Source organism: Cervus canadensis, chromosome 23, assembly GCF_019320065.1.
Source record: "Cervus canadensis isolate Bull #8, Minnesota chromosome 23, ASM1932006v1, whole genome shotgun sequence".
NCBI lineage: Eukaryota > Metazoa > Chordata > Mammalia > Artiodactyla > Cervidae > Cervus > Cervus canadensis.
In genome coordinates this window covers 5,599,461-5,706,103 of record NC_057408.1, presented here as the reverse complement: position 1 = coordinate 5,706,103, position 106,643 = coordinate 5,599,461, and the positions used below count along the sequence as shown (strand labels likewise).

General features: G+C 43.6%; 2 protein-coding genes and 2 long non-coding RNA genes across 5 annotated transcripts; 1 reads left to right on the top strand and 3 right to left on the bottom strand.

Moving 5' to 3' along the window:
• Positions 1 to 52,933: 52,933 nt before the first annotated feature.
• On the bottom strand, positions 52,934 to 68,080 carry SKA1 (spindle and kinetochore associated complex subunit 1). Its single transcript, XM_043444431.1, has 7 exons — positions 67,884 to 68,080; positions 66,492 to 66,587; positions 63,536 to 63,660; positions 61,897 to 61,994; positions 58,654 to 58,791; positions 54,110 to 54,279; positions 52,934 to 53,232 (listed from the first exon to the last, which is right to left on the bottom strand). Exons 2-7 carry the CDS (start codon positions 66,574 to 66,576, stop codon positions 53,084 to 53,086), a joined length of 765 nt encoding a protein of 254 aa, XP_043300366.1. The 5' UTR covers positions 66,577 to 66,587; positions 67,884 to 68,080; the 3' UTR covers positions 52,934 to 53,083.
• A 4,213-nt stretch (positions 68,081 to 72,293) lies between these two features.
• Positions 72,294 to 73,732, bottom strand: LOC122425705. The gene is made up of 3 exons (XR_006264973.1): positions 73,414 to 73,732; positions 73,063 to 73,184; positions 72,294 to 72,416 (listed from the first exon to the last, which is right to left on the bottom strand). It is a non-coding gene; the product is annotated as an uncharacterized LOC122425705 (long non-coding RNA).
• Positions 73,733 to 82,900: 9,168 nt separating this feature from the next.
• On the bottom strand, positions 82,901 to 90,166 carry LOC122425593. 2 transcript variants are annotated; one of them, XR_006264923.1, is made up of 3 exons: positions 90,059 to 90,166; positions 83,395 to 83,491; positions 82,901 to 83,232 (listed from the first exon to the last, which is right to left on the bottom strand). It is a non-coding gene; the product is annotated as an uncharacterized LOC122425593 (long non-coding RNA). The 2 variants fall into 2 exon arrangements; XR_006264922.1 differs by lacking the exon at positions 90,059 to 90,166 and adding an exon at positions 83,610 to 83,975.
• A 164-nt stretch (positions 90,167 to 90,330) lies between these two features.
• On the top strand, positions 90,331 to 95,933 carry CXXC1 (CXXC finger protein 1). The gene is made up of 15 exons (XM_043444308.1): positions 90,331 to 90,571; positions 91,394 to 91,512; positions 91,615 to 91,715; positions 91,977 to 92,212; positions 92,297 to 92,482; positions 92,862 to 92,888; positions 92,965 to 93,210; positions 93,616 to 93,723; positions 93,831 to 94,015; positions 94,289 to 94,496; positions 94,579 to 94,689; positions 94,818 to 94,867; positions 94,988 to 95,084; positions 95,252 to 95,404; positions 95,514 to 95,933. Exons 1-15 carry the CDS (start codon positions 90,569 to 90,571, stop codon positions 95,658 to 95,660), a joined length of 1,977 nt encoding a protein of 658 aa, XP_043300243.1. The 5' UTR covers positions 90,331 to 90,568; the 3' UTR covers positions 95,661 to 95,933.
• The last annotated feature ends 10,710 nt before the right edge of the window (positions 95,934 to 106,643 follow it).

Sequence of the window (106,643 nt, the reverse complement as noted above, 5' to 3'; positions counted from 1 at the left end):
TTTAGAATGATAGGTATCATGCATGAGATGTGTAAGCAAAAGCCTACAAGATTCCAGAAGACAGAAAAATTGACCCCAGTTAAGGTGGTCAAGAAAATTCCTAAGTTTAGATCTGGTAACTTGTTTCATTGCTTCCGTTACTCACCGTCTATGTCTTTTTGATGGCACTGCCATGCTGTGGTGTTGATGTTGCTTTATTTTATAAGTAATGCTTGCTCGTTATAAAAAGAATGCTTTCTGAACATATGGAGGGGTATAAAGTGGAAAGTAAAACTCTCCTTGCCTGTTTCCCCAAAGCCAAACCTCCAGAAATAACCAGTCATCCTCTATGCTTCCAGAAATGTTCTCTGCATATATAAGCATGTATGTCTTATGTCTCTCCATACGTATAAATAACTCTTGTTTCTCAGATGAGAGTGGGTATTAGTCAGGTGGTCTGTTCCTGGCTTTTTTTCTCTTCATCATGAATCTTTGGCCACTTCTAGGCTGCTTGGGATTTTCTCTGGAGGCTCAGATGGTAAAGAATCTGCCTGTAATGCAGGAGACTGCAATGCAGGGGACCCAGCTTCAACCCCTGGGCTGGGAAGATCCCCTGGAAAAAGGAATGGCAACCTGCGCCAGCATTCTTGCCTGGAGTATTCCATGGACAGAGGAGCCTGATGGGCTACAGTCCATGGGGTGGCAGAGGGTTGGACACAATTGAGAAACTAAAAACAAAAAAAAAGGCTGCTTACAATGGTCTGTTTGGGGATTTATCACGCACTGGACAACAAGCCTCAAGAGACAGGAGTTCTGTGTTTGCTCATCTTGGAAGTTCTGAAACCTAAAACATGCACTTAATGTAAGTGCTGCTGAATGAATACTTGAATGGGCCTTGAAGTTGACACAGGGCAGCTGGCAGAGGTGGAATTTTCTTAACAAACCGTTCTTTTAATGTTTTTAATTTTTATTCATATTGGAGTATAGTTGATGAACAATGTTGTGTTAGTTTCAGGCATGTAGCAAAGTGATTTAGATACACATACACATGAATCTATTTTTTTTCAAATTCTACTCCCACATAGGTTATTAAAGAATGTTGAGCAGACTTCCCCGTGCTACAAAACTGTGCTTCGTTGAAAGACAGCCTTGTGGTCACTAGACACACATCATTCTTATGTCCCTGAGTCCTCTCAGGACTTCTCAGCGAACCACAGCACTGGTGCTTCAGAATGGAGAGCTAAACTCATCAGCTGGAGTGCTCAGCACTGCCCAAGACCCAGAAGGAAAAAAATAAAATTAAAAAAGCCAGTCTCTTAAACGAAACTGAGTGCTGGCTCCCTGCATCCCCAGAGTCATCCCTTGGGGTCTCATTAAAATGCAGCTCCAAATGCAGGAAGGAGGGAGGCCCCTTCCAGGCCAGCCTGAGGAAAACAACCCAGATTTTTTTTTTACCATGAAAAGGTGCTAAAAAGAGATTCATGGCCAGTTTCAGAACTTTGAACTGTGGGCACTTCCAGTGAGAAAATTTGTGTCTGGAAATAAAACTGAGATGCAATAAAAGGGAAAAGAGAGCTACCTCTAGACCCTTTCCCAAAATCCTGTATCATTTTTAGTCTTTTTCCTACTCTCAATTTTCATTTATTGATTAAAACGCAGCTTTAACACCTGACAGGACACCAGTTTTGCTTCATGAAATTCAAGTGGGTTTGAAGAGAAATCCATTACTATCACGTGTGAGGGGTGTGTTTGTAATGACTTTGCTGGCTCTCTCCCCTTCTTTGCCCCGCCCCCCGGCTCCTCAGCACCCTCAACACCTTGACCCCCCAGCTCTGAGACCAGCCCTTCCCTGAATCAGGAAGGATAGAAGGCAGCTCTCCTCTAGCTGAACTTGAAGTCAACCCTGCCCTTGCATGTTTCCCAATATTTTGCCACCCTCTGAGAGGCAACTGGAGTTCGTTGCCTCTGCTTGCTTAGTGTTAATGGGGGAAATGTGCTTCACTGGAAACTGTGGATTTATCCAGACTGTAAAGGACACCCTTGGGGTACTCTGATGCTATGGAAGCAATTTTAGTTCTTGAAAAATTGTAGACATTACTCCAAAATAATTCTTGTCTGTAGACATGTAAATTGTGTCATTTCAGATAGAGGTTTCATTGACATTCAAGTGAACCCACCATTTTATTGCAAGCAGTAAGCAAGACAGCCCTTTGTCCAGGAGGAAGATATCCTTCAGGTAGTTTGCTATCAACGCAATCCTGAAAAATGACCTTGCAATTTTGCACATGCCCAGAAAGACCATGTAGGAGCACAAGAGACCCATGGGGAACTCTCTCTCCGCAATGACATCTGGTCGAGTGAAGAAAGCAAGACATAAAACTGAATGTAAGGTAAATTCCATTTAAAATTGTATATAGATGCCTGAAAGGGTATTTAGCAAGAAGTTAGTGCTTGTCATTGGATGGCATAAGGTCAGGTGGTATTTAAACTTCTTTCTTGTTACCTTTTTGTTTTGTATGAATTCATTTCAATGAAAATGTGTAATTTAAAAAAAAAAAACCATGATGTTATTCATTTTTGAAAACTAGATGGGATCAGAGCTCAGAGAGAATTGTAAGATTAAATCATACTTAGGAAGCTAGGATGATAAAATCCAGAAGCAAACCACGGAAAAGAGATTGAACATCATCAGGAATGGGGGAGTGGGAGGTAACCAGGAAGCTGGGAGATGACACATGTTTGCTGGTTTTTAATGCCAAAGACAACGGAACAGCCAGGGCCATGATCAAATTATTTTTGACATTTGGGAAGCCTGAATCTGTGGCAAAAATCCAGGAATAACCAGGTCCATGTGGACCACTGCTCTGACATCATCTTAGCAGATCCTGTCCCTTCAGAATGACAAGTCCAAATTAAGCAGAGACAGGAAAAATCAGGGTTCCCCCCCTTAAGTCAGTGTCTTTCTATATCTCTGGGCTAAGTGAAGTCACTTTTCAAATATAGCACCACCCTGTTACAATACCGCTGGTTAAGATATGCAGTGAGTTAAAACATGAGCCATGAAATATAATGGCAAAAGCATCATGATTCCAGACAAATGCAGGAGTTTCACTATAAAACTGATGCCCTTAAAATGATACCAGGTTAATTAGCAAACAGACATCTGAACTGTAATCATTTTGATTGCTAATGAGTAAATTTACTTGCTTTGAAAATGACAGATTGAGGCAAGGGCATACTCTTTTGGGGGGACCTGGATTTCAGAGGATTAAAGCTGTTATTAAACTGGTTGTTCCTATGCAACTGTTAATATGAAGTTTCCAGAAGGCTCATACCATCCCAGAAAAGTAGTTGCTAATAACTCCAAGCTAAGGCACAAATAGAACCATCCATGGGCCTTGGGGTGGTGGGGCAGGGGGAAGGGGTGCAGAGGGCTGGAGATGTTTCCTAACAACCAGATTTAGAAAAGAAGCAACTGGAGATGGGAGCTGTCAGGAGGGTTGTTTGTGGAAAGCTGGAAGGTGATCCAGCAGACCCGGAGCCAGGGGAAGGCAGCCAGAGATCAGGAAGAGAATCAGAAACGGGTACAGACTCCAGCAGCCCAGACACAGGTGCAGGTACAAAGCGTGGCTGGCCAACCAGCAGGGGCGCTCTCCAGTGGGCACTGTGCCAGCCCCAGGTCCTGGTCTGCTCAGGGGCCACACGCCTGGTGGTGCTGGTTCCAATGCAGCTGTACAGACAGAGGGACCAGGGACGTCCTGAAGCCCCTTTCAGCACTCACACCCGCCGGCTGGTCGTCAAGGCTCCCTCTGTGGGCGGGGCCCAGGGGCATCCCCGGGCCAGGGCTGAGCAGCAGGGCAGATCCCTGGCTGCTGCTGTTCCCTGAACCAGAACACGCATGACATACCCAGTTCCCTAGGGAAATAACCTGGCCCCTCACCACCGTTTCTGCTCTGCTGCTTTGTTAACGGAAGGTTAATAATTCCATTTCGTGGTTAACTGAAAAACGCACAATGTCAGGTTAAAAGTCAAAGAAGTCTTGAGTCGCTGTTCTCACCGTTTTAGGTTTAGGAACACAGAGCACCTTCCCCAGAGTAAATACTTGATATTTATTTTTGTGAAATGACCAGATGAAACATCCAGTGTGTGCTGGTAAGAATGACCCATTTCCCTGTAGTGTGGCCAGAAGGATTCTAAATCCTTGCATGACCCTTCTTCTGAAAGGAGGATAGTCTGCCCAGTCAATGGTCCTTGCCTAAAAGCTGAAACTTCTATTTCCAAAGAAAGGAAAAGGACACTTTTCAAAAGTTTTTACCGAGTTTTAGGTAATTCAAGGCATCCAACAGGGATGAATGGTTCTGGCTGGCAAGACACTGAAGTGACCCTCATTTTCTTAGACCACACTGAATCTCGGGCATTGTCTGTAAGCTGGAAAGAAAACACCAAAACTGCTCTGCATAGCAATAGAAAGGGCATGATAGGAAGAAAGGGCGGGATAGATTACGGCATACTCACAAAAAATGTTTGTCTTTCCTAAAGGGGCTTAATGCTACTACACAGTCTCTAATCATTTTTGTTTGCTCATTGGAAGAACACACAGTCCATGTACACATGCACATGTATACATGCATATACATGTGGATGTTTCTTATTGCATTGGAAATGTTTTCCAAGTGTTGCATTTTAATTAACTCTGACGACGAGGCTGTAGGAACCCTGAAGCAGAGTCAGAGTTAAATCTCAGCACTTCTACCCTCAGGTGGACAGAAAGAAATCACATGGCAAATTAAAGTTAATTCCCCAAAGACAAGCCTCGTTTTTGCCTGCTCTGCTCTGATGAAAGCAAGAGTGTCCTTGCCAGGGAACCTGGGCTGAGAAGTGAACCACAGCGACTTTTCCTGTAGAACGCTGATTCGCTGCAGCCCGGTGGATCCAGGAGGAAAGGAAAGGCTAACCCTCAACCCCACTCACAGTCACTCTATGCTGGACTTCTAGAAAAGGGCAACTCAGAGTGACTGATCTTTTTTTCTACTAAACCTTCTGATAAAGGGGGATGAAAAAGGCTTATTTTAATTAATCCATTTTCCTTTCTGTGTGCCCACCGTCTGGGATTGTCAGTATAGTAGGTACATTAGGAGAACAGCAGGAGGTGGCATTTCCCTGGGCAGTGAAAATTTACACTGGACAGGGATCAGGAGACCTGGCCCGGGATCCCAGCCTTGTTTACCAGCTACGTGACCTTGAGCAAGTCATGATGCACATCTGCGACTGGGTGACTCAAGCGGCCCAACGCGTCAACACACCATCCCTCAGGATCTCTGTGAAATTCTAGACCACAGGTTGGCAAAGCACAGCCCACAGACCAAACTCAGGCCACCATCTGCTGTTCAAATAAGTTTTGGTGGAACACAGCCAGGCCCATTAACTGCATATTATTTCACGTTGCAATGGCCAGAGTTGGGAGGTTGCTACAGAGATCACACAGTTCATGGTCTCTATTTAGTCATAAATATTTACTATTTGGCCTCTTATAGACAAAAGTTCACGCCCCCTGTTCTAGACTCAGAGTACATGCCCCTTGTTCTAGGCTCTTATCCTGACTCCTGTTAACCTTGGAATTCCAGTCCCCACATCCATTTCCGGATCAGAAAGCCTGGGATGGCCCAGAGAATAACTAAGCAGGTGCTTTTGAAACAGGTCATTGCCTGATCATCTCACTGTGGAGAGCTAAGAAGCTTCCTTCGACAGAAAGCCCACACTCCCTCAGCCCCACAGAGCAGAGCGTGGGCACCTGCCTGCAACGCTGAATGGCCCTCCTTACTCTTTTTATAAATTTAAAAATTTCTTACTGAAGTATGGTTGATTTACAATGTCATATTAATTTCTGCTATACAACAAAGTGATTCAGTTGTGTATATATATATATTCTCTTTTAATATTCTTTTCCATCTTGATTTATCACAGGATATTGACTAGAGTGCCCTGTGCTATACAGTAGCACCCTGTTGTTTATCCATTCAATATTTAATAGCTTACATCTGCTAACCCCAAACTGCCATTCGGTCCCTCTCCCAAAACCCTCCCCCTTGGCAACCACAAATCTCTTCTCTATGTCCATGAGTCTACTTCTGGTTCATAGAGAGGTTCATTTGTGATATATTTTAGATTCCATATATAAGTGATATCATATGGTATTTGTCTTTCTCTTTCTGACTTACTTCCCTAGTATGATAATCTCTAGCTATATCCATGGTGCTGCAAATGGTTTTATTTCATTTTTTATGGCTGAGTATTCCAAGTATATATGTACCATACCTTCTTTATCCACTCATCTATCAATGGATATTTAGGTTATTTCCATATCTTGGACATTGTAAATAGTGCTCCTGTGAATTATAGTTTTGTCTGGATACATGTCCAGGAGTAGGATTGCTGGATCATATGGCAGTTCTAATTTTAGTTTTCCGAGGATCCTCCATACCGTTTTCCATAGTGGCTATATCAACTTACATTCCCACCAACAGTATAGGAGGTTCCCTTCTCTTCCCACTCTCTCCAGCATTTACTGTTTGTAGACTTTTTGGTGATGGTCATTTTGACTGGTGTGAGGTGATATCTCACTGTATTAACAGTTTTGACTTGCATTTCTCCAATAATTAGTGATGTTGTGCACCTTTTCATAAGCCTATTGGCCATCTATCTGTCTTTGGAGAAGTGTCTATTTAGATTTTCTTCCCATTTTTTTGATAGGGATGTTTGGATTTTTGTTGTTGTTGAGTTGTATGAGTTACTTGCATATTCAGTAAATTAAGCCTCTGTGGGTCACATCATTTGTAAATATTTTCTCCCATTCCATAGATTGTCTTTTTGTTTTGTTTATGGTTTCCTTTGCTGTGCAAAAACTTGCAAGTTTGATTAGTTCCCATTTGTTTATTTTGCTTTTATTTCTATTGCCTTGGGAGACTGACCTCAGGAAACATTGCTAGGATCTCATTTATTCCTAATGCTCCTGCGGAGTTGGGGTGTAAGCAGCACAGGGTAGCCCCAGCCCATACCACAGTGGTCTTCTCTGCCTCCCTGCAACTGTCTCCTGTTTTATTTCTTTAAAATTGAAGAAATCAACCAAGGTGATAACGTGGCTGAAGGGCAGCAAGTGGACAAGGATCCCTCTTGTGTTTATGGAAATAAGACACTTTCTCCGTGGGACCTAAACAATGGGAAAAGCTTTCTTCACTAGTTCATGGTGTGAGTGAAAAAATGTTGCTGCCAAATCAGTAAACAAAGGATGCTGCAGCCATCAAGCCACTACAACCAGCCCTGAGGGAAGACAGGATGGAGAGAGGCAGGCTGCCAGCTGCCAAGCCCTCAGCCACTGCAGTCAATCCCACTCCCGACTGTGCGCCCTGAGGGGATTCGGGGTGGAGAAAAGCAGGACGCAGGCCGGGATAGCCAAGTGCCTATCACAGGCAAGATTTCAGCGAGCCCAGACTCTTGCATCTTCACAGATACAGTGTGTGTGTGTGCCAGTCGCTCAGTCGTATCCAATTCTTGGCGACTCCATTGGCTGTAGCCCAGCAGGCTCCCCCCTCATCTTCTCAGAGCAGTTTCTCAGAGCATCTGAAATGCTGCCTCCTGGGCCCCATTCCTCATTTTGCCCCCAGTAAAACTTTTTTTTTGGGGGGGGGGGTTTGTCATACATTGATATGAATCAGCCATAGAGTTACACGCATTCCCCATCCCGATCCCCCCTCCCACCTCCCTCTCCACCCTGCCCCCAGTAAAACTTAACTCACAACTCTCACGTTGTAATTTTCCCTCAACACAGGTCTCTTAGAGGTGTGAAAGCTGTGATCTAGAGTTTAGATTTAAATAAGAGAGTGACACAAAGAGCTTTGTTTTTCCAACAGATTGCCTTCCCAGAAGAGAAATGTAAAATCCAGGTTATTTGTTTATAAGGCAAAATTAGAATCTGGAAGCCCAAGTAGGGGCCAGTGTGGGCAAGGGAAAGCCATTGCCTCCATCAGGGCAGGCAACAGAGGTGGAGGAGAAGGAGGCTGATTTGGCAGATGCTTAAAAGTTACACCAGAAAGGACCCCCTCAATGTCTGGCAACAGGCCACGGAGATGACTGCAACAGGCTGGGGGTCGGGGGGTGGGAGGCAAAGCACACATGTCTTCTAACAAGCTTGCTCCAGGAGGTGGGTGTTACTTTCCTGGTTTTCTGTAGTTACCTCCTCTGAGGATCTCCTGTACTCTCCTCAAGTCTTTCTGTTATGATGTGATTTCTTTGGTGTTATGATTGCTACTCATTTCATGTGAAATATATGGGATTTCAGCTATGTTAAGACACGGTGAGTAGTTCAAAATGGAGTCACAGTGGTCAAGGTGCTCCTGCTGCCCCAGCCCCTCGTCCTCCTCCACTTTTCTAAGCCCACATGAACCAGTTGCTGTGAAGCCACTGAGAAACCTCACAGGGCATGCACCAGCCTCCTGCCCACCCCCAGAAATGGCTTCTCTGCTTGCTGCCTCCATAGGGATTTGGGGACCCTGTGGGTGTAGCTGAATTTAGTTCAGATAATGACAGGGAAGTGCATGAATGTTCCCAGTGACTGGTGTTCCTTTTGCTTGCCCACTCCTGCCTGCCTCCTGCAAACTCTGCCAGTACCAGGAGGCACCACCAAAGTCCCGGGGGCCCCGCCAGGCTGGCAGGGCACCACCTCCTCCTGCCTGCTCATTCCGCAGCATCTGGCTTTGCCTCCCCATCATCTGGCACTTGTGGGGCCAATGCCAGTGACTGGGTGATGAATCAGGAGTGAGGCCCTCTGTGCTGTTTCTGAAAGCATCTGCTCCCATGTGTTTTGAATTCCTCTGGTACTTGTCACCCTCTCTGCTCATTTAGCATTTAGCTTATGATGCCTGGAGTTTTAGGTTCATCTCATGGCCCCACATAATATCTCTCCAACTAGCTAGTAAGCTCCTGGAGAAGCAAGCTGGCTGCACCCAGTGCTCTGGGGAGAGTAGGAATTCTCAGTGTATTGACAGAAAAAAGGCTTGACTGGTCTCCAAAGAATTCCAAATTCCCAGAAGCACAAACAATCTCCATAATTCATGTCTTGGAACTGTGGCTCAGGAAGACTTGACCTTAAGACACCCAAGTTGAAGAGAAAAGCCAGGAGTAAGTGGACTCAAGGCCAGGTGAGGTCCCAGACATGCCAACAACCCACACTGGAGCATTCTGTTGAAGTGGAAGTCACCTTGGACCATACTGACATCCAAGGGGGGCAGGGCCCTCCATCAAGAATGACAAATGGCCTTCATCTTGATAGCCAATGCTAGTCTTTGAGTGGCTGCTTGGAATACTGTGTAGAAAAAGATCTTGAAGCTGCATCCATGACAGTGGGAAAGACTGCTGGGCTCACTGATCCTGCCGGCATGGGTCCAGGGGAGGGGAGAGAGTTGTATGTTAGCCACTCTTCTCTGGATGGTGCCGGGAGTTGGGTGAACGGCAGAATCACGGTTCCAGGAGATTTCTAGAATCATGTCTAGACATGAAGATGAAGAAGGATGTTTTGACCTTCATGCCTGAGTGAGTAGGTCTGGTCCAGGCAGCTGGTCAAACAGTGGACAGCTCAGGATAGCTCACCTTCAGACACCGGGAGCACAGGTCAGGAAACAGATACAGAGGTGGACACAATCAGGTCGACGAGGCTAAAAAAGAAACAGATGCACCCAGGAAGGTTTGGGCTTCCCAGGTTCACGGCACACACCACAGACGCTAAGCTCTTGGCAACTAGTCCCATTCCAGAGCCCACTCATTAGTAGAACTGCGTGTTTTAATGTTAGATTGGTGAAACAGTAATTGTGGTTTGGGACTGTGAATTTTAAATCACTATAACTAGGCTCAAACACATCTTTATTAATCAAAATAGGAACCACTACAATCAACATATTTTTGCCAACAGGAAATAAATTTGATTATTCCTGTAGCATAAAAATCTGTGCTCCAGGATTTGACAAACTCTTGGAAAGCATTTTCTGCCTTCTGCTGGTTGTGGAAGCATTTTCCCTGCAAAAAGTTGTTGAGATGCTTGAAGAAGTGGTAGTCAGTTGGCGAGAGGTCAGGTGAATATGGCAAATGAGGCAAACTTTTGCAGACCAATTCATTAAAGTTGTGAACCATTGGTTGTGTGAGGTGCGGTCGGCGTTGTCACAGCGAAGAACTGGGCCCTTTCTGTTGACCAAAGGTGGCTGCAGACACTGCAGTTTTTGGTGGATCTCATCAATTTGCTGAGCATACTTCTCTGATGTAATGGTTTTGCCAGGATTCAGAAAACTGTAGAGGATCAGACAGGCAGCAGACCACTAAACAGTGACCGTGATCTCTTCTTGGTGCAAGTTTGGCTTTGGGAAGTGCTTGGGAGCTTCTTTTTACTCCAACCACTGATTTGGTTGTTGCTGGTTGTTGTATAAAATCTACTTGTAGTCACACCATCACAATCCAATCAAGAAATGGTTCATTGTTGTTGCACAGGATAAGAGAAGACAATACTTCAAAAAAGGATTTTTTTTGATCTGCAGTCAGTTCATGAGGTCCACACTTAGAGGAGTTTTTCCACCTCTCCAATTTGCTTCAAATGCCAAAAGACTGCAGAATGGTGACGCCGAGTTCTTCGGCAGCTCAGCGTGTAGTTGTGAGGATCATCAGCTTTGATGATCCTTTCAGTTGGTCGTTGTCACTTTCCAATGGCTGGCCACTATTCTCCTCATCTTCAAGGCTCTCATTTCCTTTGTAAAACTTCTTGAACCACACTGCTCTGTATGTTCATTAGCAGTTCCTGGGCCAAAAGCATTGTTGATGTTGTCTCCGCTGCTTTATGACCCATTTTGAACTCAAATACGAAAACTGCTCGAATTCGACTTTTGTCTAACATCATTTCCCTAGTCTAAAATAAATAGAAAATCCACAGCAAGTAATAAACCATTAGCCAAAAAACATAAAGTGAGAAATGTGCATTAAAATGATGTATAACATGACCACATTTCTTTAAGAATGTAGCTGATATCAAACAGCAAAGTTCAGTGGGGCAAAACCACACCAACCTTTTGCACCAACCTAAATATAATGGCAACCAGTTCACTTGATCTTAACCAAAAGGCCAAGAAGCGATGGCAGCCAGTTTAGATGTGCACGTGAGACTGGGCCTCAGTGGGGAGCAGTGCTGCCAGGGGCAGGAATTAACAAGCACTGAGATCCTGTCTACATCTTTAACCTAGATAACATTCTGTCTACAGCACATATTATTCCTGGTACCCCCTTATTAAGACTCTTCAATGAATCTTCTCCATCTACAGAATAAAATCCATTAGACACCTTCAAACTCTCTGGCCTGATCAGAGTGTCCTTGTTCATCTGGGGGCCTCGGGCCATACTGGATAGTCTCGGCTAACAATGTGATTTATGGCTGGGGGTCCTTGAGTCACACAGTAGCAGCTTGAACTCTGGAGGCTCTGGAGATTAAAATCAGCCATGCAGGTGGTCAGTCAGGTCTATGTGACTAAGCCCCAGTAAAATCTTTGAACACCAAATCCCAAGTGATCCTCACTGGTGGGCGATATGCCACGCATACTGTCACAGACAGTTTCTGGGAGAAGCTGGTCCACTGAGGCGGCAGGAGGGAGTATCTGGAAGCCGAGCTTGGTGTCTCCTGTGTGCCTCTCCCCTTGGCTGATTTTAACCCACGTTTCTGCTGGGATAAATTTAATTGTTAGAGTAATGGCTTTGTTGAAATGGCTTTGCTGAGTTCTGCAAGTCCTTCTAGCAAATTACTGAAACTGAAGGTAGTCTTGGGGCTCCCCAAATCTGCAGCTGGTATCAGATGGTGGACCTGGGGACTCTTAAATATGCAGCTTTGTACTCTAATAAACACTGTGGCAAGGAGCATCCTTATTCATCTATGTTTGGACTATGTTTCTTTAGGATGAATTCCTAGAAATCAGTTGTCAAATCAATGCTTTTAAACATTTCCAATAATAGCAGATAACACTACATGCTGTTCCCATGTCCCAAAATTGTCTATCCACTTGACACTTCATCCACAGGTTGAGAAAGTCTGTTTTCTCATATTAGCAATCTTTTCCCTTCCCAATCTAATAGGCTAAAAAAAAGATAACCCACAAAACACCACCTATTGTTTTGTGTTTTTAAAATGATTAGTGAGGTTGAGTACCTTTTATAACATGTGTTGACCATTTATATTCCTTTGGTGAAGTGTTGATTCATGTCCTTTTCCTTTTTTTCTACTGCATTTTCATTTTTATCTTACTCATAAGTAAACTCTGTATTCCAGGGATCTTAACCTTTTGTCTTTGACCTAAAATGTTTAAAATCAGAAATCCTACTTCCATTTGGAGAACTGTACCTTTCAAATGGCAAAGGGATGTTTCTGTATGGGTGAAAAGTGACTAACACATTTCTCCAAAGATAAAACTGTACTTCTGTTAAGCCTCGAAACTCAAACCTATATTGCCTAATAGAGTTTAAATACACACCCAGGAAAGTCAATCCTCCTGCCCGAGTTTCCGGATAAGTAATTTTCATGCCAGATGGTAACTTAAAAACTGAATTACTACAGCAAAAATGAGATCAAATCGCAGAGCTCAATTTTAAGTTTTACTATGACTTCATTTAATTCATCACCCCAAACTCACAGTAAGTTGTCTTTTATAAAGAGGATGCTGTCTGAGCCATGTTTTCCAGTCAAAGAGTTAGATTTATGCTAGACCATCCCTGATGTTCCTGAAGCCAGTACCACTCTTAGACCTGGACAAGAGGGACCCCAGCCTTGGGCCTGTTCTTTCCAGGATCCACATCACACCTGCAATCAAAATTGTGTGCTCCAGTCACTCAGTTTATTTAAGAGATGTAGCTTTGGGTCTTCCCTGGTGATACAGTGGTTCAGAGTCCGCTTTGCAATGCCAGGGATGCAGGTTTAACCCCTGGTTGGGGAACTAAGATCCCACATGCCATGGAGCAACTAAGCCCACGTGCCACAACTAGAGCGTCCGCGCGATGTAACGAAAGATCCCGTGTGACGCGACAAGGATCATGAGTGCTGCAACTGAGACCCGATGCAGCCAAATACATAAATACATAAACATATTAAAAACTGGGGCCACTTATACTCCTGTCTGTAGGCTATTATTTAAGGGGCTCCCACAACCCCCTCTTCAGGGTCAACAATTCTCTAGGGTGTCTCACAGAACTCAGAGAAACACTTTGTTTATTATTATGTTTTGTTTTTTTTTTTTAAAGGATAAACTCAGGAATAGCTGGAAGATGCACAGGGCAAGGTGTTGCCAGCCGGGGAGTGGGCGGTGGTCTCAGGGCTTACATGCCATCTCCAATCACAAGACAAAAACATCATTCCAACATTTTGATTTGTCCACCAAGCTCATGGACTGTAGCCCGCCAGGCTCCTCTGTCCATGGAATTCTCCAGGCAAGAATACTGGAGTGTGTAGCCATTTCCTTCTCCAGGGGATCTTCCTGTATAAATATATATATACATATATATATGTATGTATATACATATATATAGGGCTTCCCAGATAGCATTAATGGTAAAGAACCTGCCTGCCAATGCAGGAGACATAAGCAACATGGGTTCGATCCCTGGGTTGGGAAGATCCTCTGGAGAAGGAAATGGCAACCCACTCCAGTATTCTTGCCTGGAAAATTCCATGGACAGAGGAACCTGGTGGGCTACAGTCCATGGGGTCGCAAGAGAGTCAAACATGACTGAAGCAACTTAGCACACATGCACTCAAGGCTGTGAATTTACCTCAGTGTGCAACTTTGCTTCTGCAAATTTGAAATTTGAAGAAGAATATTGGAATATTACTTAGCTATAAAAAGAATAAAATTCTGCTATTTGTAACATTGCAGAAGGACCTAGGAACTATTATGTTTAGCAAAATAAGTCAGAGAAAGACAAATTCTCTATGTTATAGCTTATATGCGGAATCTAAATAGTAAAACAAATGAATGTATGTAACAAAACAGACTCAGAGATATAGAGTAACAAACTAATGATTACCAGTGGGGAGAGAAATAGTGGAAGGGACATGATAGGGGTAGGGAATTAAGAGATATAAACTATTAACACTATGTATGAAATAGACAAGCAAGAAGGATATATTGTACAGCACAGGGAAATATCACCATTATTTTATAATAACTTTAAATGCAATATAATCTATAAAATATTGAATCACTATGTTGTACACTGGAAACTAACATTGTAATTCAACTATACTTAAATGATAAATAATAAATTGATAACATACTATATTTAACTATGTGTTAGCTGGATTTATAACTCTAAAATATTTAGACATTTAGTCTTGTGGGGTGTCATTTACAACTTAGGCAAGCCCACAAATGTCAGGAGCCAGCCTGCCTGAGGCTGGCCAGCAGCTGGCCAGATTCAGGGAAGATAGCTTGTGCCTGTAGGTCTTTCCCACTAATTTCCAAGGATGGGTCTTGACTCTCTAAATAAGAAGTATTTCTTATTTACTTGAGCAGTAGAAAGTAATAGCCAAGACAGTCCCAGAGTGAGACAGACTTCCATCTTAGCTTTGCCACTCACTGTGTATGACTTTAGGCAGATTATTTCACCTCTGAGTTTTAAGTTTCTCACCTGTAAAAGAGGGATAACATCCACCTTGCTGGGCTGTTAGAAGTACAAAGAAAGAAAGACTGTGAAATGCTTAACATAGTTCCTAGCACTTAGTAAACACTCAGTAAATAGCTTCAATGGTATTACAGATAATACTGCTCCTATACTCTCTGATACCGCTGCTACCCACACCACTCTGAGAGCTGGCATCATGGGCGTGTTAGCAAATGATCTCCACAGTTCCCCAAACTAAATACAAGCCTGGAAACCCCCTACTAAAGGAGGACCCCTGGAGCTGATCCCCTAATCTCAGAGCCTAGGGACTCTCTGCCTATGCATTTGGGGGTATGTTTAAATCCCAAATAACTGAAAATAGAAAAGAAGAGAATCCCAGGAAGATCTAGAGGCCTCTCCACAGGTTCCCAGGAAGCGAGACTCCAGCATAGCAGATGGAGACAGCAAGCTTCTGAGGACTGTAGACTCCTCAGCGTGTCTTGGGTCTGACCTCACTGAGTGTATCCCAGCTGTGCCCACTTGGCTGATCGGGAAGCCTTAAGGAGAAGGAAGATCTCTGAACTAAGATGTGGACTTGAATTTTCACACCCAGAGTCCATCTCATTCCCATAAACAGCTCTCACTACCTACCACTCTGGTCTCAAATTCAAGAATAGATTAAAAAGCACAGTGTTCTCACCATCTGCTATGGTCTGAACATTTGTCTCCTCCCTAAATTCTTATGTTGAAGTCTTAATACCCACAGGGATGGCAGTAGGTGCTTAGGTCCATGAGGCTGTAGAGCCCTCATGAATGAACTTCGTGCCTTTATAAGAGACTCACAGAGCTCCCTAGCCCCTTCCATCATGTAAGGGTATATAAGAAGTCTAAATAACCTAATTAAAAATGGACAGAGGATTTGAACAGAAATTTATCCAAAGATACACAAACTTCCAGTAAGCACCTGAAATGATGCTTGACATTATTAGCATCAGGGGAATGCAAATTAAAACCACGAGATACCACTTCAGACCTACTAGAGTGGCTATAATCAAAAAGTTAGATACACTGGACTTTGCTCAATGTTACGTGGCAGCCTGGATGGGAAGGGGTTTGGGGGAGAAGAGATACATGTAATATGTACAGCTGATTCCCTTTGTTGTTCACCTGAAACTATCACAACAGTGTTAATCTAATATACTCCAATACAAAATAAAAAGTTTTAAAAAGACAGATTATAAGTATTGGCAAGGATGTGAAGAAATTAGCACCCTCATAAACTGGGGGCGCCCTCACCCTGATCTCAGACTTCAAGCCTCCAGAACTATGAGAAATAAACTTCTGCTGTTTATAAGCCACCCAGTCTGTGGCATTTTGTTATAGGACCGCAACAGACTAAGACATCATCTCATGGGACGCAGAAATGGACACTACGTGAGGCTGCTGATGACGATAGAGCTTGACATTTGAAAAGCATCTGGTCCTACCTAATGGAAAAACTTTGAATAGTTATCATAAATGATGACAGAGCTTAATCTTGGGGATGCAAAAGAACCTGGAGCATTTTCTCCAAAGAAATCTCTTGACTGTTCTCTTTCTTTTACCCTTAATAACTGAGCTTTACTTGTGTTTTCTGTTCTGTAGGGCAAGAAAGAGTAGGCAACTAGTCCATTAGCATTCAATCTGTTTCAAGTGGTTCTCACTCCCATTATTCTGTGTGAATGAACTTCTCTTTCACTGATGTATAAACCCATGTGATTTCTTTCCAACTTAACTTCTGACATATTTAATGAAAAGGGAGAAATCTCCACTGCTGAAGCAATTGGCTTTTAAGGGAAGGATAACTCTGAGTCTTGTATAATTGATTAATGGGAAGGTGCAATTATTCCACATTTCATTCAGTTGCACAGTCTATTTGACACCAGCCAGTTCAGGCAGCTTGCAAGAGCAGAACCTGGCTTCCAAAGAACGTAAAGGTGGAACAGCGGTGGGACTGGAATGGACCTTGGCCTTAGGCTTGACCAGCTCTCTCTTTACAGGTAAATGCCTATCCAGAATGCTGCAGAGAAGATTCTGGGAGAAAAACGTGACATTACTTCCTGTAATGGAAGATCACCTCATTATATATAAATATTCAAAGCATAAAAAAGCTCAGGAAATGAGCATATCAGAAGCCCTCTGTATCCAAAAAATTTCTCCTTTTAAGACTGAGTAGAAAAAAACCAAGAGGAACCATCACCAATTTCTACAGTTTCTTTAGAGGTATAGTGGTGAGGGCAGTCCTGGATGGAGGCTGGCGGTGCCAAATTATATCATTTACTATGTAAGATGTGGGTAAATTACGTCATCTCCTTAGGCTTTAGTTTCTTATAAAGTAATGATTTTAAATGACATAATTTCTCAGGACTCCTACAGCCTTCAGAAGTTCTATGCAAAGTTATTTCTCCTGCAAATCCTCCCCAGTTTCTTCCAACCTTATGAGCCTTGTATATAATGATCATTAGAGAGAGTGCAGTGAGGCTTTTCCCATTTTAATTAAAATCTTAGCCTGCCTAAAAAGTATTTCTATCAAGCCAGGGACTCAGAAGCCTATGTGAATTAACATGGGTTGGCACTGCCAACATTCTTCATGAAGTAATATTTTTATTTTCCATCTTGGAGACTAATATTTTACAACTTCTTATTTCTGACTTGTTTTTATTATGCTTGACACACTTCTGGGTAGACATGATGTGTGATTTATTCTCTTTTCCAGATCATTTAAGTTAAAAACAATTGGGCCAAAGGGTAGTTCTTCAGCACTCTGTCAGATGCCACCAACCAAGCCACCATATGGTCTTTTGCCCTGAGTAGAGCCTTTCAGGCTGAGACAGTCTGTTTGGAATTAACTGGAAGATTCTGAATGTCATGTCTTAGTCTACTGACCCTTGTATTTTTCTGATTGCTCTGTTTTAATTAGAAACTATAATTTGTATTTCCAATCTACACCCCAGGAACCTTCCTCACTTGCAAGAGAATAAGCTTAACTCGGGAAGGTAATGGTGATATTGATGATGGTAACAGATGACATTTACTGAGGGCTGATCACACACCAGGCACTGTGCTAAGTATGACTGGGGTATAAGAAGAAATAGTTGTGATCTGTGTCCCCAGCTCCTGGCAAAGAGCTCCAACACAACCTGGATGATCTTAGACAAAAGATCTTCTATACCGGAGCCTCAGCCTTCTCGTTTGTAAAACGTGGCAATCAGTCTAAATTGAACACTACTGACTTTTACTTGGGACAGTTCTTCTTGGACAGAACTGCTCATTGTGGCGAGATGTTTAAGGTCCCTGAATTCCTGGGCTCCAACTGCAGTTACGAAGCACCTACCCTTAGTCATCATGAGACTCAAAACCACCTCCAAACACTTCCAGAGGCCCCATGGCAGGGTGGGTAGGGGAGAGTGGGGTAATAATACTCCAGTCAAGAGTCACTCAACTAAGTAATCTCCCAAACAGCCTTCCAGCCATATGATTCTAGAAATGTTTGGAGGTGGTTTCGGTTTTCATGATGACCAAGGGTAGGGGCTACTTCTCTGATTTATTTGAGGTGTGCTGTGTCAACAAGGGCTTGCAAGAGTGTTATCAATAAAGACCGACTTGGTTGTCACGTGTGCTGGAGTATCCTGTTGTTTTTTTTAAAATAATTTTATTATTTATTTATTTGGCTGTGCCGCGTCTTTGTCGCGGCACAGGCTTTTCACTAGTTGCAGTGGGTGGGGGCTACTCTAGCTATGTGCACAGGCTTCTCACTGCAGCGGTTTCTCGCGTTGCAGAGCGTGGGCTCTAGGCATGTCGGCCCCAGGAGTTGCAGCTCCTGGGATCCAGAGCACAGGCTCAATAGCTGTGGAACATGGGCTTAGCTGCTCCGTGACATGTGGGATCTTCTCATATAAGGGATCAAACTATTGTCTCCTGCATTGGCAGGCAGATTCTTTTCCACTGAGCCACTTAATGTTGGTGTTCTGTACCCATTCAAATGCCTATAGTTACATGGAATACTGAACTGAAGCCATTTAGGCCTTGGGAAAATGTTGCTCTTGACAGTCCAGCTCTTGATTCCAACCAGACAGCACATCCAGTCATCTGTTTCTTCACTTTCTCAGGATATTCCCAGGTGGACCCAGTGGTGAAGAATCTGTCTGCCAATGCAGGAGGCACAAGAGATATAGGTTTGATCTCTGGATCGGGAACATCCCCTATAGTAGGAAATGGTAACCCACTCCACTATTCTTGCCTGGAAAATTCCATGGACAGAGGAGGTTAGCAGGCCTCAGTTCATGGGGCCACAAAGAGTCGGACACAAATGAGCAGCTGAACACACACACACACCTTCTCTAGTAAGGATGCTGTTTCTAATCTATACCTCTTCTTAGTTATCAAGTGAAGCTCAGACACTAAGACTTTCCAGTTGATCACAACAAATTATTCCATATTAAGAAAAAAACACAAATGGCCCCCAATGTCTTTCCTGTGGCCAAGGAGGCCGGCATTTCTTGGATTCAAATCAGTTGCTAGAGTTTTGGGTTTGATGGCTAGCTGCCTCCTTGCAGGAGCTCTCGCTACACCAAAGCTGGCAGAATTTGTGAGCAAATGGCACCACTTTGCTGTTAATTGAAGTGAAGTGGCATACTGTGTTTAAGGGACCTGAATGCCTGCGTGTGTTTATGAAGCATGAATAAGTTATGACTTTCTGTCTAAGAATCTCCTTTGAAAGCGGCTGCTCTGTGCTCCCAGCCAGGCCCCGAGCTTTGTGGCAGTTCCTGGGCCGTGGCTTTGCTTGGTCAATACCTGTGATGTGCAGTTCATCGTTTCGTCTTTGGAAATCTTCTTCTTCTAATAAGGGCTTCAGAAAGTGTCCCATAAAATGAAATACTTGTCACATTCGCTTTGTGACTCTCCCTCCTGAACCACGAGCAGAGGACCCCATGGCTGAAATTAAAAAGCACTGATGGGGACCTCATCCAGCCTGCGGGGAACAGGAAAGCGCTCCACTGTGTCTCGGGCCCCCTCTGCTCAAGACGACAGCCCCATGAGGCTTCCCTCCAGCCATAACAGACAAGATGAGCCAACCCCAAGGGAGTGCCAGGAAGCCAGCCTGAGGCAGGAGCCAGGACCTCGAATGCTCCCTAGGCTGAGGAGGACCTGCCAGGCACAAATGCACTGTCTGAGCCCAGGCCAGAGCTGGCCTTCATCACAGCAGGTACAAAAGTGAGGCTCTTGACGGTATTATCGCTAAACTGACATATTAAATACTCAGCTCTGCAGAGAATCAGTCTTAAAATGTGTGTCCCCTGAGCATGTCCACTGTGCAGCATTTCATTTTTTGTTATCTTCAGCCGTGGCGACATCATTAAGCTCTGTTCTGTATCTCTTCAGAGTTTCCAGGCTCCTCTCTCTTTCCCCAACTCTGGCCAACACCCTGATCCAGACCCTCATTGAGGTCCCCTTCGATTACTGTAGTAAACCCTAGGATAGAAATCAGTTAAAGAGGGCTATAAACGTTCCTCTTCCTGTAGACCAAAAATCGTACAGGTTCCCCCAAAAAGACCATGTAATTCACTAATAATCATGGTAGAACACATCAAAAGCTCTGGTTATCTAGGATTACTTGAATGTTCTCTGTGGAAAAGACATGGGAGGGATTCCCACTGTCAGCCAGGGGGAAAATGCACAACCTAAAACTTGCGAATTAAGTTTTATTTGGTAGACTTGCTGAGGATTTAAGCCGAGGAGGCAACCTCTCAGAGGGATCACTCCAAAGAGGTAAGGGAACAGCCAGGACATATAGGAGTTTTTGCAAAATAAAAACAAAACAAGCAAACAAAAAAAAACCCAGGTAGTCAGAACACCAAAAGACTACTGTTAATTAAAGAAAAATCAGATATCTCAAGTTAATGAATTCAGCTCGTTTCTACGTATGGGAAGATGCAAGAGTCTGGGCTCGCTGAAATCATTCCTCTGATATGCACTTTAACTATCTGCAGCCTGTATCCCATTTCTCTCCATCTGGAGCCCCCTCAGGATGCCTAGTTGGGGGTGGACGCAGTGCTGGTAGCTTGATGGCTGCAAAATCCTTAGTTTACTAATATGGTGACATTTTTGGTCCATATATCCCTAATCCACTTCCCCACCCCCTCTTCTAAATCACACCCACAGTGCCCTGTGCAATAACCACTCCCAGCTAGAGAGTGATCTCCTGATCACTGCCTAGGGGGAAGAGGGAAGCAACTGATGGAAACAGAGGGAGAGTCAACAGTAACCTGCTGGCACCCTCAGGCAGGAATCACGTCCATTCAGCCTCCCAGGGCTGCCTTTTGCAAATACATCAGGGCACTTGGTCATAACCCTTTACTTGCAAACCTTTCTTACTCACTCTGTATTTAGAAATCAACTCACATTGTGCGTGCATGCTAAGTCGCTTCAGTTGTGTCTGACTCTTTGCAACCCTATGGACTGCAGCCCGTCAGGCTCCTCTGTCTCTGGGACTCTCCAGGCAAGAATACTGGAGTGGGTTGCCTTACCTTCCTCCAGGGGATCTTCCCAACACAGAGATTGAACCCCTGTCTCTTATACCTCCTGCAAAGAACACTGGGAGGCGAATTCTTTATCACTAACACCATCCAAGAAACCTTCAACTCACACTATGGTGACCCAAATCCTGCTATTGGAAGATGTAGATAAAACTTTCCAAAAATGCTACACATGATTTGGCTGTGTTGAAATTTCACATTTTGCCACAAACACTTAAATCAGATTCAGTCAATATTTCATATAATGACACTTGTAATTAAAATGTAGGATCTAATTCCAGAATTTTTCAGCCTTTTACTCTATTACAATGATGGGCAAAATACAACCCCATAGGTCCACCAACCTAAATAAAGTTTTATTGTCACACAGCCACATTCACTCATTTGCATGTTGTCTATAGCTATTTTTGCTACAATGGCAGGGTTGAGTAACTGAGAGAGACCATATGGCCCACAAAGCCTAAAATCTTTGCTATCTGGCCCTTGCCATCACCTGCCCTAGAACTACCAGGAGATGATTAATAAAAATCCCAATATTCTGGGAGGTGGGTCATAGAGGATCCTGCTGAGATTTATGGCGGAGAGTGTTTTGCCTATGTTCTCCTCTAGGAGTTTTACAGTTTCTGGTCTTACGTTTAGATCTTTAATCCATTTTGAGTTTATTTTTGTGTATGGTGTTAGAAAGTGTTCTAGTTTCATTCTTTTACAAGTGGTTGACCAGTTTTCCCAGCACCACTTGTTAAAGAGGTTGTCTTTTTTCCATTGTATATTCTTGCCTCCTTTGTCAAAGATAAGGTGTTCATAGTTCGTGGATTTATCTCTGGGCTTGCTATTCTGTTCCATTGATCTATATTTCTGTCTTTGTGCCAGTACCATACTGTCTTGATGACAGTGACATAAATCTCAGCAGGATCCTCTATGACCCACCTCCCAGAATATTGGAAATAAAAGCAAAAGTAAACAAATGGGACCTAATTAAACTTAAAAGCTTTTGCACAACAAAGGAAACTATAAGTAAGGTGAAAAGACAGCCCTCAGATTGGGAGACAATAATAGCAAACGAAGCAACTGACAAAGCATTAATCTCAAAAATATACAAGCAACTCCTGCAGCTCAATTCCAGAAAAATAGATGACCCAATCAAAAAATGGGCCAAAGAACTAAACAGACATTTCTCCAAAGAAGACATACAGATGGCTAACAAACACATGAAAAGATGCTCAACATCACTCATTATTAGAGAAATGCAAATCAAAACCACAATTAGGTACCATTACACGCCAGTCAGGATGGCTGCTATCCAAAAGTCTACAAGCAATAAATGCTGGAGAGGGTGTGGAGAAAAGGGAACCCTCTTACACTGTTGGTGGGAATGCAAACTAGTACAGCCGCTATGGAAAACAGTGTGGAGATTTCTTAAAAAACTGGAAATAGAACTGCCATATGACCCAGCAATCCCACTTCTGGGCATACACACTGAGGAAACCAGATCTGAAAGAGACACGTGCACCCCAATGTTCATCGCAGCACTATTTATAATAGCCAGGACATGGAAGCAACCTAGATGCCCATCAGCAGACGAATGGATAAAGAAGCTGTGGTACATATACACAATGGAATATTACTCAGCCTTTAAAAAGAATTCATTTGAACCAGTTCTAATGAGATGGATGAAACTGGAGCCTATTATACAGAGTAGAGTAAGCCAGAAAGATAAAGACCAATACAGTATACTAACTCATTATGGAATTTAGAAAGATGGTAATGATAACCCTATATGCAAAACAGAAAAAGAGACACAGATGTACAGAACAGACTTTTGGACTCTGTGGGAGAAGGTGAGGGTGGGATGTTCTGAGAGAATAGCATCGAAACAAGTATACTATCAAGGGTGAAACAGATCCCCAGCCCAGGTGGGATGCATGAGACAAGTGCTCGGGCCTGGTGCACTGGGAAGATCCAGAGGAATCGTGTGGAGAGGGAGGTGTGAGGGGGGATCAGGATGGGGAATACATGTAAATCCATGGCTGATTCATGTCAATGTATGACAAAAACCACTACAATATTGTAAAGTAATTATCCTCCAACTAATAAAAATAAATGAAAAAAAACAAAAAACAAAATCCCAATGTCCCTCCTATACGCAGGGCCACATTCCTAGAGCATGAGCTTTGCCTTCAGACCAACTTAAATCCTGGGCCTCTCATTTATTTGCTGTGGGATCTGGTATCAATGGACATCCTAGTCCTTCTGCACCCAGATTCTAGCCATAGTAACAAATATCCCAATTCCAATAGACTAAAAAGATGATAAAAGATGTCATCTCACATAACAGGAAATGGAAGGAAAACAGCCCCCGAGGCTGGTGGAATCAAAAGACTCAGCAATGTCTCCAAGGCCCCAGGTCCCTGGCAGCTTTCATTCTCTCTCTCTCAGTGATGTCTACACGCTCAGGCTGATAGCAGGTAAACTGCAGCAGTGCCAAGTAACACATCTAGACTCATCCAGAGGAAGACAGAAACTGTTTTTCCCCTTTGGTTCCCTCTTGGGGGCAAAGACGAAATTCCCAATGCCCAATAGCTTGTCTCCTCCCATCTCTCATTGGCAGGAATTAGGGCGCATGGCCATAGCTCTGGGTTGCTGAATTACAGCATTGGTTTAATTCACAGCCTCATTCATTCTTACGTAAAAATTTGGGCATGTAAAATGAAACGGATGTAACAGGAGAGTTTGAATGTCTTGGAAGGAGCCTTTCCTTTCCCTCCTGATGAGGTCATCCTTTTCTTGCCCGGAGACGCCTACAGATCATAGCTGAAGTGGTGTCAACTAAAAATACATTCACAACCTAAAAGTTGTATGTGCTTTTTGGCAGAAATATTTAAGATTTCAAGCCCAGGAGGCAGCATCTCAAGTAACCCTGAGAGAACCACTTCCAAGAGGCAAGGAGGGAGGTAGTATATATAAGAGTTTTGCAACAAAGGGCAGGTGGTCTGAATGTCAAAAGTCTTTGTTAATTAAGGAAAATCAGACATCTCAAGTTAAGGAATTTAGCACTTTTCTAAGTAGGAGAAAATGCAACAGTCAGGGTTCACTGAAATCATTCCTTTGATATGCAACTCAGATATGTGGGGCCAGTATCCTCTGTTTTCACACCCTGGGCTCACCATGAAGAATGATGGCAGTCTGCCGGGTGCCGAACGGCAGGTATTCTTTTCCTTCCGGAGTTCTTCAGGGCTCACCAGCTCACTGGTGGGCGGTGGCTGTAGTCTGGTGGCGGCTGCAATCCCTTATCACTGTGACATCCTTTGTTTACTAACATGGCAGGCAATATTCCATTTCTCAGTGGGTACCTTGCTAAGGGAACCCATTCTCCTTATGATTCAGTTCTGCCACCCCTACAGATTCCAGTTTCCAGTAACTGCATAGTCTGGAATGTAATTATGAAGACAAACCCAGGAGGAGATGCACACACCAAAAGATGGGGAAGATACTGCTGATTTTTATTTTCAAAAACATGGAGAATAGGGGGTCTAGGCCAAGGAGAGAGAAACATAATGCTACATCAGGCTGATTTTACTGGTATTTGTGTGTACCCCAAACTCTGAATTCAGTATGTCAGATTGGGCAGGTGGAAATGATTTTCCTTGTGTTTTCAATTAGGTGACTGATACCTGGGCTCAGGGGTGGCCTAATGCAAGATGCTGAGATGCCAGAAATTCGCTGGCATAACTGTAGGTTAGTGCTTCTCAAGCTTTAATGTGCACATAAATAGCATGGAGGTCTTGTTAAAATTCTAACTCAGTAAAGTCTGGGAGAGAGTCCAAGATTCTGGGTTTCTAACAGGCTTCAGGTGATGCCAATATTCCTGCTCCTCATACACTCTGAGCAGTCAGGATAGGAGGAAAGGATCCAATGTGTGCGGTATATGAATGTTGAGGGAGAATTACCCCAGGCATCCCATTCATCCATCTTCTATGTACCTCAATAGAACCCAGGATACACTTCCTTTACCAAGCTCGTGAGAATTACGTTGGTGAAAGTATTGTGATCATCCTCAAAAGTAATGGTAGGGCCCATTCTCTACAGGCCGAGGATACTGGTGAGAGATCCTGAAGTGGAAATAAGTCTCCTGATTTCAATGACAGTGTTGGGACTCCAAGATCATGGCATTCAATTCCATCACTTCATGGCAAATAGATGGGGAAACAATGGAAACAGTGACAGACTTTATTTTCTTGGACTCCAAAATCACTATGGACATGACTAAGTGACTGAACAATGACAACTGAAACAACTAAATTGTGAAGACTTTACTCTGAATCTTCTGTAATCAAAAGTGAAGTAAAGTGAGAGTCACTCAATCATGCCTGACTCTGCGATTCCATGGACTGTAGCTTGTCAGGCTCCTGTCCATGGGATTTCCCAGGCAAGAATATTGGAGTGGGTTGCCGTTCTTGCTGATCCAGGGATCGAACCCAGGTCTCCCACATTGCAGGCAGATTCTTAACCATCTGAGCCACCAAGGAACCTGTAGTCAAAACTAAATCGCTAAACTGAAAAAGACTTTTCAATTTTGTTCTACCTGCAGAAAGAATCAAGTCACTCTCAAAGTCCCAGCTTGTTATAGCAGTGATTGTTCTCGATTCCTCCACGTGACTTCCATGCCTGGAGAGCTCTCTAAGTTAAAAAGTGCCTTTTTTCCCTTAGGTTCATTCATACAGCGTAGGCTTGTGTGCAGACTTTCTGTCCCCCTCACTGATATATTTATTCAGTTTCACTCCTTGTTCTGAGCTTGAAGTACCAATTAGAAGCTGCTTTGGGGTAGCTGATATAAGCATATGTGACTGATTATATATAGTTACATGAGGATTTACAAGGGAGGGTGATCCATGTGAAACACATGAGCACACATAGGGTGAACTTGCATTTGGCTCGGTCCCATCCGCCCACACACAGCTTCACAGAGAGGTTGCCATGGCATTTCTTTGACAATGAGAAAGACTCCCAGTCTGAATGCTATTGTTCTTCTAGAGATTCTTCAGCACCTGCAAGGTCTGTTTAAATGTCAGACCCCAAACAAAGCCCTTAACCACTTCGTTATTCACTTTTGCCCAAACTGAACAAAAGGCACCAGCACACTAGGATGGGCTCATCAAAGGCTTTGGGGGAGATGCTTTCGGTCAGAAGGTTTTAATGACTGAGTTTTATTCATTCACTTACTCTTTTGTAAGAAGACTGAGGGCTGAAGAATTGATGCTTTTGAGCTGTGGTGTTGGAAAAGACTCTTGAGAGTCCCTTGCACTGCAAGGAAATCAAACCAGTCCATCCTAAAGGAAATCAGTCCTGAATATTCATTGGCAGGACTAACGCTGAAGCTGAAACTCCAATACTTCAGCCACCTGATGCGAAGAACTGAGTCATTTGAAAAGACCCTGATGCTGGTGTTAGGGGAAGCACACTGATTGAAACCACCCACCCTGGCCAGGCACCATAGTAACCATTTGCATGAGTTGTTTTATGACAGGAGATCCTGATAAGGAATACGGAACTAGTAAGCCACCACCAGCCTGAAGAGTTCGGGAAAGGTCGAGAGGAGACACTACCTGTCCGTCCACTTCCCAGAATCCCTCTCGCTAGCATCCATCTTGGCTGAGCGATGCGTGCGCCACCAGGAAAGACTCTGAATTAGAATGATTGGCCAAAGACTACCCGGAAACTAATCCCATCACCATAAAACCCAAGACTGCGAGCCACGTGGCAGAGCAGTTCTCCTGGGTTCCCTTACCTACTGCTCTCCACCCGGGTGCCCTTTCCCAATAAAATCTCTTGCTTTGTCAGCATGTGTCTCCTCGGACAATTCATTTCCGAGTGTTAGACAAGAGCCCAGTTTCGGGCCCTGGAAGGGGTCCCCCTTCCTGCAACACTGGGAAGGATTGAAGGCAGGAGGAGAAGGGGACGACAGAGGACGAGATGGTTGGATGGCATCACCGATTCAATGGACGTGAGTTTGAGCAAGCTTCAGGAGATGGTGAAGGACAGGGAAGCCTGGTGTGCTGCAGTCCACGGGGTCACAAGGAGTCAGACACGACCGAAAGGCTGAACAACAGCAACTCTTGTTAATTCAAGAAGGGCTTAAAGCTACTTTTTAAAAATTCACTAATTTCCAGTTCTCTATTCAGTTTTATCTTGGAGGCTAAGATTAGGCAGAAAGTGTGTTACTGAGGGAGGAAAGGAACAGGCCGAGCTGATTCCATCTTGAAAAAGAAGGAAACTCCATCTTGCACTTTCAGTGAGCTTTGGACTATGTGCCTGGTAGCCATGGGGATAACATACTTACAGCCAACTGGCCTCCTGGACTGATAAACACCAGATTCCATACCAAGATTTCCTGTTGCCAAAAAGAATGTAATAATTCCCTATGTAATCAATCAGCTTTGGGATCTTTATTGCACCCATTGGTGTAGGCTACAATGTATTAACCAGCTGACCCTTCTGATTATGAATCATGGCGGTAACCTGACTGTTATCTCCCTTTAACACTTTCCAGGCTAGGTTTGCTCAAAATTCTCCAAGCCAGACTTCAACAATATGTGAACCATGAACTTCCAACTGGTTTTAGAAAAGGCAGAGGAACCAGAGATCAAATTGCCAACATCCTCTGGATCATCGAAAAAGCAACAGAGTTCCAGAAAAATATCTATTTCTACTTTATTGACTATGCCAAAGCCTTTGACTGTGTGGATCACAATAAACTGTGGAAAAATCTGAAGAGATGGGAATACCAGATCACCTGGCCTGCCTCTTGAGAAATGTGTATGCAGGTCAGGAAGCAACAGTTAGAACTGGACATGGAACAACAGACTGGTTCCAAATAGGAAAAGGAGTACGTCAAGGCTGTATATTGTCACCCTGTTTATTTAACTTATATGCAGAGTACATCATGAGAAACACTGGGCTGGATGAAGCACAAGCTGGAATCAAGATTGCTGGGAGAAATATCAATAACCTCAGATAGGCAGATGACACAACCTTTATGGCAGAAAGTGAAGAAAAACTAAAGAGTCTCTCGGTGAAAGTGAAAGAGGAGAGTGAAAAAGTTGGCTTAAAGCTCAACATTCAGAAAACAAAGATCATGGCATCCAGTCCCTTCACTTCATGGAAAATAGATGGAGAAACAATGGAAACAGTGGCAGACTTTATTTTGGGGGGGTTCCAAAATCACTGCAGATGGTGACTGCAGCCATGAACTAAAAAGACGCTTACTCCTTGGAAGAAAAGTTATGACCAACCTAGACAGCATATTAAAAAGCAGAGACATTACTTTGCCAACAAAGGCTTGTCTAGCCTTTCCAGTAGTCATGTATGGATGTGAGAGTTGGACTATAAAGAAAGCTGAGCACCAAAGAATTGATGCTTTTGAACTGCGGTGCTGGAGAAGACTCTTGCGAGTCCCTTGGGCTGCAAGGAGATCCAACCAATCCATCCTAAAGGACATCAGTCCTGAATGTTCATTGGAAGGACTGATGTTGAAGCTGAAACTCCAATACTTTGGCCACCTGATGAGAAGAAGTGACTCATCTGAAAAGACCCTGATGCTGGGAAAGATTGAAGGCAGGAGGAGAAGGGGACTACAGAGGATGAGATGGTTGGATGGCATCACCAACTCAATGGACATGAGTTTGGGTAAACTCCAGGAGATGGTGATGGACAGGGAGGCCTGGCGTGCTGCAGTCCATGCGGTCGCAAAGAGTTGGACATGACGGAGGGACTGAATCGAACTGAAATGAACTGAGGTTAGGTTTAAGGAATTTGGGGATGTGGATTTGAGTAGTACACTTAAGGTATATAAGGTTTTCACAAAAGTCGGTTGGGGTCCTTGGCTAAGAGGAGACTCTGCCTTGGGCCCACCACTGTAATAAACTGCACTCCACTATCTGCATTGTCCTTCTGAGTGAGTTTGTTTCCCGGAATGTGTGGCTACAACAACACAACTGAACAACCGAACAACAACAACTCTTGTTAATTTAAGAAGGGCTTAAAGCTACTTTTTAAAAATTCACTAATTTCCAGTCTCTGTTCAGTTTCATCTTGGAGGCTAAGATCAGGCAGAAAGTCTGTTACCTTTGCATGAAGGCAGTTCAGGCCAAATTACATTTTGTGTAACTCACCCTAATTAGACCGCAAAAGTGCTAAGCAAGGAATCCAGCTGCTTTCTGTAGTGAATGCTCTGAAGTCCCATCTCCTTATCCTGCTGAAATTACAGCAATCACCCATTTTTCTGCCACAAAAACCAGACATGTAACCCTCCAGAAATGAATCTTCCCCCCAAGGTAGGAGGAAAACATAATAAAAGGAAGGCGTTTATGCAATAAAGAACGTTCTAGCTGCACTTGAGACAACACCCACCTAGATTAATCCTAAATCAGTTTCCTTATCCTGGAAAAACTGTGAGCAGCATCTGGACCTTGCCCCACTCCTGACAGGTCCATGGAGCTTCTGGCAACAGATTGAGGGCCTGCCCCATTGGTGGCCTCATAAAACCACCGGATATCAGCCTCTCTGAGATGCTGTCCTGAAGCTTTATGAGGTGTGAGGGTTTTTCTTTTTATATCCACTTCATCTGTGATAGATCTACTTGCCACTGTAGGCCAAACCAGGACCTTACTGAACTGAGACCTGAAAGCAGCAATTGAATCTGCCTTGGTTCCAGGAACATATCACATTTTTCTTTGGGAGGGATGGGAATGGGGAGGGTGGGAGAGGAGTTATTTTGATTAAAACAGGAGAGTAAACTGACTTTGTCAACTTGAGTTGAATCACCATTGCATTCACTGTCTAGCTGGGTCCTTCAAGCCAAATTTCTTTCTCATTTGCAAAATTAGAGTTGGATTAAGTATTCTCTAAATATCAGGAATCAGAATGGAATTCTGTTAAATCAAACCTGTGTCGACTTAAAAAAATAGTCACAACCTAGAAGCTGAGAGAGTTTTGTTTTTATTTGGTGGAAAATTTTAGGATGTCAAGCCCCAGAGATAGCATCTCAACTGACCCTGAGAGAACTTCAGGGAGGAGTCAGGTTATATAGAAGTTTGCAAGAAAGGGCAGGTGGTAGGAACATCAAAAGATTACTGTTAATTAAGGAAAACCAGATGTCTCAAGTTAAGGAATTTAGCACTCTTCTGTGTATGGGAAGATGCAAAAGTCTGGGTTCACTGAAATCATTCGTTTTATATGCATCTCAGCTACCTGGGGCCAGTATCCCGCATTTTCCAAACTTCCCTTCGGTCCCCATCCTCCTCTCCAACTCCTCAGTGCTCATCGTGGGGAGTGGCTGATGGCTGCTAGGTAGCAGGTACTGCTCTTCCTGGGAGCCCTCTGGGCTCAGAAATTCACATTTGGAGGGCGAGAATCACTGATGGCTGTGACATGCTTGTTTATTGATATGGCAGGAAATACTCCATTTCTCACCTAATAAACTTAACCTATCATAGTAAAACAGGTATTAATCAGACAGGACTTCAGAAGAAAACAGATGCCTGAATGTCCTTTGCCAACAAATCAACAAATATTAATCCTTAGGGATGAGCGGCTTTATGCTGGGCACTTTCCTCAGAAGTTTTGGTTCAGCTTGTCTTCTTGGTGACTGCAGGAAAATAACTAGGGACCCCAAATTTGCTCATGGTACTTATTACTGTTCAGTTACCGTAATAACTGGCCTCTCTAGGAAGTCAGCATGGAGCTGCTCTCAGCCCAATATGTATTATGGACAAGAGTCTCTGGGTTTAAGTATCTTTACACTGCTTCCTGTTTCTAGCTGGGCTCAAATGTGCAACAACCTAACTGCCTGAGGCTAACTGGCCTAAGGACATTTAGTGAAGATAATCTAAACATATTTACTAAGGGGTAAGGCCCATGCTCTCATCAGTCAGAATGCATACTGACCATCTTGATGGTCAGACCAGTGAAAACAGCTGAGCATCAGCCATGAGTTTTTGCTAACCTTGATATACTAATAGCACAATGTCACAGGACCTTTGCATGTGATATTCACCCTGCCTGAAATTATTTCTCTCCCTTCTTCACCAAACTTGCCTCTAAGTTACCCAGGTAAGCTAATTCCAGTCAACCTATGCATGAGGGTATCTCAGAAACACTACTCCTCCATGTAGACCCAACGGTCCTTGGTCTCACTACCTCAGCAGTAGCACTGATTAAACATCAGCAGTATGCAGCACATTGAAACATTTATACCTGTATTTCTCTATGTGGGGAGAGAATGACAGAAGTTCAGCAACAGTTCCCAAGGTAATTCCTTGATTCCTTGGTCTCTATCCACCCCATTGCCACTGCAATCCCCAAGAAAGTTATTACTTTGACTAGGCATGATCTAGCATGTCAATGAATTATATGCATAAAGCAAGGGATGCTATTGAATTCAGATATGCTTCACGTAATGACATTGGCCTGCTCTTGAAAGTGGTTTGTAAGACAAGTTTCTAACAGGAACCATTATTTCCCATTGGTTTTCATTAGAATTTCAAAGTTAATGTTGCCAGTGAGGAAACACTTGTCTTAAAGAACAATATAGAATACTATTCAGCAATTAAGAGGCTGCAGACTGTATGATTCTATTCATACGACATTATGGACAAGAGAAAACCACAGGGACAGAAAACAGATGAGTTGTGTCCTGGGGCTGAAATTGAGGGCAGGAGACTGACCGCAAAGGGGCAGGGGGAACTCTGGCGGGTGATACAAATGTTTTATATCTTGATTGTGGTGAAAGTTACATGACTGTATGTGTTTGTCAAAATTCAAAGAAGTACATATCTTAAAAGGGGAAATTTTTACCATATTTAATTTTTGCCTCAATAAACTTGACTTACAAAAAAAAAGTACATCTAATAGTGAAATAAAACTCCAAACTTAGCTTTCTGGACAGAATGATAGCTGGTTGGTATGAAACTTTCTTTTCTTTTATGGCACAAGTGTAGCTACGTTTAAGAAGCAAGACATTTTACGTGACACTCTTGTGGTCGTGTCTGGGAAGGGGTGGGGTCTGGGTTGGAGGGGCATGTCCCCGGGGCCAAGTCGAAGACCACATAGCTTTGTTGTCAGGCCACATGTGTGGGGCAGAGATGAGGCAACAAATTCTGCACTCAACAGTGGGAAGTGAAGTAGTGGGCCAGGCTGGACAGAAGGACAGAGAATCCGGATGCCAGCTGGACAGGGGCAGAACACACAGAACTGGTGGAATAAACTGAGGCTGACCTGTAACTGGCCCTAAAGGGGTGGAAAACGAGCAATCCTGTTGCTCAAAACAAATCCTGGGTCCCTTCTGTCTCTCCTCCCTTAGATTCACGCAAACGGACCCCAACAAGGGCAATATTCACTGCTGTATCTCTGCCACCTAAGAGAGTCTCTGGCTCATATTAGTGATTTAACGTCAATTTCTTCTCAATGGAATGAATCTTATATACCAGAGGCAGGCAGTAAGAACAGGAGTAAAAACCACAGACTTTCAAATAGCTGGGTTCAAATCTCAACCACGTGACCTTGGACAATTCATGTCACTCCTCTGCACCTGTTACTCTTCTCTGCCTGGGGACTAACCACACTGGGGCCATGTTGTAGACTCACGTGGGCAGCTGGATGCAAGCCTTAGCACCAGGCCCAGCCGGCAGTGAGCACCAGCAAACCAAAAGCCACAAGTTAGCGGTGACTGCAGCCCAAATCCAGTTCATGGAAACGTTACGGCCCACGCTGAGTTTTTTTTTTTTTTAGTTAACTGTCTGCACTGAAAAATTGAGAACTTTTACATAAATAGATGGATCTGGGGCTTTTCCTTAACAACACAGTCTGCCTTCCCCCAGGGCAACCAGAGGCTGGAACTCACTGGAAGCTCCCCGCTTTGGACAAGGGCTGTCCATTTCCTGTTGTCCCAGCCCACGGCCCTGTGCCATGGCCATCTGGCCGCTGTGGACCCGTGTCTGCACAGCGGCAGTGAATGGCAGCGGCATGATTCATGCTTTTACGAATGCACTTATTACACAGCTGCTCTTCCACTCGCTAGTCTAGTCCCTTTTGACACTTTCATGGCCACTGGAGGGCCATACAGATGCAATGTTTTCAAAAACAGCAAAGCTAATATGTAAAAAAAATTACACATGTAACGAGAGAAGCCTTTTAAAAATCAGGACAATGCTGACCGACGACACACTGCTTTTATTGTTAACGTCGTCCAATGTAAAGAGTAGGTGAAGACTTCCCTGGTGGCCCAGTGGTGAAGAATCCACCTTCCAACACAGAGGACTTGGGTTCAATCCCTGGCCCAGGAACTATGATCCCAAATGCCTCAGGGCAACTAAGCTCTCATGCCACAACAGAAGATCCTGCATGTTGCAACTAAGACCCGACACAGCCAAAAATAAATAAATGTTAAAAAAAAAAGAAGAAGAAATAATAGGTGAGACATCATCTGTCCTCAACAGAAACCAAAGACCTGACTGAGATTCATTCACTTAAGCAGCATACACGCAGGAAAAGCACAAAGAAACGGCTCCTCTTACCCTGTGCTTCCAACCTCCCAGAGCATGAACCCTGGCCTCACACAACACAGGGGATGGGCCAGCCAAGAGTTAGGAGCAGAACTGTGAGAATAAACCACCCAAGTTCACATCCCAGGTCCATGATATCTGACTTGTAACTTAGCCTTTCAGTGCAGTATTTTCCTCGAAATGAATCTCCACACACAGGACCAGCTTCATGGGTGTGTGACCAGCATAGTCTCATACATCCCTTCCCTCTCCTCTGGAAGGCCTCCTTCTTGGGATTTAATGCTCCCCTACCCATCCACCCCCACTGCCATCTTGGAATTCTTAATGATTTCTATCTTTAATTTTCTTGTGTTTCGTAAGTGAAGTCTGATGGGAGCACGTGCCAAGGACCTGGAGCCTCAGCCCACGTGGTCCTGCCTCCTACTGTCACCCAGGATGGATGCTCGGTCACCTGCTTCCTGGCCAGAGGCTCCCTGGGACAGAGGCAACAGTGAGGCAAGTGGGAAGGTGTCCTGTGGGGACACAAATCCCCGAGAACCAGCCCAGCCTTCAGGGGACCAGGAGGCAGCCTCCGTGCTGAACCTAAACACATAGAAGAGTGAGGAGGAGGGAAGGAGGGGGAAGAGAGAGAAAGGTCTGGAAAATTAGGCTAGAGGAGAAAACAGGGGCTGACCTGAAACTGACTTGCAATAAGCCAGCTATGACTGCCAGTCCTACCAACTCCAGAAAGAAAAACTGTGGAACCAGATGAAATTAGGAAAGGTTTAGCACTTCCTTCAAAATTAAGTATGCTTATATGGCTTCTTGGTGGATGCTTCTAGATGATCAAATATCTATGTTGCAAGAAATTTTCTTTGATCTAACTACTAATGATCTCAAGGTGGTATAAAACATCAGTTCTTGGGGGAAATAGAGATTTAAGAGAAATTCAAAATCAGATGGATATTAACAAGATAATAATATTTTAGCTTTTTTAAATTAACATTTTAAAGGATTTATAAATCCCTACAACTCAGCTGAGACCTCTCCAATGACTATAAACTCACATTATCATTGATAGCATTATAATAAGGAAAGCAATAATAAGTTTAAGTAGCTTAAAATGCTTTAAATAAATAACCTGAACTTAGGAGTTCAAGCCCCACTCCCCCTGAATTTACATTAAGTATTAGATTTCTACCAAATTCAGTAAGTTATAAAAGCAAGTTTTCTTTAATTACACCTTTATGTTTTTGATAGTAAACATTTTAAGAAAATATTATGATTTTAATTGTGTGCCTAAACCTATTATCCATGGCTTTTCATTCTTTTTTTTTTTTATGGCTTTTCATTCTATTTCTCAAAGTTCTGTAAAACTTGGTAAATAATATCATCAAACCATGCAAACATAAATTGAAAAACCTTATCTAGGTTTATGAAGAAGAAAATTATAAAAATTATAATGCTTCCTTTTACTCTTGCCGCTTTCACAATCAAGTTTTCTCAAACTATTAAAAAAAAAAACTCTTGTATCACTTATCCCATTGTATTTGAGCGAATCTCAAATTTAACTTAAGAAATGGAAGAATCACTTTATAGAAGTTTCAAAACTAGAAAGATTCAGCTACATAGCTTACAGACTTTTTTGAGAAACTACAATGCTACTCATAAAAATTTGGAAGCACCCCAAATGCCAAACCAAAAGGAACTAATTCTATAAATACATCATATGAAAGAGTATACAGTTACTTCACTGATGCTGTAGGATAGTATTTAATGACATTGGAAAATGTTTATGATCTATTCAATCAAAAGGACCAATAATACTGCACAAGACTTTTATACACCTAACATACACCTGGAAAAAAAATCTGGAAGAATGTATCCCCACTCTTAACAGTGGTTGTCTTTGGGGAGTGGGTGTATTTCTAATGACTTTTCTTATTTTATGAATTGCTTTGTTAAAGCACCACATTGGAACAATTAAACCATTTCTGAAGTGCATTCCTTAGCTATGGATCATACCTGGACTCTTAGTAGAGTTTGTGAATAATTTATGATTTATCTTTTTAAAAAGAGCAGATTCTGATTTATCCCCCACAGGGACTTTACTGCTCCCTTGTGGTCTATACACTCTCTAAAACAGGAGAGAAAACGGTGGGTAGAGGATGTAGTTGGTGGCTGGGTCTAACCCTGGATCCTTCCTGGGCGTATGTCCTCCAAGAAGGATGGGCAAGATCCTTCTGCTTGGATCCCCGCTCCTCCTAATCACCCTCAGGCCTTAGCCTGGATATCACTCTTCCCAGAACCCTTCCTTGATCCCTGCACATCTATGTTAGGTGTTTCTGTATGTCACTACAATATCCTGTACACCCACATCAAAGCATTCATGGCACAAATATTTTCCACTTACTTAGCTGTAATCCCTTCTAGAATAGAAGCTTCCAAAACTCGTATCTTTTTTTTTTTCCATTTATCCATGATCCCCAGGCTGTAACACACCTGAGTCAAAGCATATGTTCAGTAACCATCTGTCAAGTGGAGAAACACATCTATCTTGTCTATCAGACTGGAAAAAAAGATGGAGGAGTACTGTGTTAAAGTTTCTCCCAAGAGCTTCTACAGAAGCCATGCTGGGTGAAAGGGGCGTAAGGAGGCATATTTCAGGAGGCTAAGGGTTCAGATCACACGCAGCCAGAATAGGCTGAAAATCAGATTGGGTTTAGGAATAGATTCAGGGTGAACCAAAGGGTAGATAGAAAAGATGACTGAGAGATGGCCAAACTAGGAGACCCAATCAGATAACAAAGAGAAATCAGTAGCTAAGAAAACTGGGTACAGACTTCCCTGGAGAGCCAGTGGTCAAAAATATACCTTCCAATGCAGGGAACATGGGTTTGATCCCTGGTCGGGGAACTAAAATCCCACATACTAAAGGGCAACTAAGCTGAGGTGCGGCAACCAGAGAAAGCCCTTGCACAGCAACGAAGATCCAGAACAACCAAAATCTTAAAAAATAATTTTAAAAGCTAAGAGTTTTTTTTTTTTTCTTTTTAAAGAAAACTGGGAGTCCCTTTCCATCCTCATAAATAATCCACATAATCCTTTATGGCAGAGGAGACATTTCACCATCTAAGATTACAGCCACCTAGAAGAGGTCCACATAACATGAGATTTAACTTTTTATAAAATTAAACACTATACTCCACCAAAGTTCTTGGGGTTCAACCTCTTAATGTTGCAAACAAGTATTTTAACAACACAAAGATTGTTTTTATCATTGTGTCTCTGACCCAGAGGTACAGACAAGCAGAAAATCATATCTGACACATGAATTTCCAACCTGTGATCAGAGTACTGCTGTTTATTCATCTCAAAAAGGTGCTCTGGGCTGGACAACCCACGAAATATGGGGGTTCACGCGGTAGGCTGTCTCTTCTGACTCAGAACAGGTCAAGTAGGCAGAAAGAACAAATGCCCTTCTCACTCTTCCCCCAAGCCAGCAGTCAGCTCACACTCACAAATGGCAACAGTGTTTGTGAATAAACATCTCTGAATCCAACCCCACCTCCGAGGAGAACCTCGGAATAGAAGAGAACCACCCACCTCCATGCCCTGCCACACGCTACAGCAAAGCTTGGGTGTTACAGTTTAGGCAAACAAATGATTGTTTGATATATCATGGTCTCCAACCTGGAAAGGATAACCAGGAGTGAATCATTATTTCTAGCTTATTAATACCAAGAGCTGCTTCTGATAACACAAAGAACTAGAAAAGGAAAGAGAGAGCTTCTTCTCAATGATTCGAGTTGATAATAAAAGTATAAACAGAACACTTCTCTCAATATTCTTCCAAGCTGTAGAAACAGGCCAGGATTAAGTCTAGATATTTAAACATGTCCTGCTGAAAGAAATTCCTTAATCCAAAATACATGTGTCAAAAACAGAAAATGGTGGCTTTACTCGTTACTCTCAGTAGAAAAATATTAATGGACCCTTCAGAGCACACAGCAGGCCCATGACATTTTTTAATCGAGGGAATTTAGGGGTAACGTCTATATCCTAACGGTTACCTTGCTGTTCTCATCAAAACAACGAAGAGATCGCTTCCAAGGTTCTAGATCCGGTGATGGAGGAATAAAATGAACTCACTCTCCCATAGATAACAACAGTCAGCACTATTTAAGTTATTTAAAGAAAAACAACTGTTTGAAGGCTCTGGAAAATGAATAAACACAGGCAGAACTGGAAGGAATATGCCCCTTGAATTAAGGGAACTGCGCTAGGTAATTCCCACATTTAGAGAGGTATTCCCCAGCTGTGTGGACGTAAACTAAAATTCAAAAGAAAGCTTCAACCTTACCTTGGTTCAAGGTATCTGAGGAAGGACCTCGGGAATGCCAGAGTGACTGGAGATAGGATGGAATCCCGGAAACGAAGGAGTCACAGAGACAGAGACCCCCAGATCTACTCAAACGTTCCACTCAGACGTTTGAGCTGAGCTGCGCAGAGGGGAGGAGGGGCCTGGAGGAGGGGCCTGCGAGGAGCACGTGGGCGACAACGGCTGAAAAGTCGAGGAAAGGTATCAGCTGCTGCTCATCAAGAGAAGACAGAGTTGGATATGGAATCCTCCTAGGTGAGAGGAATTTGTTAAACATTACTGGCTTTCCATTGAAACGGCAGCAGCGCCTTACAAGCAAGCAACCTATGTCCCAGGACTAATGAGTGAACAACACGATGGGGAACATGTACATTGTGGGAATACCAGAAGGGGAAGAAAGAAAGGAGAAGAAATACTTGAAGTAATAATTCGTGAGGATTTTTCAAAATTAACAACAGAAGAATCTCAGAAACCATCAAGCAGGGATAAATACCCGAATCTACACACCCAGGCATATTACATTCAAACGGCAGAAAACCAAAGAAAAAGAAAATCTTGAAAGGAGTCAGGAAAAAATACCTCACTTAAAGAGGGCCAAGGATAAGAAGTATACTGGACTTCTCATAAGAAACCAAGCAAACAAGAAGAGAATGGAGTGAAATATTTAGGGTGATGGGTTTAAAAAAAAAACAGTCAAAATTATCCTTCAAGAATGAAAGAAAAATAGACTCTTTCAGAGACTTCCCTGATGGCCCCGTGGTTAAGAATCTTCCTTCCAGTGCAGGCGACTTGGGCTCGATCCCTGATCGGGGAACTAAGATCCCGTATCCCACAACAAAGACTCAACACAGCCAAATAAATGAATAAACATTAAAAATAAAAAGACAGCAATAAATATTGAAAAAGAAAAGACTCTTTCAAACAAACAGAAGTTGAGGGAATAGTAGGCCAGTAGACCTGCCTTTCGGAGAAGGCAATGGCACCCCACTCCAGTACTCTTGCCTGGAAAATCCCATGGACGGAGGAGCCTGGTAGGCTGCAGTCCATGGGGTCGCGCGAAGAGTCCGACATGACTGAGCGACTTCACTTTCACTTTTCACTTTTATGCATTGGAGAAGGAAATGGCAACCCACTCCAGTGTTCTTGCCTGGAGAATCCCAGGGATGGGGTCGCACAGAGTCGGACAGGACTGAAGTGACTTAGCAGTAGCAGTAGACCTGCCTTGAGAAGAATGTTAAAAGTTCTTTAGAGACAAAGAGAATTATGCAGGTCAGAAACTCAGATCTACATAAAGTTAGGAAGAACCTTTAGAGAAGAAATACAGGTAAAATCTTCTGTTTCTTATTTTTTACTGATGTGATAGATAATTGTTGGTTCAAAATAAAAATAGGAACTATTACAGCTTATGGATAAGTGAAATGAATAACACTGAGTTACAAGGGATGGAAGGGAGTAACTGGGAACATTCTTTCATAAAGAACCTGCACTAGCTGTGAATCACTATAGTGTTATTTGCAAGTGGACTTCATTTAGTTGTAAATGTATGTTAACAAGTGTTAGGCCAACCACTGAAAAAAATTTTTAATAAGTATAATTTACAAGCTAAGAGAAAAGAGAAAATTGATTCATATAAACACTCAAAACCAGACAAGGCAGGAAAGAAGGTTTTTTAAAAGAATTAAAGGCAAATGTAGCAAGTAGAAAACAGTAAAAAGTATGGCAGGTGTTAATCCAAATATATCAATAATCACTTTTTAAATATGAATTGTCTAAATATACCAATTAAAAGACAGGGGCTGACAAAGTGGATTAAAAAAAATCAAGATTCAACTATATGTTTTGAATCTATAGGAAACTAACTTTATCATGAAGACAGATAAAAGTAAGGGAATAGAGAGTGGTATGTCTTGTTAATAATAAAACAAAGGTGGAGTAGCTATCTTAATTTCAGACAAAGCCAACTTCAGAATAAGGAAAACTACTAGAGATAAAGATGGGCATTAATGATTGATTGGATCAATTCTCCAAGAAGATATAACAATCCTAAATAGATGGGGGGAAAATGGAAACAGTGGCAGATTTTATTTTCTTGGGCTCTAAAATCACTGCTGCTGGAGACTGCAGCCATGAAATTAAAAGACGCTTGCTCTAATAAATGCTGGAGAGGGTGTGGAGAAAAGGGAACCCTCTTACACTGTTGGTGGGAATGCAAACTAGTACAGCCACTATGGAAAACAATGTGGAGATTCCTTAAAAAACTGGAAATAGAACTGCCATATGACCCAGGAATCCCACTCTTGGGCATACACACCGAGGAAACTAGATCTGAAAGAGACACGTGTACCCCAATGTTCATCGCAGCACTGTTTATAATAGCCAGGACATGGAAGCAACCTAGATGCCCATCAGCAGACGAATGGATAAGGAAGCTATGGTACTTATACACTATGGAATATTACTCAGCCATTAAAAAGAATTCATTTAAATCAGTTCTAATGAGATGGATGAAACTGGAGCCCATTATACAGAGTGAAGTAAGCCAGAAAGATAAAGACCAATACAGTATACTAACGCATATATATGGAATTTAAAAAGATGGTAATGATAACCCTATATGCAAAACAGAAAAAGAGAAACAGATGTACAGAACAGACTTTTGGACTCTGTGGGAGAAGGCGAGGGTGGGATGTTCTGAGAGAATAGCATTGAAACAAGTATACTATCAAGGGTGAAACAGATCACCAGCCCAGGTTGGATGCATGAGACAAGTGCTCGGGCCTGGTGCACTGGGAAGACCCAGAGGGATGGGATGGAGAGGGAGGCAGGAGAGGGGATCAGGACGGGGAACACATGTAAATCCATGGCTGATTCATGTCAATGTATGGCAAAAACCACTACAATATTGAAAAGTAACTAGCCTCCAACTAATAAAAATAAATGGGAAAAAAAAAAGACGCTTGCTCCTGAAGAAAAGCTGTGACAAGCCTAGATAGTGTACTAAAAAGCAGAGACATCACTTTGCCCACAAAGGTCTGTCTAGCCAAAGCTATTATTTTTCCAGTAGTCATGTACTGATGTGACAGTTGGACCATAAAGAAAGCTGAGCACCAAAGAATTGATGCTTTCGAACTGTGGTGCTGGAGAAGACTTGAGAGTCCCTTGGACAGCAAGATCCAACCAGTCAATCCTAAAGAAAATCAGTCCTGAATATTCATTGGAAGAACTGATGCTAAAGCTGAAGCTCCAGTACTTGGGCTAACTGATGCAAAGAGCCGATTCACTGGAGAAGAACCTGATGCTGGGAAAGACAAGCAGGAGGAGAAGGAGGCAACAGAGGACAAGATGGAATCACTGATTCAATGGACATGAGTTTGAGCAAACTCTGGGAGATACTGGAGGACAGGGAAGCCTGGCCTGCTGCAGACCATGGGGCTGAAAGAGTCAGACACTACTTAGGGACTGAACAACAGCAATGTGTATAGACCCGACAATACAGCAGCAAAATACATGAGGTAAAAAGACAGAACTGCAAGGAGCAATAGACAAAGCCGCTCTCACAGTTGGAGACTTCAGCACCCCTGTCAGTAATCAACAGAAGCAGCAGGCAGAAAATCAGTAAGGACAGAGTTGAGGTGAATAGCACCATCAATCAACTGGATTTAATTGACATTTATAAAATACTTCATCCAACAGCAGCAGACTACACATTCTTCTCAAGCTCACAAGGAATAGTCACCAGGAGAGACCACATCCCTGGTCATAACACATTTGTAAACTAGAAATAATACGAAGTATGTCCTCAGACTAATACAGAATTAAACTAAAACTCAATAACAGAAAGATAGTTGGAGAATGGCAAAATATTTGGAGATTAAACAACATACTTCCAAATAACACCTAGGTAAACAAGGAGTCTCAAGAGAAATTTTGATGAATTTTGAAATATTTTGAAGGAAGAAAAATGAAAATACAACTTAACAATATTTGTGGGATGTAGTGAAAGCAGGACTCAAAGGGAAATTTCATACAGTACAGCCACTTGGGAAACAATTTGTCAGTTAAAAAAAAATAAAAAACTAAGCATACAGCTACCACAGCATCTAGCAATTGAACTCCTGGGAGTTGTGCTTCCAGATAAATGAAGTTATTTCTCCACAAAAACCTGCGCTCGAATGTTTATAGCAGCTGAATTCATGAGAGCTACGAACTAGAAACAACTCAGTTGTACTTCAACGGGTAGAATGATGAAGCTAACTATGGTACATCCACACACCAGGGAACACTACTCAGTAATAAAAAGGGACAAACTCTTGCTATGTGCAACCACCTGGATGAATCTCCAGAGAGTTACGCTGAGTGAAAACAGCCAGTCTCAAACGGTTTTATACTGTATCATTCCATTTATATGGCATTCTTGAAATGACAAGAATTTCAAGAATTTGAAAGAATTTCAAGAATCTTGGGCTTCCCTGGTGGCTCAGAGGGTAAAGCGTCTGCCCGCAATGCAGGAGACCCGGGTTTGATCCCTGCGTCAGGAAGATCCCCTGGAGAAGGACATGGCAACCCCGCTCCAGTATTCCTGTCTGGAGAATCCCATGGACGGAGGAGCCTGGTGGGCTATATATGTACAGTCCGTGGGGTCACAGAGAGTCGGACACGACTGAGTGACTTCATGTGAAATGACAAAATTACGGGAATGGAGAACAGATGAGTAGCTGTTAGGGGCTCAGGGGGAGGCGATGTGGGAGGGGAGTGGGTGTGGCCAGAAAGGGGCTTTATGAGGGATGGGAAGGATCTGTCTCCACTGTATCAGTGTCAATATCCAGGTTCTGATAATTGTACAAAAATTGTGGAGGTGAATTGTGTGCTATTGAGGTGAAAAGTACAGGGTTAAGGGCTCTCTATTATTTTTTACAAATGCATATAATTATCTCAAAATAAGAAGTTTAAGGAAAAAAAACGATAGGGATATAAGTTACATGGATAGATGCACTGGTCAATACTCATTGATTTGTATCCTTAAGAACTGTGCATTTCACTGTAGGTAAATTTAATTTACCTACAAGTTTAAATTTCAAGTTTAAAGAAATGATGTAGCCTCCTAGCTACATTTACTACTTTTCAATAACCTGCCTGCCAATGTAAGGGACATAGATCTTTCCAGACCATGCCATGCAGTGACTAAGTCTGTGCCCCACAACTACTGAGACTGTGCTTTAGAGCCTGCAAGCCACAACTGCTGAGCCTGTGTGCTGCAACTTCTGAAGTCCACATGTTCTAGAGCCCATGCTCTGCAACAAGAGAAGTCACTGCAGTGAGAAGCCCTCACACTGCAACTAGAGTAGCCCCCACTTGCCACAACTAGAGAAAAGCCTGAGAGCAACAACAAAGACCCAGAACAGACAATAAATAATAAAAAATTAAAAAAATATATTCTTAAAAAGGAACAGGGCAAAAGAGTGCTCACAATGAAGAATTTGAGGTGCAACTTACTAATTACCATTTCTGATAAACATTTTTCTTGCATGTTCCTTAGACTTATCTTCTGTCAACCTAACTTGAACAAAGTTCAATTGACATTGTGTTGAATTATTTCTACTTTCTAATCATGCATATACTCTTGGCACCAGTTTGAGTAACACTGTTGGAAATATATCCAGGAAGAGTCCTCAATATCTTGAGTAACCGTTCCTTTATGCCACTTGTATTAGTAGATATATTTATGGAACAATGACAATGGTTATTAGGAGGTGGAATGTTTCATAAAAGAAATCATTTAATATCATGAAACAAAACTGCATTCTATAACACATAGGTTTATTCAATGCACCACAGGAGTTTCATTTATGATTAAGTGTAACATTTATAAGTTATGAAATCCTAAAACTATTTCTAATAAGCAAGATTAGAAAACTAAATATGCTGGCTGAAAAAAGAAAAAACACTTTTTGTAAGTGTCCTTAGTCAACAGTGAACAGTGTCAGTCTCAGTCGTTTGACTCTTTGCGACCCCATAAAAAAAGTGATGTGCTGTTTTGTTTTCTTAAGTACCCATTCCTTGGTCAATGGAGGAGACCCAGGTTCAGTCCCTGGGTTGGGAAGATCCCCTGGAGAAGGGAATGGCTATCCACTCCAGTATTCTTGCCTAGAGAATTCCATGGACAGAGAAGCCTGGCAGGCTATACAGTCTATGGGGTTGCAAAGAGTCAGACACGACTGAGTGACTAACACTTTAGTCAATGAAAGCTTATTTTTATTATTTAACTAGTAATTAGAATTTCAGTATTTCCTGAAGCGTAATACTTTACAGATTCTTTGGTTAAAAGGTGATGTTGTGGAATCCAGAGTCGCAAAACACACCTCGGAAGACACTCATGACAGTGGAGTACAGTTTATTATGCCAGCGGGTGCAAGGGGAATCAGTTCCCAATGAGGACCCTGATGTTTCTGAGAGACCCAGTTTTATACCCCCCACTACGTGGCTGGTTACAAGTTAGCAACCTCTTTGTTGTATATGTTTGAGTTTTACAAGTAGATGCTAGAACAAACAATTAAGGTTAAAGGTGAGGAACAATGATTATACGTCAAGGGGGGATATCTCCATGGTTAATCTAACAGGGGCAGCCTAACCTCAACTACAGTCTCCATGTCATGTCAGGAGGGAAGTCTCCAGGAGACCTGGTTTTCACCAGCAACGGTTTCCTTACTCTGGGGGAAGGGTTCAGGCCCAGTTCACATCAAATCTTTAAGATGGATAACAGGCTTCAAGATGGAGTCTCTCCTGCTTTCCTCACACTGGCCCCAACAGTGAGAGTTCCATGTAATTATAGTAAAATGTGCATGAGCTTAGATGTTCAGTCGTGTCAGACTCTTTCCTACCCCATGGACTGTAGCCTGCCAGGCTCCTCTGTTCACAGGGATTCTCCAGGCAAGAATACTGGAGTGGGTTGCCATATAGTAAAATAGATTTTTTAAAGACAATTTTTATAATAATGCAGAGAGAATATCCTTTAATCTCAACATTAGTATATTTCCCAGAAGTAACTGGGAATATTAAAATCATAGAATATTAAAACTAGAAGGTCCAGAGAGAAAGTTTTATTTAACCATCTCAATATATACAGGAAATCAAGACCTGGAGAGATGAAGTCACTTGCCCACAGCCACAAACTGTCAGTTAATGTTATGTTCAGTAAATGTTTGTTTAGCGCCCTCTGCTGGAAAGCCCTGTTAAAGTGGGGACACCGCAGAGAAATAAGGGAAGTCGCTCAGTCGTGTCCAACTCTTTGCAACCCTATGGACTGTAGCCCGCCAGGCTCCTGCGTCCATGGGATTTTCCAGGTAAGAATACTGGAATGGGTTGCCGTTTTCTTCTCCAGAGGATCTTCCCGACCCAGGGATCGAACTCAGGTCTCCCATATTGCAGGCTGACTTTTTACCTTCTGAGCCAGGAATGAGAGGGACCAAAAAAAACCCTCCTGACCTTAGTAGTTTATATTCTAATGGGAAGAGAGACAAATAAACAGGTAAAGTATATAAACCGTGAGACAGACATATGTGCTCAGAAGGAAAATAAAGCAGCAAAGGAACGTGTGAGAGAGGGAGCTGTAAATATAATGAAAGGTGGTCTGAGAAGGCCTGAAGTACAAATGACACTTGAGCAGATATGAAGGAGGTGAGGCGGGAGGGTCGTGGGTGAAGGATGAGGAACCTTCCTGGCAGAGGCACCAGCCAGTGTAGCGCTCTGGGGAGACTCACGCTGGGCCGGCCCCAGGAAGAGCATGGCGGCCATAGTGGCTGGAGTAGGAGACGGTACCGCTGAGCTGAGGAGGGACCACGAAGGGCCTCCCAGGCCTTAATGCGGATTCAGCCTTCGCTCTGTAAGAAACGGGGAGCGACTGGAGGGTTCTGAGCAGCGGAGAGAACGAGTCACTTTCGTTCATGTGGAGAATACGCAATAGTAGGGCAAGAATTAACACAGAATCCAGTCAGGAAGCTTTGAGTTAATCCAAGGGAGACGTCTGGAACCAGGGTGATAGCTTGTGAGAAAGGATCAAATTTCTGAAGGTAGAACCAAGAAAGAGTAAATGGTAGAGGTAGGACTAGAACCATGTTTCTGAAGCTTAAGTTTTCTTTCCCTTTTTTTTTAAAGTATTTTTATTTTTGGCTGTGCTGGGTCTTCACTGCTGTGCAGAGGCTTCTCGTTGCAGTGGATTCTCTTGTTGCAGCTACCGGGCTCTAAAGCATGCAGGCTTCAGTAGTTGTGGTCTTAGCTGCCCCGTGGCATGTAGGATCTTTCCGGACCAGGGATCGAACCTGTGTCTTGGCAGGTGGATTCTTATCAACTGGACCATCAGGGACATCCCAGAAATGCCTTAGGTTTTCTTTCTGATGCACCCTGTTACTGGATTATTTTTTTAAGTTGAAGAGAATATCCCCAAGAAATAATTTCATTTCTGAGTCACAATTAGGATTAGAGTTGTAATTTTTAGTATGCAGTTGAGGCATAGCTGACAATCACTCTACCAAGAAACCTTTTGTCATTAGAATTGCCCACTTTGTCATGTTCACCCATTAGGACAAAGGGAATTTTAATTACTTGAGCTTTGGGAGTTGGTGCATTGATCTTAGATTTAAAATATTAATTTGAAATTGCACTACAGTTGTAAAAAAGGTAGGCAAGTGGGCTCATCATTAAGTTAAACATACATTTGAAATGAACATCTGTCCACATTCTTCACTTGTGGAGTAGATGACCTACATAAGATTATGTGAAAACATGGTTCATTAAAAATGACATGTTTTCCAGATACCAAGCTTTATACACTGTGCATCATTTCTCCATGCAGAAGTTATTAACAGATGCCCAACACATTGCTTCATGTGTAAACATAATCATGTTTACATTCAGCATAACTCAAGAAATTTCATCTAATCCATCAAATTCAAACACCCAGTCTAGGCTCAGTGAGCAGTGCTAGGAAGCATGGATACAGGAACCTGAATTTCACAAGGATCACTAACAAGCCTTCCTTCCCAGCTTCAAGTCACCAGCCCACAAGTTCTGTGTTTTCATGAAATGTAAATATCTAATCAGTGTTTGTTTCACAAGTATTCTAAATTTTATTAGGAAAAAAAGGTTGACACATAAAATTAGAAAGAATATTATAGTGGAATGCTATTCTATCAGATTGAACAATTATTAACACTTGGCCATGTATCCTCTATGTATTGATGTACCCAATTATATTGATTGGCCATTTAAAAACATATTGTATTATCCCAAAATAGCTCAGACACACCTGCAGAAAATAGGGATATTCTCCTACATAGCCACAAGACTATTATCATACCTAAGAAAACAGATACTGGTTCTTTCACAGCATCCAATATACAACTTAAGTTTCCATACTGTCCCTATATCTTTTTCTTCAAAAGGAATCAAGGTTCATGGTTTATGTTGACTATAATCTTAGGCTCTTTTAATCTAGAACTGGATCCCTTTTTTTTTTCTTTCTATTATTGACTTGTTTTTATGAGACCAGTTTACTTATATCTGGATTTGTCTGATTATTTCTTCATGACGACTTTTAACTTGTTTCTCTATCCCTTGTGCTTCCTATAAAAATGACAGAACTAAAGTCTTCCATGAGATTCGAGTTGAATGTTTTTGACAGTATTTCATAGGCAGTGCTGTCTATTTCATATTGTGTTACATTAGGAGGCAGATAGTGTCAGGATGTCCCATTATTGGTGACGCAAGGTTTAAGGCTGTTTTCATTATCTCTCATTGTATGATAAATTATGCAAAAATGTAGTGTATTTAAACTACTATAATCATTTATTTTTCATGATTTCTGCAGGTCCTGAATTCAGAGCACAACAGGGACAAGCTGTCTCTATTCCTGGATGTCTGGGACTTCAGCAAGAACACTTAAAGGCTGGGGGCTGGAATAATTTGCTCACGTGACTGGTAGTCAGTGGCAGTTAATGCGATCTCTCCATGTAGTCTGGGTTTTCTTGCAACATGGTGACAGGGTTCCAAAGGCAAGCATCCCAAGGAAGAGACCAGATGGAATTCATACTCTCTTTAATAGCTAGCTTGGAAATCAGGCAGTGGCATTCCTCTCAAATTTTATTGGCTGAAGCAGTTACAAATATATCTCCAGATTCAGAGAGAGGGAACAAAGCTCCTGCCTCCTGCTGGAAGAATGTTGACATCACACTGAAAGAGCGCATGGAATGGAGTATGGAATTCTCCCATCATCCATCCATTCTGGAAAATACAACCTGCCACAAGGAGTGACAGTCAGATCTCTTCATTTAAAGTTACATTTCCCCTTTGTAACTAGAACGTAGGACAGACACAAGATCCACATCCAGACATTCAAACTGGATGAGGCCAATTTGAGGGGACACCGACACAGTTAAGAAATGTAAAAGGGGATAAGGTATTCTCAGGAGAGGTGAAAAGGGACAGGGGGTCCTTAGGAGAGGTAAAACAAGACCGAGGTGGTGATCTAGCATGACCACTTTTAGCTAGCCCGTGTTACCTGGGAAAAATGTTTCAATTTACAAATAACCTACTTTTCTAGCACACAGAACCTATGAAGGAACAGATTAAAGATTTCATCACATAAAAATTTGTAAATCACAAAATTTACAAACAGCTCATGACCCTTAATAGCCTCAAAACAACCCAATCAACAAATGGGCAGAAGACCTAAATAGACATTTTTCCAAAGAAGACATACAGATGGCCAAGAGGCACATGAAAAGATGCTCAACATTGCTAATCATTAGAGAAATGCAAATCAAAATAACAAGATTATCACCTTACAACAACCAGAATGGCCATTATCAAAAATCCACAAACAATAAACACTGCAGAGGGTGTGGAGAGAAGGGAACCCTCTTACAGTGTTGGTGGGAATGTAAATTGGTACAACCACCATGGAGAATAGTATGTGCGTGCATGCTAAGTTGCTCAGTCATGTCCAATTCTTTCAGACCCCATGGACTGTAGCCAGCCAGGCTCCTCCGTCCATGGGATTCTCCAGGCAAGAATACTGGAGTGGGTTGCAATTCCCTTCTCCAGGGGATCTTCCTGACCCAGGGATTGAACCTGTGTCTGTAATGTCTCCTGCATTGGCAAGCGGGTTCTTTACCACTAGCACCCCCTGGGAAGCCTGGAGAATAGTATGGAGGTTCCTTTAAAAAACTAAAAATAGAGCTACCACATGACCCTGCAACCCCACTCCTGGACATATATCCAGAGAAAAACATGATGTGAAAGGATTCATGCACCTCAATGTTCATTATTGCACTGTTTACAATGGTGAAGACATGCAAGCAACCTAAATGTCCATGGGTGGATGAATGGTAAAGAAGATGTGCTACAAATGCACAATGGAATATTAGCCATTAAAAAAGAATGAAATGCTTTTCTCAGCAACATGAATGGACCTAGAGTTTGTCATACTGAGTGAAGTCAGACACAGAAGGAGAAATATCATATGGCATCCTTTATATGTGGAATTTAAAAAGAAATGATATAAATGAACTTATATAACAGAAAGAGACTCACAAACTTAGAGAATGAACTTATCGTTGCTGGGGGGGAAGAATGGAGGGGATAGTTAGGGAGTTTTGGATGGACATGTACACACTGCTGTATTTAAATGGATAACCAATAAGGACCTATTGTATAGCACATGGAACTCTGCTTAATGTTGTGTGGCCTGGATGGGAGGGGAGTTTGGGGGAGAATGGGTACCTGTATATGTATGGCTGAGTCCCTTTGCTGCTCACGTGAAACTATCACAACACTGTTTGGTAATTGGCTATGTATGTATGTATTAGTCGCTCAGTCATATCTGACTCTTTGTGACCCCCATGGACTGTAGCCTGCCAGGATCCTCTGTCCATGGGATTCTCCAGGCAAGAATACAGGAGTGGGTAGCCATTCCCTTCTCCAGAGGATCTTCCAGACCCAGAGATCAAACCTGGGTCTCCCGCATTGCAGATGGATTCTTTACCATCTGAGCCACCAAGGAAGCCTGTTAATTGGCTATATCCCAAAACAAAATAAAATGTTTTAAAAAATGCGTATCTCAACAAAGAAGACAGAGTGAGGTCTTGGGTCACTATTGTGAGCCCTTCTCCTACCTAGGACTCACCAGGCTGGTAGAACTAGGAGGTGGTAAACTGGGCATCAGGCTTGTGGAATTCAGCTGGAGACAGTCAGCTGGAATTTGTTCCCCTCCAGGCTGTGGGACCTGCAGCAGAAAGCTATGACATGAGGTTCAGGGCATAAAGTTCTAAGAGGGCCATGCTACAGGGGCACTGGACAGCACGCGTGCTTCTGGGCTGTGAGCTACTGATGCTACTGCAGAAGACGGGGGGCAAAGAAAGGGCAAGGAACGGGTCTGAGGGCAAAGAGGCCAGAACCACAAAGTCCTTTCAAAACTGGATTTTAACAAAATGTTATTTTCAAAAGTAAGTAAGTAGAACAAGTCTGTCATTTTGCTTGAAAATAATGTTCTAATCACTCAGTTGTGTCCGACTCTTTGTGACCCCATGAACTGCAGCACGCCAGCCTTCCCTGTCCATCACCAACTCCTGGAGCTTGCTCAAACTCCTGTCCATCGAATCAGTGATGCCATCTAACCATCTCATCCTCTGTCATCCCCTTCTCCTCCTGCCTTCACTCTTTCCCAGCATCAGGGTCTTTTCCAATGAGTCACTTCTTCGCATCAGGTGGCCATATTGGAGCTTCAGCTTCAGTATCAGCCCTTCCAGTGAATATTCAGGACTGATTTCCTTTAGGATGGACTGGTTGGATCTCCTTGCAGTTAAAAGGACTCTCAGGTCTTTTCCAACACCATGGTTCAAAAGCATCAATTTTTCGGCACTCAGCTTTCTTTATAGTCCAACTCTCACATACATACATGACTACTGGAAAAACCATAGCTTTGACTAGATAAGTTTTATGACCAACCTAGACAGAGACATTACTTTCCCAACAAAGGTCCGTCTAGTCAAAATTAAACATACCTGCATTTAAATCAGGGAGAAAAAAAGAATAACAATAAATAAGCAGCGTCCATAACGTATTCTGGGGTCATCACAGTGAGTGTTAACCAGGCCACTTTTTTCTCAGCTGCAAGGATCAGCCTGCCAAGCAGATGGCACAGACATAGGCTGTGGGGATTAACTGGCCACAGGGCACCCATATTAAACATCATTTCTAGGTGTGTCTATAAGCGTGTTTCAAGATGAGATGAGCACTGGATCAGTGGACTCAATGAAACAGACTGCCCTCCCCGTGGGGGTGGGCGTCTGCCCATCCATCCAGGAAGGATCTGAGTAGAACAAAAGGTGGAGGAAGGAGGGAAGAAGGTGTTCTTTTATTTTCCTGCCTCACTGCTGAGCTGCAATTTCTCATTTCATCTGCTCTGGCCTGGCTTCCCTGGTTCTCAGGCTGTCACACTCAAACTGAATCACATCACTGGCTTTCCGGGCCTCCAGCTAGCAGACAGCAGATCTGGGGGCCCCCCAGCCTCCATGATCACATGAGCCAATTCCTCATGATAAATCTCCACTAGAGATAGATGGATAGAGAGATAGATACAGATACAGACACAGATAGCTCAGTTGGTAAAGAATCTGCCTGCAATGCAGGCAGGAGACCCCAGTTCGATTCCACGGTTGGGAAGATCCACTGGAGAAGGGATAAGCTACCCACTCCAGTATTAAGGGCTTCCCTGATAGCTCAGTTGGTAAAGAATCCACCTGCAATGCAGGAGACCCTAATTCAGTTCCTGGGTCAGAAAGATCTGCTGGAGAAGGGATAGGCTACCCACACCAGTATTCTTGGGCTTCCCTTGTGGCTCAGCTGGTAAAGAATCCGGCTGCAATGTGGGAGACCTGGGTTCGATTCCTGGGCTGGGAAGATCCCCTGGGGAAGGGAAAGGCTACCCATTCCAGTATTCTGGCCTGGAGAATTCCATGGACTGTATAGTCCATGGGGTCACAAAGAGTCGGAAACGACTGAGCGACTTTCACTTCACTTCACATAGACAGATAGATAGATATCCTGTTGATTTGGTTTCTCTAGAGAACCCTAAGACACAGATTAGACTAACAGTCTCCCCAAGTGTGGAAGTAAAACTCCATTAATTCTTACAATCCAACCACCCATTTTCCATGACCACTATCAATCTGCTCACACATCTTATTTTATCATCTTTTTCATCTCAATATACTTTTATTACACTTTCATTACAGGTTGATGTTTACAGACTGATTTACACTGAATGCATTTCAAGTAAGCTGTTCCTTAACCACATGTGGGAAAGCAGAAAACCACATGGATGAAAGCAAACAAAGTGAAAGCTGCTCAGCTGTGTCCGACTCGTCGTGACCCCATGGACTATACAGTCCATGGAATTCTCCAGGCCAGAATACTGGAGTGGGTAGCCTTTCCTTTCTCCAGGGGATCTTCCCAACCCAGGGATCAATGGGCTGCCCTCAAATCCAACTTCTGACTATAGTCTGAAATATCATCAATCTATAGGGTGGAATTTAGACACTAATGACCTTTAATTCCAAACAGCCTGGCTATCCTTGATCTTCTCTTCTTGAACTTTGGCTTTTATCTGCATCTCTGTTACTGGGACTGGCAGCACTATCACTGAACACGAAAACTAATTACGAACATTTCTTAGTTCCATTGGATGCCCAGAACAGAGGCTCACGTGGTAGGTGATTAAGTACTTACTGTAAGGTAGCGGATTTTAAAATATACATGTTTTATTTTTAGAAGAAACAAAAAAAGAAAATGAAAAAGCTAAAAAAATTATATATTAAAAAATTACATGTAAGGAAACTATAGGAACAGCCTCTAAACCCTGTTAGCTGGTTCGAAAGCTCACAAGGACTTTACGTTATAACATATCGGGTAAGCCCTTTCCCTCGGACCTCTGATAGCCTCCGGCAGTGTCGTAAAATATTCAGTATCACATGAAACCTCTTGTCGACTTTCAAAGCTGTGAACTCCTTTATGTCAGCTTCCACTACAAAATAATGACCTGAAAGTAAAGATATTAGTGCTAATTTTTATTAGGACAACTTTCAAGATGAGTCTTTAATACACTACATTATGACTATGAATGGCATTAATGATTTTGACTACCATCATTCAACCAAAATGAGAACTGGTATTGTTGCTAAAATCATTATTCTTTCAACTGAAGTTGCATAATGTTTACTGTAGCATTTCAGCAGTGTAGCCTTGCTTATTTTATCACTGGCTATCCGCTGGTATCTTTTGAACCATTCACTTTTCAAGAAGCAATGTGGTAGTGGTTAAGAGAATGTAACCCAGAAACCCACAGCTTTATCACTTGATCACTTAACTGATTGACTTGGGGGCAAGTAACTGAAGTCCTCCTAGTCCGTAAAATAGGAGTAATAATAGTACTCGTAAGGATGAGTACTATCCTTACGGATGAGTGATGCTGTGAGGCCTAAAGCCCTTGGCGCACACTCGGCCGCATGCTAAGTGTTATCTCAGCATCACCAGCTGTTACTACTAGTCTAATGCTGAAAACACTGGATAGCATTCCATAAGAGACTCCAGCGGAGTATTTCTGAGGCTCGGCACTACAGAAATCTTAGACTAGATAATTCTTTTTCTGTCGGAGCTGCCTTGCGCACTATGGGGGGCTTCAGCAGCACCCTTGGTCTCTACTCTCCAGGTACCAGGAGCACACCCCCCAACCCCAGGTGTAACCATCAAAACTGTCTCCAGAGATGGCAGAATATTCTCTGATGGGAAAACTGCCCCTGGTTGAGAACTACCTCTCTAGAGTTAGAATTTTCTGGAATTAGTTTTGTTTCTCATGATTTAGTTACACTCTAAACAGCTGACACGTACACACACACATATATATACTCTCATTTTACCTTTGGTTTCCTTCGTTTCTTCATCAATAAATCTGTGATAGAGATTTCTGGTCACAGAACTCATAGACTTTTTTGGCTGATGTAGGATCTTATATTTACTAACAACTGCCTTGTTGATTTCTCTGATAACATCATTAATGTGACAATAGGTTAAGCGGGATTTCATGTACCTGTAAAAAAAGAAAATGATTAATTTTTTAAAAGAATCATCATACAAAATTGTTTTCTTTGAAGAAAAATATTTACATATGGTGACTTTATACAGTCAAGCTACTTTATACAAGCTACCAGCACTCTTTGGAAAAAAATTTTATAGCAACTTTCAAATAAACCAGATGTGTCTCAACCACTGAAAAATTTCTGGATGCAGAAATCTCTATCCCTGCTCCTTACAGAATTACTATAACAATTTAACAATTTAAATTAACAATTTAATCCCAAACTCTGATTCCAATGGATTAATTCCAATATACCAGTTTATTTAAACATTTTAAAATGCTTGTAAGCAAGGGGAAGAAAAATTTTAGTATTAATAAATTATTTAACTCATACCACTTCAGTTTTCTGCAGAAACAGATCTGCTCAGAGAAATAAAGGGGGAAAAAAAAAAAGGGAGGAGGAAGGGAAAATGACAAAGAAGACAACAGAGATGAAGAGCCAACAAAGAAGAATTGATGGTGGAGGGGCTGCAAAGGGATCAGAGGGCCCGGAAGTTAAGCTGCACAGCTGCCTGGCAGAGGAGAAGAATGGACAGCCTCACTCGTTTCATGCTCAAATGGCCTTAAGTACTGTCTGAAAGTGAATGTGAAAGTCACTCAGTCACTTTGTGACCCCACGGACTATAACCCACCAGGATACTCTGTCCATGGAATTCTCCAGGCAAGAATATTGGAGTGGATAGCCATTCCATTCTCCAGGGCATCCCCCCAACCCAGGGACTGAACCCAGGTCTCCTGCATTGCAGGTGGATTTTTTACCATCTGAGCCACCAGGGAAGCCCGTAAGAATACTGGGGTCCTGCTTCAAAGGATCTTCCCGTCCAAGGGGTTGAACTTGCATCTCCTGTGTCTCCGGCATTGGCAGGTAGATTAAGCGTTGTCTCTTTGACTCTAAAGCCCATCCTTCCAATTCAGTCTCCCTCCTGCCTGTCCTCCCAGTCACCAGTCTTCTTGTTGTTGTTCAGTCACTGAGTTCTGTCTGACTCTTACGACCCCATGGACTGTGGCATGCCAGTCTCTTGGAGTTTGCTTCATTATCTCTTGGCCTTCATTATCTCTTGGAGTTTGCTCAAACTCAAGTCCATTGAGTCAGTGATGCCAATCACAGTCTTAAAATATAAGAATAGGAGACCTTCGATTTTGAGTGGTCTGTATACACCCAAAACAAAGTTTTCATGATCTGCTTCCCTTTTCCCTTCAACAAATCGTGGATTCACTAAACTCTGACCTTCCCCTCTGCTCCAAGGGGCAGTGTTCTAATTGCAAGTTTCTTAATATAAAATAATGTATAAATGTTTAAATGTATAAATGTATAAATATTCATATTGACCAAAACCATTCATTTTCATTATTCTCTTTTCTAAATTCATTTTCTCCACTCATTTTTTTAACCACAGTTTCCACAAACAGTTGATGCCACAGCTCAATACAATGAAATTCCTTTAAACTAGCAGTCCCCAATCTTTTTGCCACCAGGGAGCAGTTTCATGGAAGACAATTTTTCCACAGACCGGGTTGGACAGGGTAGGGGGGGATGATTTGGGGGTGATCCAAGTGCAATACATTCATTGTGCACTTTATTTCTATTATTATTACATCAGCTCCACCTCAGATCATCAGGCATTAGATCCTGGAGATTGCGACCCCTGCTTTAAACCATGTGAACTATCCTCTAACTTCCTCAAAACAAGTGCCAGTGTTTTCCACTTTAAATTGCACCTCAGTATCAACTTTTTAAAAATAAATGAATCAAAGCCCATGCTTGGAACACATTCTTCTTATCCTAACCTTCCAACTTCTCTCATTCGTTAAATAATCTCTTAGTTTAAAAACGAATACTCTACCGTGACTATTCCAATATCCTCCCTACAAGGAAGCATTTTCTTTTATCTGTGTATTTACTTGGCTGCACCAGCTCTTAGCTGCAGCAGGTGGACCTTCATTGCGTCATGTGGGATCTTTGGCTGAGGTACGCAGACTTTGTAGTTGCAGCACGTGGGTTCAGTAGTCGTGGCACACAGGCTTAGTTGCTCTGAGGTGTAACGGACCGCAGTTCCCCGATCAGGGGTTGAACCCGCATCCCCTGCACGGCAAGGTGGACTCTTAACCACTGAACCACCAGGGAAGTCCCCAAGAAAGCATAAGACCTTTCTGCTGCACTGTTCCTCACGGCCATTTGTTCTTGGCAACAACAGCAATTTAGGAAACCAAATAGCATCGAACAATTCTAATCACATAAAGCTGTCAACAAAGGAAATGACTGAGTGGCCAAAACAAAAAAACTAAAATGTCAGTCTCACTCCGAGTCTCAGATTTGTGAAACTGCCATATATTTTTCAAGGGGCAACTATGTATATGAAAAGATGCTCAACATCATATGTCGTCAGGAAACTGAAAATTAAAACAATGAGGTACATTATACTGACGAGAACAGCTAAAATAGCAAACAGTGGACAAAACTAAATGCAGGCAAGGATACGGAGCAACGGAACTCTTATTCTGCTGGGAATGCAAAATGGTACCGCCACTTAGGGAAGACAGCTTCAGAGTTTCTTACAAAGCTAAACAGTTTTACCATATGGTCCAGCCACCACACTCCTAGGTATTTACCCAAGTGAGCTGAAGACGTGTCCACACAAAAACCTGCACGGGAACGTTTACAGCAGCTTTAGTGATAACTGCCCCACACTGGATGTAACCAAAATGTTGCTCCACAGATGAATGGATAAACAAACTACTACATCTACACAATGGAATATTAGTCATATTAGTCAGCGATAAAAAGAAATGAGCTATCAAGTCACAAAAAGACACTAGGGAAATCTTAAATGTGTATTACTAAGTGAAAGAAGCCAGTCCAAAAAGGCAACAGTGTATGATTCCAACTGTATGACATTCTGGAAAAGGGAAAACTATAGAGACAATAAAAAGATGAGTGGCTGCCAGGGTCTCAGCGGGAGAGATGAAAGCAGGGAACACAGGGTATTTTTAGGGCAGTGAAACTATTCTGTATGATATCATAATGGTGGAGACATGACATTACACATCTGACAAAATCCACAGACTACACAACACAAACAGTGAACCCTACTTCAAACTACAGACTTTAGTTAATCTCTAGTTAATAGTATCTAGACTGGTTTATCAATAGTAACTAATTTACCACACTAATGCAAGATGTCAGTAATAGGGGAAACTGTTTTCAGTTATAAAAACACTGTCCAATCTGCTCAATTTTTCTGTAAACCTAAAAAAATAAAAATCTGGATGGACAATTCTCAGGCAAGTAAGATAACCATGCTCTTTGCCCCGGGGAATCTTCTCCTAGGACTCTATCTCAAGGAAATAATAATAATAAAGGAATTAGAAAATAGACCTGTGTAAAAGAAATTTCACTGTACCATTCTTCATAACAATACAGTCAACCCAAACATTTGATAAAGTCATGCTTAAATAGCTTATAGAGTAGCCACACTATAAAATATTATACAACTATTAACATCTAAGTTTTCGATGATAGTTAATGATGGAAAAATGCGCATGACAAAAAAAAAGTAAATTACATTCATAGCATAACTATACTGCTGTGATAACAATCAGAAACAACTTGTTATGTAGGTGAAATTAAAATATAGAAGGAAATACTCTATCTTGTCTGAGTGGTGGAATTATAGATGAGTTATCAGTCTCACAACAAACATTATTTGTATAAGAAAATAAAAAGAAATGCAACAATATAAAGCCAAGATGTGAAATTAAGCCCTGGAATTATGAGTTTAAAAACATGGATTTCCATAATTGGTTCCCCATTAACATCTTCTATGAAGAGCAATGGAGTCCTTATTGGGGGGAGGCATCCTGTCCCATTCACCCCTGTATTCTTCTCCTCAGTGACCCAGAGCCCAGAATACAGCAGACTCAAACAAGTGTGTGGCACAAGTTAATGAGCAAATGGAAACCAAACAGAGCTCTCTCTGTGCTAATTTCCAAATCTATACAACACACTCCCCTTCCTTAAAACTGTAGCAAAACTGAGGATACTTCTAAAATGTAATTGGATAAAAAAATCTGTATCATAAAATGACCCTGAAAGGACTCAGCCACAAACTGATCCATCTCTAGATCTATGACTAGGTTTTACACCTAAATAAAAAACAAAATTTTAAGCATCTTCCACTAAAGATTCCTGCAGTATAATGTAAAACTATTTTAGAGAAGATCAATACTGGAACACAGCATGTTACAAATAATATATTCAAGGTTTATGACAATCATGTATGCGGATTACTAAAGAGCTGAATGTTAAAATTTATTTCAAATACTTACGCAGGAATGCCATTAAACTCATCAGAAGTTATAAATGGCATTTCTTTAATACTTCTTTGTTCTTTGGGAGGCTTCTTTGCGGGTGCAGGTTCCTCAACTTTGACCGGTTCTTCAGGGTCTAGATCTGAGCCATTAACACTACAGAATAGATGCACAGCGTACAAGCAATTGTCAGAATTCTGCAGCATAGTATGAGGTTTTGCAACTGAAAATGACCAGTATTAAGCACATGATCTTATAATTTTTCCATCTTGTTATAATTTTATAGGCAAGGGTTTTGTTTTCTATCCCTACTGCTAATGCTTATGAAGATTTGAATAGTGAAGGGATTTCTCCAGTGGTCCAGTGGTTAAGACTTCAAAAGCTTCAAATGAAGGGGCACGGGTTCAATCCCTGCTCAGGGAACTAGGATCCCACATGCCCCATGGTGCAGCCAAAAAAAAGTTCTTTTTTGAATAGTGGAGAGAAGACTGAAAAATTAAGTTCCAAAATCTTCAGTAACATAATTAAGTTATTTATACACCCAAAACATGGTGCAAATAATACACGTACCAAACATCTTCATCTGTTATCTCACTGGCTCCTCAAAGTCAGCATGTGAAGCTGAATTTAACCTCTAAACAACTTCTCTTTCTGATTTCCCTATTTCTGGATGTGGAAACATCAATCATCTTATACTTCTTTCTAATTTACCCCATTGGTTGCTAATATAAGTCCCACCTGCTACAGACTCATTTCAGTTGCCAGCAATGAACGTGGGTACCCTAGGGTCAGTCCTGCTCCATTTTTTGGTGTGGGTGAGAAGCCTAATACAGCTCCTTCTGCATTAGCAAACAGAGTCCAGGAATAGACTATAGCTTCTAGGCTGTTTAACTGCCAGGGAAGAAGAAACCCCCATGCCAGCAGCAAGTCAGGTTGGCTTGACTTCTCCAAACAGAAAAGGGGATACAGGAAAGAAATGATCCAACCCAGGAGTATCCAAAGGGAATCCAAGGACAGGGAGGTGAGACCCCAAGGTGACAGCTGAGTAGCAGACACAGACAGCGAGGCCTGATGGAGGCGGTGTAAGGAGGAGACGACCGCGTGACAGGCTGAGAAGATGAAGATGCCCAATGCCTGTAACTTCATCCTTACATGAATCCTGACCCAAGGCTCCACGGTGAGCCTGGTTGAGTCTTACCTGTACTTGCCTGTTCTCAGGCTGTCCTGCTGTGTGTATCAGCTAAATATAACCTTTTCTACCTATACAAAGGTTCTGCTGTGACCTGGCCCTGAAAGCTGAGGTTAGGCCTTAGTGAGTTTAGAAGAAAATCCCCCCTCTACTCCTTGGGCCATATTCTTGCTGGGTGTCCAATGTCCAGCCCAATAGACCTGGCAGATATCACAAGATGACCTTTGTTCATCCATTCATTCATGACCCTGCCCACTAATTTTCTCTTCCTTTTTTTTTGGCCACACCGCTCAGCTTGTGGGGTCTTAGTTCCCTGACCAGGGATTGAACCTGATCCACGGCAGTGAAAGCACTAAGTCCTAACCACTGGACTGCCAAGGAACTCCCTAATTTTCTCTTCTTGGAGGGAAATTCCAAGGTACCCTGGCACGCCAGGGACTCTGTTGAGCTTATTTCCTGGAGACCTTCAAGAATCAGCAGCAACATGGCTCCTTTCCTACACAGCAAGATTTGTGCTTTCCTTTTAGTTTTCAAATTTAAGCAGTATATTGTTTGTAAAACTGTGATTATCACAAATGCCAGGATGATTACGTCTTTGATAGAAAGAGGATCTGCAACAGAAGAAGTGTTGTAGGTACTGGCAGTGTCCTATTTCTTAATCTGACTGGTAGATTCACTGATGTTTATTATTCTCCTTTAATTTGCACTAATAATACTTCAATTACTTTTCTGTATATATGATCCATTTCAAAAGTTAAAATAGTTTAGTCATGGTACACAAGGGGAGCCCCTTTTAGAAATACAATTTTGTAAATCAACTATACATCAATAAAATTTAAAAAAGAAATACAATATTGGTGGCAGAGGACTGGAGAGATGGCAGTGGAGAAATACTGGAAAGACGAAACACAAGTAACTCCCAAATCATAAAGACAAAAGATGATGAAAGATCTCATGGAGCCAGACAATGAGAGGGAGGGCAGAGGCAGACAAAACCGCGCAGAGGCCAAGTGGCTACAAGACAGAGAGAGAAGTTGAAGATGCCAGTGTCCTGTCTAGGTGATGAGTAGGTAACAAGGAGATAGCCAGTTTAGTCTCACACACGCAAGCAAACCTGGAGGAGAGCACAGCTCATCCGTGAGACTCCCAGCAAGCAGTTCAAACAGCTGAACCAGGGGCCATGTCAAGGCTGGAGTTGGACATGAGAGCATTAATAATGGTGTTAAGTAACAGTGTCTTAGGAGACACTTGTAACTTAAAGGAGGGCAGAGAAAAAGGGTGCAGCCTGGTCAAAGATGTAGGATGACAACTAAGAAAGCCCAGTGGTGGTGCAGACAGCATCATTTCAAAAAGATGAGCAGCAAAATAAAATCAGAAAAGAATCAGGGCTGAAGAGGTAATTGTTTGTACCTCTTTGTGACCTTCAAGCAATCATTTCCACAAGTATGGTGGTAATTAACAGCCAAAAGCTAAGTTTTAGGGGCTTCAGGAGAAAGGGCAGGCAGGAACATCTACTAGCAGTGAGCAGAGAGGCAGGACAGGAGTTTCCGGGTAAAAATAGAGCTAAGCCTTTGTTCCTTGAGCTATTTTTAAGATAGAAGGCTCATTAAGTTTATTTTTACCCTAAGGCAGGGTTTCTCAAGAGTCAGGGGAGATTTTCCACCCCCTCAATGTCTGAAGGCATTTTTCATTGTCACCAGAGGGTGGAGGGTGCCGGTGGGAGGAGGGTACAGGAGAGCTCAATTGGAAGAGAGCAGGGATGCTGCTAAATATGCTATTTTTACAAAAAAGAACTATCTGACCTCACATGTCAACAGAGCCAATGTTTACAAACTCTGCTCTGAGGAACTGATCCTTGGGAAAGAGGCAGCACATTTTCCCCAGCAACAGTGGGATAAGAAAACTGGTAAAGATGGGGGAAAGATTTTTTCTCATCTAAGTCCAAAAAAACAAAACAACACTGGATAATCACTAACAAAACTGCAAGTATATCGAAAAGCAAAAAGATCTAAAATGCTTGTTTTAATAGTTTTATAAATCCAGAGACTAAAAATAATTATAAAGACACTTACAAATTCTGGGTAACTGTTACTTGAGGCAAATGGGGAGGGATGTTTTCTTTGAGATGCTCCACATCTTTATAATCTTCTTCGAGAGCTTCAAAGAGTTCCTTTTAAAAAAGAAAAAGAAAAAAAGGTCACACATAAGCACTGTCCTGCCTGTGTGTGTTTTAACATGTTAAAAAGAGCAGGAAAGACTGAGTACAGTTACAATGAGGCTGAGTGCTCAGCGAGCAGAAGGGGTCAAAAAGCACTGAACTCGGCAATATTTAAAAGGAGCCCTTTGGTTTCTAGAGCTGACTTGGGATGGTGATACATTATTTTTCTCTACTGGATTTGTTCAGAGAACAATTGCTAGAATAACATTACAACAGGCAGGGTTGACATTTATGTCTTTCTAAAATACTTCAACCTTGGGAAGCAGCTAAAAAAGCATATGAAAGATTTATGTTTGTCATTCTGGTAAAAGTGCTTTTGTTGACTTAGCAAGCATTCCCCAGCACCAAATGATAATACGTTCCTGGAATGCAAGGACGAGATATTGCTTAGGAAGGCTTTTGTATATTCTAGCTTAATGAAAATTTCTACTTGATCGTAACTGCCTTCATTTTGTGTTGTCTTTATTTAACTTTCCCAAGAATTTGAGGTTATGAACTCATGGAAATTTAATAAGAAAAAACACTCTGTACCTTTGGATCCTTGTCATCTGATGTTCGGTCATCATGTAAACAAAAATTGCAAATAGGCTTTAATCCTGAGTTGGACCTTCTCTAAACCCACACCTAACCCTGGGCATTACTGGGCAAGGTAGAAATGTAACCATTATTGGTTTCTGTTTTGAATTTGTATGACATCTTTCTTTTAAAGACCTGGATGATGTTCAGAGATACTGATCTCAATTCAACCAACGGCAGGATAGGCATAATCATGTTCAGTCCTACAGCTGAAAAATCTTTATAGACACTGAGGATTATAAGGCTTGAGAAGGACTATAGAGGCGACCTTGTTCAATCCCATTGAACATATCAGTGGCTCTAAGAGCATGAGGTAATTATGGTACAGACTCTTTTCCCATCCTATCAGAAGCATTTTTATTAGGTGAAGGCTTATTCAGAACAAAACGTGCATGTGAATGAGGCTCAAGTGGATTTTTTTACCTGAGAATCCTTACATTACAATCTGTAGAAATAGAAAAGAAATGCAGAATAGAAGGGACCCAAGAAATACTTCAGTATGACCCACTACTTTTCAATTAAGGGCACTAAGACTGGAAGAGGAAAAATGACTTTCTTAGGGTGGCAGGACGTGCTGGGAGAACCATGGTGGCAAACCATGTCTCCTCAACCCAGGGCAGGCAATCCTGCACACCACACTCCCAGGAGATCATTTATTTAAATTAAACCTCCCAAGAATTATTTAGGAAATATTCCCTCTTTAGTAAATAAATTGGCTACCAGCATGGAGAAAGAAATACCTCTGGGACTCTGGAGTCCTTTACACTGGGAAAATAAAAGACAAATAGTACTCTTTACTGTTAATAATCACGGTTAACAACATTATAAACATAAAGAATCCTTAAGAATTTTCTGGTGATTAGGTGTTTATATTAACTGCCTTTTTTATTTTGTTTCATCACTAGAAAAACCATTACCTTGAGGGAGCTGTTGGTTTGTTCTTGATACTGAATTTCCAATTCCAATTTATTTAGAAGTTCATTTACTACAATGATCTCATCTCCTATTTTATTTAAAATGGTCTTCAAGGTAGGTTCTTGCCCTATTAATAAACAAAAGATAAAATGGAAACTAAAATGTACAGAAAACCATAAAACCTACATGTAGCCAATGGAACTCTTGGAACAGGGCTTTACCATAAAGGGACACTGAGGGTGAAGAAAGAACTATGTTTCAGCCCCTGGGACTTGTCTCCATGAATAATCTTAAGAACTCGTTACTAAGTCGTTACTAAGTAATATGAAAAAAAAGGAAGGAGGAGGTAAATACACGGTATCCCCTGAATCTTTTGTTTTTGGAAAATTCTTCCACTACAATAAAGACAGAGGATGAGATGGCTGGATGGCCACACCAACTCGATGGGCACGAGTTTGAGTCAACTCTGGGAGTTGGTGATGGACAGGGAGGCCTGGCGTGCTGCGATTCATGGGGTCGCAAAGAGTCGGACACGACTGAGCGACTGAACTGAACTGAATAAGGCACTTAGAAATGCTAGATAAAATAAACACCCTTTTGCATGCATAGTTGAGCTCTTAGGAGAAAAAAGGTAAATCTCCAAGGGTTTCAACTTGAAGAAAGAATCACAGACCAGGCAGGATGTATGAACTGATGCTGCAGTAGCCCTAATTGGGACGGGCGGGGGGCGCGCAGAAGGGGTACTTGAGGTGCAGAGAAATGCTGGAGAGAGGAGGCTGTCAACCTCAGCAACCTAATATATTTGGTTTTAATGGGGATAACAGTCATGGCTTTGGGACTTCAAAGCACAGGATGCTGAAGTGAGAATCCCAAAGGAGGCCAGGACCCTCTTCATGGGATATATCCTGTGAATGTGTAAACCTGAAAAATTGTCATCAATGGCCAGGAAGATGACCTTACATTCTGGGTTGGCCTGCAAGTGTCTGGGGGAGGCAGGGTAAAGTTGCCTGCTCTCAAGTTCCCAACCCCACCGCTGGGCCCCTCTCTCCAGCTTCACAGATACAAGGATGGGAAAACCAGAGAACCTTCCTCCCTATAAATAAAAGAGGTTAAAAAAAAAAAAAAAGAATTTTTCAGGGCACCTCAGAAGCACAAAAGGGAAAACCATCCTCATAACCAAATATTTTCCATCTTCTCCTCTAACAACCAAATCATGAAATGCGCAAAAGTGAAAAACAAAATTTGACCACATCTATAGATTACAGATGCAGAGTGAAATGGCTAGAGGTTCCGGGCCTGCAGTCAGAGACACCAGCACTTGCCCTCAGAGGATGACTGAGAAGCAGCAAAGTACATATAAGAGGGTGGGCACTCTGCTTGCAACCTAGTAAAGCACTCAGTAAAGGCAAACTGTTACGCATCGACATTCTAATAAAGCACTGGGGACTGCATGTGACAGCTAAAAGAAATAAAAAATAAATGAGAGTATTGATGTTTCTGCTGAGACTAATTTCAGGGGGTGAAACAGTTAGTTGGATATACTGGTATCTCAAATAACCTAGTCACCTAAATTTTCGGGCCTTGTTTGCTGATTTGCAGTAAAATAAGTTCACTGAGTAAATTCACTACTTTTGATAGTAGTGATGTAGGAAATTACAGCAGCCAAAGTGGCAAACATATTACTGGGCTTTCCTAAATAGGCTACGGAACCGAACAGACAAATTATTCTCCCCACGTACAAACGACAGTTACCCAGCATACAGTAACCTAACAGGTCAGACTGCTTCTGCCAGGCCTCATGCTTCAGTGGGGCCATTTGAATTCAAGGTTTGATAGTTTTATAATCTCTAAGTTATATTTATCCAAGAGTAATCATGCTCTCAGAAAGAAAATCTAAAGAAGACTACTTATTAAAGATTTAAATGTCCTTTTTAGATTATTCAATAAAAATGGCATAGAAATAGACAAGTAGTATACTAGGAATCAGGACACAAAAGCTGTAGTCCCAACTGACCACTGATAAGCGGGAGGACCTGGGCAAGTCGCCTGAATTCTGAGCCTCAGTTTCCTCATATGAGACTGGAGGCTACAGAAGAACCCACAGGTGCTTCAGCTTTAACTTTCTACAGAATACATAGCCACCAACTGTAAACTGGATGAGTCTCTTTATTAGTGGTTCTCGACAAGGGATGGAGAATATCCAAGTCTCAGAAGGACATGTATAATTTGAAAGGACATTCCAACAGTATAATTTAATTTTTAAAAATTATCCATTCAAAATATAAACTACAATAAAAGCTCAACAGGATCTCCCCTGCAGATGGAATTCTGCCTATCAATAAATCTTGAGTTCTCCTAGATAAGGCTGGAGAGCAAATCATTTCTGTAAACAATATTTTTCCAGGATTCCCTATTTGTCTGCACTTCTACTGCAGCACTTTGAACAAACTATTTGGAAGATGGTCACAACCTCCAAGTTTCTGGATGCTTAAAAAATTGATTTCATTTTCAATTAGTTGTTTCCTAGTGATATATATTGATAATATGGATAAGCTTCCTTATCAAAGCAGTCTGCAAGATGAGTTATGGGCTACTTCTATCTCTGTGAGTGTTTTCCACTTCTCGTTTTTTCCTTATCTTTTATTACCTCTGCTTAGCTCTAGAATCAGAAACTCAACATAACCTTCAAATCTTACTACTCAGCCTTGCGTCTCAGAAAAACATATATAAATAAATAAATATATGTAATTAGTAGCTAGTTCATTGTTCAATGTAATTTACATTTTAGTATCCTCTGCAATATTCAAAATATGGATAGCAGATTGCCTTAAAAAATCACTATTCAAAACTGAAAATTACCTAAGATACATTCACTTATCCAGGCATAAGATATCAAAGTGGAACAATAATCAAAATGTATTTTGAATGTACAAAGTCAGTGGAATCTGTTTTACTTACCACAATTTCTCAATGACAGAGTTTTTTTAATATTGCCAATCTTTTCATTAATATGAGAGCATAACTGTTCCAGATCTGAGGCCATCCTTTAAGCCTCTGAAGAAAAAAAATATAAACACATTTACAAAACAAAAAACAAATTTCTGTTCACTTTCAAAATGCAATGGTAAATATCCAGTAAGTCACGTCTCCTGGAAAACAAAGTAAAAAACTCGTGAGCAATATCTTTCAATTCTACAAAATTCAGTTTCTAATCAAGGAGATCAAACCAGTCAATCCTAAAGGAAATCAATCCTGAATATTCATTGGAGGGACTGATGCTGAAGTTCCAATACTTTGGCTACCTGATTCGGAGAGTTGACTCACTAGAAAAGACCCTGATGCTGGGAAAGACTGAAGGCAGGAGGAGAAGGAGATGTGACAGAGGACGGAGATGGTTGGATGGCATCACTGACTCAATGGACATGAGTTTGAGCAAACTCCGGGGGATAGTGAAGGACAGGGAAGCCTGGCATGCTGCTGTCCATGGGGCCCCAAAGAGTCAGACACGACTTAGTGACCGAACAACCACCACCAATGTCCAGTAATGACCTGTCTTAGAGCTTTCTATAGTCAGTGCATCCCAAAGCAAGGTACAGAAGACAAGACTGTCATTTCCTCAGAGATTCAGGGGAACAAATGTTCTATTTATACATAAAGACAACATCAGTATTTGCTTTGAAAACTTAAATACCCGAGAATCTTAAGGAAAAACACAGGAAGTTCAAAGAAACGGGTCCAGGGAAGCATTTCTCCTGCGCTGTGGGGACGGGGGCTTTACTACTGGGGTCGGTAAGGAGGCGGTCCCAGGACGAGGAAATGGCAACCCCCTCCAGGATTCTTGCCGGGAAAATCCCATGGACAGAGAAGCCTGGCTCCTCTATGGGGTCGCAAAGAGTCGGCCACGACTGAGCACAGCAAAGCCCACAAGGAGGCGGAAGGTGGGGAAGGAAAAAAAATCACTCCAAGGGAGGTGAAAGAAAGTGAAAAAAGAAAGTGAAGTCGCTCAGTCGTGTCCGACTCTCTGCGACCCCATGGACTATATATATGGCCCACCAGGCTCCCCAGTCCATGGGATTCTCCAGGCAGGAATACTGGAGTAGGGTTGCCATGCCCTTCTCCGGGAGATCTTCCTGACGCAGGGATCGAACCCGGGTCTCCAACATTGCGGGTAGACGATTTACCCTCTGAGACAGCAGGGAAGCCCGAGGGTGAGAAGGTCTATATAAAGCCTCCACTCCAGCTAACGCGGCTAAGGCCCACTCCTCCTCCCGGCCCGCGCCGCCCCGGCCCCCCGCCCCGCCTAAACAATGCCCGCTTCCGAAGCGGGGATCTTCAACACCAGACTCTAACCTCGTGCGGGTCCGGGAGGAAAGGGCCTACGCAGTGGGGTCGCGAGGCGCCGAGACGCCGCCCCCTCCCCCACCCAATCTCGGTCGGAAGCGTAGGATCTCGAGACCTGGCTCCGGGAGCGAAATTCAAACTGCCCGCCGGTACTCGGTGCCGCGCAGGCGCACAGCCGCACTCCCGTACTCGGTGCCGCGCAGGCGCACAGCCGCACTCCCGGAAGGCTGCTCTGCGGGCTCACGCTTTTCCGCGTTTATCCCGGGACACAGCTGGGCGGGGCCGGGGGCGGGGCCGGGGGCGGGGCCCGGGCCGATCTGGGGAAAAGGTGGGGCTGGATTGGCTCTGGCGCCGAAGGCTACCAACACACTTAGCACTCCGACTCCGCCTTGTAACAAAGTGATCTCAGTCGGTCACCGAATCCTGACCGTCACAAGCCAGGGCCCAGTGCTCGGGATCAAATCGCGAGCTTCAGCACTGGGTCACCAAATTAGCCGCACATTAGAATCACCAGGGCAGCTTTTACAAATTCCAGGGCCCAAGCTGTACCCTAAATCAATGAATTCGGACACTGTAAGTGGGGTCCAAATCTTAACATTTTTAAAAGCAAAGCTCACCAGGTACTTCCAAAAAGCAGCCAAGTTTGTGAGCTATAAGACTGAGAGATCCTCTCTTCTTTCGTGGAGTTAACAAACTCTGTAAGGGCAAATGCAAATTAAAAAAAAAGAGAGAGAGTTTAATTCTCTGAAAAAAAGAGGAAAAGTTGCCCGGGGCTGGTGTGGCAGCTACACAGTCATCACGGACCCAAGTTCTGTCTATCTTTTCCACGCCACCGTCCCCATGGCATCATGCATTCTGATGTGAAGTTTTCCTGTGATGCAAAATAACTGTCAGTACCTTTCTCAGTTCTTTGAGAAAGAACTAATTGAAGCAGCACCTTTAAAGAGTATTCCTAGAAAACACACCTAATGAGTTCTATCTGCTTTCCATTCATTGGTTACTCACATCTACAAGGGAGACTAGAAAAATAAAAATGATTAAAATTGAAAAAAAAAAAAAATCTGGACAGTTACATTGCATCCTCAACAACAGAGGGGTTCTTTTCCTAAGGGAGAAGGAAAAAGATTCTGGGGGCAGTGAACAGCTGCCTTGGCCATTTCTACTTATTACTCTTTAAAAGTCTTTTATTATGGAGAATTTTGAACACATACAATTATGAGAATACAATGAACCCTATGCTCAACCCATGATCGGGTTTTGACCACTATTAATTTATAGTAAATATTGTTTCAGCTATACTTCATCTCCTCCCACCCCTTGCCTCCCAGATTATTCTGAAACATATCTCAAAGGTATCTTTTCACCGAAAAACATTTCCATGTTATCTCCTAAAGATAGAAATTTTTTTAAAAAGTGTTTATTTTTTAAAACTGTTGGTTTTTTTAAATAGAATTCAAACAAGATTTACAAATTGTTATTTGGTTGATACATTTCTTAAATCTCTTTTGATCAGGAAACACCTTCTTATTTAAATTCCTACAGCAGGATCAAAGCCATTCATTGTAGGGCTAAATGTACAGCTTAAAATGTCAATTCTACAAAAAATAACATAATGACAGAAATTCACCCTGCAGCATCAAGGACAAACATTATCAGATTATTTCCCATGAAAAAAATGAAGAAGACAGCCTAAAGGCACTGAATACAAGAGAAGAGGAAAATGTGGGGAAAAAATACAAAAATGAGCGATTGGATCATACTGCTTACTTCTGATTTCTCTCTGGGATTTGGCAGGACTCCAGCTGCAATGACAGAAACTCAATCCAAACTGACTTAGGCAAGAAAAAGATTTTATTTGGCTTATAAAATTGTGAAGTGTGTGTGTGTGTGTGTGTTTAGTTACAGCTGAACCCAGGTACTCATACCTTTAGGAAACCACTCCATCTCTCGGTTATGTGTTCCTCTGTGTCGGCTCCATTCTCAGGCGGCCTGTTCCCTATGATGACCACTGGTATCTCCAGATTTATACCCTGTGGGTTAGCAGTTCTCACCTTCCTAAGAGATCTAGCAAAAACCTCAGGACTGAATCTCATCAGCCTGACTTGGGTCATCTACTCACTCCTGAGTCAATCAGTCTATTTGAAATGGTCTGATTCACTAGACAGCCTGGAGTTGGAAGCCAGGACAGCTTTACCGTACAAAGTCTCAGAGTAGGACAGAGGTAATTTCTCAAAGGAAAATCTAGCAACATTTATGAAACAATGGGGACAGGGAGATATAAAACAAAACAAAAACCTGTCTTCTTCAGAGTTATGACCACATATATCCAAGAGGAAAAAAATACGGAAAGAGCAAGATGTAAGAAATTGCTAGACTGTTCCTTGCAAGAAATATGAGCAAAAGTAATGTGAACTCTAGTCTTCAGGGAAAAATAATAACAACAATAACATCAATTAACATTTATGGGGTACTTATTCTAATTCAGGCACTTTACATATATTATCCTATTTAACCTTTGTAATAAATGTATGAATAGTTAGATTATGATCTGCACTTTACAGATGAGGAAACAGAGACTTATAATTAGATAACTTGCCCAAGACAATAGATGGCAAAATGGGACCCTGACCTCTGAACTGGTCCTCTTTCCCATGACGCTCTGCTCCTTCCCAGGAGCCAGGGGTCATTTGCTCCTATGTTTTTTGTTTCTGAACCTATAGACTTCCATCATCATTTAATTCCCTCATGACATATCGCCCCATGAACAATTTTAGACTATTTATGAATTCCAAGCTTTTCATACCCAATTGACTCTGACAGAAAAGACTTTACTTGTAACTTTTTGTACTTCTCCTTGTCTTTCTCTTGCAGTTAAGTGTCAAGCTTAACCTCCAGATGTCTCTAAATCAGAATTGACGAAAGTCTTCACTGTAGAACAAAGATCACAGATTTCTTTAAACAATAGAACTCTGCATTTCTAGGCAGCTTGGGAAATATTTATTCCAATGACTAGTGACAAATTGGTCCAGTAAGTTTGGGGACAAGTTCATAGCTTTCTGCTGATGGGCCTTCCTTTCAGAAGAGGGAAGGCCCACTGTAATATGTGGGATGTGTTCTGAGACGCCTCACTAATCACGCAGGACAGTCTGACCTTTTAAGAAGTTATTACACCCAAGGCAGATTATGTTTTTACATTTCCTACTAAACTACATTCCTTTGACTTCCCTTTGGTATTTATTTCTCTATCTATGGCTGTCCGCCATGGCTTGCAGGATCTTAGTTCCCCAACTAAGGACTGAACCCTGGCCCACAGCAGTGAAAGCATCAAGTCTTAACACTGGGCCACCAGGCAGGGAATTCCCTTTTGGTTTGTTTTTAAAAGCCATTTTCAACTGACAAGATTAAAATCCGAAGCATGTACATGTCATACAGATCTCACAGGGATTATTCCTCAATTCTCATCATTTGTCATAGCAGCTGAGGTCATCCCAGAAAATCAAACTTCTCACTTTTACAATGTTTCAAACCCTAAAATGAGTTATACCTGGGGGGAGGGTGGGGCATATTTTTTAAACCAGAGAAGAGAGGAGAAAGAAAAAAGCGTACACTTTCACCCTAGTGTTCTTTCTTTATTGAGTCTTTATCCTATGTATAATTTTTTAATTTTACAGTCAAGCCCCAGTTTCTGTGGCTCCAGGCTGCTCTTAACAAAGGCCCAGGGGTATGTGATAGTGATAGCGAAAAACAGGGAAGCCTATCGTGTTGCAGTCCATGGAGTCCCAAAGAGTGGGACATGACTTAGCGACTGAACAACAGAAAGTATGCAGTATCTTTAGAGGCAGGAAAGGAAACTCCCCGGCATGAAAACCTCTCATTTTCATGAAAGAGAGAGAGAGGAAAGGAAGGAATTGTATACATATTAATTAATTAAAAATAAGACCTCATGGAAAAGAGAATGAACATAAACAAAAGAAAAAGATGTAAGGAGAGCATTAGACTTATAAATTGAGGGTCCAAACAACAGCATTAGAGAATTAGTATACTGAAGTATAATACAAATAGCAAGAAATAGAAAAGGCATCATTGAAAGTCAAGTTAAAAGAAAAGCTTAAGATGATTACAGTACATGCAGTTGAAAAAGAAAAGAATGAAAGTAAATACGAAGTCCACAAAATAGAGGATAGAAATGATTTAATATGAGGATAATTGGTGTCCCAAATGTAAAGTGCACAAAAAATGGATCAGAAGACTATAAAAGATGGAATAAACGTGATTACCTATAGGGGAAAAAAGATAAGCCTCTAGATTTCATTTGAGTCAAATTTACTAAGATATACTCCACAACTAGAAATACCCAAATTATTCAACTTTAAATATAAAGAGTTCTTTAAGCATTAAGGTGAAAAGCGAATTGGCTACAAGAAAGGAAAATGTCAGGGTGCATCAAATAAGGCACTTAACCTTTTACATTGTATCATTCAATACCCTGGCATGCCGGCCGCCGGAAGATTTCAAGGAGCAACGCCAGGGCGTTCCTTTAGGCTAAGAAATAAAGACACAGAAGAGATGGGGTCGAGAGGATCGCTGCAGTCAGCGATGATTCTTTATTCTTCTAAGCTTCATTTATACTAAACCAAGAAGGAGGCATCCCAAAGAAAATTCTTCCCCATGTACATCATCTTCAAGATAACAATCACCAGAGCTCTCTCATGGCGCCAAGGGATAAGAAAGCCATCCTATTTATCTTAAGGGCAGTCGTGCAAAGCTATCTATCTGCATCATGTGTGCATTCAAGGCTTACTAAATGTTCTGTTAAGATTTAACTTGGACAATAAATGCCAGAGGGGTGGCGGGACAGAGAGCTATGTCTGCGAACAGACCCTTGAGGATCAAGGCAGCTCCCAGAGCCAGCCTTTTGGTTCAGGCCGCTCCCCGCAGCAGCAAGAATCAGAAGGAAAAGTAGAATTGGATAATCGGAGGAGATTTAGTAAAAAGGGCTGTCCACAATGTGCAGCCAGAGATTATAGAAGGTAACAAATGATGCTGAGTTTTCCTGGGGTTCACAACCTCAATGACCAGTTAGTACCTCTAAGCACAAAGACTAACGGCCTCTGGTTAGGTTCGGAGCATCCCTGTGCAGCAGCAAAGAAGCTGAGAGAATAAGTACCTGCTTCCCTTCTCCACCTACCTGTGGATCTTCCCACTGCCGTTGACTACATCCATCCTGAAGTCAGAAGGCAAACGAAACTCTTGAAGCAGTTCATATAGGTCAGGTCACCTGGCTCCAGGGCTGGATGGAAAACGTGGATACTGAGGGGCAAGCAGAAGGCAGCCAGGACACACAGTTAGATTATGGCACTCACATACTGACATGCTTTGTGAATTTCATAAAATATTTCTTAGAATAGGCATCGATATTTACATATAAATATTTGAAATCAACTACTATAATAAGTTATATAACTGTTTATTTTATTTGACAGATGCTTTTCTCAAAGCTTTTAAAACAGTTAATAGATATTATCATATTGATACTTACAAAGTGAGCAGTTGTCCAATTCTTGAACTGGAGAAGAGTAAAGCTTGCCAAATTTTCCAGGATCAATTAATTGTGGAAATAGCTGCCAGTCAGATCTCTCATAATAGATCACATGAAAGCCAGGAAAGACTGTTTGGGTATCATTTATATCAAGGTGTTCATTTTGCTGAATATGTTCTCATTTCCTGGCACTCAAGTGTTTTTCTTGCTTACCTTCTGAAAGTTCTTTTCCTTAAGAAAAACTTAGCAATGAAAAGGAAAACATAATTAGAATTTCATTTTATTAACTGTCATTATGATGTCCAAGTCTATATGATGAAGTAATTTCCATGTTTTGGATAACTTCTGTCTGTGTGGATGCAACCAAACATACTGAAGTACATTCGGTATAGCAGGTATGTTTACAAATCTTGTGGAAGCTTTGTGCATTCATGCTAAGTCACTTTAGTTGTATTCGACTCTTCAGGACCCCATGGAGCCTGCCAGGCTCCTCTGTCCGTGGGATTTCTCAGGCAAGAATACTGGAGCGGGTTGCCATGATCCAAGATCCTGGGGATCTTCCCGACCCAGGGATCGAACCCACATCTCTTGTGTCTCCTGCATTGGCAGGTGGGTTCTTTACCACTAGTACCACCTGGAAGCCCATGTAAGCCTTATTTAAAGCTAAATTAATAATAGTTCATGTTTTCCCTGGCAGCTCAGCGGTAAAGAATCTGCCTGAAATGTGGGAGACCCAGGTTTGATCCCTGGATGGGGAAGATCCTCTGGAGGAGGAAGTGGCAACCCACTCCAGTATTCTTGCCTGGAGAATTCCATGCACAGAGGAGTCTGGCAGGCTACAGTCCATGGGGTCGCAAAGAGTTGGACATGACTGAGCAACTGATACTTTCATGCATTTCAAAGGTGCTTTTAATAAATTGCAAGATTTTCCATCATTGCCTCAAAGATTTATCAGAAATCAGAACACATTTAGGATTTACTATATCCCCCCAAACTTTCAGATAAACTTTCTGGATAATCTGGAAAATGGTCAGATTGTATCAGAAATATCTCACGAGGCATCGTGATACTGCTGTAGGAGAGGCAACAAACCCAAGCCCAGCATCTTTACCCTCCCAGTTACTACTGATGTTTGAGACCCTGAGGCCTTCAGGAACCTGAGCCGCAGTTGAAGGCTCCCTGCCGCGTTCACAGTGAGCAGCACAACCCCGCCAGCCCGCGTGTGCCTGCACCACGCCAGTGCCTGGTGCAAAGCTCAGCCCTCCACCATCCGCGGCTTAGCCGTTGTGCACATTCTACAATCGAGTGGCTCTGCTCCCCTTCCCCACATACCAGTGAGGCTGCTCCAGGACCTCATTAGCCCAGATTTCCCCCTTGGCCTTTCCCCTCGTATTCAGCATGGGTCCCTCTACCATATCCTTTGCCTCAATGCCCGGGCCCAGCTGTTCACCTCCCCTCCCCACTCCTGAAGTCAGAAGGCAAAGGAAACTCTTGAAGCAGTTCATATAGGTCAGGCCATCTGGCTCCAGGGCTGGATGGAAAACCATGGAGAGTGGGTATTGAGGGGCAGGCAGAAGGCAGCCAGGACATATGGTTATATTAGGGCACTCGCTTATGCATTTCTGCACTATCCACCCCATTGTTTATCTGGCCCAGATCTCCTCACCATGATTATGCTCCATGAGTCTTGCTCCGCTGTTGTCCTGCCCCTTCTACTCTGCCCTGAATCCTAGCCATCCACGGCAGCTTGGGTTTGGTAACAGCATTCTCCTTCCTATCATTTGACTCACACTTGTCATTGGTTACAAAAGTAGATTCACAATCATGATTCAACCAATGGGAGGGCATCCAAGTCAGGGAGGCAGGGATGAGGTCAGGAGTGAGCATGGTGATCGTGGTGGGTCTCCAGGCTGCCCTGTTGAAATGTTGAAGTTGATGCCCGAGTCCACCCTTGACCTGGGCCCTGCCTGCCCCTCAGCTTCATCTCCCAGCACCTCTTGCTCGTAGGGATGCACCTGGGCCCCGGGGCATGGCCCCTGCCAAGACACGCAGACCCTGCCAGTCCCTCCCTGCGGTTCATCCCCTCTGTGTCTTTGCTCACAGCGGCCTGTCTACATCCCTCTTTGTTTTCCACATCAATCATTTTTATTCATTTTTTAAAAACTCAACCAAATCAAAGTTTTACCTAAAATACGGTATATTTTTTGCCTTCTTCAAAGACAGACTTTCTCTTTATGGAAATGCTGGTTGGAAGGCTCCCATGCCACATGGCCACTAGATGGCAGGGCAGCCCCATTCACGGAAACTCAGGCCCCTGCGGCCACAGATGCGCAGTCCTCCTGCTCTGAAAGTTGATGACATTAAACTTCTATATCTCCTTTGTTAAGCTTCCCTGGTGGCTCAGACAGTAAACGCGTCTGCTTGCAATGCGGGAGACCCGTATTCAATCCCTGGGTTTGGAAGAGCCCCTAGAGAAGGAAATGGCAACCCACTCCAGTACTCTTGCCTGGAAAATTCCATGGACGGGGGAGCTTCGGAGGCTACAGTCCATGGGGTCGCAAAGAGTCGGACACAGCTGAGTAAGGGCTTCCCAGGTAGCTTGACAGTGAAGAATCCGCCTGCCAATGCAGGAGGCGCAGGTTTGATCCCTGAGTTGGGAAGATCCCCTGGAGAAGGAAACGAAAATCCATTTCAGTATTCTTTCCGGGGAAATCCCCTTGGACAGAGGAGCCTGGTGGGCTACAGTCCATGGGGTCACAAAGAGTCGTACACGACTGAGCATGCAAGCATCATCTTCTTTGCTAATACTTGTTTTTTCTGTTATAAAAGAAGCACCTGTTTTTAACTGAAAATTTGAACACAGAAAAGGACAAAGAATAAAATGAAAATGCTTATTATTCCACCTGTCAGAAATAAACACAGGGTCCAGGTGCTGCTCCCAGAATAAAAGGGGTGAACGTGGACCATTTCCAGTATTCTCTGTAAATACCCCCTGCTCAGAGTTTTCTCCTCCCTCACTCACTATGAGTTTCACCCATACCTAACCATAATCCCAACTCCAACCCAACCTTAAGCCCCAAAACACAATCTCCCCTTTAAATGCATAATGGCTATTTAAAATGTTAGCACTCTTAGATGAAAAGCTACGTTCACCATTCACAATGTCCACCGTGGAAATCAAATCTTATGACAACAGCAGCAGCAGGTAACAATCGTTGCAAAATTGATAACCTGTCGTTTTTAAATATAGGTAAAACACTGATGTCTGAAAAGATGTCACAGAGAAATTAGACTTTGGTGAAATGTCTGTTCAAATCTGTTGCCTGTAGGGCTTCCCTGGTGGGCCGGTGGTTAAGACTCCATCTTGTGGTACAGGGCATGCTAGTTCTATCCCTGGTTTGGGAAGACCTCATATGATGCGGGCCAGCTAGGCCCGAGCACCACAACTCCTGAGCCCGAGGGCCTAGAGCCCATGCTCCACACCAAGAGAAGCCTGTGCACCACAGCTAGAGAGTAGACCCTGCTTGCCGCAGCTAGAGAAAGCCCACACACAGCAACGAAAACCCAACACAGCCAAAAGAAAATACTCTGTTGCTTGTATTTTAAGATTGGATTGTTTAGTTTCTCTTATTATTGAGTTTTGAAAGTTCCTATACATTTTAGATAGATGTCCTCTGCTGGATATGTGTTTCTCAAATATATATTTTCCCAGTTTTTGTCTTGCCTTTTCATCATTCACAGAGCAAAAGTTTTTAATTTTTATGAATTCCAGCTTATCTATTTTTCATTTAATGGATCACACTTGATGACGTGTCTAGGAACTGTTCACTTAACTGCAAGTTATGAAGATTTTTCTCCCATGTTTCTCCTGTGTTTTCTCTAGAAGCTTTATAGCTCCATGTTTTACATTCAGATATATGGTAAATTTTCAGTAACTTTTTGTATTAAGTGTGAGGTTGGGGTTGGAGTTCTGTCTCTACAGGTGGGTGTCCGATTGTTCCAACATTATTTGTTGAAAATACTATCTTCTCTCCATCAAATTGTGATCGTAACCTTGCAAAAAGTCAACTGGTCTAATTTGAATGAATCTATTTCTGGACTTTCTATTCTGTTGCATGATGCCTATCCCTTCACTAATACCATACTGCCTTGATCACTGAAGTTTCATATTTTAAAGTGAAGTCGTGTGAACCCACCAAATTTCTTCTTCTTTTAAAAATTATTTTAGGTATTCTAGTTCCTAAGTTTCTATAAAAATTTAAAATCAACTTGTGTATATATACACTGAAAATTCTGCTGATATTCTGAATAGAATTCTGTAAAGTCTGTCATTCAACTATGGAATGACTGACATCTTAAATATACTGAATCATCTAATCCATATACCTGACATGCCTCACCATTTAATTATATTTCTTTTATTTTTCCATACGTGTTCTGTAGATTTCAGCATACAGACACAGCACAATATTTTGTTAGATTTATCCCTACATTTCATTATTTTGAAGTTATTTAAATGGTATTATTTGAATTTTTCTGGTTTCAAATTACTGTGATGTTCATATGGACATATGATTCATTTTGTCTATTGACCCTGTATCTTGCAGCATAACTAAGTATTTACAAGTTCTTGGAGCTTTTTTCTTTTAAGTTTTTCTTTTTTAATTTCTGTGTAGAAAATCAAGTTGTTTGAGAAGAGGGGAAGTTTCGTTTCTTCTGTTCCAATCTGTATGCCTTTTGCTTCTTTCTCTTGTCTCATTTTACTGAGTAGGTGTTTAAGTATGATGTGTAACAGGAGAGGAGAGAGCAGATGTCAAACAAGTGACACCTGTTGCCTAGCAACAACAATTCCAGGGTGTCAATCCTGCATGGGGTGCAGGTGTCAGGGTAGCAGAGAAAGACACGCCTCACATAGGTGCTGAACAGAACACCGCTTTCCTCATGTAGAGAAGAGACAGAGCAAGACCAGCTTCAACAGTTGAGTGTCATCCCTCATGGTCAGCAGGGTTTTCCCAGCCGCTGACACAAGAAGATGGTCTGCACACCCCCTCTTATGCTGCAGCTGAAGGACCCCCTTACCTCCCCTCCAGGAACAGATACAGCAATGGGGTTAGCCAGGTGCCATAGGACACACACCCATAAACAGAACAGAGAAGTACACGTTAAGTCTGGATCAGGGAAAGATATTCCCGAAGCGATATGCCTAGCTCAGGCTGTGAGGGCTCTTTGTCTCTTTGCTAAGAAATGTTCCAGACCCAAGGTCACTCTTATGCAACTGTGCAAGGGGCAAGAAGCTGCACTTGACTGCCTTTCCCAACAGTAGACAACCTTACATTGCTCCCAGTCGTAAGGAGAAAGCATTCAGTCATTCACTATTTAAGTGTGATGTTAGCTATAGACTTTTTAATAGATGCACTTGATCACATTAAAAAGTTGATCTCGTACCACATCTTGCAACTTTGGTTAAATTGTTTATTAGATCTCGTAGCTTATTTTTGTGAATTCTTTGGGATTTTCTCTTTTTAATTAATTTTTAATGTAGTTAACTTACAATGTTGTGTTAGTTTCCACTGTACAGCAAAGTTAATCAGTAATTTGCTGTTTAGTCGATAAGTCATGTCCAACTCTTTTGTGACTCCATGGACTGTAGTCTGCCAGGATCTCTGTTCGTGGGGGCAAAAATACTGGAATGGGTTACCATTTCCTTCTGCAGGGGACCTTCCTGATCCAGGAATCAAGCCTGTACCTGCACTGGAAGGCATATTTTTTGTCCCTAGTGCCACCTGGGAAGCCCAAAGCTTTGCGTTGCCCCCTCTGAGGTTCAAACTCAGGACCTTCAGATTATGAGACTGATACGCTGCAGGCAACTTAATGGTAGAAAAAAAATCCTCTTCTCCCATATTTGTCAAATCAAAGGAAAACATTCATGAAATCAAAACAATAACCTTTGTATTTGCCATTCTTCTTTGTAGTATTACAAATGAGTTTTCAAAAAATCCTTTATATAATGAGCAAATGTAAACATATATTGTAAATTCATAAAGATTACATAATACATTTGAAAGAAAGTGAAAGTCGCTGCCTACTCTTCTAGGCCACAGTCCACGGAATTCTCTAGGCCAAGACACTGGAGTGGGTAGCCTTTCCCTTCTCCAGGGGATCTTCCCAACACAGGAATTGAACCCAGATCTCCCGTATTGCAGGCGGATTCTTTACCAGCTGAGCCACAAGAAAAGCCCAAGAATACTGGAGTGGGTAGCCTATCCCTTCTCCAGCGGATCTTCCAGACCCAGGAATTGAACTGAGGTCTCCCGCATTGTAGGCAGATTCTTTACCAACTGAGCCTATCAAGGAAGCCCTTATATATAATATATAATTTTATATATTATATAAAGGAAAATCCTTTATATAATGAGCAAATGTAAACACATATATTATAAATTCATAAAGATTACATAATACATTTAAGAACAAAAAATACAATGTTTTATGGGTACATTTGTTTTTTGAAATGTAAACAAAAACACTGTCCATATTAAGGTAAAACACTAAAAAATTATTTCAAACAATTTCAAAAACATTACGCAAGAATTTGAGGGGGGGTGGTTTCTCTGTTTTGTTTTCACACAGTTCCCACCTATGCTTGAAACCAAAAGAATGTTGGGACAATTACAGTTTCTTTTTTTTTTTATTATTGTAGTGGTTTTTGTCACACATTGACATATATCAGCCACGGCGATTACAGTTTCTAAAATAGCACAAAACAGAGCCATAACATGGTATTGTAACATGCCTACCATAAGCATTCTGAAAATTGCAAACATTGGTTTTATCTTCCTAAATCATCAGGAGGAGGAAAGGGTAATTCGGGGACACAGGAAGAAAACAAAGTCATATCACAATACTAGGGGGAAAAAAAAATTTGGCAAGTGGTGGTAACTTCTACTTCAGTTGTGGTGCGAAAGGCCATGCCGGGGAGAGAACAATTGTCACACAGCAGCCTCCAGCAGATCTCCCTATGCTGAAAAGATTTCTCTATCTATCCTAGTACTCAAGAACCACAGGGGCAATGAGGATACAGGCTGACAGTCAGATACCTGAGGAAGCAGCCTCAGGTCCCCTGGCTGTTAGGGGAAACAGGGATTGAAACCGCCCACCCTGGCCAGGCATAACAGTAACCATTTGCGTGAGTTATTTTATGACAGGAGATCCTGGTAAGGAACACACAACTAACAAGCCACCACCAACGGGAAGAATTCAGGAAAGGTCAAAAGGAGACAGGAGACCCGTCCGCCTGTCCTACCAACCTCCCAGAAACCTTCTGGCTAGACTCCATTGTGCCTGAGTGATATGCATGCCACCAGAAAGGACCCTGAGTCAGAATGATTGGCCAGAGACAACCCGAAATTAATCTCATCACCATAAAGCCTGAGACTTCGAACTACAAGGCAGAGCGCTCCTCCAGGGTTCCCTCACCCTCCCGCTTTCCACCCGGGCGCCCCTTCCCAGAAAAATCTCTCGCTTTGTCAGCATGTGTGTCTCCTTGGACAATGCATTTCCAAGTGTTAGACAAGAGCCCAGTCTGGGCCCTGGAGGGCAACCACCCTTCCTGCAACATGTCCAGGTGACCCCTGCTCCTGATGGGCTGCAAACCCCAGCCTGCCAAGGCAGCAGGTTTTCTCAGACTCCTGCTCCTCCTGGTGTCACGGTCCCCAGGGGCCCATGATGCACTTCCTGGCTTACTGAGGGTGACCCAGGTCCCAGGCAGCATGCTCTTCACACCACCCGTCCCTGTACATGAACTGGCTGGACCAGGGCTCTGTGATCTGGCTCTTCCTAGGTAGGGGTACAGGGCTGAGTCCTTGAGGAGGATGAGAGTGGTTTGGTCATGGGCTCCTGTCTTATGCCACCAATCTTGTGCCTTTGTTAAATTAACATTTGTTAAGTGGAGTATAGGGCTTCCCAGGTAGCTCAAATCACACTGTGGGAGACCCAGGTTCGATTCCTGAGTTGGGAAGATCCCCTGTAGTTGGGAAGATCCGCTGGAGAAGGAAATGGCAATCTACTTCACTGTTCTTGCCTGGAAAATCCCATGGACAGAGGAGCCTGGCGGGCTACAGTACATGGGGCCACAAAGAGTCGGACACAATTGAGCAACTAACACACACACACCTGTAGAAGGGCATGGCAATTCACTCCAGTATTCTTGCCTGGAGAATCCCACGGACAGAGGAGCCTGGTGGGCTATAGTCCATGGGGTCGCAAAGAGTCAGACACGACTGAACGACTAACACACACACACACACATACGCACACAAGTGGAGTATAGGAGCAGGATGGTGGTAACAGAACCACAAGAGTAATTAAAATAGATAAGCTTATTACTCACAGGTCCTGGAGGACCTTCATCTCTCCAGTGGTCTTCAGGTCAAGACAGGGTGCAGAGAGGCAGGATGTGGGGCACATGCCTTTATCATAAGGGTCCCTGGGTGGAGTGCTTTGGGCTTCCTAGGATAGGGTCCCAGTGATCCATTCAGACCAGAGTTTTGGTAAGCCACAGTAGGTCTATCTAAGGGGTGCATAAGGCATCCAGGCGCTGGGATGCGGGAGAGACTGTTGATCACAAGAGCTGTTGGGGAAGGCATTTCAGGAACTTACGTTTGCTTGTGACTCCATAGCTGCCATAGAGGGTGCGTGCTTGCGTGAGGGGCCTGGTGTCAGTTTAAGGTCTCTGCAAACCGCTTGGCCAAACAAAATGGACGAGGAGGCAGCAATACCTCCTAATGTAGCTTAGTTACATTCTCCATATGTCGACAGGGGTTTCCCGTGGGAGTGAAGGTCGCCCAGCAGCCGTCTTCAGACCCGGCCAGGAAGACGCAGGGGCCCCACCCCGTCCCTGAGGCACGGCTGAGAGTCACCCTGTAGGTGGGTAGCTCACCCTGGCGGTGGGTAGCGTATGGCGAAGTCTCCCCAGGGGAGTGCCGGGCTCTGGGACAGCACGGGCCTCTTGCTGAGCTGAGGCCCTGATCGCCGAGGGATACAGGGTTTCCATTATGAAAACCCACCCTCCCAAGAACGGGTTCCGAGGTTGGACGACTGCAGAGGGCGGACAGACCTCACGCGGGACTCGACTTTCGGGGCTCCTTGGAGGGATGAAGAGCTCTAGGAGTGCACGGGGTCTCCGGTTGGGGCCGCTGCCGCCGATGCCAAAGCCGCGGCAGCAGCAGGCAGCAGAAGTGACCCGGCGCGGGCGGGGCCACGGGTGCTGCGGAAGGCGGCGGAAGGGCCATGGCCACTACCATGACCTCGCTCTCCTTCGCCTGACCGGGAGGGGCACTCCTGCCCGCCCCCCCCGCCGCCATTTTAAGCCAGTACAATAAATAACAAAAATCACAAAAGTCTTCCCGACGTGCTAAGAAAGCCTGAACTGTGCACTCTTAGGATCAGATGGCATGTAACCAACCCTTTATTCCCATTATAAGATACAACTAGCTGTATCAATTAGAGTTGTATTTTGACCTTCAACTTTTCCAAGAGGAATGGCATACTACATAGTTTGCCTTCCTAGCAGAAACTGGAAAATATCCAGAGAGGTGGAGTAGAGAATCTCGACGCCTCAACCGAGAGGAAGTAGCTGGTTTCGGCGTCCTACGTTGCCATGGTCACGCGGCCCACTTCCGGCCAGGTGCAAACCGCGCGCAGTGGGTAGCCCGGGGCAACCAGGACGCCGCTCCAGGAAGCACTCCTCACTCACTGGTCGCTGTGTTTTGAGGCATCCTGCCAAGGCGGCGGCGGCGGCGGCTGAAGGTACCCGGAACTCTGAAAATGTAAAGACAACTTTCTGGCTTTCGGGGACACTGGGAGGTGAAAGGCATAACACTCTTCTCTTGGCGACCCGGGCAACTGAGGAGTTGGAGGGCAGGGAGCTAGACAGGGGAGGAGGAAGGGGAAAAAGAAGGGAGTTAATGACTTGGGCCCTACCTTCCAGACACTTGTCCAAGCCGCCTCCAGTTCCTATGCCCAGCCTGCCCAGGGGGATCTGCAGTCAGGACTCATGTTAAGAGGAAAGAATGACATCCTGTGTTTGTAGAGGAAAAACGTTTAAGTCATATCAGACTCTTTCGACCCCATGGACTATAGCCACCAGGCTTCTGTGTCCATGGGATCTACCAGGAAAGAATACTAGAGTGGGTTACCATTTCCTTCTCCAGGGGATCTTTCAGACTCAGAGATGGAACCCGGGTCCCCTGCGCTGAAGGCCATCTGCTTCATTGCAGGCAGATTCTTTACCGACCGAGTCACCAGGGAAGCCCCTGTTAAGCAGGAATTTGTGAGTCAAACAATTTTGTTATTCTTTGAAAATATTGTTTTGGATATTCTGAATTCCTTAAATTTCCATAAGCTTGTTTAATTTTTCAAAGAAGTAAGGTAGGATTTTGATAGGGTTTGATAAGGGTTGTGTTGACCTGCCCCAAACTGATCTACCAGTTCAACACAACCCCTATCAAACACATAAAAAGATCATATATAATCTTTTATTCCCCTACTCAACCATGAGGCTGAGCTTTCTATCAGTTGGAGGTATGCTTCTAGAATTCCCACATTACTGCCTATCTTATCGTGTGCTTTGCTGGAAAACTGACTTTTGATTGTTCATTTGCTTAGTTTCTATTTTTAGAGTCCATTATACTCAAATAAACAGCCTAGTTATTTAGCTTAAAATAAATAGGTAAAGGAAAGAAAATTAAACCCACTGCCATCAGAAGGAACTCTAATAAAGATTAAAGTGCAAATGAATAAAATAAAGATGCAAAAAACAAAGAGTTAGGTCTTCGAAAAAGTATTTTAAATGATGAATTAGCTAGAATGACCAGGAGGAAAAACACAGAAGATTGATTCAAATTACTAAAATCAAAAATGAAATACCATCTTTACTGAAGTAACCGATTATTTTTTAAAATAGTGTAAATCACTGCCAATAAGTTAGATAACTTAGATGAAATGGACAAGTTCCTAGAAAGACACAAACTACAAAATATGACTATCACAGAAATAGAAAATCTGAGTAGACCTATGACAAGCAAAAGGATTAAATTAGTAATTTTAAAACTTCCCACTAAGAAAAGCCCAACACACATGACTCCATTGGAGAATTCTATCAAATATTTAAAGAATAATTAATATCAAGTCTTCACAAACTCTTCAGAAAAAAGTAGAAGAGGAAGTAACACTTCCAACTCATCAGAGGTAGAGGCTAGCATTACCCTGATACCAAAACCAGACAAAAATATCACAGAAAAATAAAGCTGCAGACCAAGATATCTTATGAGTATAAAACAATATCCTCAATAAATTACTGGCAAATCAAATCCAGCAACATATAAAATGATCATACACAATGATCAAGTAGGGTATATTTCAGGAATGCAAGCATGGCTTAACATTAAAAAAAATCAATCTTTATAAATCAATATTTATAGAATATTAATCTCATCTACAGACACAGAAAAGCATTTGACATAATGCAACAGCCTTTCATGATTCAAAAAACAAAACACTTAACACACAAGCAATAGTAGGGAACTTCATCATTCTGATAAAAGGTCCAAAAAAGCCCACAGCTAACATCATACTTAATGATAAAAGACTGAATACTTTCCCTCAAGGGCAGGAACAAAACAAGGATGTCTACTTTATGTCGCTATAGATTTGCCTATTCTAGACATTTCAGATAAATGGAATCATATAATATGTGACTTTTTGTTTGTTTCCTCTTTTATTTTGCAGTGTTTTCAAGGTTCATGCATGTTATAGCATGGTATATGAGTACTTCATTCTTTTATGTAATGGAATAATACTACATTTTACAAATATTACAAAAGAGTCAACATGACTTAATGACTAAACAAAGAGAGGTCTGCCTTCTGCCCTACTTGGCTTTGGGTGGCAATATCTAAGCCTATCAGTGTTATTCCTCACAGGAATGTCTTTGTTTGCCTGGGGATATTTTAGTCACTATTCAAATAGTCAATATAGGTCCATCTCGTCAAACCTATGGTTTTTCCAGTAGTCGTATATCGATGTGAGAGTTGGACTATAAAGAAAGCTGGGCACCAAAGAATTGATGCTTTTGAACTGTAGTGTTGGAGAAGATTCTTGAGAGTCCCTTGGACTGCAAGGAGATCCAACCAGTCCATCCTAAAGGAAATCAGTCCTGAATATTCGTTGGAAGGACTGATTCTGAAGCTGAAACCCCAACACTTTGGCCACCTGATTTGAAGAACTGACTCTCTTGAAAAGACCCTGATTCTGGGAAAGATCGAAGGCAGGAGGAGAAGGGGACAACAGAGGACAAGATGGTTGGATGGCATCACTGACTCAATGGACATGAGTTTGAGTAAACTCTGGGAGTTGGCGATAGACAGGGAGGCCTGGCATGCTCCAGTCCATGGGGTTGCAAAGAGTCGGACACGACTGAGCGACTGAACTGACTGAACTGATAGTCAATATAGTAATTTAGGTTGGGGCTGGCCATGTCACAAAGTCTAGCAATGTCATTTAGGATAAGGACTTCGGGTCACATGGTATTAGCTCATGTGACCTCATAAGGGGTTAAAAACTGAGATCAGGCACATGGGCAGTCAGCAGTGTCTATGTAATGGAACCACAGTAAAGATTCTGGATGCCAAGGCTCAGGTGAGCGTCTCTGGTTGGCAATTCCATGCATATTGTCATATATCGTCCCTGGGAGCAGCTAAGCCTGTCCGTGATTCTTCAGGGAGAGGATCACTGGAGGCCCTGCATTTGGAACCCTCCTGGACTCTATCCTATGACTGATTTTAATCTGTATCTTCTTCCTGGATAACTTTGGGTGTAACAACTTTCAGTGAGTTTGGTAAGTCCTTCTTGCAAATTAGTTGAGGATCCCTAGATTTGCATTGGGTGTCAAAAGTAAACATGGTCTTGGGGAACCCTTAAACCCTGCAATGATGTCAGAAATAAAGGTGGTCTCTTGGAGACCATTTCTCAGATTTTGCAGCATTTATGTTCATGGGATATATTTGTCTATTATTTCCCTTTCTTGTAATGTCTTTTTCTAGTTTGGTGTCAGAGAAATGATTCCCAAAAGGAATTGGGAATATTCCTTCTTCTCCTGTTTTCTCAAAAAATTTATTTAGGTTTACTGTCTTTCCACCTTCAATATTTGACAGAATTTGCTGGTGAACTAATCTGGACTTGAAGCTTTCTATGTGGGATGGTCTTTAATCATAAATTCAAATAATTTTATATCAATATGGCTACTCATATTTTCTGTTTCTTTGTTAGTTTGGTAAATTGTCTTGCTAAAGATGAGAAAATTGCCCATTTTATCTAAGTTGTCAAATATAAGTTGGTATAGATGTGTGAATAATATTCTGTATTCAATATCTGTAGGATCTGTACTGACGGCTCTTTTTCATTTATCATGGGGGTAATTTCTGTTTTTTCACTTTTTTAAAAATTAAATAAACAAATCATTTAAATAAATAAATATTTAATAATTAAATCATGTTTTAATAAAAATATTTCAAAAATATAGAATTGACTATAAATTTAGTCAATGATATTAAATTTTAGTTTAATGAATTAAGGTGAATTTGAATTAAAATTTAAATATGTAAAATTAAGTTTGGATGAATTAAATTAAACCATATTAAATAAAATGTAATAAATTGAACTAAAATTAAATTGGAATTAAATAATATGTAAGACATTGAATTTCATACATTAAATTAATATTATTTTAAAGCAAATTGCATGCATGAATAAATCCAAATTCAATTATGTTACATTAAATTTAGCTTGAGAAATTAAATTTAGGGCTTCTCAGGTGACTCAGTGGGTAAAGAAACAGCCTGCAATGCAGGAAACACGGGAGACACAGGTTCAGTCCCTGGGTTGGGAAGATCCCCTGGAGGAGGGCATGGCAATCCACTCCAGTATCGTTGCCTAGAGAGTCCTATGAACAGAGGAGTGTGGCACGCTACAGTCCATAGGATCACAAAGAGTTGGATACAACTGATGTGACTGAAAGTTCAGTCACTCAGTCGTGTCCGACTCTTTGCGACTCCATGAACCACAGCACGCCAGGCTTCCCTGTCCATCACCAACTCCCAGAGTTTACCCAAACTCATGTCCATTGAGTTGGTGATGCCATCCAACCATTTCATCCTCTGTCGTGCATGCATGCATGCATGCAATTAAATTTAATTTAAATTTGAATTATATTGCCTTAAACGGACACAACTGAGCGACTGAACTGAACTGAAACTTATAAGGTTCCCTTAAACCGGAAACGAATAATGTCATTCTGGCTTTGAATGTGGACATGAGGACGTTTATAATGACCACAACCTCCCCTTTCAGACTGTGTATGTGTTGGGGGGAGGGGTTGTACTGACACTTTGTATCTTATTTGATTTTCATGGTTGCCCACGTTAGCGTATTACCCTGAGGAAATGTCTGCCTCTCCAGTCTGAGGATCTTTGGTTATACATTACATAAATTTTTTAAAAAACTTTAAATTAAATTTATGGGAGAGAAAACTGAATACATATGAAACAAGAGAACCCAAGTGGACATCGCCAGGAAGTGGGCATAATCTACACTCTGGTGGTGGGTGTTAGCTAGGGAGCAGTAGGGATAGGATGGGTTTAAACCAGTGAGTTTTGTTTTGCAGAAAGTTGCAGCCACTAGATGTTCCAAAAAGGTAACAGTGCATTCCAGTCAAAAGATACTACTGTGAGAGCAAGTAACCAAGTGCCTACTTACTTGCAGTTTTGGGCAAACTAGGGTAACCTTTGCTTCATTATAAGGATCATGCCTCCCTCCATGCTTAACTTAAAAATGCCCCCAGGGACACAGTGCTTTGAGAACTATCTCCTTGTCTCCTTCCTTGTCACAAGTAACAAATAATAAATGCTTCTGCTTTATTATCTGTTTATTACTTGCGACAAGGAAGTTCTTGATGGCTAAATAACCCAAATGACAGACCCATTGTGCCTGGTCAAGGGAAGACTTGATGAAGCTGGTGGTTGCTGATTTAAAAATCTACTTTGGTGTAACTCTATGGCTGATTCATATCAATGTATGACAAAACCCGCTGAAATGTCGTGAAGTAATTAGCCTCCAACTAATAAAAAATTAAAAAAAATAAAAAAATAAATAAAAATCTACTTTGGTCCAGCCTTTCTCACCAGAGATGGTCAGGTCACCAGCGTATATGGCCTTCAGTTGTTATCTAATTCTGAGGGGTGAGTGCTGTTGTAGAGGCCCAGAGGCTGAAGCACCAGGTAGGCCTGGCTAAGGCACTGCTGGGAGGAGTGAGCTGCAAACAGTGGTGGGAGGTGTCAACACAGACAATCAATAAACAATCTACATTAAAGAACAGAAGAGACTTTCATCTGAACCAAGCTGAGGACTGGCCCAGGAGCGCAGCAGCCTCCACCAAGGAAGAAAGCACTCTAGAGAAGCATACTTTTCAACAGTTTTATACAGCATCAGAAAAAAGAACATATTAATACATCAAACACGGCAGAGGTATGTTCCTTCAAGGTTTCAACAGCGGTGTAGTTACAAATTAGCAGACACATAGTGAGTGAGCATGACCTTGGCAGGTGGGACAGGAAACTTATCCTCCAAGGAGTGCTGGCATTGGTGTCATAGGAATAATAAGGAACAGAATGAAGGGACAAAAATAGGTGATTAAGTAGTTAATTCCCCCCCCCGCCCCCCCAGGGGATTCTAAGTAGAAAAATATGGGAAACTCCTGTAAGTTAATAATTACTGGAGAAAGCAGGTTTGCTTCACCACAAAAGGGAGGCATTTCTCCCTATCGGAAAGTGGGCATTCTGAAGGAGTCTTTTGGGCCTAGAAAAGAAAACAACAGTCTCAAAGGCCCTTGTTGAATCATCTAACTTGGGAGAAAACAAAACACAACTTTAGCTCCAACCTGATGCTCCAGGCCTGTTGCATCCATCTGGGACTTAATCGCCCCCTGTCCGGAAACCTTCCACCCCCTACACCTGCCCAGAAGACTTATCACCCCCTGCCCAACTACAAATGTCATCTCAACTAAAGAATACTCAAAATTTCCCACCTGATTAACGTTTCCCTTATCGCTTCCACAAACCTCCCTATAAATATGGAGCCTCCCTGATCCCTCACAGCGCTCAGCCTGGTCCGACGGTCGCCCCTCCTTGCCTGAATAAACGTAACCTACTTTTGTTGACGTCCTCTTTCCTTTTCTGACTCGCCGGACCTATACCTTACACATTCTTTAACTGCAGTGGTTAGAACAAGTGTACAACGTGTACTTGACAGATCATAAATCAGGCTGTTCCAGTTTTACATAAAGTTTAGGCCAAATCAGATATAAGCCTGACTGGGCTTCCCCTGCCCCTAATAGGCAAAAATTTCCTTAGTCAGAGGTAATGTGGGAGGCATAACGACGGGACTGCTTTCCTTCCTAGCATAAGGCACACAGTATACAGACGTCCATTAGTAGACGCTGAAAGGAAAAACGACTGAATAGTGGAAAGAGCGACTCAATCCAGGTAGTGTTCCTAAAAGCGGGCCCCCTTCCCTATAGACATCTAGGCAGTACCAGCTGCTGGCGCCAGAATCCACCGGCAAGATGGCGGCGCCCTCTCGGTGGCCGATTAGGACGCTGCCACTGAGCGTAGGATTCCATGATGGCGGCGTCAGCATGGAAGTCGCGCAGTAGGGGCGACCATATTGCCTAAACTTAGCGGCCGTACAGATAGTGACTGTACGGACCAGGCCGGCCGACAAGATGGCGGCTCCCTTGGTAAAGATGAATTACAGGCGCCGCCATGTTTCCCGAGAACACACGGACTCGGCTGCCGTACGGTCTCAGTAGTCAAGATGGCGGCACCTCGGAGACCGTCAGAGCTCTAGCCGGGCGACAACAACTTGCGTGTCGCGGAACCGACGCACTGGGCCTGCGCAGTAGGAGTACGGTGCCTGGGAGGCACCAGGAAAAGCGGAAGTGCTTGTGGGCGCCTTTGCAACGGCCGCGGACGCCGCCGAGTGGTCTGTGCAGGTTCGCGGGTCGCTGGCGGGGTTCGCGAACGGGTGCGTCGGGAGCCGAGAGATGGTAAGTGCGCGGTCCCAGGAGGGAGTCGGCGGTTAGAGGTCAGTGAGGTACGAAATGGTGGAGTCCATTGGTAGGCTCGTGGGGGTCTGTGGTGATCCATAACCAGGGACTGTAGGCAGAATGGGGGAGGGGGGAGGGTCTGTGGTGAGCCTTAACCAGGGTCCCTGGGTAGAATGACGGGGGGTCTGATGGTCCGAATTTTCACTCGTGGGGGAACCATCGGGGAGTTCTCTGATGAGCCATCATGGGGGTCTGTAATGGAAGTTTAGCGGGGATCCCTGATGGTAGTGCCTTGAGGGTCCCGATGGGGGATTCTTTGTGCAGAGTGATGGGGGGAGTTTCGACGAGTTGTGTTGGGGCAGTCTGGAGGGAGCCGTGATAAGTCGGTATCAGGGATCCAGGGGGGCGGGGCCGCCGGTGAGGTTGATCACTCCGGAATCTGAAGGGCACCGTGCTGGGAAGTCTGCCGAATGAATAAAGTGGTGCCTATGAGAGCCTGTGATGGGGGACCCGTGGAGAGCCATGACAGGGGCAAAATGTGGGGAGTGGCAGGGTGTTTGCAGCGAGCCATTATATGAGTGGGTGTCTAGTGATGGGGGTGTCAGTGGGGTAAGTGATTGGAAACTCTGAGACGAGTGAAGAAGCAGAGTAATGAGGTGTCAGGGGTGAGCGATGGGGAGTGGTCTACAGGGACTACGATGGAGAGATTTAATGAGGAGCTGTGGTGGGAAGTCTGCACTGGGAGACTTGAGATGTGTGGTGAGCCATGATGGGCCTGTACTAGTCGGATGAGGTTCCATGATGGGGGGGCGGGTCCCACAGGAGGGCGACGCTTCAGATCCAGAGCCTCCAGACGCCGGGGAGGACAGCAAGTCCGAGAATGGGGAGAATGCGCCCATCTACTGCATCTGCCGCAAACCAGACATCAACTGCTTCATGATGTGAGCCCGGGAGAGGCGGGCGGGACGGACACCTGGCCAGGTGGGGTGAGGCCAGTGGGTCCCGCCACTCACGTCTCCCATCACTCGCCCCATCCTCCGCAGCGGGTGTGACAACTGCAACGAATGGTTTCACGGGGACTGCATCCGGATCACTGAGAAGATGGCCAAGGCCATCCGAGAGTGGTACTGTCGGGAGTGCCGAGGTGAGGGGCAGGCAGCTGGGGCTTTGAGGGAGGAAGAGGAGCTTTCATGGGAGGGTGGGTCGTGGGGAGCAGTGGATGGGTGGCTGTGAGCAGAGTGACTGCGGGTCGGTGCCCTGTGAGCTGTGATAGAAGGGGCAGCTCTGCCCTGCAGTAGGGAGACAGAGCCCGTGGGTGGGCCAGAAGAGGAAGGAAGAAAGAGTTCTGGGGCCCCTCGAGGTCCCCCCATGCCAACCCCCACTGGCCCTGCCCTCTGCCCCACAGAGAAGGACCCCAAGCTGGAGATCCGCTACCGGCATAAGAAGTCGCGGGAGCGAGACAGCTCCGAGCGAGACGGCAGTGAGCCCCGGGATGAGGGTGGAGGGCGCAAGAGGCCTGCCCCGGATCCGGACCTGCAGCGCAGGGCAGGGGCAGGGACAGGGGTTGGGGCCATGCTTGCTCGGGGATCCTCTTCGCCCCACAAATCCTCTCCACAGCCCCTGGTGGCCGCGCCCAGCCAGGTGAGTGGCGGCGACGGCTGGGATCGGTGAGGGGCTCCCCCCGGAGGCCCTGCTTGGTTCCTGAGTTCCGGGCCCCTCCGCCAGCATCACCAGCAGCAGCAGCAGCAGCAGCAGGTCAAACGATCAGCCCGCATGTGTGGCGAGTGCGAGGCCTGCCGGCGCACGGAGGACTGTGGCCACTGCGACTTCTGCCGAGACATGAAGAAGTTTGGGGGCCCCAACAAGATCCGGCAGAAGTGCCGGCTGCGTCAGTGCCAACTTCGGGCCCGGGTGAGCATGGGCAGAGCTGGGCGGGGTCAGGCGGGGGGCCAGCGTGTCCAGGAAGAGCCGGCAGGGGCAGGCAGGGTGGGGTCTAACCGCGTTCAGACAGGTGGCGAGCGGCCTGTCCTGTCCAGATGAGCGGGGTGTGACCAGATGTGCCGGGCTGGCAGGGGAGCCCCCAGCCCCAGGTGGACGGGGTAGGGCCAGGCATTTCTAGGTGGTCGGGCCTGGCTGGGGCAGGGTGTTCTGCTGCTGAGCTGCGGGCAGGCTGGTGTGTCTGGGGAGGTGAGGCAGGGCTGGTGGGTGGGGTCAGGCACTTGGCAGGGCGAGGGCAGGGCCCCCCTCCCTCCACCTGGGGCTGACCTGGGCCTTCCTCCTGCCGGCACAGGAATCGTACAAGTACTTCCCTTCCTCGGTGAGTCCAGCCCCCCAGGGCGGGCGGGGCATGCGGGCAGGGCGGTCAGGGCCAGTCCTGAGATTCTGCCCCGCAGCTCTCGCCGGTGACGCCCTCAGAGTCCCTGCCAAGGCCTCGCCGGCCCCTGCCCACCCAGCCGCAGCCGCAGCCGTCGCAGAAGCTGGGGCGCCTCCGAGAGGACGAGGGGGCAGTGGCATCAGCGGCAGTCAAGGAGCCACCGGAGGCCACGGCGACACCCGAGCCGCTCTCGGACGAGGACCTCCCACTGGACTCTGAACTGTACCAGGACTTCTGTGCAGGGGCCTTCGATGACCACAGCCTGGTGAGCAGGCAGAGCGTCCCATGGTGGAAGGGTCAGTCCAGTTGAGTTCAGTTCAGTCGCTCAGTCGTGTCCGACTCTTGGCGACCGCGTGGACTAGAGCACGCCAGGCCTCCCTGTCCGTCACCAACTCCCCGAGTTTACTCAAACTCATGTCCATCGAGTCGGTTATGCCATCCAACCTTCTCATCCTCTGTCGTCCCCTTCTCCTCCTGCCTTCAATCTTTCCCAGCATCAGGGCCTTTTCAAACGAGTCAGTTCTTCGCATCAAGTAGAGGTTACAGAAGCAGAGAGTATCCGTAATGAGGAGAGAGGAGGCAGAGGGTATGGAAGGTTGATGTGGGGACTGAGTAGGTCGTGGGGAGGCCACCAGGAGCGCAGGAGAATCAGCGTTTGCCTCACTGGCAGCCCTGGATGAGCGACACGGAGGAGTCCCCGTTCCTGGACCCGGCGCTGCGGAAGAGGGCGGTGAAAGTGAAGCACGTGAAGCGGCGGGAGAAGAAGTCAGAGAAGAAGGTGACAGGGTGGTGGGTGTGGGGAGGGGACGGGCTGGGGCGCCGGGGGCATCAGGGGTCCGGGGGTGACTTTAGCCCCGCCCTGACCCCACTCGTGTCATCCCACAGAAGGACGAAAGATACAAGCGCCATCGACAGAAGCAGAAGCACAAGGACAAATGGAAACACCCGGAGCGGGCCGACGCCAAGGACCCCGCGTCGCTGCCACAGTGCCTGGGGCCTGGCTGCGTGCGCGCCGCCCAGCCCGGCTCCAAGTATTGCTCCGATGACTGCGGCATGAAGCTGGCGGCCAAGTGAGTCATTTTGGGGGTCTCGGGGGAGTCGGGAAGGACACGGTAGGGCATGACCGGAGCCCCCAGTCAGTCACGTGGCCACTGTTCAGTCAACCAAGCACCCCCCCCATCCGTCCACCTGCTCACGCACCCATCCTCCGTCTGCCCGTTCATTTACCTGGTTACGCACCCTTTTACCTTTGAGTCCCCTTCCATCGTGCATTGGAGCGCCCCACTTACCCGCCTCCTTGCTGGCTTCCTCCCCTGCGCACCCAATTCTCTGCGTCCCCGCAGCCGCATCTACGAGATCCTCCCGCAGCGCATCCAGCAGTGGCAGCAAAGCCCGTGCATCGCGGAGGAGCACGGCAAGAAGCTGCTCGAGCGCATCCGCCGGGAGCAGCAGAGCGCGCGCACCCGCCTGCAGGAGATGGAGCGCCGCTTCCACGAGCTCGAGGCCATCATCCTGCGCGCCAAGCAGCAGGCGGTGCGCGAGGATGAGGAGGTGAGGGCCGCGGCCGGGGCAGCCCGGCGCAGGGCCCCGCGCCTGGCCCTGTCCGGCCTCATGGTCCCCTCCGCCCGCGCAGAGCAACGAGGGTGACAGTGACGACACGGACCTGCAGATCTTCTGCGTCTCCTGCGGGCACCCCATCAACCCACGCGTTGCCTTGCGCCACATGGAGCGCTGCTACGCCAAGGTCAGGGTGTCGGCCCGAGGGGGTGGACGGTGTGGGGACATCGCGGGGTCTGTGGGGGGCAGGTGGGCCGTCCGGCGAGGGCCGCAGCGCACGCCCACAGTTCCCTCCGTTTGTGCTCGCCCCTCCAGTACGAGAGCCAGACGTCCTTTGGGTCCATGTACCCCACCCGCATCGAGGGGTGAGTGTGGGCGCGTGAGGGGTGAGCGCGGGGCGAAGGCGGGGTCAGAAGTGGCCGCCGCTGGTGCGGGCGGGGGCGCTGCCGCGCTCCTCTTCCACGTCCTCCGCTCCACACCCCCAGGGCCACGCGGCTCTTCTGCGACGTCTACAACCCTCAGAGCAAGACGTACTGTAAGCGGCTCCAGGTGCTATGCCCCGAGCACTCACGGGACCCCAAAGTAAGGCTTTCCCACCCCCGCTCCCTTCCTCCGCCCATGTTCACCCCCGCTTTTCTGATGCAACCCTTCCTTGCATTCCTCCCTTGTTTCTGCCCCCACCTCTCCTCTCGCTCCTTCCCACTCCTCCAAACTTGCCACTTCCCCCACCCACCCCGGGCTCCCCGCAGGTGCCAGCTGACGAGGTATGCGGGTGCCCCCTCGTAAGGGATGTTTTCGAGCTCACGGGTGACTTCTGCCGTCTGCCCAAGCGCCAGTGCAACCGGCACTACTGCTGGGAGAAGCTGCGGCGTGCCGAGGTGGACCTGGAGCGCGTGCGCGTGGTAGGTCCTGACCGCGCGCCTGGCCCTGACCGCCGGTGTGTGGACGCGGCCGGGGTCGAGTGGAGCGGGGCTCCAGGGCTGCTGCTTGAGGCTTCTGCTCCCCGCGCAGTGGTACAAGCTGGACGAGCTATTCGAGCAGGAGCGCAACGTTCGCACGGCCATGACCAACCGGGCCGGCTTGCTGGCTCTGATGCTGCACCAGACCATCCAGCACGACCCGCTCACCACCGACCTGCGCTCCAGCGCCGAGCGCTGAGCCCCGGCGGCCCAGCGTCCTCTCTCCCTGCGCTGCGGGCGGCCCGGCCCCGGACCCCCGTTTGTCTGGTCTGCCATTCATATTCCTCCGACGGCCCCTGAGTCCCTGTGCCCATCCGTCCACCGTCTGACTGCCCGTCTGCCCTTAGCAGGGCCTTGGAATTTCACGTCTTTTGTCTCTCCTTTCTCTGTGCCTGGGTGGGACTGTGGAGTCTGCTCACCTGTGCCTCCCCGAACTCTGGTTTTGTTAATAAAATTTTGATGAAACAAAAAATCTAACTGTTGGTGGCCTCCACACTTTTCAGTTGCAAATATGTTCCCACCGCCCTAGAGTAGAGGGGCGCACCTGTGCCCCTGAGCGGCTGCAGCACAGGTGTAGGCTCCACGTGGCTGCAGTATCCAGCTGGCGCCCACTCGGTGCTCTGCAGGCCCCACCTTGGGCGTGGGGAGCTGGCTTGCTGAATGAGAGCCCCGTGACCTCCACTGCCATCCAGTTATTGTGAGACTAGGTGTTTGACCGCACTCATTCCGTGAGTGACTGATTCCTGTGTGAACAGGAATGTTCTTACTCTTACACATATTCTCCAGACCAGAGATGTATTAAATGACGTACACAAGGCCTTCCTCTTCTCTACAAACCCCTCTCTCAGGGTGCACAGACACCAGGAGTGCCCCCCACCCCAACCCGACCCAATGTCGGGGCCAGTCCGCCCCAGGCACTGCCTTTCCAGGAAGGATGCACCCTCGTGGGTTGCGGGGACCTGGTCTTTTACCTGCAGAGCAGTACTGCCCTCTCCCCTGGTGGGAGAAAGAGCTGTGGCCATCGCCAGGCGCGGGTTTTCTGGGTATTCCAGTGACTGTTCATCTTGGGAGGGGGGGGGGGGGTGGCAGGGAGAGAGGGAGACACAATCGCTGTGGAGCAGATCTTAAGTTTTAAGGGAAGATAAGAAAATTTAAGCACAACAGCTGCCTGCCTGTACTGGGCCCTGCCTACTGAGCAGTGTGTGCCTGCATTATACATTAACCAGGCCTCCCCAAAGGCAGCAAGGGCTGCTCAACTGTAAAGATCAATGTTTTCTCCCCCTTCTTTTGATGCCAGCAATGTAATCCTTAGATTATAACTTTCTTAATGCTTTCCTAATTTTGTAACCTGCGGCTGCTTCCTATGTGTAGATCTGGACTATATATCTTTGGTGAACTTTATGTAAAATGTCAGCGTGTCATTTTGATATATGATCCTTTGTCTCAAATATATATATAACTGTGCCGTCGACTTCTGTACCTTAGAGCTTTCTGAAATACTATTTCCAGGGTTGTAATTCTCAGGTTGGCTCAAAGAAAACCATCTATTTCTCCTTTAGATCGACTATTGATTAATTTTTCATCAACCTAAGCCTTTCTCTGTTCCATGCCTCTCGTTGAAGTGGATATGGCTGACTGTTAGGCAAAGAGGCTTGGAGTTGTCAGCAGTCATTTTAATAGGAGTGGCTGACACAGGTATATGGTGATAGGGAAACATTTTATAGGCTATACATGTTATCAGTCATATTGATTTGTTGCACAAACATTGTACGTGTACTTTTAGAAGTTGAAGCATGTAGAGATACATGCCATGAGTAGCTTGAAAGCTACTAAAAGGATAATAATACATAAAATGAAAACGACAGTCGTCTGTAAAACTGAGTGAAAAAAATACCTAGTCCTGAAGGGAGCCAACTAAAGGATCTCTTTTTTTCTTTCTTTGTTTAATCTTATAACCATTTTGTCTTTTGGGAGCGTTATCTAGGATCATCTATACTTGTGCAGAGGTATTGATGTAAGTGCAGCAAGCAGGGTGAGCAATAGCACACCTCGTTGTTTAGCCATTAGGAAATGAAAGGTAGGGAGTTCCCTGGTGGTCCAGTGGTTAGGACTCAGCTCCCAATACAGGGGTATGGGTTTGATCCCTGATCTGGGAACTAAGATCTTGAAAGCAGCATGGTCAAATAAACAAACAAAGACATCAAAAATGAAAAGAAAATGGTAGGGAATTGTATTATCCAGTACAACTGAGTTAAGGAATTGAAGGATGTTCCATACTGTTTGCAGACTCTGGCTGTTTGGCCAATGGTGGCTGATAGATTTACAGCTGTATCTCTCTTTATTTATACTCCTGCCCTAGGGATCAAGAGTCTCAAAAGACTTTGCTACCAGGTATCTTGGTATACTTGTAACATGGGTCTCTTAATTTCTTAATGGAGAGAGAAATGCAGTCCAGCTCTCACTTTTATATAGACATAACATCCCAATAAGCATAGACCTTATAACTGCCAGCCCTTTATGTGTCATTCATGGACAGGTGTGTCAATTCCAATGCCACATGTGAAGACAAAACCTGAGGGAGCTAAAGTCATCCTCCCAAGAGAGCTCTCACTGATGGACTCATCAATTGGAAAGTTTGCTAACACTGCTTTAAACCATGGGTCACTTCTCTTGCAGGCTTTCCAAGAGCCATCTGTATGGTATTGGACATAGGGAATTGCTGTCATAAGTTACTTGCTTTTTCTCTTCAAGACATTTGTTAAGTAAGGGATGGAGCAAAAGGGTCCTAGGCTAAGTCATGTTCAATCTCTAAGGGCCAAGGATAGTATCAGATAGGGGATGGACACATTGACAGGCTGGAGAATCTGAACCTGAAAGGTTAAGCCAGAGGGAGATGGATCCATGTAAGTGATAACATTAGGAATATCTGAAAGTTCAGTGACAGGAATTATGAGGGGCATGTATCAGTCTTGTATTGACTGAGGAATTTGATGACAAATCCAACAATCGGTTAAATGACCCCCCTATACTCTGTGACAACTTGACTAAAGAATTTTCTTTCCATCCTAAATGCTGGGGCAAAAGTATAGATAGAGGTAAAACAAAAACACTCAGTGTTGACAGAGAGACAGACAGTTGGTAAACAGTTCAATTGAACTAGTAGGATGAGTCCAACAGGGCTGGTCCGGACTCTTGGGTTAGCTATCTGCTGTTGTTAGTGACTTCTTAATCCAGTTTGTCTTAGTCAAAGACAAGGTGTCAGAAATAGGAGTCACAGTCCATTTAGGAGCAGAAGCCCTTTTAAAAAAATGAGAGATAGGAAACCAGGGTTTACTTCTTTCAGCTTTACAACAGAGATGTTATTTAATAATACCTGATAGGGCCCTTTCCAAAGCAGCAGCAAAGAATCTTGTATTTGATACCTTTTCCAGTAGACAAAATATCCAGGTTACAACCCATGATCCAAAAGGTCTTCATCTTCTAGGAGCTCATTGTGAAGGAATTAGTTACCAGCTTTTCATTTGGGGCTTCCCTGGTGGTTCAGAGGGTAAAACATCTGCCTGCAATGGGGGAGACCAGGGTTTGATCCCTGGATCGGGAAGGTCCCCTGGAGAAGGAAATGGCAACTCACACCTCTATTCTTGCCTGGAAAATCCCATGGACAGAGAAGCCTGGTAGGCTACAGTCCATGGTGTCGCAAAGAGTCGGACACTACTGAGCGACTTCACTTTCTTTCACTTTTCATTTTCCTTAAGTACCTTAAGAAGTCCCTGACATTCCTTAAAAACCTGGAAATAGAACTGCCATATGACCCAGAAATCCTACTACTGGGCATACACACCAAGGAAACCAGAATTGAAAGAGACACATGTACCTCAGTGTTCATTGCAGCATTTTTACAATAGCCAGGATATGGAAGCAACCTAGATGTCCATCGGCAGACAAATGGATAAGAAAGTTGTAGTACATATACACAATGGAATATTACTCAGCTATTAAGAAGAATGCATTTGAATCAGTTCTAATGAGGTGGATGAAACTGGAGCCTATTATACAGACTGAAGTAAGTCAGAAAGAAAAACACCAATATAGCATATTAATGCATATATATGGAATTTAGAAAGATGGTAACGACAACCCTGTATGCGAGACAGCAAAAGAGACACAGATATAAAGAATAGACTTTTGGACTCTGTGGGAGAAGGCGAGGATGGGATAATATGAGAGAATAGCTTTGAAATATGTATATTACCATATGTGAAATAGATGACCAGTTCAAGTTTGATGCATGAAACAGGGCACTCAAAGCTGGTGCAATGGGACAACTCAGAGGGATGGGCGGTGGGGGAGGTGGGAAGGCGGTTCAGGATGGGGACACATGTACACCCGTGGCTGATTCATGTCAATGTACGGCAAAAACCACCACAATATTGTAAAGTAACCAGCTTCCAATTAAACTAAATTAATTAATTTTAAAAATTAAAAAAATAAAAAAGATAATGTTACAGAAAGTAAAACTGAAACATTAAGTCAAGTACCAACAGCTTTTTTAAAAAAATCACTGGGCAATACATCTAATGATCCAAGAGCTCATCCAGAAATAAAATCTATAAGCAATCTTTAATCATTTCAGAGAAGATGGCATCTGTTAGATGTTATTTGACTGACACAGGACATGCCCTTTAGAGAAGTAAGAAGCATCATTGTGAGAATTTATAATAATTTTACCATACATCATACTGAAATTCAAAATAGAGAAAAATGTCCTGGGTGCCTGATAGAAGATAATGGAGGTGACTGAACAGAATTCTAGCTTCCACTGATGGAAAATAACAATGCAGGAATGAAAGATGTATGAATCCAATACAATAAAAAGCCACTATAACCATAAAAAAAAAAAAGTCCCTGACAACAGTGCAGCATATCATCACCCTTACATAATATTGATTTGTACAAGCCTTCATCTGCTGCATAGGACATCCAGTGGTTATTTCAAAAAGAGACAGTTGATGCTTAGCAAAAGGAGTGGGGGCTTCCCTGGTGTCTTAGTGGTAAAGAACTCACCTGCCAATGCAAGAAACATGGGGTTGATCCCTGGGTTGGGAAGATCCCCTGGAGAAGGAAATGGCAATCCAGTCCACGAGTTTTCCCTGGGAAATCCCATGGACAGAGGAGTCTGGTGGGCTACAAAAGAGTCAATCATGACTTAGCAACTAAACAATGACAACAAAAGGAGTGGACCTAAGACAGAAGCACCAATGGGAGAGCTCTTGGCCATGAAAGGTTAAAAGCCCCTAAGAGTTTTGTCAGTTACATTTTGATGGTGCTGTTGGTTCTTTCTTTCAGCCCTTAAGATCGGGAATGATAAGTGATTTGAAAATGCTGCACTGTTGGCTAAATGTCACAAATTAATTTAATTATTTGTCCAGTAAAGTGAGCCCCTATATAACTGGATCACTATATAACTTGAAAGTGATTCCCCAAACAGGAATTATTCTTTCCAACAGTGATTTACCTGCTGCTATAGCCCTTGCTCTCCTGCAGGGAAAGCTTCAACCCAGTGTGAAAACATACAGATCAACACCAAGATACATTTATATCCTTGAGATATAAATTGCCATACTTCAAAGGGCCCCTTAGGAAGGGGAACGTGGCCTTCTGACCCATGCAGTGGTTTTCTGGGATTATATTTAGGGCATAGAGTACAGTGAGTACATATTTACAAGACTTTATGGCAGAAAGTTTCCAAAACTGTTGTTTTCTCCATGAAACTGCCTTTCAGTTGCCCAATGAATTAAAGAAAATATATGCTGCAGTAATGGCCATTGTACTCTTACAAGCACTATTGGGGTTTTTTAAAAATCAGGTCCAAACCATATTTGTGAGATGGGGTAAAAAACTCCCACTTTTTTGTTGCCACATCTGTTTATCTTCTTTAGTGGTGATTTCTTGAGCCTGTGGAAAAAATTCTCCCTGGGTTAGCAGGGTTCACAGAGGGCAGTGGACATTCTCAAAGCTGAACAGGAGGAATTTTTAAAGTTGTCCATTTGCAGCGTCAGCAGGCTAATTTCCTTTAGCTTCCCTAGTGTCAGATTTGGGATGTCCTTGTGTTTTAATAATTGCCAACCGCTTTAGTAGTTGTGTAGCATTTAACAACTGCAACCTGTTTTTATAGGCTGTCTTGAAGAGGTTAAAAACCCTCATTTCTACTGCATTCCAATGTTGTGTGCCACTCCAAAGGCATAACAACAGCCAATATATATATATATATTTACTATCTGGGTTTTAGCTAGTTGACAATCTTGGGTTAAGGCAATTAATTCCGCTTGCTGTGCTGACTTTGTTGCTGGTAAATAAGAGCTTTCAATTATGTTCACTGTGTATGTCATTGCATATCCAGTTCGCTAATGTCCCTGTTCATCCCTTAAGTCGGGTCCTTCTGTAAACCAAATTAAATCAACATTATCAATAGGAATTTCTTGTAAGTCATACCTGGAACAAGAATTTAGTCTGTTGATAAAATGCAGTCGGGACTTCCCTGGTGGTCTAATGGTTAAGCATCCAACATGCAATGCGGGGACACGGGTTCCATCCCTGGTCGGGGAGCTAAGATCCCGCATGCCCTGGAGCTATTAAACCCCTGCACCACAACTATTGAAGCCCACATGCTCTGGAGACCCTGCGTTGCAACTGGAGAGAGTCCATGCACTGCAGGGGAAGAGCCACATATCACAACAAAGATTCTGTGTTCTGCAACTAAGACCCAATGCAGCCAAATAAACAAATAAAATATTTAAAATAAATAGATAAATAAAATGCAGTCTTGGTTGTTTTCTTCCTGTGGTGCTGAAAGCAGGGTTGCAAGATTAAGACTATTACATTGTGGTTCATGCTCATCCAGGGACACTTTAAAAAAAAGAGATTGTTACACTGAATGAAGGTAATATTAGGTACAGAAAGCAACAATAGTTCATAAGAAGCTAGTCAGCTTACAGAACAGTGCTGAGTGTGGTGAGAGCTTAGAGATTGAATGTGGGACACAAACAAAGGAGACCTCATTATTATTTCTTCAATAATCTTACATGACAAAGCCTTTGCTGAAATAACCTTCATGCAAAGTAGAAGTCCTTTTCCTACCGAGTCTGATTGCTGACTCTAATATCCTATGGGTCAATGTTGATCAACATGTTTTTGAGTAATACACCTAAAACAGTTCCTTTTCTTCAAGTACAAAGAGAACAAGGCAAGTCATAATTAGTGCAACCCAAAGCCTGTGCCTGAGTTAAGATGGATTTTAAAGTGTTCCTGGTCTCTTTTCCTTTCAGCACTCATTCAATCAGATCAGGCTGGTTGGGATTAAGTAATGCATACAAAGGTTGAGAAGCAAGTGGAAAATTAGGTACCTAATTGCTACAATATTCAATCACACTCAGAAAGCCCCTCAATTATTTCTTTGGGAATTAAGCAAGCTAAAATCCTGTTAGTTATTTTGGAGTTGATTAATAGTCTTTCCTTAGATATTAAGTGACCCAAAGTTTTACAATAGGTGGACACACTGGAGTTTATTTTTGGACAACTTTTGTTCCTTAGAAGCTAGTTGTGGTAACAGATAGATGGTGTGTTTTTGAGGATACAATTCAGTTTTAGAACATTAAAACAAACCATCTACACATTGAATTCAAGTGGAGCCACCAGGAAAGCCTACATCAGCTTTAAGCATTTGAGAAAAGAAAGTGGGGCTCTCAATATAGCCCTGTGGCGTGACTGTCCAGGTATATTGATGATCGCCCCATGTGAAGGCAAAAAGGTATTGACTATTCTCTACTGCTCAAAATTCTCCAAGCCAGGCTTCAGCAATACGTGGATCGTGAACTTCCAGATGTTCAAACTGGTTTTAGAAAAGGCAGAGGAACCAGAGATCAAATTGCCAACATCCGCTGGATCATCGAAAAAGCAAGAGAGTTCCAGAAAAACATCTACTTCTGCTTTATTGACTATGCCAAAGCCTTTGACTGTGTGGATCACCACAAACTGTGGGGAATTCTGAAAGATATGGGAATATCAGACCACCTGACCTGCCTCTTGAGAAATCTGTATGCAGGTCAGGAAGCAACAGTTAGAACTGAACATGGAACAACACACTGGTTCCAAATAGGAAAAGGAGTACATCAAGGCTGTGTATTGTCACCCTGCTTATTTAACTTATATGCAGAGTACCATGAGTAATGCTGGGCTGGATGAAGCATAAGCTGGAATCAAGATTGCCAGGAGAAATATCAATAACCTCAGATATGCAGATGACACCACCCTTATGGCAGAAAGTGAAGAACTAAAGAGCCTCTTGATGAAAGTGAAAGAGGAGAGTGAAAAAGTTGGCGTAAAGCTCAACATTCAGAAAACTAAGATCATGGCATCTGGTTCCATCACTTCATGGCAAATAGATGGGGAAACAGTGGAAATAATGACAGACTATTTTTTTGGGCCCCAAAATCACTGCAGATAGTGACTGCAGCCATGAAATTAAACTTTCCTTGGCAGGAAAGTTATGACCAACCTAGACAGCATATTGAAAAGCAGAGACATTATTTTGCCAACAAAGGTCTGTCTAGTCAAGGCTATGGTTTTTCCAGTGGTCATGTATGGATGTGAGAGTTGGACTATAAAGAAAGCTGAGTGCCGAAGCATTGATGCTTTTGAACTGTGGTGTTGGAGAAGACTCTTGAGAGTCCCTTGGACTTCAAGGAGATCCAACAAGTCCATCCTAAAGGAAATCAGTCCTGAATGTTCATTGGAAGGACTGATGTTGAAGCTGAAACTCCAATACTTTGGCTACCTGATGCAAAGAGCTGAGTCATTTGAAAAGACCCTGATGCTGGGAAAGATTGAAGGTGGGAGAAGAAGGGGACCACAGAGGATGAGATAGTTGCTTGGATGGCATCACCGACTCAATGGACATGAGTTTGGGTAAACTCCAAGAGTTGGTGATGGACAGGGAGGCCTGGTGTGCTGCAGTCCACGGGGTCGCAAAAGAGTCGGACACGACTGAGTGACTGAACTGAACTGAACTGAACTGAATTATTCTCCATACTAGTGGAGAAGACACACATAAATCAATTATGAAGAATAGCCGCTCTCAGCTTGAATGGCTGAGAAGAATGTATGTGGATTTGGGACCACAGGATGTGCAGGAATCACAGTATTATTTATAGCTTTCATTTCTTGAACTAACCTCCAACTTTTCCCATTTTCCTTTTTCACTGGTTCTGCCCGCATGCTTAGTTGTGTCCGACTCTTGGACCCTTCGTACTGAAGCACGCCAGGCTCCTAAGTCCATCGGTTTTTCCAGGCAAGAATACCAGAGTGGGTTGCCATTTTCTTCTCCAGGGGATCTTCCCAATCCAGGAATCGAAACTGTGTCTCCCGTGTCTCCTGTATTGCAGGCTGATTCTTTACTGCTAACCCATCGGGGAAGCTGTTATATGCAAATAAATAATACAAATATTTATCAGAGAATTTTCTAGCTTACTTTCAATATACTAACATTAAAAGAAAAAAGAAATAGAAAGAGCAGAGGATACATCATCAAACTGGGTTTTGACCAACAACCAGACTTAAACAGTGCTGGGAAGTCCCGTGTAATAGCACATCTGGAGTCCCAACTGGGAAAAAGTCCCATGCAGCGTGTCGGCTCCGTGGGTGAGACTTTGTTTCACTGGTAAGATGGGTATGTTACAAGGTCTCTTACGGGGAATTGTAAGTCCCTCCTTAAGAAATTCCTGAATAATAGGTTGTCCCATTCAATGCCTCTGATTTAAATGATATTGTCAAATATCAGCTAGAGGCTTGGAGTTGTCAACAGTCCCCTTGATAGGAGTGACCATTTTAAATATTTCAATATCTAAGGAAGAAGGCGGCCATAATTCTTTAGGTACTGGCAATAACAGGTCATTAATTTTTCTTGGTCTGTTTGAGTCACTGATTTTATAACCATCTATCTCTCAGTAACTAGATTTTGTTCAACATTAAGTTTTCTAAATCTAGAAGCATTTCCCCCTTTTGTGAAAAGGCAGTAGGAATATTGTTGACTTCTAAAAGTTCTCTTCCTATCAAATGAATTGGGGCACATTTTACTAGGAGAAACACAAGTTTCACTCTGATAATTCCTAATTGAATGCTTATCAATTCTGATTTTAAAATTTGGATAGGTACATCAGAAACCGCTATTATTAATATTTGAATTGACTGTCTATTCCGAGGGAGAGGGCAATGGATAGGGCAGGGTGAAGAACAGGGACTGCAGCCCCAGTATCTACAAGGGCCTTTAAGTTTCTCCCCAACTGGTGTTTCCACTTCCTCTAAGGTATTGGTAAGGAACCATGTGGCTCAGCTGGTAAAGAATCCGCATGTACTGTGGGAGACCTGGGTTCAGCCTCTGGGTTGGGAAGATCCCCTGGAGAAGGGAAAGGCTACCCACTCCAGTATTCTGGCCTGGAGAATCCATGGACTGTATAGTCCACGGGGTCACGAAGAGTCGGACACAACTGAGCAACTTTCACTATTGGTGAGGAACAGGGGGAAATTCCTTCTCACAATCACCAAAGCACCCCTAGTCCTTTTTAGTTTTGCTTTGTTTCAAGTTCTGTTTAAACTTATGGCATTCTCATTTGAAGAGATCAGACTTTTTGCAATAAAAACAAATGTGGGTACTTTGCTTTGGGCCAGGGTTAGAAAGCAAGTTTTAATAGGGCCACTAATACACTAGCATGTACTGTGGCCCAGTCCAACTGACGTTTTTTAATTAGCTTTGCAATTTTTTTCATCTAATCCCTCTTAAAGATTGAATTTAGAATTGGATCATTTTGATGATTTTGAAAAGTTTCAGGGGCCATTACAGAGTCCTGTTGGAAGGTTTTTCTCAAACCTCTCAAAGTAATGAAAAATAATTTCTTTGGGCTTTTGTTTACATAGGTGAAGCACTGTCCACTCAATTTTCTCAGGAAAAATTTGGGGCATTACTTGTTACAAGTTACAAGCACATCCTTGACACGTGTGAACATCCGCATGCTTGTGCTTGTGAAAATCTTTCACAGCTGACTTCCACTCTGCCTTTTGTAGTCATTCTTTCTTTGGTGTGTGTGTGCTCAGTTACTCAGCTGTGTCTGACTCTTTGCTACGCTTTGGA

Coding starts and splice junctions, on each gene's coding strand:
- SKA1 (XM_043444431.1), bottom strand. CDS start 66,576: ATGGCCTCAGATCTGGAACAGTTATGCTCTCATATTAATGAAAAGATT. Junction 58,792..61,896: donor GTAACAGTTACCCAGAATTT/GTAAGTGTCTTT, acceptor TCTATTCTGTAG/TGTTAATGGCTCAGATCTAG. Junction 53,233..54,109: donor AGAAACGAAGGAAACCAAAG/GTAAAATGAGAG, acceptor CTTTACTTTCAG/GTCATTATTTTGTAGTGGAA.
- CXXC1 (XM_043444308.1), top strand. Junction 91,716..91,976: donor GTACTGTCGGGAGTGCCGAG/GTGAGGGGCAGG, acceptor TCTGCCCCACAG/AGAAGGACCCCAAGCTGGAG. Junction 92,213..92,296: donor TGGTGGCCGCGCCCAGCCAG/GTGAGTGGCGGC, acceptor CCCCTCCGCCAG/CATCACCAGCAGCAGCAGCA.